Raw genomic sequence first — 144,179 nt, forward strand, 5'->3', positions numbered from 1 at the left:
AATGGCTAGCTAGATAAATACCATGACATTTTTTAAATTCCCATGACCAGGTGGCACTGGAGAACCTTTGGATGTCCTGTTGCTGATCATGAGTGTACCAGACAGTGCCTTGATTGACTGGGTTTCATGAAAATGGTGTAAAACAGAGATGCCAGTAAGTTGGGGCCTGCTGAGTAGTGGGCCTAGAGCAGTGGTGTGCAGGTGTGTGATAAAACATCTGTGGTGGGGCCATGTGGATCTGCCATTGGCTTCCAAATGGCTTGTGACTGACATGGTGCAGTGAGCAGACCCTTCTATGTAAAGGCATCTTGTTATATGGAGAGGTTTCAGGGCAATGTTCAGAATCAGGTTGCTATGGTCAAGGGGGCAAGCTCTGTGGGATAGAAGCCTGGCTGGTGCATTCTCCTAGGACCTTGACCCACCACACGTGGCAGAACTCCCTCCAGCACTGTGTCCCAGTTGAACTCCTTGTATTTCCTGAAGCAAATTCCAAACTCCCAGTGCAGCAGCAAGAAACACCACGAAAAGTGGAGGATGACCAAATGGCTTCACAGTCCACACACGGAGACACTTAGACCCCAGTGGCCACAGTTTACCTGCAAAGAGAGAATTCAGCACTTCTGCCTCATGTTCATTGGAAAATCAGAAACCATGTCCTCCAGGTCACATAGATGCAGACCTGGTTTGATGGTCTCACTACAAAGGAAGCTAAAGCTCCTGACAACAACATATATTTCAAGTGCCCAACCTCAGAAGCAGTTTCTCACAAAGTCTTTAGGCCAGCAGAGCTCCACGTTTGTGGAGTGTTTACCCTGTCCCTTACTCATGGAAACTAGTCTACCACCTCCAAGGTTGTGAACTCCTGAGCATTTTCCATTCCACATATGTATTCACAGCATTTCTAACTCTTCTCCTCAAATTGTGTCTTACTTATTGTGAAGGTAATGTCAAGGCAATGTTCTGGATGAGAGTGGGAAGATTTTTTTGTAGCACATATTGGCCTACACATTGGATTCATTTTCCTATTTTCCGTTCGAAATACTGAATCCCTGACACTAACCCATACCCTACTAGATTGTGACTACGAATACTAATGTGATGGAGAAAAATAACTCAAACAGAATAGAAATACAGGCAGTTCAGAGCAGGCCTGGTGTATAGTTGGACTGGCCTTTGGCATTATAAAGTGTAGGTGTTATAAATCTAGTCCAATTTAATAGAAATAGTTCTCCATGTGTTTTGAATGTTAACAAATATGTGAATTCCTGTCTCCCTTTCTCTGTAGCCTATTCAGCAACATGCATTTTTACATGCACATATAGAATCCTACCTCCTATCCCACGTCCATTCTTGTGAGGTGGCTGACTTGGCAGATACAAACTGTGAGAAGAGATCACTCCTCCTAAACGCTGTTGGAACTGAGAATTCAACCTCCAGGTGAGCTTCCCACTTGAACAACATGATACATAAATACATGTTCAGTAAAATAAATATTTTTGGATCTGTGGATGATAAATATTTCATGATGAATTTCGATTGGCATATATATTTCTACTCTTTAATGTCTGTGTTTGTGTGTGTGTTTTTCTTTTGTGTGTATATATATATATATATATATATATATACACACACACACACACACACACACACATACACACACTCTCCAGATTTTTCAAAATATGAAATGTATGTGTCATATTATATACTCCCTAAATTCATTCATGTTCATATATGTGGATTTATAATCAACTTTTCACAAGATTATTCTCAGAAATAGTCATCCACCTGAAATACATATTTGTTTCCTAGTGCTGAAATCCTAATATTTCTACAGTAACTGACCCAGTTTAACATGAATGCAAGTAGATTCCTATGGGACATGATGTGTATTTTGACGTTCATTTTTATTCAACACTGGTACATTACTATTTCTTCAGTTGATGCACATCATAGGATATGTATTTCATCCTCAAGTTCACAAATTTCTAGGCATTTATTTCCCTTTCAATCACTTCCTCCTTCAGAACACATGTATTCCTCCACGTTTCTTGACTGGTCTTTTCATGAGACTTCATTCCAAACACACTCTTTTCCATTTCCATAATCCCTTGTGAAGCAAAACTCACACCCCCTTCATGGTAAACCATAACCCCAATATCACCATTAGATGTATAACTGGTTAGAATGAATGGTTGTGTATCAATATTAGATTTCCTATATATTTTCAGATATCAATGGAATCCATTATTTAAATTGGAACCTGTTATAATATTTATTCACAGTATGGTCTATTCATGCATTATCTCTATATTCATAGACCCAGGGTACACCTATTTGTACCCCCAAAGGCTAATTTATATATCTTCAACATATTACTCCCAGAAATGGTGGAAGAAACACTCATGTCACCTGATCTACATATACATTTTATCACAGTGATATTCTGGACACAAAATGCAAAGGTCACACTTATGATTGCACCAAAGCCTCATTGGAAAGTGAGCATGGATTACTAAAAACATCCTTGTCCAGGTTGCCTAATGCTCTCAAATGTCAATGTTATTGGTGACTACACATTTGTTTCTTCCTAAGATGATATATTCAACCTCAACCCTGTTGAAAATGTCTAATCCACTCACTCACTTTATACTTTTCCTGATTTCCTAATGTCTCTATTGATATCTGCTTTCCTACATATGTTCCCCAGTTCATCATTGTGACTGACTCTTCACATGTGCTGACGTTTACATTCACTCTCTAACCGACACCCTATTGCTAAAGAACTTTTGGTCCAAATTGTATACTCACTCTTCTTCCAAAACTTGCCAACTATCTTCCTAATCCTACCTACGATCCCTTTTTGACTGGATGTTCTCTTCTACATTCAATCATCCAAGGTACAAGGTCCTATGCCATTGTATATCGATTTATCTGAGACATCTGTGCAGAAAGTCATTCAAAGCTAAGTATCCCAATCAAGGGCCCAATGCCCTTCTGGCCTTCAAATCTTACTTGGATTTCTGTTTTCATACATATATTTCACCTATATATTATTATAAATATCGCAGGTTCCCAATACCATTCTTCATCCAGCAGAGTGATTCCTAAGCCACATCAAACAGGTTCTTAACCCTAACCATACACTCTTCCCTCAATCTAACTTTACAGAAGAGCAGGGACAGAGTGGGTCTTACAATACAGGAATGTGGGGGATCTTCCACCTGCTGAGAACCTCAAAGGTCCATGCAGAAATGATCCCTGGAGAAGATGTAGGCAGCTATGAAGGACCTGAGAGTGCAGAAGTCATCTTCCATGGCAAACAACCTGGTCAGGATGAAGGGATGTGTCTGAATGAGCCTCTCTCTTCTTAATGTAGACAAGATGGACCAAAGCAGGCCTGTGTGGAGAGCTGTTCCTTGGTGCCTATGGTTGATATTCCATTCTAACTTGTGAAAGTGTCACAGGAAGGAGGGGCAGCCTCCATCTCATGGGAGCCTTGGAAGCAACTGTTAGGACACAGTGGTTGCCAAGGCAGTGACCTCATTCAGTTCCTGAAGGAAGTGACCTCACCTCACTTCCTTGGTGATGGAACTCTCTGAACTTGGGATCCAGGAAGCCAGGCACCCAGAGCCAGTCCCAGTCCCAGTCCCAGTGGGCTCACTTGTTTGGATTTACCAAGGACAGAGTCAGTCTTTCTTGGTACCCACTGAGGTGAGGATTGCCAAATGCCAGGAAAGCTCTGCAGAGGGGCCTTTCCTGAGAAAGCAGGTAGTGGCTCACCGCTGGCTCCTGACAACTTCACAGAGTTGGCCAAGGAGGCCAGACGTGAGACAGGACAGGCCCTTTCGGGGGAACATCATATGGCCCAGCAGTCAGACGACACTCCGGGTAGTCACAGACCAACTTGGAAGGAGGTGCCTTTGTGGGTGTGGGTGTGAGTTTGTGGTTTTGTCTCATGTTCTGAGAATAGGTAGGAAAGGCGGTTTGTTTGGTTTGGAGTGGACTGTTTCTAGTAAGGCTTTTGACAAGGCGAGTGTTTCTATGTTTGTGTATCCCACTGTGTCCCTGGTTGTAGACATTAGAAAAGAGAATGCATCAATGGATGTGTCCTGTCTAGTAGAAAGCTTCCCAGCATTCATCCTGCCCAATTTATGAATGGACTGCGGCTTGCCTTATGGATGGGCAACACCTACTATCTTCCTAAGTTCCTGTTTTCTTTCTGAATTCTGGCCACTCTCCAGAATAAGCTCATGGTTTTGTGTCCAAGATATGTACCACCTCCAAGCTCGGTGACATGGCCATGTACTGGATAGTTGAAAGGAATGGTGAGCATCTCAGAAAACTCAGATATCAGTGTGACCAGGAAAGTCTCCCTGGAGAAACCCTGCTTTGGGCCTTTGGCTTACCTATCCTTCTGTGGCCCTGAATGTCAGGAAGGCCTTTGCCTCAGGGCACCCCTTTGTGAAGCCTGAAGAAAACAGTTTTCAAATGGAAATGAATGGGCATCACCTGTGGCTCTTTGCTTAATTGCTTTGCAAAGGGATGTGTCTGAATCAGCCTCTTGGCCCTGTGTGAGGCTGTGGCTTAGATTGTCAGCACCTGGTGGATCCAAAGAAAGATCCCATGTGTGCATCCAAAGCCAAATTGGCACAAAAGCAGTCATCCTGGATGAGGTCTCTCGCCTTCCTCTGTAAGGTTCCTGACCTCCATCAAGTGAGAATAGGGATCCTTTGTGTCAAATGAGTCCTTCAAAGCCATGCAGAGGCTAGCCCATAGGTGCTTGGGTTTTCTCATGACTCCAGGTCACACAAAGAATCTATACCCGGCAGTCAGTAGGCCTCCAATTGGAGAAGTAGAGCAGTATTAAAGGCAGGCCTATTTGATCACTCCAGGTCCACAGGAAGGGTGTCCAGTCCACCCTACATTAGGCAAATGAGAGGCAAGGGAGCTTATTGTGGACACTGTCTTGGGCTGTGCCCCTCATGGAAACCTCCAGCCAGAGGTTATGATGAGTGTCTATATGGAAGAAGATGAGGGCCATGTGGCAGTGTTTTGGTTTGAATTGTGGTGTGGCAGTGGGAAGAGATGACTGGGTCCACCTGGGCTTGAACTCTGGTGTGATTCCCCTTGGAGACTGAGTTCTGGAACTGACCTCAGAGAAGTATTGCCGTGAATAGTGTCGGGATGTTAGGAGGCCACGCATGAGAGTCGCCCTTGGAAACTGAGATCTAGGCCCAGGCTGGCTTTCCACAGAGCACTGGGAATCTCAGCCCGGATATCACATGATTTTATTCTTAAAGACCTGGCAGCCATCGTGGAGAGTCCAAACACACGTGGACCTCACATTGTAGACCTCAATGGGCCTGGCTTCCTGTGACCTTTTGGCCACTCTTTGGGAAGCCTTGTTTGTGAGAGTTCCCCAGAGCTTTCGTTGAAATGAGCTTCCTCACCATTGAATGGTTCCTGAAGGAATGGAAACCCACAGTGCCTCCAACTTCATCCTTTAAAAATGGCTAGCTAGATAAATACCATGACATTTTTGAAATTCCCATGACCAGGTGGCACTGGAGAACCTTTGGATGTCCTGTTGCTGATCATGAGTGTACCAGACAGTGCCTTGATTGACTGGGTTTCATGAAAATGGTGTAAAACAGAGATGCCAGTAAGTTGGGGCCTGCTGAGTAGTGGGCCTAGAGCAGTGGTGTGCAGGTGTGTGATAAAACATCTGTGGTGGGGCCATGTGGATCTGCCATTGGCTTCCAAATGGCTTGTGACTGACATGGTGCAGTGAGCAGACCCTTCTATGTAAAGGCATCTTGTTATATGGAGAGGTTTCAGGGCAATGTTCAGAATCAGGTTGCTATGGTCAAGGGGGCAAGCTCTGTGGGATAGAAGCCTGGCTGGTGCATTCTCCTAGGACCTTGACCCACCACACGTGGCAGAACTCCCTCCAGCACTGTGTCCCAGTTGAACTCCTTGTATTTCCTGAAGCAAATTCCAAACTCCCAGTGCAGCAGCAAGAAACACCACGAAAAGTGGAGGATGACCAAATGGCTTCACAGTCCACACACGGAGACACTTAGACCCCAGTGGCCACAGTTTACCTGCAAAGAGAGAATTCAGCACTTCTGCCTCATGTTCATTGGAAAATCAGAAACCATGTCCTCCAGGTCACATAGATGCAGACCTGGTTTGATGGTCTCACTACAAAGGAAGCTAAAGCTCCTGACAACAACATATATTTCAAGTGCCCAACCTCAGAAGCAGTTTCTCACAAAGTCTTTAGGCCAGCAGAGCTCCACGTTTGTGGAGTGTTTACCCTGTCCCTTACTCATGGAAACTAGTCTACCACCTCCAAGGTTGTGAACTCCTGAGCATTTTCCATTCCACATATGTATTCACAGCATTTCTAACTCTTCTCCTCAAATTGTGTCTTACTTATTGTGAAGGTAATGTCAAGGCAATGTTCTGGATGAGAGTGGGAAGATTTTTTTGTAGCACATATTGGCCTACACATTGGATTCATTTTCCTATTTTCCGTTCGAAATACTGAATCCCTGACACTAACCCATACCCTACTAGATTGTGACTACGAATACTAATGTGATGGAGAAAAATAACTCAAACAGAATAGAAATACAGGCAGTTCAGAGCAGGCCTGGTGTATAGTTGGACTGGCCTTTGGCATTATAAAGTGTAGGTGTTATAAATCTAGTCCAATTTAATAGAAATAGTTCTCCATGTGTTTTGAATGTTAACAAATATGTGAATTCCTGTCTCCCTTTCTCTGTAGCCTATTCAGCAACATGCATTTTTACATGCACATATAGAATCCTACCTCCTATCCCACGTCCATTCTTGTGAGGTGGCTGACTTGGCAGATACAAACTGTGAGAAGAGATCACTCCTCCTAAACGCTGTTGGAACTGAGAATTCAACCTCCAGGTGAGCTTCCCACTTGAACAACATGATACATAAATACATGTTCAGTAAAATAAATATTTTTGGATCTGTGGATGATAAATATTTCATGATGAATTTCGATTGGCATATATATTTCTACTCTTTAATGTCTGTGTTTGTGTGTGTGTTTTTCTTTTGTGTATATATATATATATATATATATATATATATATATATATACACACACACACACACACACACACATACACACACTCTCCAGATTTTTCAAAATATGAAATGTATGTGTCATATTATATACTCCCTAAATTCATTCATGTTCATATATGTGGATTTATAATCAACTTTTCACAAGATTATTCTCAGAAATAGTCATCCACCTGAAATACATATTTGTTTCCTAGTGCTGAAATCCTAATATTTCTACAGTAACTGACCCAGTTTAACATGAATGCAAGTAGATTCCTATGGGACATGATGTGTATTTTGACGTTCATTTTTATTCAACACTGGTACATTACTATTTCTTCAGTTGATGCACATCATAGGATATGTATTTCATCCTCAAGTTCACAAATTTCTAGGCATTTATTTCCCTTTCAATCACTTCCTCCTTCAGAACACATGTATTCCTCCACGTTTCTTGACTGGTCTTTTCATGAGACTTCATTCCAAACACACTCTTTTCCATTTCCATAATCCCTTGTGAAGCAAAACTCACACCCCCTTCATGGTAAACCATAACCCCAATATCACCATTAGATGTATAACTGGTTAGAATGAATGGTTGTGTATCAATATTAGATTTCCTATATATTTTCAGATATCAATGGAATCCATTATTTAAATTGGAACCTGTTATAATATTTATTCACAGTATGGTCTATTCATGCATTATCTCTATATTCATAGACCCAGGGTACACCTATTTGTACCCCCAAAGGCTAATTTATATATCTTCAACATATTACTCCCAGAAATGGTGGAAGAAACACTCATGTCACCTGATCTACATATACATTTTATCACAGTGATATTCTGGACACAAAATGCAAAGGTCACACTTATGATTGCACCAAAGCCTCATTGGAAAGTGAGCATGGATTACTAAAAACATCCTTGTCCAGGTTGCCTAATGCTCTCAAATGTCAATGTTATTGGTGACTACACATTTGTTTCTTCCTAAGATGATATATTCAACCTCAACCCTGTTGAAAATGTCTAATCCACTCACTCACTTTATACTTTGCCTGATTTCCTAATGTCTCTATTGATATCTGCTTTCCTACATATGTTCCCCAGTTCATCATTGTGACTGACTCTTCACATGTGCTGACGTTTACATTCACTCTCTAACCTACACCCTATTGCTAAAGAACTTTTGGTCCAAATTGTATACTCACTCTTCTTCCAAAACTTGCCAACTATCTTCCTAATCTTACCTACTATCCCTTTTTGACTGGATGTTCTCTTCTACATTCAATCATCCAAGGTACAAGGTCCTATGCCATTGTATATCGATTTATCTGAGACATCTGTGCAGAAAGTCATTCAAAGCTAAGTATCCCAATCAAGGGCCCAATGCCCTTCTGGCCTTCAAATCTTACTTGGATTTCTGTTTTCATACATATATTTCACCTATATATTATTATAAATATCGCAGGTTCCCAATACCATTCTTCATCCAGCAGAGTGATTCCTAAGCCACATCAAACAGGTTCTTAACCCTAACCATACACTCTTCCCTCAATCTAACTTTACAGAAGAGCAGGGACAGAGTGGGTCTTACAATACAGGAATGTGGGGGATCTTCCACCTGCTGAGAACCTCAAAGGTCCATGCAGAAATGATCCCTGGAGAAGATGTAGGCAGCTATGAAGGACCTGAGAGAGCAGAAGTCATCTTCCATGGCAAACAACCTGGTCAGGATGAAGGGATGTGTCTGAATGAGCCTCTCTCTTCTTAATGTAGACAAGATGGACCAAAGCAGGCCTGTGTGGAGAGCTGTTCCTTGGTGCCTATGGTTGATATTCCATTCTAACTTGTGAAAGTGTCACAGGAAGGAGGGGCAGCCTCCATCTCATGGGAGCCTTGGAAGCAACTGTTAGGACACAGTGGTTGCCAAGGCAGTGACCTCATTCAGTTCCTGAAGGAAGTGACCTCACCTCACTTCCTTGGTGATGGAACTCTCTGAACTTGGGATCCAGGAAGCCAGGCACCCAGAGCCAGTCCCAGTCCCAGTCCCAGTGGGCTCACTTGTTTGGATTTACCAAGGACAGAGTCAGTCTTTCTTGGTACCCACTGAGGTGAGGATTGCCAAATGCCAGGAAAGCTCTGCAGAGGGGCCTTTCCTGAGAAAGCAGGTAGTGGCTCACCGCTGGCTCCTGACAACTTCACAGAGTTGGCCAAGGAGGCCAGACGTGAGACAGGACAGGCCCTTTCGGGGGAACATCATATGGCCCAGCAGTCAGACGACACTCCGGGTAGTCACAGACCAACTTGGAAGGAGGTGCCTTTGTGGGTGTGGGTGTGAGTTTGTGGTTTTGTCTCATGTTCTGAGAATAGGTAGGAAAGGCGGTTTGTTTGGTTTGGAGTGGACTGTTTCTAGTAAGGCTTTTGACAAGGCGAGTGTTTCTATGTTTGTGTATCCCACTGTGTCCCTGGTTGTAGACATTAGAAAAGAGAATGCATCAATGGATGTGTCCTGTCTAGTAGAAAGCTTCCCAGCATTCATCCTGCCCAATTTATGAATGGACTGCGGCTTGCCTTATGGATGGGCAACACCTACTATCTTCCTAAGTTCCTCTTTTCTTTCTGAATTCTGGCCACTCTCCAGAATAGGCTCATGGTTTTGTGTCCAAGATATGTACCACCTCCAAGCTCGGTGACATGGCCATGTACTGGATAGTTGAAAGGAATGGTGAGCATCTCAGAAAACTCAGATATCAGTGTGACCAGGAAAGTCTCCCTGGAGAAACCCTGCTTTGGGCCTTTGGCTTACCTATCCTTCTGTGGCCCTGAATGTCAGGAAGGCCTTTGCCTCAGGGCACCCCTTTGTGAAGCCTGAAGAAAACAGTTTTCAAATGGAAATGAATGGGCATCACCTGTGGCTCTTTGCTTAATTGCTTTGCAAAGGGATGTGTCTGAATCAGCCTCTTGGCCCTGTGTGAGGCTGTGGCTTAGATTGTCAGCACCTGGTGGATCCAAAGAAAGATCCCATGTGTGCATCCAAAGCCAAATTGGCACAAAAGCAGTCATCCTGGATGAGGTCTCTCGCCTTCCTCTGTAAGGTTCCTGACCTCCATCAAGTGAGAATAGGGATCCTTTGTGTCAAATGAGTCCTTCAAAGCCATGCAGAGGCTAGCCCATAGGTGCTTGGGTTTTCTCATGACTCCAGGTCACACAAAGAATCTATACCCGGCAGTCAGTAGGCCTCCAATTGGAGAAGTAGAGCAGTATTAAAGGCAGGCCTATTTGATCACTCCAGGTCCACAGGAAGGGTGTCCAGTCCACCCTACATTAGGCAAATGAGAGGCAAGGGAGCTTATTGTGGACACTGTCTTGGGCTGTGCCCCTCATGGAAACCTCCAGCCAGAGGTTATGATGAGTGTCTATATGGAAGAAGATGAGGGCCATGTGGCAGTGTTTTGGTTTGAATTGTGGTGTGGCAGTGGGAAGAGATGACTGGGTCCACCTGGGCTTGAACTCTGGTGTGAGTCCCCTTGGAGACTGAGTTCTGGAACTGACCTCAGAGAAGTATTGCCGTGAATAGTGTCGGGATGTTAGGAGGCCACGCATGAGAGTCGCCCTTGGAAACTGAGATCTAGGCCCAGGCTGGCTTTCCACAGAGCACTGGGAATCTCAGCCCGGATATCACATGATTTTATTCTTAAAGACCTGGCAGCCATCGTGGAGAGTCCAAACACACGTGGACCTCACATTGTAGACCTCAATGGGCCTGGCTTCCTGTGACCTTTTGGCCACTCTTTGGGAAGCCTTGTTTGTGAGAGTTCCCCAGAGCTTTCGTTGAAATGAGCTTCCTCACCATTGAATGGTTCCTGAAGGAATGGAAACCCACAGTGCCTCCAACTTCATCCTTTAAAAATGGCTAGCTAGATAAATACCATGACATTTTTTAAATTCCCATGACCAGGTGGCACTGGAGAACCTTTGGATGTCCTGTTGCTGATCATGAGTGTACCAGACAGTGCCTTGATTGACTGGGTTTCATGAAAATGGTGTAAAACAGAGATGCCAGTAAGTTGGGGCCTGCTGAGTAGTGGGCCTAGAGCAGTGGTGTGCAGGTGTGTGATAAAACATCTGTGGTGGGGCCATGTGGATCTGCCATTGGCTTCCAAATGGCTTGTGACTGACATGGTGCAGTGAGCAGACCCTTCTATGTAAAGGCATCTTGTTATATGGAGAGGTTTCAGGGCAATGTTCAGAATCAGGTTGCTATGGTCAAGGGGGCAAGCTCTGTGGGATAGAAGCCTGGCTGGTGCATTCTCCTAGGACCTTGACCCACCACACGTGGCAGAACTCCCTCCAGCACTGTGTCCCAGTTGAACTCCTTGTATTTCCTGAAGCAAATTCCAAACTCCCAGTGCAGCAGCAAGAAACACCACGAAAAGTGGAGGATGACCAAATGGCTTCACAGTCCACACACGGAGACACTTAGACCCCAGTGGCCACAGTTTACCTGCAAAGAGAGAATTCAGCACTTCTGCCTCATGTTCATTGGAAAATCAGAAACCATGTCCTCCAGGTCACATAGATGCAGACCTGGTTTGATGGTCTCACTACAAAGGAAGCTAAAGCTCCTGACAACAACATATATTTCAAGTGCCCAACCTCAGAAGCAGTTTCTCACAAAGTCTTTAGGCCAGCAGAGCTCCACGTTTGTGGAGTGTTTACCCTGTCCCTTACTCATGGAAACTAGTCTACCACCTCCAAGGTTGTGAACTCCTGAGCATTTTCCATTCCACATATGTATTCACAGCATTTCTAACTCTTCTCCTCAAATTGTGTCTTACTTATTGTGAAGGTAATGTCAAGGCAATGTTCTGGATGAGAGTGGGAAGATTTTTTTGTAGCACATATTGGCCTACACATTGGATTCATTTTCCTATTTTCCGTTCGAAATACTGAATCCCTGACACTAACCCATACCCTACTAGATTGTGACTACGAATACTAATGTGATGGAGAAAAATAACTCAAACAGAATAGAAATACAGGCAGTTCAGAGCAGGCCTGGTGTATAGTTGGACTGGCCTTTGGCATTATAAAGTGTAGGTGTTATAAATCTAGTCCAATTTAATAGAAATAGTTCTCCATGTGTTTTGAATGTTAACAAATATGTGAATTCCTGTCTCCCTTTCTCTGTAGCCTATTCAGCAACATGCATTTTTACATGCACATATAGAATCCTACCTCCTATCCCACGTCCATTCTTGTGAGGTGGCTGACTTGGCAGATACAAACTGTGAGAAGAGATCACTCCTCCTAAACGCTGTTGGAACTGAGAATTCAACCTCCAGGTGAGCTTCCCACTTGAACAACATGATACATAAATACATGTTCAGTAAAATAAATATTTTTGGATCTGTGGATGATAAATATTTCATGATGAATTTCGATTGGCATATATATTTCTACTCTTTAATGTCTGTGTTTGTGTGTGTGTTTTTCTTTTGTGTATATATATATATATATATATATATATATATATATATATATATATATATATATACACACACACACACACACACACACATACACACACTCTCCAGATTTTTCAAAATATGAAATGTATGTGTCATATTATATACTCCCTAAATTCATTCATGTTCATATATGTGGATTTATAATCAACTTTTCACAAGATTATTCTCAGAAATAGTCATCCACCTGAAATACATATTTGTTTCCTAGTGCTGAAATCCTAATATTTCTACAGTAACTGACCCAGTTTAACATGAATGCAAGTAGATTCCTATGGGACATGATGTGTATTTTGACGTTCATTTTTATTCAACACTGGTACATTACTATTTCTTCAGTTGATGCACATCATAGGATATGTATTTCATCCTCAAGTTCACAAATTTCTAGGCATTTATTTCCCTTTCAATCACTTCCTCCTTCAGAACACATGTATTCCTCCACGTTTCTTGACTGGTCTTTTCATGAGACTTCATTCCAAACACACTCTTTTCCATTTCCATAATCCCTTGTGAAGCAAAACTCACACCCCCTTCATGGTAAACCATAACCCCAATATCACCATTAGATGTATAACTGGTTAGAATGAATGGTTGTGTATCAATATTAGATTTCCTATATATTTTCAGATATCAATGGAATCCATTATTTAAATTGGAACCTGTTATAATATTTATTCACAGTATGGTCTATTCATGCATTATCTCTATATTCATAGACCCAGGGTACACCTATTTGTACCCCCAAAGGCTAATTTATATGTCTTCAACATATTACTCCCAGAAATGGTGGAAGAAACACTCATGTCACCTGATCTACATATACATTTTATCACAGTGATATTCTGGACACAAAATGCAAAGGTCACACTTATGATTGCACCAAAGCCTCATTGGAAAGTGAGCATGGATTACTAAAAACATCCTTGTCCAGGTTGCCTAATGCTCTCAAATGTCAATGTTATTGGTGACTACACATTTGTTTCTTCCTAAGATGATATATTCAACCTCAACCCTGTTGAAAATGTCTAATCCACTCACTCACTTTATACTTTTCCTGATTTCCTAATGTCTCTATTGATATCTGCTTTCCTACATATGTTCCCCAGTTCATCATTGTGACTGACTCTTCACATGTGCTGACGTTTACATTCACTCTCTAACCGACACCCTATTGCTAAAGAACTTTTGGTCCAAATTGTATACTCACTCTTCTTCCAAAACTTGCCAACTATCTTCCTAATCCTACCTACTATCCCTTTTTGACTGGATGTTCTCTTCTACATTCAATCATCCAAGGTACAAGGTCCTATGCCATTGTATATCGATTTATCTGAGACATCTGTGCAGAAAGTCATTCAAAGCTAAGTATCCCAATCAAGGGCCCAATGCCCTTCTGGCCTTCAAATCTTACTTGGATTTCTGTTTTCATACATATATTTCACCTATATATTATTATAAATATCGCAGGTTCCCAATACCATTCTTCATCCAGCAGAGTGATTCCTAAGCCACATCAAACAGGTTCTTAACCCTAACCATACACTCTTCCCTCAATCTAACTTTACAGAAGAGCAGGGACAGAGTGGGTCTTACAATACAGGAATGTGGGGGATCTTCCACCTGCTGAGAACCTCAAAGGTCCATGCAGAAATGATCCCTGGAGAAGATGTAGGCAGCTATGAAGGACCTGAGAGAGCAGAAGTCATCTTCCATGGCAAACAACCTGGTCAGGATGAAGGGATGTGTCTGAATGAGCCTCTCTCTTCTTAATGTAGACAAGATGGACCAAAGCAGGCCTGTGTGGAGAGCTGTTCCTTGGTGCCTATGGTTGATATTCCATTCTAACTTGTGAAAGTGTCACAGGAAGGAGGGGCAGCCTCCATCTCATGGGAGCCTTGGAAGCAACTGTTAGGACACAGTGGTTGCCAAGGCAGTGACCTCATTCAGTTCCTGAAGGAAGTGACCTCACCTCACTTCCTTGGTGATGGAACTCTCTGAACTTGGGATCCAGGAAGCCAGGCACCCAGAGCCAGTCCCAGTCCCAGTCCCAGTGGGCTCACTTGTTTGGATTTACCAAGGACAGAGTCAGTCTTTCTTGGTACCCACTGAGGTGAGGATTGCCAAATGCCAGGAAAGCTCTGCAGAGGGGCCTTTCCTGAGAAAGCAGGTAGTGGCTCACCGCTGGCTCCTGACAACTTCACAGAGTTGGCCAAGGAGGCCAGACGTGAGACAGGACAGGCCCTTTCGGGGGAACATCATATGGCCCAGCAGTCAGACGACACTCCGGGTAGTCACAGACCAACTTGGAAGGAGGTGCCTTTGTGGGTGTGGGTGTGAGTTTGTGGTTTTGTCTCATGTTCTGAGAATAGGTAGGAAAGGCGGTTTGTTTGGTTTGGAGTGGACTGTTTCTAGTAAGGCTTTTGACAAGGCGAGTGTTTCTATGTTTGTGTATCCCACTGTGTCCCTGGTTGTAGACATTAGAAAAGAGAATGCATCAATGGATGTGTCCTGTCTAGTAGAAAGCTTCCCAGCATTCATCCTGCCCAATTTATGAATGGACTGCGGCTTGCCTTATGGATGGGCAACACCTACTATCTTCCTAAGTTCCTCTTTTCTTTCTGAATTCTGGCCACTCTCCAGAATAGGCTCATGGTTTTGTGTCCAAGATATGTACCACCTCCAAGCTCGGTGACATGGCCATGTACTGGATAGTTGAAAGGAATGGTGAGCATCTCAGAAAACTCAGATATCAGTGTGACCAGGAAAGTCTCCCTGGAGAAACCCTGCTTTGGGCCTTTGGCTTACCTATCCTTCTGTGGCCCTGAATGTCAGGAAGGCCTTTGCCTCAGGGCACCCCTTTGTGAAGCCTGAAGAAAACAGTTTTCAAATGGAAATGAATGGGCATCACCTGTGGCTCTTTGCTTAATTGCTTTGCAAAGGGATGTGTCTGAATCAGCCTCTTGGCCCTGTGTGAGGCTGTGGCTTAGATTGTCAGCACCTGGTGGATCCAAAGAAAGATCCCATGTGTGCATCCAAAGCCAAATTGGCACAAAAGCAGTCATCCTGGATGAGGTCTCTCGCCTTCCTCTGTAAGGTTCCTGACCTCCATCAAGTGAGAATAGGGATCCTTTGTGTCAAATGAGTCCTTCAAAGCCATGCAGAGGCTAGCCCATAGGTGCTTGGGTTTTCTCATGACTCCAGGTCACACAAAGAATCTATACCCGGCAGTCAGTAGGCCTCCAATTGGAGAAGTAGAGCAGTATTAAAGGCAGGCCTATTTGATCACTCCAGGTCCACAGGAAGGGTGTCCAGTCCACCCTACATTAGGCAAATGAGAGGCAAGGGAGCTTATTGTGGACACTGTCTTGGGCTGTGCCCCTCATGGAAACCTCCAGCCAGAGGTTATGATGAGTGTCTATATGGAAGAAGATGAGGGCCATGTGGCAGTGTTTTGGTTTGAATTGTGGTGTGGCAGTGGGAAGAGATGACTGGGTCCACCTGGGCTTGAACTCTGGTGTGAGTCCCCTTGGAGACTGAGTTCTGGAACTGACCTCAGAGAAGTATTGCCGTGAATAGTGTCGGGATGTTAGGAGGCCACGCATGAGAGTCGCCCTTGGAAACTGAGATCTAGGCCCAGGCTGGCTTTCCACAGAGCACTGGGAATCTCAGCCCGGATATCACATGATTTTATTCTTAAAGACCTGGCAGCCATCGTGGAGAGTCCAAACACACGTGGACCTCACATTGTAGACCTCAATGGGCCTGGCTTCCTGTGACCTTTTGGCCACTCTTTGGGAAGCCTTGTTTGTGAGAGTTCCCCAGAGCTTTCGTTGAAATGAGCTTCCTCACCATTGAATGGTTCCTGAAGGAATGGAAACCCACAGTGCCTCCAACTTCATCCTTTAAAAATGGCTAGCTAGATAAATACCATGACATTTTTTAAATTCCCATGACCAGGTGGCACTGGAGAACCTTTGGATGTCCTGTTGCTGATCATGAGTGTACCAGACAGTGCCTTGATTGACTGGGTTTCATGAAAATGGTGTAAAACAGAGATGCCAGTAAGTTGGGGCCTGCTGAGTAGTGGGCCTAGAGCAGTGGTGTGCAGGTGTGTGATAAAACATCTGTGGTGGGGCCATGTGGATCTGCCATTGGCTTCCAAATGGCTTGTGACTGACATGGTGCAGTGAGCAGACCCTTCTATGTAAAGGCATCTTGTTATATGGAGAGGTTTCAGGGCAATGTTCAGAATCAGGTTGCTATGGTCAAGGGGGCAAGCTCTGTGGGATAGAAGCCTGGCTGGTGCATTCTCCTAGGACCTTGACCCACCACACGTGGCAGAACTCCCTCCAGCACTGTGTCCCAGTTGAACTCCTTGTATTTCCTGAAGCAAATTCCAAACTCCCAGTGCAGCAGCAAGAAACACCACGAAAAGTGGAGGATGACCAAATGGCTTCACAGTCCACACACGGAGACACTTAGACCCCAGTGGCCACAGTTTACCTGCAAAGAGAGAATTCAGCACTTCTGCCTCATGTTCATTGGAAAATCAGAAACCATGTCCTCCAGGTCACATAGATGCAGACCTGGTTTGATGGTCTCACTACAAAGGAAGCTAAAGCTCCTGACAACAACATATATTTCAAGTGCCCAACCTCAGAAGCAGTTTCTCACAAAGTCTTTAGGCCAGCAGAGCTCCACGTTTGTGGAGTGTTTACCCTGTCCCTTACTCATGGAAACTAGTCTACCACCTCCAAGGTTGTGAACTCCTGAGCATTTTCCATTCCACATATGTATTCACAGCATTTCTAACTCTTCTCCTCAAATTGTGTCTTACTTATTGTGAAGGTAATGTCAAGGCAATGTTCTGGATGAGAGTGGGAAGATTTTTTTGTAGCACATATTGGCCTACACATTGGATTCATTTTCCTATTTTCCGTTCGAAATACTGAATCCCTGACACTAACCCATACCCTACTAGATTGTGACTACGAATACTAATGTGATGGAGAAAAATAACTCAAACAGAATAGAAATACAGGCAGTTCAGAGCAGGCCTGGTGTATAGTTGGACTGGCCTTTGGCATTATAAAGTGTAGGTGTTATAAATCTAGTCCAATTTAATAGAAATAGTTCTCCATGTGTTTTGAATGTTAACAAATATGTGAATTCCTGTCTCCCTTTCTCTGTAGCCTATTCAGCAACATGCATTTTTACATGCACATATAGGATCCTACCACCTATCCCACGTCCATTCTTGTGAGGTGGCTGACTTGGCAGATACAAACTGTGAGAAGAGATCACTCCTCCTAAACGCTGTTGGAACTGAGAATTCAACCTCCAGGTGAGCTTCCCACTTGAACAACATGATACATAAATACATGTTCAGTAAAATAAATATTTTTGGATCTGTGGATGATAAATATTTCATGATGAATTTCGATTGGCATATATATTTCTACTCTTTAATGTCTGTGTTTGTGTGTGTGTGTTTTTTTTTGTGTATATATATATATATACACACACACACACATACACACACTCTCCAGATTTTTCAAAATATGAAATGTATGTGTCATATTATATACTCCCTAAATTCATTCATGTTCATATATGTGGATTTATAATCAACTTTTCACAAGATTATTCTCAGAAATAGTCATCCACCTGAAATACATATTTGTTTCCTAGTGCTGAAATCCTAATATTTCTACAGTAACTGACCCAGTTTAACATGAATGCAAGTAGATTCCTATGGGACATGATGTGTATTTTGACGTTCATTTTTATTCAACACTGGTACATTACTATTTCTTCAGGTGATGCACATCATAGGATATGTATTTCATCCTCAAGTTCACAAATTTCTAGGCATTTATTTCCCTTTCAATCACTTCCTCCTTCAGAACACATGTATTCCTCCACGTTTCTTGACTGGTCTTTTCATGAGACTTCATTCCAAACACACTCTTTTCCATTTCCATAATCCCTTGTGAAGCAAAACTCACACCCCCTTCATGGTAAACCATAACCCCAATATCACCATTAGATGTATAACTGGTTAGAATGAATGGTTGTGTATCAATATTAGATTTCCTATATATTTTCAGATATCAATGGAATCCATTATTTAAATTGGAACCTGTTATAATATTTATTCACAGTATGGTCTATTCATGCATTATCTCTATATTCATAGACCCAGGGTACACCTATTTGTACCCCCAAAGGCTAATTTATATGTCTTCAACATATTACTCCCAGAAATGGTGGAAGAAACACTCATGTCACCTGATCTACATATACATTTTATCACAGTGATATTCTGGACACAAAATGCAAAGGTCACACTTATGATTGCACCAAAGCCTCATTGGAAAGTGAGCATGGATTACTAAAAACATCCTTGTCCAGGTTGCCTAATGCTCTCAAATGTCAATGTTATTGGTGACTACACATTTGTTTCTTCCTAAGATGATATATTCAACCTCAACCCTGTTGAAAATGTCTAATCCACTCACTCACTTTATACTTTTCCTGATTTCCTAATGTCTCTATTGATATCTGCTTTCCTACATATGTTCCCCAGTTCATCATTGTGACTGACTCTTCACATGTGCTGACGTTTACATTCACTCTCTAACCGACACCCTATTGCTAAAGAACTTTTGGTCCAAATTGTATACTCACTCTTCTTCCAAAACTTGCCAACTATCTTCCTAATCCTACCTACTATCCCTTTTTGACTGGATGTTCTCTTCTACATTCAATCATCCAAGGTACAAGGTCCTATGCCATTGTATATCGATTTATCTGAGACATCTGTGCAGAAAGTCATTCAAAGCTAAGTATCCCAATCAAGGGCCCAATGCCCTTCTGGCCTTCAAATCTTACTTGGATTTCTGTTTTCATACATATATTTCACCTATATATTATTATAAATATCGCAGGTTCCCAATACCATTCTTCATCCAGCAGAGTGATTCCTAAGCCACATCAAACAGGTTCTTAACCCTAACCATACACTCTTCCCTCAATCTAACTTTACAGAAGAGCAGGGACAGAGTGGGTCTTACAATACAGGAATGTGGGGGATCTTCCACCTGCTGAGAACCTCAAAGGTCCATGCAGAAATGATCCCTGGAGAAGATGTAGGCAGCTATGAAGGACCTGAGAGAGCAGAAGTCATCTTCCATGGCAAACAACCTGGTCAGGATGAAGGGATGTGTCTGAATGAGCCTCTCTCTTCTTAATGTAGACAAGATGGACCAAAGCAGGCCTGTGTGGAGAGCTGTTCCTTGGTGCCTATGGTTGATATTCCATTCTAACTTGTGAAAGTGTCACAGGAAGGAGGGGCAGCCTCCATCTCATGGGAGCCTTGGAAGCAACTGTTAGGACACAGTGGTTGCCAAGGCAGTGACCTCATTCAGTTCCTGAAGGAAGTGACCTCACCTCACTTCCTTGGTGATGGAACTCTCTGAACTTGGGATCCAGGAAGCCAGGCACCCAGAGCCAGTCCCAGTCCCAGTCCCAGTGGGCTCACTTGTTTGGATTTACCAAGGACAGAGTCAGTCTTTCTTGGTACCCACTGAGGTGAGGATTGCCAAATGCCAGGAAAGCTCTGCAGAGGGGCCTTTCCTGAGAAAGCAGGTAGTGGCTCACCGCTGGCTCCTGACAACTTCACAGAGTTGGCCAAGGAGGCCAGACGTGAGACAGGACAGGCCCTTTCGGGGGAACATCATATGGCCCAGCAGTCAGACGACACTCCGGGTAGTCACAGACCAACTTGGAAGGAGGTGCCTTTGTGGGTGTGGGTGTGAGTTTGTGGTTTTGTCTCATGTTCTGAGAATAGGTAGGAAAGGCGGTTTGTTTGGTTTGGAGTGGACTGTTTCTAGTAAGGCTTTTGACAAGGCGAGTGTTTCTATGTTTGTGTATCCCACTGTGTCCCTGGTTGTAGACATTAGAAAAGAGAATGCATCAATGGATGTGTCCTGTCTAGTAGAAAGCTTCCCAGCATTCATCCTGCCCAATTTATGAATGGACTGCGGCTTGCCTTATGGATGGGCAACACCTACTATCTTCCTAAGTTCCTGTTTTCTTTCTGAATTCTGGCCACTCTCCAGAATAGGCTCATGGTTTTGTGTCCAAGATATGTACCACCTCCAAGCTCGGTGACATGGCCATGTACTGGATAGTTGAAAGGAATGGTGAGCATCTCAGAAAACTCAGATATCAGTGTGACCAGGAAAGTCTCCCTGGAGAAACCCTGCTTTGGGCCTTTGGCTTACCTATCCTTCTGTGGCCCTGAATGTCAGGAAGGCCTTTGCCTCAGGGCACCCCTTTGTGAAGCCTGAAGAAAACAGTTTTCAAATGGAAATGAATGGGCATCACCTGTGGCTCTTTGCTTAATTGCTTTGCAAAGGGATGTGTCTGAATCAGCCTCTTGGCCCTGTGTGAGGCTGTGGCTTAGATTGTCAGCACCTGGTGGATCCAAAGAAAGATCCCATGTGTGCATCCAAAGCCAAATTGGCACAAAAGCAGTCATCCTGGATGAGGTCTCTCGCCTTCCTCTGTAAGGTTCCTGACCTCCATCAAGTGAGAATAGGGATCCTTTGTGTCAAATGAGTCCTTCAAAGCCATGCAGAGGCTAGCCCATAGGTGCTTGGGTTTTCTCATGACTCCAGGTCACACAAAGAATCTATACCCGGCAGTCAGTAGGCCTCCAATTGGAGAAGTAGAGCAGTATTAAAGGCAGGCCTATTTGATCACTCCAGGTCCACAGGAAGGGTGTCCAGTCCACCCTACATTAGGCAAATGAGAGGCAAGGGAGCTTATTGTGGACACTGTCTTGGGCTGTGCCCCTCATGGAAACCTCCAGCCAGAGGTTATGATGAGTGTCTATATGGAAGAAGATGAGGGCCATGTGGCAGTGTTTTGGTTTGAATTGTGGTGTGGCAGTGGGAAGAGATGACTGGGTCCACCTGGGCTTGAACTCTGGTGTGAGTCCCCTTGGAGACTGAGTTCTGGAACTGACCTCAGAGAAGTATTGCCGTGAATAGTGTCGGGATGTTAGGAGGCCACGCATGAGAGTCGCCCTTGGAAACTGAGATCTAGGCCCAGGCTGGCTTTCCACAGAGCACTGGGAATCTCAGCCCGGATATCACATGATTTTATTCTTAAAGACCTGGCAGCCATCGTGGAGAGTCCAAACACACGTGGACCTCACATTGTAGACCTCAATGGGCCTGGCTTCCTGTGACCTTTTGGCCACTCTTTGGGAAGCCTTGTTTGTGAGAGTTCCCCAGAGCTTTCGTTGAAATGAGCTTCCTCACCATTGAATGGTTCCTGAAGGAATGGAAACCCACAGTGCCTCCAACTTCATCCTTTAAAAATGGCTAGCTAGATAAATACCATGACATTTTTGAAATTCCCATGACCAGGTGGCACTGGAGAACCTTTGGATGTCCTGTTGCTGATCATGAGTGTACCAGACAGTGCCTTGATTGACTGGGTTTCATGAAAATGGTGTAAAACAGAGATGCCAGTAAGTTGGGGCCTGCTGAGTAGTGGGCCTAGAGCAGTGGTGTGCAGGTGTGTGATAAAACATCTGTGGTGGGGCCATGTGGATCTGCCATTGGGTTCCAAATGGCTTGTGACTGACATGGTGCAGTGAGCAGACCCTTCTATGTAAAGGCATCTTGTTATATGGAGAGGTTTCAGGGCAATGTTCAGAATCAGGTTGCTATGGTCAAGGGGGCAAGCTCTGTGGGATAGAAGCCTGGCTGGTGCATTCTCCTAGGACCTTGACCCACCACACGTGGCAGAACTCCCTCCAGCACTGTGTCCCAGTTGAACTCCTTGTATTTCCTGAAGCAAATTCCAAACTCCCAGTGCAGCAGCAAGAAACACCACGAAAAGTGGAGGATGACCAAATGGCTTCACAGTCCACACACGGAGACACTTAGACCCCAGTGGCCACAGTTTACCTGCAAAGAGAGAATTCAGCACTTCTGCCTCATGTTCATTGGAAAATCAGAAACCATGTCCTCCAGGTCACATAGATGCAGACCTGGTTTGATGGTCTCACTACAAAGGAAGCTAAAGCTCCTGACAACAACATATATTTCAAGTGCCCAACCTCAGAAGCAGTTTCTCACAAAGTCTTTAGGCCAGCAGAGCTCCACGTTTGTGGAGTGTTTACCCTGTCCCTTACTCATGGAAACTAGTCTACCACCTCCAAGGTTGTGAACTCCTGAGCATTTTCCATTCCACATATGTATTCACAGCATTTCTAACTCTTCTCCTCAAATTGTGTCTTACTTATTGTGAAGGTAATGTCAAGGCAATGTTCTGGATGAGAGTGGGAAGATTTTTTTGTAGCACATATTGGCCTACACATTGGATTCATTTTCCTATTTTCCATTCGAAATACTGAATCCCTGACACTAACCCATACCCTACTAGATTGTGACTACGAATACTAATGTGATGGAGAAAAATAACTCAAACAGAATAGAAATACAGGCAGTTCAGAGCAGGCCTGGTGTATAGTTGGACTGGCCTTTGGCATTATAAAGTGTAGGTGTTATAAATCTAGTCCAATTTAATAGAAATAGTTCTCCATGTGTTTTGAATGTTAACAAATATGTGAATTCCTGTCTCCCTTTCTCTGTAGCCTATTCAGCAACATGCATTTTTACATGCACATATAGGATCCTACCACCTATCCCACGTCCATTCTTGTGAGGTGGCTGACTTGGCAGATACAAACTGTGAGAAGAGATCACTCCTCCTAAACGCTGTTGGAACTGAGAATTCAACCTCCAGGTGAGCTTCCCACTTGAACAACATGATACATAAATACATGTTCAGTAAAATAAATATTTTTGGATCTGTGGATGATAAATATTTCATGATGAATTTCGATTGGCATATATATTTCTACTCTTTAATGTCTGTGTTTGTGTGTGTGTGTTTTTTTTTGTGTATATATATATATATACACACACACACACATACACACACTCTCCAGATTTTTCAAAATATGAAATGTATGTGTCATATTATATACTCCCTAAATTCATTCATGTTCATATATGTGGATTTATAATCAACTTTTCACAAGATTATTCTCAGAAATAGTCATCCACCTGAAATACATATTTGTTTCCTAGTGCTGAAATCCTAATATTTCTACAGTAACTGACCCAGTTTAACATGAATGCAAGTAGATTCCTATGGGACATGATGTGTATTTTGACGTTCATTTTTATTCAACACTGGTACATTACTATTTCTTCAGGTGATGCACATCATAGGATATGTATTTCATCCTCAAGTTCACAAATTTCTAGGCATTTATTTCCCTTTCAATCACTTCCTCCTTCAGAACACATGTATTCCTCCACGTTTCTTGACTGGTCTTTTCATGAGACTTCATTCCAAACACACTCTTTTCCATTTCCATAATCCCTTGTGAAGCAAAACTCACACCCCCTTCATGGTAAACCATAACCCCAATATCACCATTAGATGTATAACTGGTTAGAATGAATGGTTGTGTATCAATATTAGATTTCCTATATATTTTCAGATATCAATGGAATCCATTATTTAAATTGGAACCTGTTATAATATTTATTCACAGTATGGTCTATTCATGCATTATCTCTATATTCATAGACCCAGGGTACACCTATTTGTACCCCCAAAGGCTAATTTATATGTCTTCAACATATTACTCCCAGAAATGGTGGAAGAAACACTCATGTCACCTGATCTACATATACATTTTATCACAGTGATATTCTGGACACAAAATGCAAAGGTCACACTTATGATTGCACCAAAGCCTCATTGGAAAGTGAGCATGGATTACTAAAAACATCCTTGTCCAGGTTGCCTAATGCTCTCAAATGTCAATGTTATTGGTGACTACACATTTGTTTCTTCCTAAGATGATATATTCAACCTCAACCCTGTTGAAAATGTCTAATCCACTCACTCACTTTATACTTTTCCTGATTTCCTAATGTCTCTATTGATATCTGCTTTCCTACATATGTTCCCCAGTTCATCATTGTGACTGACTCTTCACATGTGCTGACGTTTACATTCACTCTCTAACCGACACCCTATTGCTAAAGAACTTTTGGTCCAAATTGTATACTCACTCTTCTTCCAAAACTTGCCAACTATCTTCCTAATCCTACCTACTATCCCTTTTTGACTGGATGTTCTCTTCTACATTCAATCATCCAAGGTACAAGGTCCTATGCCATTGTATATCGATTTATCTGAGACATCTGTGCAGAAAGTCATTCAAAGCTAAGTATCCCAATCAAGGGCCCAATGCCCTTCTGGCCTTCAAATCTTACTTGGATTTCTGTTTTCATACATATATTTCACCTATATATTATTATAAATATCGCAGGTTCCCAATACCATTCTTCATCCAGCAGAGTGATTCCTAAGCCACATCAAACAGGTTCTTAACCCTAACCATACACTCTTCCCTCAATCTAACTTTACAGAAGAGCAGGGACAGAGTGGGTCTTACAATACAGGAATGTGGGGGATCTTCCACCTGCTGAGAACCTCAAAGGTCCATGCAGAAATGATCCCTGGAGAAGATGTAGGCAGCTATGAAGGACCTGAGAGAGCAGAAGTCATCTTCCATGGCAAACAACCTGGTCAGGATGAAGGGATGTGTCTGAATGAGCCTCTCTCTTCTTAATGTAGACAAGATGGACCAAAGCAGGCCTGTGTGGAGAGCTGTTCCTTGGTGCCTATGATTGATATTCCATTCTAACTTGTGAAAGTGTCACAGGAAGGAGGGGCAGCCTCCATCTCATGGGAGCCTTGGAAGCAACTGTTAGGACACAGTGGTTGCCAAGGCAGTGACCTCATTCAGTTCCTGAAGGAAGTGACCTCACCTCACTTCCTTGGTGATGGAACTCTCTGAACTTGGGATCCAGGAAGCCAGGCACCCAGAGCCAGTCCCAGTCCCAGTCCCAGTGGGCTCACTTGTTTGGATTTACCAAGGACAGAGTCAGTCTTTCTTGGTACCCACTGAGGTGAGGATTGCCAAATGCCAGGAAAGCTCTGCAGAGGGGCCTTTCCTGAGAAAGCAGGTAGTGGCTCACCGCTGGCTCCTGACAACTTCACAGAGTTGGCCAAGGAGGCCAGACGTGAGACAGGACAGGCCCTTTCGGGGGAACATCATATGGCCCAGCAGTCAGACGACACTCCGGGTAGTCACAGACCAACTTGGAAGGAGGTGCCTTTGTGGGTGTGGGTGTGAGTTTGTGGTTTTGTCTCATGTTCTGAGAATAGGTAGGAAAGGCGGTTTGTTTGGTTTGGAGTGGACTGTTTCTAGTAAGGCTTTTGACAAGGCGAGTGTTTCTATGTTTGTGTATCCCACTGTGTCCCTGGTTGTAGACATTAGAAAAGAGAATGCATCAATGGATGTGTCCTGTCTAGTAGAAAGCTTCCCAGCATTCATCCTGCCCAATTTATGAATGGACTGCGGCTTGCCTTATGGATGGGCAACACCTACTATCTTCCTAAGTTCCTGTTTTCTTTCTGAATTCTGGCCACTCTCCAGAATAGGCTCATGGTTTTGTGTCCAAGATATGTACCACCTCCAAGCTCGGTGACATGGCCATGTACTGGATAGTTGAAAGGAATGGTGAGCATCTCAGAAAACTCAGATATCAGTGTGACCAGGAAAGTCTCCCTGGAGAAACCCTGCTTTGGGCCTTTGGCTTACCTATCCTTCTGTGGCCCTGAATGTCAGGAAGGCCTTTGCCTCAGGGCACCCCTTTGTGAAGCCTGAAGAAAACAGTTTTCAAATGGAAATGAATGGGCATCACCTGTGGCTCTTTGCTTAATTGCTTTGCAAAGGGATGTGTCTGAATCAGCCTCTTGGCCCTGTGTGAGGCTGTGGCTTAGATTGTCAGCACCTGGTGGATCCAAAGAAAGATCCCATGTGTGCATCCAAAGCCAAATTGGCACAAAAGCAGTCATCCTGGATGAGGTCTCTCGCCTTCCTCTGTAAGGTTCCTGACCTCCATCAAGTGAGAATAGGGATCCTTTGTGTCAAATGAGTCCTTCAAAGCCATGCAGAGGCTAGCCCATAGGTGCTTGGGTTTTCTCATGACTCCAGGTCACACAAAGAATCTATACCCGGCAGTCAGTAGGCCTCCAATTGGAGAAGTAGAGCAGTATTAAAGGCAGGCCTATTTGATCACTCCAGGTCCACAGGAAGGGTGTCCAGTCCACCCTACATTAGGCAAATGAGAGGCAAGGGAGCTTATTGTGGACACTGTCTTGGGCTGTGCCCCTCATGGAAACCTCCAGCCAGAGGTTATGATGAGTGTCTATATGGAAGAAGATGAGGGCCATGTGGCAGTGTTTTGGTTTGAATTGTGGTGTGGCAGTGGGAAGAGATGACTGGGTCCACCTGGGCTTGAACTCTGGTGTGAGTCCCCTTGGAGACTGAGTTCTGGAACTGACCTCAGAGAAGTATTGCCGTGAATAGTGTCGGGATGTTAGGAGGCCACGCATGAGAGTCGCCCTTGGAAACTGAGATCTAGGCCCAGGCTGGCTTTCCACAGAGCACTGGGAATCTCAGCCCGGATATCACATGATTTTATTCTTAAAGACCTGGCAGCCATCGTGGAGAGTCCAAACACACGTGGACCTCACATTGTAGACCTCAATGGGCCTGGCTTCCTGTGACCTTTTGGCCACTCTTTGGGAAGCCTTGTTTGTGAGAGTTCCCCAGAGCTTTCGTTGAAATGAGCTTCCTCACCATTGAATGGTTCCTGAAGGAATGGAAACCCACAGTGCCTCCAACTTCATCCTTTAAAAATGGCTAGCTAGATAAATACCATGACATTTTTGAAATTCCCATGACCAGGTGGCACTGGAGAACCTTTGGATGTCCTGTTGCTGATCATGAGTGTACCAGACAGTGCCTTGATTGACTGGGTTTCATGAAAATGGTGTAAAACAGAGATGCCAGTAAGTTGGGGCCTGCTGAGTAGTGGGCCTAGAGCAGTGGTGTGCAGGTGTGTGATAAAACATCTGTGGTGGGGCCATGTGGATCTGCCATTGGGTTCCAAATGGCTTGTGACTGACATGGTGCAGTGAGCAGACCCTTCTATGTAAAGGCATCTTGTTATATGGAGAGGTTTCAGGGCAATGTTCAGAATCAGGTTGCTATGGTCAAGGGGGCAAGCTCTGTGGGATAGAAGCCTGGCTGGTGCATTCTCCTAGGACCTTGACCCACCACACGTGGCAGAACTCCCTCCAGCACTGTGTCCCAGTTGAACTCCTTGTATTTCCTGAAGCAAATTCCAAACTCCCAGTGCAGCAGCAAGAAACACCACGAAAAGTGGAGGATGACCAAATGGCTTCACAGTCCACACACGGAGACACTTAGACCCCAGTGGCCACAGTTTACCTGCAAAGAGAGAATTCAGCACTTCTGCCTCATCTTCATTGGAAAATCAGAAACCATGTCCTCCAGGTCACATAGATGCAGACCTGGTTTGATGGTCTCACTACAAAGGAAGCTAAAGCTCCTGACAACAACATATATTTCAAGTGCCCAACCTCAGAAGCAGTTTCTCACAAAGTCTTTAGGCCAGCAGAGCTCCACGTTTGTGGAGTGTTTACCCTGTCCCTTACTCATGGAAACTAGTCTACCACCTCCAAGGTTGTGAACTCCTGAGCATTTTCCATTCCACATATGTATTCACAGCATTTCTAACTCTTCTCCTCAAATTGTGTCTTACTTATTGTGAAGGTAATGTCAAGGCAATGTTCTGGATGAGAGTGGGAAGATTTTTTTGTAGCACATATTGGCCTACACATTGGATTCATTTTCCTATTTTCCGTTCGAAATACTGAATCCCTGACACTAACCCATACCCTACTAGATTGTGACTACGAATACTAATGTGATGGAGAAAAATAACTCAAACAGAATAGAAATACAGGCAGTTCAGAGCAGGCCTGGTGTATAGTTGGACTGGCCTTTGGCATTATAAAGTGTAGGTGTTATAAATCTAGTCCAATTTAATAGAAATAGTTCTCCATGTGTTTTGAATGTTAACAAATATGTGAATTCCTGTCTCCCTTTCTCTGTAGCCTATTCAGCAACATGCATTTTTACATGCACATATAGAATCCTACCTCCTATCCCACGTCCATTCTTGTGAGGTGGCTGACTTGGCAGATACAAACTGTGAGAAGAGATCACTCCTCCTAAACGCTGTTGGAACTGAGAATTCAACCTCCAGGTGAGCTTCCCACTTGAACAACATGATACATAAATACATGTTCAGTAAAATAAATATTTTTGGATCTGTGGATGATAAATATTTCATGATGAATTTCGATTGGCATATATATTTCTACTCTTTAATGTCTGTGTTTGTGTGTGTGTTTTTCTTTTGTGTATATATATATATATATATATATATATATATATACACACACACACACACACACACACACACATACACACACTCTCCAGATTTTTCAAAATATGAAATGTATGTGTCATATTATATACTCCCTAAATTCATTCATGTTCATATATGTGGATTTATAATCAACTTTTCACAAGATTATTCTCAGAAATAGTCATCCACCTGAAATACATATTTGTTTCCTAGTGCTGAAATCCTAATATTTCTACAGTAACTGACCCAGTTTAACATGAATGCAAGTAGATTCCTATGGGACATGATGTGTATTTTGACGTTCATTTTTATTCAACACTGGTACATTACTATTTCTTCAGTTGATGCACATCATAGGATATGTATTTCATCCTCAAGTTCACAAATTTCTAGGCATTTATTTCCCTTTCAATCACTTCCTCCTTCAGAACACATGTATTCCTCCACGTTTCTTGACTGGTCTTTTCATGAGACTTCATTCCAAACACACTCTTTTCCATTTCCATAATCCCTTGTGAAGCAAAACTCACACCCCCTTCATGGTAAACCATAACCCCAATATCACCATTAGATGTATAACTGGTTAGAATGAATGGTTGTGTATCAATATTAGATTTCCTATATATTTTCAGATATCAATGGAATCCATTATTTAAATTGGAACCTGTTATAATATTTATTCACAGTATGGTCTATTCATGCATTATCTCTATATTCATAGACCCAGGGTACACCTATTTGTACCCCCAAAGGCTAATTTATATATCTTCAACATATTACTCCCAGAAATGGTGGAAGAAACACTCATGTCACCTGATCTACATATACATTTTATCACAGTGATATTCTGGACACAAAATGCAAAGGTCACACTTATGATTGCACCAAAGCCTCATTGGAAAGTGAGCATGGATTACTAAAAACATCCTTGTCCAGGTTGCCTAATGCTCTCAAATGTCAATGTTATTGGTGACTACACATTTGTTTCTTCCTAAGATGATATATTCAACCTCAACCCTGTTGAAAATGTCTAATCCACTCACTCACTTTATACTTTGCCTGATTTCCTAATGTCTCTATTGATATCTGCTTTCCTACATATGTTCCCCAGTTCATCATTGTGACTGACTCTTCACATGTGCTGACGTTTACATTCACTCTCTAACCTACACCCTATTGCTAAAGAACTTTTGGTCCAAATTGTATACTCACTCTTCTTCCAAAACTTGCCAACTATCTTCCTAATCTTACCTACTATCCCTTTTTGACTGGATGTTCTCTTCTACATTCAATCATCCAAGGTACAAGGTCCTATGCCATTGTATATCGATTTATCTGAGACATCTGTGCAGAAAGTCATTCAAAGCTAAGTATCCCAATCAAGGGCCCAATGCCCTTCTGGCCTTCAAATCTTACTTGGATTTCTGTTTTCATACATATATTTCACCTATATATTATTATAAATATCGCAGGTTCCCAATACCATTCTTCATCCAGCAGAGTGATTCCTAAGCCACATCAAACAGGTTCTTAACCCTAACCATACACTCTTCCCTCAATCTAACTTTACAGAAGAGCAGGGACAGAGTGGGTCTTACAATACAGGAATGTGGGGGATCTTCCACCTGCTGAGAACCTCAAAGGTCCATGCAGAAATGATCCCTGGAGAAGATGTAGGCAGCTATGAAGGACCTGAGAGAGCAGAAGTCATCTTCCATGGCAAACAACCTGGTCAGGATGAAGGGATGTGTCTGAATGAGCCTCTCTCTTCTTAATGTAGACAAGATGGACCAAAGCAGGCCTGTGTGGAGAGCTGTTCCTTGGTGCCTATGGTTGATATTCCATTCTAACTTGTGAAAGTGTCACAGGAAGGAGGGGCAGCCTCCATCTCATGGGAGCCTTGGAAGCAACTGTTAGGACACAGTGGTTGCCAAGGCAGTGACCTCATTCAGTTCCTGAAGGAAGTGACCTCACCTCACTTCCTTGGTGATGGAACTCTCTGAACTTGGGATCCAGGAAGCCAGGCACCCAGAGCCAGTCCCAGTCCCAGTCCCAGTGGGCTCACTTGTTTGGATTTACCAAGGACAGAGTCAGTCTTTCTTGGTACCCACTGAGGTGAGGATTGCCAAATGCCAGGAAAGCTCTGCAGAGGGGCCTTTCCTGAGAAAGCAGGTAGTGGCTCACCGCTGGCTCCTGACAACTTCACAGAGTTGGCCAAGGAGGCCAGACGTGAGACAGGACAGGCCCTTTCGGGGGAACATCATATGGCCCAGCAGTCAGACGACACTCCGGGTAGTCACAGACCAACTTGGAAGGAGGTGCCTTTGTGGGTGTGGGTGTGAGTTTGTGGTTTTGTCTCATGTTCTGAGAATAGGTAGGAAAGGCGGTTTGTTTGGTTTGGAGTGGACTGTTTCTAGTAAGGCTTTTGACAAGGCGAGTGTTTCTATGTTTGTGTATCCCACTGTGTCCCTGGTTGTAGACATTAGAAAAGAGAATGCATCAATGGATGTGTCCTGTCTAGTAGAAAGCTTCCCAGCATTCATCCTGCCCAATTTATGAATGGACTGCGGCTTGCCTTATGGATGGGCAACACCTACTATCTTCCTAAGTTCCTCTTTTCTTTCTGAATTCTGGCCACTCTCCAGAATAGGCTCATGGTTTTGTGTCCAAGATATGTACCACCTCCAAGCTCGGTGACATGGCCATGTACTGGATAGTTGAAAGGAATGGTGAGCATCTCAGAAAACTCAGATATCAGTGTGACCAGGAAAGTCTCCCTGGAGAAACCCTGCTTTGGGCCTTTGGCTTACCTATCCTTCTGTGGCCCTGAATGTCAGGAAGGCCTTTGCCTCAGGGCACCCCTTTGTGAAGCCTGAAGAAAACAGTTTTCAAATGGAAATGAATGGGCATCACCTGTGGCTCTTTGCTTAATTGCTTTGCAAAGGGATGTGTCTGAATCAGCCTCTTGGCCCTGTGTGAGGCTGTGGCTTAGATTGTCAGCACCTGGTGGATCCAAAGAAAGATCCCATGTGTGCATCCAAAGCCAAATTGGCACAAAAGCAGTCATCCTGGATGAGGTCTCTCGCCTTCCTCTGTAAGGTTCCTGACCTCCATCAAGTGAGAATAGGGATCCTTTGTGTCAAATGAGTCCTTCAAAGCCATGCAGAGGCTAGCCCATAGGTGCTTGGGTTTTCTCATGACTCCAGGTCACACAAAGAATCTATACCCGGCAGTCAGTAGGCCTCCAATTGGAGAAGTAGAGCAGTATTAAAGGCAGGCCTATTTGATCACTCCAGGTCCACAGGAAGGGTGTCCAGTCCACCCTACATTAGGCAAATGAGAGGCAAGGGAGCTTATTGTGGACACTGTCTTGGGCTGTGCCCCTCATGGAAACCTCCAGCCAGAGGTTATGATGAGTGTCTATATGGAAGAAGATGAGGGCCATGTGGCAGTGTTTTGGTTTGAATTGTGGTGTGGCAGTGGGAAGAGATGACTGGGTCCACCTGGGCTTGAACTCTGGTGTGAGTCCCCTTGGAGACTGAGTTCTGGAACTGACCTCAGAGAAGTATTGCCGTGAATAGTGTCGGGATGTTAGGAGGCCACGCATGAGAGTCGCCCTTGGAAACTGAGATCTAGGCCCAGGCTGGCTTTCCACAGAGCACTGGGAATCTCAGCCCGGATATCACATGATTTTATTCTTAAAGACCTGGCAGCCATCGTGGAGAGTCCAAACACACGTGGACCTCACATTGTAGACCTCAATGGGCCTGGCTTCCTGTGACCTTTTGGCCACTCTTTGGGAAGCCTTGTTTGTGAGAGTTCCCCAGAGCTTTCGTTGAAATGAGCTTCCTCACCATTGAATGGTTCCTGAAGGAATGGAAACCCACAGTGCCTCCAACTTCATCCTTTAAAAATGGCTAGCTAGATAAATGCCATGACATTTTTGAAATTCCCATGACCAGGTGGCACTGGAGAACCTTTGGATGTCCTGTTGCTGATCATGAGTGTACCAGACAGTGCCTTGATTGACTGGGTTTCATGAAAATGGTGTAAAACAGAGATGCCAGTAAGTTGGGGCCTGCTGAGTAGTGGGCCTAGAGCAGTGGTGTGCAGGTGTGTGATAAAACATCTGTGGTGGGGCCATGTGGATCTGCCATTGGCTTCCAAATGGCTTGTGACTGACATGGTGCAGTGAGCAGACCCTTCTATGTAAAGGCATCTTGTTATATGGAGAGGTTTCAGGGCAATGTTCAGAATCAGGTTGCTATGGTCAAGGGGGCAAGCTCTGTGGGATAGAAGCCTGGCTGGTGCATTCTCCTAGGACCTTGACCCACCACACGTGGCAGAACTCCCTCCAGCACTGTGTCCCAGTTGAACTCCTTGTATTTCCTGAAGCAAATTCCAAACTCCCAGTGCAGCAGCAAGAAACACCACGAAAAGTGGAGGATGACCAAATGGCTTCACAGTCCACACACGGAGACACTTAGACCCCAGTGGCCACAGTTTACCTGCAAAGAGAGAATTCAGCACTTCTGCCTCATCTTCATTGGAAAATCAGAAACCATGTCCTCCAGGTCACATAGATGCAGACCTGGTTTGATAGTCTCACTACAAAGGAAGCTAAAGCTCCTGACAACAACATATATTTCAAGTGCCCAACCTCAGAAGCAGTTTCTCACAAAGTCTTTAGGCCAGCAGAGCTCCACGTTTGTGGAGTGTTTACCCTGTCCCTTACTCATGGAAACTAGTCTACCACCTCCAAGGTTGTGAACTCCTGAGCATTTTCCATTCCACATATGTATTCACAGCATTTCTAACTCTTCTCCTCAAATTGTGTCTTACTTATTGTGAAGGTAATGTCAAGGCAATGTTCTGGATGAGAGTGGGAAGATTTTTTTGTAGCACATATTGGCCTACACATTGGATTCATTTTCCTATTTTCCGTTCGAAATACTGAATCCCTGACACTAACCCATACCCTACTAGATTGTGACTATGAATACTAATGTGATGGAGAAAAATAACTCAAACAGAATAGAAATACAGGCAGTTCAGAGCAGGCCTGGTGTATAGTTGGACTGGCCTTTGGCATTATAAAGTGTAGGTGTTATAAATCTAGTCCAATTTAATAGAAATAGTTCTCCATGTGTTTTGAATGTTAACAAATATGTGAATTCCTGTCTCCCTTTCTCTGTAGCCTATTCAGCAACATGCATTTTTACATGCACATATAGAATCCTACCTCCTATCCCACGTCCATTCTTGTGAGGTGGCTGACTTGGCAGATACAAACTGTGAGAAGAGATCACTCCTCCTAAACGCTGTTGGAACTGAGAATTCAACCTCCAGGTGAGCTTCCCACTTGAACAACATGATACATAAATACATGTTCAGTAAAATAAATATTTTTGGATCTGTGGATGATAAATATTTCATGATGAATTTCGATTGGCATATATATTTCTACTCTTTAATGTCTGTGTTTGTGTGTGTGTTTTTCTTTTGTGTATATATATATATATATATATATATATATATATATACACACACACACACACACACACACATACACACACTCTCCAGATTTTTCAAAATATGAAATGTATGTGTCATATTATATACTCCCTAAATTCATTCATGTTCATATATGTGGATTTATAATCAACTTTTCACAAGATTATTCTCAGAAATAGTCATCCACCTGAAATACATATTTGTTTCCTAGTGCTGAAATCCTAATATTTCTACAGTAACTGACCCAGTTTAACATGAATTCAAGTAGATTCCTATGGGACATGATGTGTATTTTGACGTTCATTTTTATTCAACACTGGTACATTACTATTTCTTCAGTTGATGCACATCATAGGATATGTATTTCATCCTCAAGTTCACAAATTTCTAGGCATTTATTTCCCTTTCAATCACTTCCTGCTTCAGAACACATGTATTCCTCCACGTTTCTTGACTGGTCTTTTCATGAGACTTCTTTCCAAACACATTCTTTTCCATTTCCATAATCCCTTGTGAAGCAAAACTCACACCCCCTTCATGGTAAACCATAACCCCAATATCACCATTAGATGTATAACTGGTTAGAATGAATGGTTGTGTATCAATATTAGATTTCCTATATATTTTCAGATATCAATGGAATCCATTATTTAAATTGGAACCTGTTATAATATTTATTCACAGTATGGTCTATTCATGCATTATCTCTATATTCATAGACCCAGGGTACACCTATTTGTACCCCCAAAGGCTAATTTATATGTCTTCAACATATTACTCCCAGAAATGGTGGAAGAAACACTCATGTCACCTGATCTACATATACATTTTATCACAGTGATATTCTGGACACAAAATGCAAAGGTCACACTTATGATTGCACCAAAGCCTCATTGGAAAGTGAGCATGGATTACTAAAAACATCCTTGTCCAGGTTGCCTAATGCTCTCAAATGTCAATGCTATTGGTGACTACACATTTGTTTCTTCCTAAGATGATATATTCAACCTCAACCCTGTTGAAAATGTCTAATCCACTCACTCACTTTATATTTTGCCTGATTTCCTAATGTCTCTATTGATATCTGCTTTCCTACATATGTTCCCCAGTTCATCATTGTGACTGACTCTTCACATGTGCTGACGTTTACATTCACTCTCTAACCGACACCCTATTGCTAAAGAACTTTTGGTCCAAATTGCATACTCACTCTTCTTCCAAAACTTACCAACTATCTTCCTAATCCTACCTACTATCCCTTTTTGACTGGATGTTCTCTTCTACATTCAATCATCCAAGGTACAAGGTCCCATGCCATTGTATATCGATTTATCTGAGACATCTGTGCAGAAAGTCATTCAAATCTAAGTATCCCAATCAAGGGCCCAATGCCCTTCTGGCCTTCAAATCTTACTTGGATTTCTGTTTTCATACATATATTTCACCTATATATTATTATAAATATCGCAGGTTCCCAATACCATTCTTCATCCAGCAGAGTGATTCCTAAGCCACATCAAACAGGTTCTTAACCCTAACCATACACTCTTCCCTCAATCTAACTTTACAGAAGAGCAGGGACAGAGTGGGTCTTACAATACAGGAATGTGGGGGATCTTCCACCTGCTGAGAACCTCAAAGGTCCATGCAGAAATGATCCCTGGAGAAGATGTAGGCAGCTATGAAGGACCTGAGAGAGCAGAAGTCATCTTCCATGGCAAACAACCTGGTCAGGATGAAGGGATGTGTCTGAATGAGCCTCTCTCTTCTTAATGTAGACAAGATGGACCAAAGCAGGCCTGTGTGGAGAGCTGTTCCTTGGTGCCTATGGTTGATATTCCATTCTAACTTGTGAAAGTGTCACAGGAAGGAGGGGCAGCCTCCATCTCATGGGAGCCTTGGAAGCAACTGTTAGGACACAGTGGTTGCCAAGGCAGTGACCTCATTCAGTTCCTGAAGGAAGTGACCTCACCTCACTTCCTTGGTGATGGAACTCTCTGAACTTGGGATCCAGGAAGCCAGGCACCCAGAGCCAGTCCCAGTCCCAGTCCCAGTGGGCTCACTTGTTTGGATTTACCAAGGACAGAGTCAGTCTTTCTTGGTACCCACTGAGGTGAGGATTGCCAAATGCCAGGAAAGCTCTGCAGAGGGGCCTTTCCTGAGAAAGCAGGTAGTGGCTCACCGCTGGCTCCTGACAACTTCACAGAGTTGGCCAAGGAGGCCAGACGTGAGACAGGACAGGCCCTTTCGGGGGAACATCATATGGCCCAGCAGTCAGACGACACTCCGGGTAGTCACAGACCAACTTGGAAGGAGGTGCCTTTGTGGGTGTGGGTGTGAGTTTGTGGTTTTGTCTCATGTTCTGAGAATAGGTAGGAAAGGCGGTTTGTTTGGTTTGGAGTGGACTGTTTCTAGTAAGGCTTTTGACAAGGCGAGTGTTTCTATGTTTGTGTATCCCACTGTGTCCCTGGTTGTAGACATTAGAAAAGAGAATGCATCAATGGATGTGTCCTGTCTAGTAGAAAGCTTCCCAGCATTCATCCTGCCCAATTTATGAATGGACTGCGGCTTGCCTTATGGATGGGCAACACCTACTATCTTCCTAAGTTCCTCTTTTCTTTCTGAATTCTGGCCACTCTCCAGAATAGGCTCATGGTTTTGTGTCCAAGATATGTACCACCTCCAAGCTCGGTGACATGGCCATGTACTGGATAGTTGAAAGGAATGGTGAGCATCTCAGAAAACTCAGATATCAGTGTGACCAGGAAAGTCTCCCTGGAGAAACCCTGCTTTGGGCCTTTGGCTTACCTATCCTTCTGTGGCCCTGAATGTCAGGAAGGCCTTTGCCTCAGGGCACCCCTTTGTGAAGCCTGAAGAAAACAGTTTTCAAATGGAAATGAATGGGCATCACCTGTGGCTCTTTGCTTAATTGCTTTGCAAAGGGATGTGTCTGAATCAGCCTCTTGGCCCTGTGTGAGGCTGTGGCTTAGATTGTCAGCACCTGGTGGATCCAAAGAAAGATCCCATGTGTGCATCCAAAGCCAAATTGGCACAAAAGCAGTCATCCTGGATGAGGTCTCTCGCCTTCCTCTGTAAGGTTCCTGACCTCCATCAAGTGAGAATAGGGATCCTTTGTGTCAAATGAGTCCTTCAAAGCCATGCAGAGGCTAGCCCATAGGTGCTTGGGTTTTCTCATGACTCCAGGTCACACAAAGAATCTATACCCGGCAGTCAGTAGGCCTCCAATTGGAGAAGTAGAGCAGTATTAAAGGCAGGCCTATTTGATCACTCCAGGTCCACAGGAAGGGTGTCCAGTCCACCCTACATTAGGCAAATGAGAGGCAAGGGAGCTTATTGTGGACACTGTCTTGGGCTGTGCCCCTCATGGAAACCTCCAGCCAGAGGTTATGATGAGTGTCTATATGGAAGAAGATGAGGGCCATGTGGCAGTGTTTTGGTTTGAATTGTGGTGTGGCAGTGGGAAGAGATGACTGGGTCCACCTGGGCTTGAACTCTGGTGTGATTCCCCTTGGAGACTGAGTTCTGGAACTGACCTCAGAGAAGTATTGCCGTGAATAGTGTCGGGATGTTAGGAGGCCACGCATGAGAGTCGCCCTTGGAAACTGAGATCTAGGCCCAGGCTGGCTTTCCACAGAGCACTGGGAATCTCAGCCCGGATATCACATGATTTTATTCTTAAAGACCTGGCAGCCATCGTGGAGAGTCCAAACACACGTGGACCTCACATTGTAGACCTCAATGGGCCTGGCTTCCTGTGACCTTTTGGCCACTCTTTGGGAAGCCTTGTTTGTGAGAGTTCCCCAGAGCTTTCGTTGAAATGAGCTTCCTCACCATTGAATGGTTCCCGAAGGAATGGAAACCCACAGTGCCTCCAACTTCATCCTTTAAAAATGGCTAGCTAGATAAATACCATGACATTTTTTAAATTCCCATGACCAGGTGGCACTGGAGAACCTTTGGATGTCCTGTTGCTGATCATGAGTGTACCAGACAGTGCCTTGATTGACTGGGTTTCATGAAAATGGTGTAAAACAGAGATGCCAGTAAGTTGGGGCCTGCTGAGTAGTGGGCCTAGAGCAGTGGTGTGCAGGTGTGTGATAAAACATCTGTGGTGGGGCCATGTGGATCTGCCATTGGCTTCCAAATGGCTTGTGACTGACATGGTGCAGTGAGCAGACCCTTCTATGTAAAGGCATCTTGTTATATGGAGAGGTTTCAGGGCAATGTTCAGAATCAGGTTGCTATGGTCAAGGGGGCAAGCTCTGTGGGATAGAAGCCTGGCTGGTGCATTCTCCTAGGACCTTGACCCACCACACGTGGCAGAACTCCCTCCAGCACTGTGTCCCAGTTGAACTCCTTGTATTTCCTGAAGCAAATTCCAAACTCCCAGTGCAGCAGCAAGAAACACCACGAAAAGTGGAGGATGACCAAATGGCTTCACAGTCCACACACGGAGACACTTAGACCCCAGTGGCCACAGTTTACCTGCAAAGAGAGAATTCAGCACTTCTGCCTCATCTTCATTGGAAAATCAGAAACCATGTCCTCCAGGTCACATAGATGCAGACCTGGTTTGATAGTCTCACTACAAAGGAAGCTAAAGCTCCTGACAACAACATATATTTCAAGTGCCCAACCTCAGAAGCAGTTTCTCACAAAGTCTTTAGGCCAGCAGAGCTCCACGTTTGTGGAGTGTTTACCCTGTCCCTTACTCATGGAAACTAGTCTACCACCTCCAAGGTTGTGAACTCCTGAGCATTTTCCATTCCACATATGTATTCACAGCATTTCTAACTCTTCTCCTCAAATTGTGTCTTACTTATTGTGAAGGTAATGTCAAGGCAATGTTCTGGATGAGAGTGGGAAGATTTTTTTGTAGCACATATTGGCCTACACATTGGATTCATTTTCCTATTTTCCGTTCGAAATACTGAATCCCTGACACTAACCCATACCCTACTAGATTGTGACTACGAATACTAATGTGATGGAGAAAAATAACTCAAACAGAATAGAAATACAGGCAGTTCAGAGCAGGCCTGGTGTATAGTTGGACTGGCCTTTGGCATTATAAAGTGTAGGTGTTATAAATCTAGTCCAATTTAATAGAAATAGTTCTCCATGTGTTTTGAATGTTAACAAATATGTGAATTCCTGTCTCCCTTTCTCTGTAGCCTATTCAGCAACATGCATTTTTACATGCACATATAGAATCCTACCTCCTATCCCACGTCCATTCTTGTGAGGTGGCTGACTTGGCAGATACAAACTGTGAGAAGAGATCACTCCTCCTAAACGCTGTTGGAACTGAGAATTCAACCTCCAGGTGAGCTTCCCACTTGAACAACATGATACATAAATACATGTTCAGTAAAATAAATATTTTTGGATCTGTGGATGATAAATATTTCATGATGAATTTCGATTGGCATATATATTTCTACTCTTTAATGTCTGTGTTTGTGTGTGTGTTTTTCTTTTGTGTATATATATATATATATATATATATATATATATATATATATACACACACACACACACACACACACATACACACACTCTCCAGATTTTTCAAAATATGAAATGTATGTGTCATATTATATACTCCCTAAATTCATTCATGTTCATATATGTGGATTTATAATCAACTTTTCACAAGATTATTCTCAGAAATAGTCATCCACCTGAAATACATATTTGTTTCCTAGTGCTGAAATCCTAATATTTCTACAGTAACTGACCCAGTTTAACATGAATGCAAGTAGATTCCTATGGGACATGATGTGTATTTTGACGTTCATTTTTATTCAACACTGGTACATTACTATTTCTTCAGTTGATGCACATCATAGGATATGTATTTCATCCTCAAGTTCACAAATTTCTAGGCATTTATTTCCCTTTCAATCACTTCCTGCTTCAGAACACATGTATTCCTCCACGTTTCTTGACTGGTCTTTTCATGAGACTTCTTTCCAAACACATTCTTTTCCATTTCCATAATCCCTTGTGAAGCAAAACTCACACCCCCTTCATGGTAAACCATAACCCCAATATCACCATTAGATGTATAACTGGTTAGAATGAATGGTTGTGTATCAATATTAGATTTCCTATATATTTTCAGATATCAATGGAATCCATTATTTAAATTGGAACCTGTTATAATATTTATTCACAGTATGGTCTATTCATGCATTATCTCTATATTCATAGACCCAGGGTACACCTATTTGTACCCCCAAAGGCTAATTTATATGTCTTCAACATATTACTCCCAGAAATGGTGGAAGAAACACTCATGTCACCTGATCTACATATACATTTTATCACAGTGATATTCTGGACACAAAATGCAAAGGTCACACTTATGATTGCACCAAAGCCTCATTGGAAAGTGAGCATGGATTACTAAAAACATCCTTGTCCAGGTTGCCTAATGCTCTCAAATGTCAATGTTATTGGTGACTACACATTTGTTTCTTCCTAAGATGATATATTCAACCTCAACCCTGTTGAAAATGTCTAATCCACTCACTCACTTTATACTTTTCCTGATTTCCTAATGTCTCTATTGATATCTGCTTTCCTACATATGTTCCCCAGTTCATCATTGTGACTGACTCTTCACATGTGCTGACGTTTACATTCACTCTCTAACCGACACCCTATTGCTAAAGAACTTTTGGTCCAAATTGTATACTCACTCTTCTTCCAAAACTTGCCAACTATCTTCCTAATCCTACCTACGATCCCTTTTTGACTGGATGTTCTCTTCTACATTCAATCATCCAAGGTACAAGGTCCTATGCCATTGTATATCGATTTATCTGAGACATCTGTGCAGAAAGTCATTCAAAGCTAAGTATCCCAATCAAGGGCCCAATGCCCTTCTGGCCTTCAAATCTTACTTGGATTTCTGTTTTCATACATATATTTCACCTATATATTATTATAAATATCGCAGGTTCCCAATACCATTCTTCATCCAGCAGAGTGATTCCTAAGCCACATCAAACAGGTTCTTAACCCTAACCATACACTCTTCCCTCAATCTAACTTTACAGAAGAGCAGGGACAGAGTGGGTCTTACAATACAGGAATGTGGGGGATCTTCCACCTGCTGAGAACCTCAAAGGTCCATGCAGAAATGATCCCTGGAGAAGATGTAGGCAGCTATGAAGGACCTGAGAGAGCAGAAGTCATCTTCCATGGCAAACAACCTGGTCAGGATGAAGGGATGTGTCTGAATGAGCCTCTCTCTTCTTAATGTAGACAAGATGGACCAAAGCAGGCCTGTGTGGAGAGCTGTTCCTTGGTGCCTATGGTTGATATTCCATTCTAACTTGTGAAAGTGTCACAGGAAGGAGGGGCAGCCTCCATCTCATGGGAGCCTTGGAAGCAACTGTTAGGACACAGTGGTTGCCAAGGCAGTGACCTCATTCAGTTCCTGAAGGAAGTGACCTCACCTCACTTCCTTGGTGATGGAACTCTCTGAACTTGGGATCCAGGAAGCCAGGCACCCAGAGCCAGTCCCAGTCCCAGTCCCAGTGGGCTCACTTGTTTGGATTTACCAAGGACAGAGTCAGTCTTTCTTGGTACCCACTGAGGTGAGGATTGCCAAATGCCAGGAAAGCTCTGCAGAGGGGCCTTTCCTGAGAAAGCAGGTAGTGGCTCACCGCTGGCTCCTGACAACTTCACAGAGTTGGCCAAGGAGGCCAGACGTGAGACAGGACAGGCCCTTTTGGGGGAACATCATATGGCCCAGCAGTCAGACGACACTCCGGGTAGTCACAGACCAACTTGGAAGGAGGTGCCTTTGTGGGTGTGGGTGTGAGTTTGTGGTTTTGTCTCATGTTCTGAGAATAGGTAGGAAAGGCGGTTTGTTTGGTTTGGAGTGGACTGTTTCTAGTAAGGCTTTTGACAAGGCGAGTGTTTCTATGTTTGTGTATCCCACTGTGTCCCTGGTTGTAGACATTAGAAAAGAGAATGCATCAATGGATGTGTCCTGTCTAGTAGAAAGCTTCCCAGCATTCATCCTGCCCAATTTATGAATGGACTGCGGCTTGCCTTATGGATGGGCAACACCTACTATCTTCCTAAGTTCCTCTTTTCTTTCTGAATTCTGGCCACTCTCCAGAATAGGCTCATGGTTTTGTGTCCAAGATATGTACCACCTCCAAGCTCGGTGACATGGCCATGTACTGGATAGTTGAAAGGAATGGTGAGCATCTCAGAAAACTCAGATATCAGTGTGACCAGGAAAGTCTCCCTGGAGAAACCCTGCTTTGGGCCTTTGGCTTACCTATCCTTCTGTGGCCCTGAATGTCAGGAAGGCCTTTGCCTCAGGGCACCCCTTTGTGAAGCCTGAAGAAAACAGTTTTCAAATGGAAATGAATGGGCATCACCTGTGGCTCTTTGCTTAATTGCTTTGCAAAGGGATGTGTCTGAATCAGCCTCTTGGCCCTGTGTGAGGCTGTGGCTTAGATTGTCAGCACCTGGTGGATCCAAAGAAAGATCCCATGTGTGCATCCAAAGCCAAATTGGCACAAAAGCAGTCATCCTGGATGAGGTCTCTCGCCTTCCTCTGTAAGGTTCCTGACCTCCATCAAGTGAGAATAGGGATCCTTTGTGTCAAATGAGTCCTTCAAAGCCATGCAGAGGCTAGCCCATAGGTGCTTGGGTTTTCTCATGACTCCAGGTCACACAAAGAATCTATACCCGGCAGTCAGTAGGCCTCCAATTGGAGAAGTAGAGCAGTATTAAAGGCAGGCCTATTTGATCACTCCAGGTCCACAGGAAGGGTGTCCAGTCCACCCTACATTAGGCAAATGAGAGGCAAGGGAGCTTATTGTGGACACTGTCTTGGGCTGTGCCCCTCATGGAAACCTCCAGCCAGAGGTTATGATGAGTGTCTATATGGAAGAAGATGAGGGCCATGTGGCAGTGTTTTGGTTTGAATTGTGGTGTGGCAGTGGGAAGAGATGACTGGGTCCACCTGGGCTTGAACTCTGGTGTGATTCCCCTTGGAGACTGAGTTCTGGAACTGACCTCAGAGAAGTATTGCCGTGAATAGTGTCGGGATGTTAGGAGGCCACGCATGAGAGTCGCCCTTGGAAACTGAGATCTAGGCCCAGGCTGGCTTTCCACAGAGCACTGGGAATCTCAGCCCGGATATCACATGATTTTATTCTTAAAGACCTGGCAGCCATCGTGGAGAGTCCAAACACACGTGGACCTCACATTGTAGACCTCAATGGGCCTGGCTTCCTGTGACCTTTTGGCCACTCTTTGGGAAGCCTTGTTTGTGAGAGTTCCCCAGAGCTTTCGTTGAAATGAGCTTCCTCACCATTGAATGGTTCCTGAAGGAATGGAAACCCACAGTGCCTCCAACTTCATCCTTTAAAAATGGCTAGCTAGATAAATACCATGACATTTTTGAAATTCCCATGACCAGGTGGCACTGGAGAACCTTTGGATGTCCTGTTGCTGATCATGAGTGTACCAGACAGTGCCTTGATTGACTGGGTTTCATGAAAATGGTGTAAAACAGAGATGCCAGTAAGTTGGGGCCTGCTGAGTAGTGGGCCTAGAGCAGTGGTGTGCAGGTGTGTGATAAAACATCTGTGGTGGGGCCATGTGGATCTGCCATTGGCTTCCAAATGGCTTGTGACTGACATGGTGCAGTGAGCAGACCCTTCTATGTAAAGGCATCTTGTTATATGGAGAGGTTTCAGGGCAATGTTCAGAATCAGGTTGCTATGGTCAAGGGGGCAAGCTCTGTGGGATAGAAGCCTGGCTGGTGCATTCTCCTAGGACCTTGACCCACCACACGTGGCAGAACTCCCTCCAGCACTGTGTCCCAGTTGAACTCCTTGTATTTCCTGAAGCAAATTCCAAACTCCCAGTGCAGCAGCAAGAAACACCACGAAAAGTGGAGGATGACCAAATGGCTTCACAGTCCACACACGGAGACACTTAGACCCCAGTGGCCACAGTTTACCTGCAAAGAGAGAATTCAGCACTTCTGCCTCATGTTCATTGGAAAATCAGAAACCATGTCCTCCAGGTCACATAGATGCAGACCTGGTTTGATAGTCTCACTACAAAGGAAGCTAAAGCTCCTGACAACAACATATATTTCAAGTGCCCAACCTCAGAAGCAGTTTCTCACAAAGTCTTTAGGCCAGCAGAGCTCCACGTTTGTGGAGTGTTTACCCTGTCCCTTACTCATGGAAACTAGTCTACCACCTCCAAGGTTGTGAACTCCTGAGCATTTTCCATTCCACATATGTATTCACAGCATTTCTAACTCTTCTCCTCAAATTGTGTCTTACTTATTGTGAAGGTAATGTCAAGGCAATGTTCTGGATGAGAGTGGGAAGATTTTTTTGTAGCACATATTGGCCTACACATTGGATTCATTTTCCTATTTTCCGTTCGAAATACTGAATCCCTGACACTAACCCATACCCTACTAGATTGTGACTACGAATACTAATGTGATGGAGAAAAATAACTCAAACAGAATAGAAATACAGGCAGTTCAGAGCAGGCCTGGTGTATAGTTGGACTGGCCTTTGGCATTATAAAGTGTAGGTGTTATAAATCTAGTCCAATTTAATAGAAATAGTTCTCCATGTGTTTTGAATGTTAACAAATATGTGAATTCCTGTCTCCCTTTCTCTGTAGCCTATTCAGCAACATGCATTTTTACATGCACATATAGAATCCTACCTCCTATCCCACGTCCATTCTTGTGAGGTGGCTGACTTGGCAGATACAAACTGTGAGAAGAGATCACTCCTCCTAAACGCTGTTGGAACTGAGAATTCAACCTCCAGGTGAGCTTCCCACTTGAACAACATGATACATAAATACATGTTCAGTAAAATAAATATTTTTGGATCTGTGGATGATAAATATTTCATGATGAATTTCGATTGGCATATATATTTCTACTCTTTAATGTCTGTGTTTGTGTGTGTGTTTTTCTTTTGTGTATATATATATATATATATATATATATATATATATATACACACACACACACACACACACACACACATACACACACTCTCCAGATTTTTCAAAATATGAAATGTATGTGTCATATTATATACTCCCTAAATTCATTCATGTTCATATATGTGGATTTATAATCAACTTTTCACAAGATTATTCTCAGAAATAGTCATCCACCTGAAATACATATTTGTTTCCTAGTGCTGAAATCCTAATATTTCTACAGTAACTGACCCAGTTTAACATGAATGCAAGTAGATTCCTATGGGACATGATGTGTATTTTGACGTTCATTTTTATTCAACACTGGTACATTACTATTTCTTCAGTTGATGCACATCATAGGATATGTATTTCATCCTCAAGTTCACAAATTTCTAGGCATTTATTTCCCTTTCAATCACTTCCTCCTTCAGAACACATGTATTCCTCCACGTTTCTTGACTGGTCTTTTCATGAGACTTCATTCCAAACACACTCTTTTCCATTTCCATAATCCCTTGTGAAGCAAAACTCACACCCCCTTCATGGTAAACCATAACCCCAATATCACCATTAGATGTATAACTGGTTAGAATGAATGGTTGTGTATCAATATTAGATTTCCTATATATTTTCAGATATCAATGGAATCCATTATTTAAATTGGAACCTGTCATAATATTTATTCACAGTATGGTCTATTCATGCATTATCTCTATATTCATAGACCCAGGGTACACCTATTTGTACCCCCAAAGGCTAATTTATATATCTTCAACATATTACTCCCAGAAATGGTGGAAGAAACACTCATGTCACCTGATCTACATATACATTTTACCACAGTGATATTCTGGACACAAAATGCAAAGGTCACACTTATGATTGCACCAAAGCCTCATTGGAAAGTGAGCATGGATTACTAAAAACATCCTTGTCCAGGTTGCCTAATGCTCTCAAATGTCAATGTTATTGGTGACTACACATTTGTTTCTTCCTAAGATGATATATTCAACCTCAACCCTGTTGAAAATGTCTAATCCACTCACTCACTTTATACTTTTCCTGATTTCCTAATGTCTCTATTGATATCTGCTTTCCTACATATGTTCCCCAGTTCATCATTGTGACTGACTCTTCACATGTGCTGACGTTTACATTCACTCTCTAACCGACACCCTATTGCTAAAGAACTTTTGGTCCAAATTGTATACTCACTCTTCTTCCAAAACTTGCCAACTATCTTCCTAATCCTACCTACGATCCCTTTTTGACTGGATGTTCTCTTCTACATTCAATCATCCAAGGTACAAGGTCCTATGCCATTGTATATCGATTTATCTGAGACATCTGTGCAGAAAGTCATTCAAAGCTAAGTATCCCAATCAAGGGCCCAATGCCCTTCTGGCCTTCAAATCTTACTTGGATTTCTGTTTTCATACATATATTTCACCTATATATTATTATAAATATCGCAGGTTCCCAATACCATTCTTCATCCAGCAGAGTGATTCCTAAGCCACATCAAACAGGTTCTTAACCCTAACCATACACTCTTCCCTCAATCTAACTTTACAGAAGAGCAGGGACAGAGTGGGTCTTACAATACAGGAATGTGGGGGATCTTCCACCTGCTGAGAACCTCAAAGGTCCATGCAGAAATGATCCCTGGAGAAGATGTAGGCAGCTATGAAGGACCTGAGAGAGCAGAAGTCATCTTCCATGGCAAACAACCTGGTCAGGATGAAGGGATGTGTCTGAATGAGCCTCTCTCTTCTTAATGTAGACAAGATGGACCAAAGCAGGCCTGTGTGGAGAGCTGTTCCTTGGTGCCTATGGTTGATATTCCATTCTAACTTGTGAAAGTGTCACAGGAAGGAGGGGCAGCCTCCATCTCATGGGAGCCTTGGAAGCAACTGTTAGGACACAGTGGTTGCCAAGGCAGTGACCTCATTCAGTTCCTGAAGGAAGTGACCTCACCTCACTTCCTTGGTGATGGAACTCTCTGAACTTGGGATCCAGGAAGCCAGGCACCCAGAGCCAGTCCCAGTCCCAGTCCCAGTGGGCTCACTTGTTTGGATTTACCAAGGACAGAGTCAGTCTTTCTTGGTACCCACTGAGGTGAGCATTGCCAAATGCCAGGAAAGCTCTGCAGAGGGGCCTTTCCTGAGAAAGCAGGTAGTGGCTCACCGCTGGCTCCTGACAACTTCACAGAGTTGGCCAAGGAGGCCAGACGTGAGACAGGACAGGCCCTTTCGGGGGAACATCATATGGCCCAGCAGTCAGACGACACTCCGGGTAGTCACAGACCAACTTGGAAGGAGGTGCCTTTGTGGGTGTGGGTGTGAGTTTGTGGTTTTGTCTCATGTTCTGAGAATAGGTAGGAAAGGCGGTTTGTTTGGTTTGGAGTGGACTGTTTCTAGTAAGGCTTTTGACAAGGCGAGTGTTTCTATGTTTGTGTATCCCACTGTGTCCCTGGTTGTAGACATTAGAAAAGAGAATGCATCAATGGATGTGTCCTGTCTAGTAGAAAGCTTCCCAGCATTCATCCTGCCCAATTTATGAATGGACTGCGGCTTGCCTTATGGATGGGCAACACCTACTATCTTCCTAAGTTCCTGTTTTCTTTCTGAATTCTGGCCACTCTCCAGAATAGGCTCATGGTTTTGTGTCCAAGATATGTACCACCTCCAAGCTCGGTGACATGGCCATGTACTGGATAGTTGAAAGGAATGGTGAGCATCTCAGAAAACTCAGATATCAGTGTGACCAGGAAAGTCTCCCTGGAGAAACCCTGCTTTGGGCCTTTGGCTTACCTATCCTTCTGTGGCCCTGAATGTCAGGAAGGCCTTTGCCTCAGGGCACCCCTTTGTGAAGCCTGAAGAAAACAGTTTTCAAATGGAAATGAATGGGCATCACCTGTGGCTCTTTGCTTAATTGCTTTGCAAAGGGATGTGTCTGAATCAGCCTCTTGGCCCTGTGTGAGGCTGTGGCTTAGATTGTCAGCACCTGGTGGATCCAAAGAAAGATCCCATGTGTGCATCCAAAGCCAAATTGGCACAAAAGCAGTCATCCTGGATGAGGTCTCTCGCCTTCCTCTGTAAGGTTCCTGACCTCCATCAAGTGAGAATAGGGATCCTTTGTGTCAAATGAGTCCTTCAAAGCCATGCAGAGGCTAGCCCATAGGTGCTTGGGTTTTCTCATGACTCCAGGTCACACAAAGAATCTATACCCGGCAGTCAGTAGGCCTCCAATTGGAGAAGTAGAGCAGTATTAAAGGCAGGCCTATTTGATCACTCCAGGTCCACAGGAAGGGTGTCCAGTCCACCCTACATTAGGCAAATGAGAGGCAAGGGAGCTTATTGTGGACACTGTCTTGGGCTGTGCCCCTCATGGAAACCTCCAGCCAGAGGTTATGATGAGTGTCTATATGGAAGAAGATGAGGGCCATGTGGCAGTGTTTTGGTTTGAATTGTGGTGTGGCAGTGGGAAGAGATGACTGGGTCCACCTGGGCTTGAACTCTGGTGTGATTCCCCTTGGAGACTGAGTTCTGGAACTGACCTCAGAGAAGTATTGCCGTGAATAGTGTCGGGATGTTAGGAGGCCACGCATGAGAGTCGCCCTTGGAAACTGAGATCTAGGCCCAGGCTGGCTTTCCACAGAGCACTGGGAATCTCAGCCCGGATATCACATGATTTTATTCTTAAAGACCTGGCAGCCATCGTGGAGAGTCCAAACACACGTGGACCTCACATTGTAGACCTCAATGGGCCTGGCTTCCTGTGACCTTTTGGCCACTCTTTGGGAAGCCTTGTTTGTGAGAGTTCCCCAGAGCTTTCGTTGAAATGAGCTTCCTCACCATTGAATGGTTCCTGAAGGAATGGAAACCCACAGTGCCTCCAACTTCATCCTTTAAAAATGGCTAGCTAGATAAATACCATGACATTTTTGAAATTCCCATGACCAGGTGGCACTGGAGAACCTTTGGATGTCCTGTTGCTGATCATGAGTGTACCAGACAGTGCCTTGATTGACTGGGTTTCATGAAAATGGTGTAAAACAGAGATGCCAGTAAGTTGGGGCCTGCTGAGTAGTGGGCCTAGAGCAGTGGTGTGCAGGTGTGTGATAAAACATCTGTGGTGGGGCCATGTGGATCTGCCATTGGGTTCCAAATGGCTTGTGACTGACATGGTGCAGTGAGCAGACCCTTCTATGTAAAGGCATCTTGTTATATGGAGAGGTTTCAGGGCAATGTTCAGAATCAGGTTGCTATGGTCAAGGGGGCAAGCTCTGTGGGATAGAAGCCTGGCTGGTGCATTCTCCTAGGACCTTGACCCACCACACGTGGCAGAACTCCCTCCAGCACTGTGTCCCAGTTGAACTCCTTGTATTTCCTGAAGCAAATTCCAAACTCCCAGTGCAGCAGCAAGAAACACCACGAAAAGTGGAGGATGACCAAATGGCTTCACAGTCCACACACGGAGACACTTAGACCCCAGTGGCCACAGTTTACCTGCAAAGAGAGAATTCAGCACTTCTGCCTCATGTTCATTGGAAAATCAGAAACCATGTCCTCCAGGTCACATAGATGCAGACCTGGTTTGATAGTCTCACTACAAAGGAAGCTAAAGCTCCTGACAACAACATATATTTCAAGTGCCCAACCTCAGAAGCAGTTTCTCACAAAGTCTTTAGGCCAGCAGAGCTCCACGTTTGTGGAGTGTTTACCCTGTCCCTTACTCATGGAAACTAGTCTACCACCTCCAAGGTTGTGAACTCCTGAGCATTTTCCATTCCACATATGTATTCACAGCATTTCTAACTCTTCTCCTCAAATTGTGTCTTACTTATTGTGAAGGTAATGTCAAGGCAATGTTCTGGATGAGAGTGGGAAGATTTTTTTGTAGCACATATTGGCCTACACTTTGGATTCATTTTCCTATTTTCCGTTCGAAATACTGAATCCCTGACACTAACCCATACCCTACTAGATTGTGACTACGAATACTAATGTGATGGAGAAAAATAACTCAAACAGAATAGAAATACAGGCAGTTCAGAGCAGGCCTGGTGTATAGTTGGACTGGCCTTTGGCATTATAAAGTGTAGGTGTTATAAATCTAGTCCAATTTAATAGAAATAGTTCTCCATGTGTTTTGAATGTTAACAAATATGTGAATTCCTGTCTCCCTTTCTCTGTAGCCTATTCAGCAACATGCATTTTTACATGCACATATAGAATCCTACCTCCTATCCCACGTCCATTCTTGTGAGGTGGCTGACTTGGCAGATACAAACTGTGAGAAGAGATCACTCCTCCTAAACGCTGTTGGAACTGAGAATTCAACCTCCAGGTGAGCTTCCCACTTGAACAACATGATACATAAATACATGTTCAGTAAAATAAATATTTTTGGATCTGTGGATGATAAATATTTCATGATGAATTTCGATTGGCATATATATTTCTACTCTTTAATGTCTGTGTTTGTGTGTGTGTTTTTCTTTTGTGTATATATATATATATATATATATATATATATATATACACACACACACACACACACACACACACATACACACACTCTCCAGATTTTTCAAAATATGAAATGTATGTGTCATATTATATACTCCCTAAATTCATTCATGTTCATATATGTGGATTTATAATCAACTTTTCACAAGATTATTCTCAGAAATAGTCATCCACCTGAAATACATATTTGTTTCCTAGTGCTGAAATCCTAATATTTCTACAGTAACTGACCCAGTTTAACATGAATGCAAGTAGATTCCTATGGGACATGATGTGTATTTTGACGTTCATTTTTATTCAACACTGGTACATTACTATTTCTTCAGTTGATGCACATCATAGGATATGTATTTCATCCTCAAGTTCACAAATTTCTAGGCATTTATTTCCCTTTCAATCACTTCCTCCTTCAGAACACATGTATTCCTCCACGTTTCTTGACTGGTCTTTTCATGAGACTTCATTCCAAACACACTCTTTTCCATTTCCATAATCCCTTGTGAAGCAAAACTCACACCCCCTTCATGGTAAACCATAACCCCAATATCACCATTAGATGTATAACTGGTTAGAATGAATGGTTGTGTATCAATATTAGATTTCCTATATATTTTCAGATATCAATGGAATCCATTATTTAAATTGGAACCTGTCATAATATTTATTCACAGTATGGTCTATTCATGCATTATCTCTATATTCATAGACCCAGGGTACACCTATTTGTACCCCCAAAGGCTAATTTATATATCTTCAACATATTACTCCCAGAAATGGTGGAAGAAACACTCATGTCACCTGATCTACATATACATTTTACCACAGTGATATTCTGGACACAAAATGCAAAGGTCACACTTATGATTGCACCAAAGCCTCATTGGAAAGTGAGCATGGATTACTAAAAACATCCTTGTCCAGGTTGCCTAATGCTCTCAAATGTCAATGTTATTGGTGACTACACATTTGTTTCTTCCTAAGATGATATATTCAACCTCAACCCTGTTGAAAATGTCTAATCCACTCACTCACTTTATACTTTTCCTGATTTCCTAATGTCTCTATTGATATCTGCTTTCCTACATATGTTCCCCAGTTCATCATTGTGACTGACTCTTCACATGTGCTGACGTTTACATTCACTCTCTAACCGACACCCTATTGCTAAAGAACTTTTGGTCCAAATTGTATACTCACTCTTCTTCCAAAACTTGCCAACTATCTTCCTAATCCTACCTACGATCCCTTTTTGACTGGATGTTCTCTTCTACATTCAATCATCCAAGGTACAAGGTCCTATGCCATTGTATATCGATTTATCTGAGACATCTGTGCAGAAAGTCATTCAAAGCTAAGTATCCCAATCAAGGGCCCAATGCCCTTCTGGCCTTCAAATCTTACTTGGATTTCTGTTTTCATACATATATTTCACCTATATATTATTATAAATATCGCAGGTTCCCAATACCATTCTTCATCCAGCAGAGTGATTCCTAAGCCACATCAAACAGGTTCTTAACCCTAACCATACACTCTTCCCTCAATCTAACTTTACAGAAGAGCAGGGACAGAGTGGGTCTTACAATACAGGAATGTGGGGGATCTTCCACCTGCTGAGAACCTCAAAGGTCCATGCAGAAATGATCCCTGGAGAAGATGTAGGCAGCTATGAAGGACCTGAGAGAGCAGAAGTCATCTTCCATGGCAAACAACCTGGTCAGGATGAAGGGATGTGTCTGAATGAGCCTCTCTCTTCTTAATGTAGACAAGATGGACCAAAGCAGGCCTGTGTGGAGAGCTGTTCCTTGGTGCCTATGGTTGATATTCCATTCTAACTTGTGAAAGTGTCACAGGAAGGAGGGGCAGCCTCCATCTCATGGGAGCCTTGGAAGCAACTGTTAGGACACAGTGGTTGCCAAGGCAGTGACCTCATTCAGTTCCTGAAGGAAGTGACCTCACCTCACTTCCTTGGTGATGGAACTCTCTGAACTTGGGATCCAGGAAGCCAGGCACCCAGAGCCAGTCCCAGTCCCAGTCCCAGTGGGCTCACTTGTTTGGATTTACCAAGGACAGAGTCAGTCTTTCTTGGTACCCACTGAGGTGAGGATTGCCAAATGCCAGGAAAGCTCTGCAGAGGGGCCTTTCCTGAGAAAGCAGGTAGTGGCTCACCGCTGGCTCCTGACAACTTCACAGAGTTGGCCAAGGAGGCCAGACGTGAGACAGGACAGGCCCTTTCGGGGGAACATCATATGGCCCAGCAGTCAGACGACACTCCGGGTAGTCACAGACCAACTTGGAAGGAGGTGCCTTTGTGGGTGTGGGTGTGAGTTTGTGGTTTTGTCTCATGTTCTGAGAATAGGTAGGAAAGGCGGTTTGTTTGGTTTGGAGTGGACTGTTTCTAGTAAGGCTTTTGACAAGGCGAGTGTTTCTATGTTTGTGTATCCCACTGTGTCCCTGGTTGTAGACATTAGAAAAGAGAATGCATCAATGGATGTGTCCTGTCTAGTAGAAAGCTTCCCAGCATTCATCCTGCCCAATTTATGAATGGACTGCGGCTTGCCTTATGGATGGGCAACACCTACTATCTTCCTAAGTTCCTCTTTTCTTTCTGAATTCTGGCCACTCTCCAGAATAGGCTCATGGTTTTGTGTCCAAGATATGTACCACCTCCAAGCTCGGTGACATGGCCATGTACTGGATAGTTGAAAGGAATGGTGAGCATCTCAGAAAACTCAGATATCAGTGTGACCAGGAAAGTCTCCCTGGAGAAACCCTGCTTTGGGCCTTTGGCTTACCTATCCTTCTGTGGCCCTGAATGTCAGGAAGGCCTTTGCCTCAGGGCACCCCTTTGTGAAGCCTGAAGAAAACAGTTTTCAAATGGAAATGAATGGGCATCACCTGTGGCTCTTTGCTTAATTGCTTTGCAAAGGGATGTGTCTGAATCAGCCTCTTGGCCCTGTGTGAGGCTGTGGCTTAGATTGTCAGCACCTGGTGGATCCAAAGAAAGATCCCATGTGTGCATCCAAAGCCAAATTGGCACAAAAGCAGTCATCCTGGATGAGGTCTCTCGCCTTCCTCTGTAAGGTTCCTGACCTCCATCAAGTGAGAATAGGGATCCTTTGTGTCAAATGAGTCCTTCAAAGCCATGCAGAGGCTAGCCCATAGGTGCTTGGGTTTTCTCATGACTCCAGGTCACACAAAGAATCTATACCCGGCAGTCAGTAGGCCTCCAATTGGAGAAGTAGAGCAGTATTAAAGGCAGGCCTATTTGATCACTCCAGGTCCACAGGAAGGGTGTCCAGTCCACCCTACATTAGGCAAATGAGAGGCAAGGGAGCTTATTGTGGACACTGTCTTGGGCTGTGCCCCTCATGGAAACCTCCAGCCAGAGGTTATGATGAGTGTCTATATGGAAGAAGATGAGGGCCATGTGGCAGTGTTTTGGTTTGAATTGTGGTGTGGCAGTGGGAAGAGATGACTGGGTCCACCTGGGCTTGAACTCTGGTGTGATTCCCCTTGGAGACTGAGTTCTGGAACTGACCTCAGAGAAGTATTGCCGTGAATAGTGTCGGGATGTTAGGAGGCCACGCATGAGAGTCGCCCTTGGAAACTGAGATCTAGGCCCAGGCTGGCTTTCCACAGAGCACTGGGAATCTCAGCCCGGATATCACATGATTTTATTCTTAAAGACCTGGCAGCCATCGTGGAGAGTCCAAACACACGTGGACCTCACATTGTAGACCTCAATGGGCCTGGCTTCCTGTGACCTTTTGGCCACTCTTTGGGAAGCCTTGTTTGTGAGAGTTCCCCAGAGCTTTCGTTGAAATGAGCTTCCTCACCATTGAATGGTTCCTGAAGGAATGGAAACCCACAGTGCCTCCAACTTCATCCTTTAAAAATGGCTAGCTAGATAAATACCATGACATTTTTGAAATTCCCATGACCAGGTGGCACTGGAGAACCTTTGGATGTCCTGTTGCTGATCATGAGTGTACCAGACAGTGCCTTGATTGACTGGGTTTCATGAAAATGGTGTAAAACAGAGATGCCAGTAAGTTGGGGCCTGCTGAGTAGTGGGCCTAGAGCAGTGGTGTGCAGGTGTGTGATAAAACATCTGTGGTGGGGCCATGTGGATCTGCCATTGGGTTCCAAATGGCTTGTGACTGACATGGTGCAGTGAGCAGACCCTTCTATGTAAAGGCATCTTGTTATATGGAGAGGTTTCAGGGCAATGTTCAGAATCAGGTTGCTATGGTCAAGGGGGCAAGCTCTGTGGGATAGAAGCCTGGCTGGTGCATTCTCCTAGGACCTTGACCCACCACACGTGGCAGAACTCCCTCCAGCACTGTGTCCCAGTTGAACTCCTTGTATTTCCTGAAGCAAATTCCAAACTCCCAGTGCAGCAGCAAGAAACACCACGAAAAGTGGAGGATGACCAAATGGCTTCACAGTCCACACACGGAGACACTTAGACCCCAGTGGCCACAGTTTACCTGCAAAGAGAGAATTCAGCACTTCTGCCTCATGTTCATTGGAAAATCAGAAACCATGTCCTCCAGGTCACATAGATGCAGACCTGGTTTGATAGTCTCACTACAAAGGAAGCTAAAGCTCCTGACAACAACATATATTTCAAGTGCCCAACCTCAGAAGCAGTTTCTCACAAAGTCTTTAGGCCAGCAGAGCTCCACGTTTGTGGAGTGTTTACCCTGTCCCTTACTCATGGAAACTAGTCTACCACCTCCAAGGTTGTGAACTCCTGAGCATTTTCCATTCCACATATGTATTCACAGCATTTCTAACTCTTCTCCTCAAATTGTGTCTTACTTATTGTGAAGGTAATGTCAAGGCAATGTTCTGGATGAGAGTGGGAAGATTTTTTTGTAGCACATATTGGCCTACACTTTGGATTCATTTTCCTATTTTCCGTTCGAAATACTGAATCCCTGACACTAACCCATACCCTACTAGATTGTGACTACGAATACTAATGTGATGGAGAAAAATAACTCAAACAGAATAGAAATACAGGCAGTTCAGAGCAGGCCTGGTGTATAGTTGGACTGGCCTTTGGCATTATAAAGTGTAGGTGTTATAAATCTAGTCCAATTTAATAGAAATAGTTCTCCATGTGTTTTGAATGTTAACAAATATGTGAATTCCTGTCTCCCTTTCTCTGTAGCCTATTCAGCAACATGCATTTTTACATGCACATATAGAATCCTACCTCCTATCCCACGTCCATTCTTGTGAGGTGGCTGACTTGGCAGATACAAACTGTGAGAAGAGATCACTCCTCCTAAACGCTGTTGGAACTGAGAATTCAACCTCCAGGTGAGCTTCCCACTTGAACAACATGATACATAAATACATGTTCAGTAAAATAAATATTTTTGGATCTGTGGATGATAAATATTTCATGATGAATTTCGATTGGCATATATATTTCTACTCTTTAATGTCTGTGTTTGTGTGTGTGTTTTTCTTTTGTGTATATATATATATATATATATATATATATATATATATACACACACACACACACACACACATACACACACTCTCCAGATTTTTCAAAATATGAAATGTATGTGTCATATTATATACTCCCTAAATTCATTCATGTTCATATATGTGGATTTATAATCAACTTTTCACAAGATTATTCTCAGAAATAGTCATCCACCTGAAATACATATTTGTTTCCTAGTGCTGAAATCCTAATATTTCTACAGTAACTGACCCAGTTTAACATGAATGCAAGTAGATTCCTATGGGACATGATGTGTATTTTGACGTTCATTTTTATTCAACACTGGTACATTACTATTTCTTCAGTTGATGCACATCATAGGATATGTATTTCATCCTCAAGTTCACAAATTTCTAGGCATTTATTTCCCTTTCAATCACTTCCTCCTTCAGAACACATGTATTCCTCCACGTTTCTTGACTGGTCTTTTCATGAGACTTCATTCCAAACACACTCTTTTCCATTTCCATAATCCCTTGTGAAGCAAAACTCACACCCCCTTCATGGTAAACCATAACCCCAATATCACCATTAGATGTATAACTGGTTAGAATGAATGGTTGTGTATCAATATTAGATTTCCTATATATTTTCAGATATCAATGGAATCCATTATTTAAATTGGAACCTGTTATAATATTTATTCACAGTATGGTCTATTCATGCATTATCTCTATATTCATAGACCCAGGGTACACCTATTTGTACCCCCAAAGGCTAATTTATATATCTTCAACATATTACTCCCAGAAATGGTGGAAGAAACACTCATGTCACCTGATCTACATATACATTTTATCACAGTGATATTCTGGACACAAAATGCAAAGGTCACACTTATGATTGCACCAAAGCCTCATTGGAAAGTGAGCATGGATTACTAAAAACATCCTTGTCCAGGTTGCCTAATGCTCTCAAATGTCAATGTTATTGGTGACTACACATTTGTTTCTTCCTAAGATGATATATTCAACCTCAACCCTGTTGAAAATGTCTAATCCACTCACTCACTTTATACTTTTCCTGATTTCCTAATGTCTCTATTGATATCTGCTTTCCTACATATGTTCCCCAGTTCATCATTGTGACTGACTCTTCACATGTGCTGACGTTTACATTCACTCTCTAACCGACACCCTATTGCTAAAGAACTTTTGGTCCAAATTGTATACTCACTCTTCTTCCAAAACTTGCCAACTATCTTCCTAATCCTACCTACTATCCCTTTTTGACTGGATGTTCTCTTCTACATTCAATCATCCAAGGTACAAGGTCCTATGCCATTGTATATCGATTTATCTGAGACATCTGTGCAGAAAGTCATTCAAAGCTAAGTATCCCAATCAAGGGCCCAATGCCCTTCTGGCCTTCAAATCTTACTTGGATTTCTGTTTTCATACATATATTTCACCTATATATTATTATAAATATCGCAGGTTCCCAATACCATTCTTCATCCAGCAGAGTGATTCCTAAGCCACATCAAACAGGTTCTTAACCCTAACCATACACTCTTCCCTCAATCTAACTTTACAGAAGAGCAGGGACAGAGTGGGTCTTACAATACAGGAATGTGGGGGATCTTCCACCTGCTGAGAACCTCAAAGGTCCATGCAGAAATGATCCCTGGAGAAGATGTAGGCAGCTATGAAGGACCTGAGAGAGCAGAAGTCATCTTCCATGGCAAACAACCTGGTCAGGATGAAGGGATGTGTCTGAATGAGCCTCTCTCTTCTTAATGTAGACAAGATGGACCAAAGCAGGCCTGTGTGGAGAGCTGTTCCTTGGTGCCTATGATTGATATTCCATTCTAACTTGTGAAAGTGTCACAGGAAGGAGGGGCAGCCTCCATCTCATGGGAGCCTTGGAAGCAACTGTTAGGACACAGTGGTTGCCAAGGCAGTGACCTCATTCAGTTCCTGAAGGAAGTGACCTCACCTCACTTCCTTGGTGATGGAACTCTCTGAACTTGGGATCCAGGAAGCCAGGCACCCAGAGCCAGTCCCAGTCCCAGTCCCAGTGGGCTCACTTGTTTGGATTTACCAAGGACAGAGTCAGTCTTTCTTGGTACCCACTGAGGTGAGGATTGCCAAATGCCAGGAAAGCTCTGCAGAGGGGCCTTTCCTGAGAAAGCAGGTAGTGGCTCACCGCTGGCTCCTGACAACTTCACAGAGTTGGCCAAGGAGGCCAGACGTGAGACAGGACAGGCCCTTTTGGGGGAACATCATATGGCCCAGCAGTCAGACGACACTCCGGGTAGTCACAGACCAACTTGGAAGGAGGTGCCTTTGTGGGTGTGGGTGTGAGTTTGTGGTTTTGTCTCATGTTCTGAGAATAGGTAGGAAAGGCGGTTTGTTTGGTTTGGAGTGGACTGTTTCTAGTAAGGCTTTTGACAAGGCGAGTGTTTCTATGTTTGTGTATCCCACTGTGTCCCTGGTTGTAGACATTAGAAAAGAGAATGCATCAATGGATGTGTCCTGTCTAGTAGAAAGCTTCCCAGCATTCATCCTGCCCAATTTATGAATGGACTGCGGCTTGCCTTATGGATGGGCAACACCTACTATCTTCCTAAGTTCCTGTTTTCTTTCTGAATTCTGGCCACTCTCCAGAATAGGCTCATGGTTTTGTGTCCAAGATATGTACCACCTCCAAGCTCGGTGACATGGCCATGTACTGGATAGTTGAAAGGAATGGTGAGCATCTCAGAAAACTCAGATATCAGTGTGACCAGGAAAGTCTCCCTGGAGAAACCCTGCTTTGGGCCTTTGGCTTACCTATCCTTCTGTGGCCCTGAATGTCAGGAAGGCCTTTGCCTCAGGGCACCCCTTTGTGAAGCCTGAAGAAAACAGTTTTCAAATGGAAATGAATGGGCATCACCTGTGGCTCTTTGCTTAATTGCTTTGCAAAGGGATGTGTCTGAATCAGCCTCTTGGCCCTGTGTGAGGCTGTGGCTTAGATTGTCAGCACCTGGTGGATCCAAAGAAAGATCCCATGTGTGCATCCAAAGCCAAATTGGCACAAAAGCAGTCATCCTGGATGAGGTCTCTCGCCTTCCTCTGTAAGGTTCCTGACCTCCATCAAGTGAGAATAGGGATCCTTTGTGTCAAATGAGTCCTTCAAAGCCATGCAGAGGCTAGCCCATAGGTGCTTGGGTTTTCTCATGACTCCAGGTCACACAAAGAATCTATACCCGGCAGTCAGTAGGCCTCCAATTGGAGAAGTAGAGCAGTATTAAAGGCAGGCCTATTTGATCACTCCAGGTCCACAGGAAGGGTGTCCAGTCCACCCTACATTAGGCAAATGAGAGGCAAGGGAGCTTATTGTGGACACTGTCTTGGGCTGTGCCCCTCATGGAAACCTCCAGCCAGAGGTTATGATGAGTGTCTATATGGAAGAAGATGAGGGCCATGTGGCAGTGTTTTGGTTTGAATTGTGGTGTGGCAGTGGGAAGAGATGACTGGGTCCACCTGGGCTTGAACTCTGGTGTGATTCCCCTTGGAGACTGAGTTCTGGAACTGACCTCAGAGAAGTATTGCCGTGAATAGTGTCGGGATGTTAGGAGGCCACGCATGAGAGTCGCCCTTGGAAACTGAGATCTAGGCCCAGGCTGGCTTTCCACAGAGCACTGGGAATCTCAGCCCGGATATCACATGATTTTATTCTTAAAGACCTGGCAGCCATCGTGGAGAGTCCAAACACACGTGGACCTCACATTGTAGACCTCAATGGGCCTGGCTTCCTGTGACCTTTTGGCCACTCTTTGGGAAGCCTTGTTTGTGAGAGTTCCCCAGAGCTTTCGTTGAAATGAGCTTCCTCACCATTGAATGGTTCCTGAAGGAATGGAAACCCACAGTGCCTCCAACTTCATCCTTTAAAAATGGCTAGCTAGATAAATACCATGACATTTTTGAAATTCCCATGACCAGGTGGCACTGGAGAACCTTTGGATGTCCTGTTGCTGATCATGAGTGTACCAGACAGTGCCTTGATTGACTGGGTTTCATGAAAATGGTGTAAAACAGAGATGCCAGTAAGTTGGGGCCTGCTGAGTAGTGGGCCTAGAGCAGTGGTGTGCAGGTGTGTGATAAAACATCTGTGGTGGGGCCATGTGGATCTGCCATTGGGTTCCAAATGGCTTGTGACTGACATGGTGCAGTGAGCAGACCCTTCTATGTAAAGGCATCTTGTTATATGGAGAGGTTTCAGGGCAATGTTCAGAATCAGGTTGCTATGGTCAAGGGGGCAAGCTCTGTGGGATAGAAGCCTGGCTGGTGCATTCTCCTAGGACCTTGACCCACCACACGTGGCAGAACTCCCTCCAGCACTGTGTCCCAGTTGAACTCCTTGTATTTCCTGAAGCAAATTCCAAACTCCCAGTGCAGCAGCAAGAAACACCACGAAAAGTGGAGGATGACCAAATGGCTTCACAGTCCACACACGGAGACACTTAGACCCCAGTGGCCACAGTTTACCTGCAAAGAGAGAATTCAGCACTTCTGCCTCATGTTCATTGGAAAATCAGAAACCATGTCCTCCAGGTCACATAGATGCAGACCTGGTTTGATAGTCTCACTACAAAGGAAGCTAAAGCTCCTGACAACAACATATATTTCAAGTGCCCAACCTCAGAAGCAGTTTCTCACAAAGTCTTTAGGCCAGCAGAGCTCCACGTTTGTGGAGTGTTTACCCTGTCCCTTACTCATGGAAACTAGTCTACCACCTCCAAGGTTGTGAACTCCTGAGCATTTTCCATTCCACATATGTATTCACAGCATTTCTAACTCTTCTCCTCAAATTGTGTCTTACTTATTGTGAAGGTAATGTCAAGGCAATGTTCTGGATGAGAGTGGGAAGATTTTTTTGTAGCACATATTGGCCTACACTTTGGATTCATTTTCCTATTTTCCGTTCGAAATACTGAATCCCTGACACTAACCCATACCCTACTAGATTGTGACTACGAATACTAATGTGATGGAGAAAAATAACTCAAACAGAATAGAAATACAGGCAGTTCAGAGCAGGCCTGGTGTATAGTTGGACTGGCCTTTGGCATTATAAAGTGTAGGTGTTATAAATCTAGTCCAATTTAATAGAAATAGTTCTCCATGTGTTTTGAATGTTAACAAATATGTGAATTCCTGTCTCCCTTTCTCTGTAGCCTATTCAGCAACATGCATTTTTACATGCACATATAGAATCCTACCTCCTATCCCACGTCCATTCTTGTGAGGTGGCTGACTTGGCAGATACAAACTGTGAGAAGAGATCACTCCTCCTAAACGCTGTTGGAACTGAGAATTCAACCTCCAGGTGAGCTTCCCACTTGAACAACATGATACATAAATACATGTTCAGTAAAATAAATATTTTTGGATCTGTGGATGATAAATATTTCATGATGAATTTCGATTGGCATATATATTTCTACTCTTTAATGTCTGTGTTTGTGTGTGTGTTTTTCTTTTGTGTATATATATATATATATATATATATATATATATATATATATATACACACACACACACACACACACATACACACACTCTCCAGATTTTTCAAAATATGAAATGTATGTGTCATATTATATACTCCCTAAATTCATTCATGTTCATATATGTGGATTTATAATCAACTTTTCACAAGATTATTCTCAGAAATAGTCATCCACCTGAAATACATATTTGTTTCCTAGTGCTGAAATCCTAATATTTCTACAGTAACTGACCCAGTTTAACATGAATGCAAGTAGATTCCTATGGGACATGATGTGTATTTTGACGTTCATTTTTATTCAACACTGGTACATTACTATTTCTTCAGTTGATGCACATCATAGGATATGTATTTCATCCTCAAGTTCACAAATTTCTAGGCATTTATTTCCCTTTCAATCACTTCCTCCTTCAGAACACATGTATTCCTCCACGTTTCTTGACTGGTCTTTTCATGAGACTTCATTCCAAACACACTCTTTTCCATTTCCATAATCCCTTGTGAAGCAAAACTCACACCCCCTTCATGGTAAACCATAACCCCAATATCACCATTAGATGTATAACTGGTTAGAATGAATGGTTGTGTATCAATATTAGATTTCCTATATATTTTCAGATATCAATGGAATCCATTATTTAAATTGGAACCTGTTATAATATTTATTCACAGTATGGTCTATTCATGCATTATCTCTATATTCATAGACCCAGGGTACACCTATTTGTACCCCCAAAGGCTAATTTATATATCTTCAACATATTACTCCCAGAAATGGTGGAAGAAACACTCATGTCACCTGATCTACATATACATTTTATCACAGTGATATTCTGGACACAAAATGCAAAGGTCACACTTATGATTGCACCAAAGCCTCATTGGAAAGTGAGCATGGATTACTAAAAACATCCTTGTCCAGGTTGCCTAATGCTCTCAAATGTCAATGTTATTGGTGACTACACATTTGTTTCTTCCTAAGATGATATATTCAACCTCAACCCTGTTGAAAATGTCTAATCCACTCACTCACTTTATACTTTGCCTGATTTCCTAATGTCTCTATTGATATCTGCTTTCCTACATATGTTCCCCAGTTCATCATTGTGACTGACTCTTCACATGTGCTGACGTTTACATTCACTCTCTAACCTACACCCTATTGCTAAAGAACTTTTGGTCCAAATTGTATACTCACTCTTCTTCCAAAACTTGCCAACTATCTTCCTAATCTTACCTACTATCCCTTTTTGACTGGATGTTCTCTTCTACATTCAATCATCCAAGGTACAAGGTCCTATGCCATTGTATATCGATTTATCTGAGACATCTGTGCAGAAAGTCATTCAAAGCTAAGTATCCCAATCAAGGGCCCAATGCCCTTCTGGCCTTCAAATCTTACTTGGATTTCTGTTTTCATACATATATTTCACCTATATATTATTATAAATATCGCAGGTTCCCAATACCATTCTTCATCCAGCAGAGTGATTCCTAAGCCACATCAAACAGGTTCTTAACCCTAACCATACACTCTTCCCTCAATCTAACTTTACAGAAGAGCAGGGACAGAGTGGGTCTTACAATACAGGAATGTGGGGGATCTTCCACCTGCTGAGAACCTCAAAGGTCCATGCAGAAATGATCCCTGGAGAAGATGTAGGCAGCTATGAAGGACCTGAGAGAGCAGAAGTCATCTTCCATGGCAAACAACCTGGTCAGGATGAAGGGATGTGTCTGAATGAGCCTCTCTCTTCTTAATGTAGACAAGATGGACCAAAGCAGGCCTGTGTGGAGAGCTGTTCCTTGGTGCCTATGGTTGATATTCCATTCTAACTTGTGAAAGTGTCACAGGAAGGAGGGGCAGCCTCCATCTCATGGGAGCCTTGGAAGCAACTGTTAGGACACAGTGGTTGCCAAGGCAGTGACCTCATTCAGTTCCTGAAGGAAGTGACCTCACCTCACTTCCTTGGTGATGGAACTCTCTGAACTTGGGATCCAGGAAGCCAGGCACCCAGAGCCAGTCCCAGTCCCAGTCCCAGTGGGCTCACTTGTTTGGATTTACCAAGGACAGAGTCAGTCTTTCTTGGTACCCACTGAGGTGAGGATTGCCAAATGCCAGGAAAGCTCTGCAGAGGGGCCTTTCCTGAGAAAGCAGGTAGTGGCTCACCGCTGGCTCCTGACAACTTCACAGAGTTGGCCAAGGAGGCCAGACGTGAGACAGGACAGGCCCTTTCGGGGGAACATCATATGGCCCAGCAGTCAGACGACACTCCGGGTAGTCACAGACCAACTTGGAAGGAGGTGCCTTTGTGGGTGTGGGTGTGAGTTTGTGGTTTTGTCTCATGTTCTGAGAATAGGTAGGAAAGGCGGTTTGTTTGGTTTGGAGTGGACTGTTTCTAGTAAGGCTTTTGACAAGGCGAGTGTTTCTATGTTTGTGTATCCCACTGTGTCCCTGGTTGTAGACATTAGAAAAGAGAATGCATCAATGGATGTGTCCTGTCTAGTAGAAAGCTTCCCAGCATTCATCCTGCCCAATTTATGAATGGACTGCGGCTTGCCTTATGGATGGGCAACACCTACTATCTTCCTAAGTTCCTCTTTTCTTTCTGAATTCTGGCCACTCTCCAGAATAGGCTCATGGTTTTGTGTCCAAGATATGTACCACCTCCAAGCTCGGTGACATGGCCATGTACTGGATAGTTGAAAGGAATGGTGAGCATCTCAGAAAACTCAGATATCAGTGTGACCAGGAAAGTCTCCCTGGAGAAACCCTGCTTTGGGCCTTTGGCTTACCTATCCTTCTGTGGCCCTGAATGTCAGGAAGGCCTTTGCCTCAGGGCACCCCTTTGTGAAGCCTGAAGAAAACAGTTTTCAAATGGAAATGAATGGGCATCACCTGTGGCTCTTTGCTTAATTGCTTTGCAAAGGGATGTGTCTGAATCAGCCTCTTGGCCCTGTGTGAGGCTGTGGCTTAGATTGTCAGCACCTGGTGGATCCAAAGAAAGATCCCATGTGTGCATCCAAAGCCAAATTGGCACAAAAGCAGTCATCCTGGATGAGGTCTCTCGCCTTCCTCTGTAAGGTTCCTGACCTCCATCAAGTGAGAATAGGGATCCTTTGTGTCAAATGAGTCCTTCAAAGCCATGCAGAGGCTAGCCCATAGGTGCTTGGGTTTTCTCATGACTCCAGGTCACACAAAGAATCTATACCCGGCAGTCAGTAGGCCTCCAATTGGAGAAGTAGAGCAGTATTAAAGGCAGGCCTATTTGATCACTCCAGGTCCACAGGAAGGGTGTCCAGTCCACCCTACATTAGGCAAATGAGAGGCAAGGGAGCTTATTGTGGACACTGTCTTGGGCTGTGCCCCTCATGGAAACCTCCAGCCAGAGGTTATGATGAGTGTCTATATGGAAGAAGATGAGGGCCATGTGGCAGTGTTTTGGTTTGAATTGTGGTGTGGCAGTGGGAAGAGATGACTGGGTCCACCTGGGCTTGAACTCTGGTGTGAGTCCCCTTGGAGACTGAGTTCTGGAACTGACCTCAGAGAAGTATTGCCGTGAATAGTGTCGGGATGTTAGGAGGCCACGCATGAGAGTCGCCCTTGGAAACTGAGATCTAGGCCCAGGCTGGCTTTCCACAGAGCACTGGGAATCTCAGCCCGGATATCACATGATTTTATTCTTAAAGACCTGGCAGCCATCGTGGAGAGTCCAAACACACGTGGACCTCACATTGTAGACCTCAATGGGCCTGGCTTCCTGTGACCTTTTGGCCACTCTTTGGGAAGCCTTGTTTGTGAGAGTTCCCCAGAGCTTTCGTTGAAATGAGCTTCCTCACCATTGAATGGTTCCTGAAGGAATGGAAACCCACAGTGCCTCCAACTTCATCCTTTAAAAATGGCTAGCTAGATAAATACCATGACATTTTTGAAATTCCCATGACCAGGTGGCACTGGAGAACCTTTGGATGTCCTGTTGCTGATCATGAGTGTACCAGACAGTGCCTTGATTGACTGGGTTTCATGAAAATGGTGTAAAACAGAGATGCCAGTAAGTTGGGGCCTGCTGAGTAGTGGGCCTAGAGCAGTGGTGTGCAGGTGTGTGATAAAACATCTGTGGTGGGGCCATGTGGATCTGCCATTGGGTTCCAAATGGCTTGTGACTGACATGGTGCAGTGAGCAGACCCTTCTATGTAAAGGCATCTTGTTATATGGAGAGGTTTCAGGGCAATGTTCAGAATCAGGTTGCTATGGTCAAGGGGGCAAGCTCTGTGGGATAGAAGCCTGGCTGGTGCATTCTCCTAGGACCTTGACCCACCACACGTGGCAGAACTCCCTCCAGCACTGTGTCCCAGTTGAACTCCTTGTATTTCCTGAAGCAAATTCCAAACTCCCAGTGCAGCAGCAAGAAACACCACGAAAAGTGGAGGATGACCAAATGGCTTCACAGTCCACACACGGAGACACTTAGACCCCAGTGGCCACAGTTTACCTGCAAAGAGAGAATTCAGCACTTCTGCCTCATCTTCATTGGAAAATCAGAAACCATGTCCTCCAGGTCACATAGATGCAGACCTGGTTTGATAGTCTCACTACAAAGGAAGCTAAAGCTCCTGACAACAACATATATTTCAAGTGCCCAACCTCAGAAGCAGTTTCTCACAAAGTCTTTAGGCCAGCAGAGCTCCACGTTTGTGGAGTGTTTACCCTGTCCCTTACTCATGGAAACTAGTCTACCACCTCCAAGGTTGTGAACTCCTGAGCATTTTCCATTCCACATATGTATTCACAGCATTTCTAACTCTTCTCCTCAAATTGTGTCTTACTTATTGTGAAGGTAATGTCAAGGCAATGTTCTGGATGAGAGTGGGAAGATTTTTTTGTAGCACATATTGGCCTACACATTGGATTCATTTTCCTATTTTCCGTTCGAAATACTGAATCCCTGACACTAACCCATACCCTACTAGATTGTGACTATGAATACTAATGTGATGGAGAAAAATAACTCAAACAGAATAGAAATACAGGCAGTTCAGAGCAGGCCTGGTGTATAGTTGGACTGGCCTTTGGCATTATAAAGTGTAGGTGTTATAAATCTAGTCCAATTTAATAGAAATAGTTCTCCATGTGTTTTGAATGTTAACAAATATGTGAATTCCTGTCTCCCTTTCTCTGTAGCCTATTCAGCAACATGCATTTTTACATGCACATATAGAATCCTACCTCCTATCCCACGTCCATTCTTGTGAGGTGGCTGACTTGGCAGATACAAACTGTGAGAAGAGATCACTCCTCCTAAACGCTGTTGGAACTGAGAATTCAACCTCCAGGTGAGCTTCCCACTTGAACAACATGATACATAAATACATGTTCAGTAAAATAAATATTTTTGGATCTGTGGATGATAAATATTTCATGATGAATTTCGATTGGCATATATATTTCTACTCTTTAATGTCTGTGTTTGTGTGTGTGTTTTTCTTTTGTGTATATATATATATATATATATATATATATATATACACACACACACACACACACACACATACACACACTCTCCAGATTTTTCAAAATATGAAATGTATGTGTCATATTATATACTCCCTAAATTCATTCATGTTCATATATGTGGATTTATAATCAACTTTTCACAAGATTATTCTCAGAAATAGTCATCCACCTGAAATACATATTTGTTTCCTAGTGCTGAAATCCTAATATTTCTACAGTAACTGACCCAGTTTAACATGAATTCAAGTAGATTCCTATGGGACATGATGTGTATTTTGACGTTCATTTTTATTCAACACTGGTACATTACTATTTCTTCAGTTGATGCACATCATAGGATATGTATTTCATCCTCAAGTTCACAAATTTCTAGGCATTTATTTCCCTTTCAATCACTTCCTGCTTCAGAACACATGTATTCCTCCACGTTTCTTGACTGGTCTTTTCATGAGACTTCTTTCCAAACACATTCTTTTCCATTTCCATAATCCCTTGTGAAGCAAAACTCACACCCCCTTCATGGTAAACCATAACCCCAATATCACCATTAGATGTATAACTGGTTAGAATGAATGGTTGTGTATCAATATTAGATTTCCTATATATTTTCAGATATCAATGGAATCCATTATTTAAATTGGAACCTGTTATAATATTTATTCACAGTATGGTCTATTCATGCATTATCTCTATATTCATAGACCCAGGGTACACCTATTTGTACCCCCAAAGGCTAATTTATATGTCTTCAACATATTACTCCCAGAAATGGTGGAAGAAACACTCATGTCACCTGATCTACATATACATTTTATCACAGTGATATTCTGGACACAAAATGCAAAGGTCACACTTATGATTGCACCAAAGCCTCATTGGAAAGTGAGCATGGATTACTAAAAACATCCTTGTCCAGGTTGCCTAATGCTCTCAAATGTCAATGCTATTGGTGACTACACATTTGTTTCTTCCTAAGATGATATATTCAACCTCAACCCTGTTGAAAATGTCTAATCCACTCACTCACTTTATATTTTGCCTGATTTCCTAATGTCTCTATTGATATCTGCTTTCCTACATATGTTCCCCAGTTCATCATTGTGACTGACTCTTCACATGTGCTGACGTTTACATTCACTCTCTAACCGACACCCTATTGCTAAAGAACTTTTGGTCCAAATTGCATACTCACTCTTCTTCCAAAACTTACCAACTATCTTCCTAATCCTACCTACTATCCCTTTTTGACTGGATGTTCTCTTCTACATTCAATCATCCAAGGTACAAGGTCCCATGCCATTGTATATCGATTTATCTGAGACATCTGTGCAGAAAGTCATTCAAATCTAAGTATCCCAATCAAGGGCCCAATGCCCTTCTGGCCTTCAAATCTTACTTGGATTTCTGTTTTCATACATATATTTCACCTATATATTATTATAAATATCGCAGGTTCCCAATACCATTCTTCATCCAGCAGAGTGATTCCTAAGCCACATCAAACAGGTTCTTAACCCTAACCATACACTCTTCCCTCAATCTAACTTTACAGAAGAGCAGGGACAGAGTGGGTCTTACAATACAGGAATGTGGGGGATCTTCCACCTGCTGAGAACCTCAAAGGTCCATGCAGAAATGATCCCTGGAGAAGATGTAGGCAGCTATGAAGGACCTGAGAGAGCAGAAGTCATCTTCCATGGCAAACAACCTGGTCAGGATGAAGGGATGTGTCTGAATGAGCCTCTCTCTTCTTAATGTAGACAAGATGGACCAAAGCAGGCCTGTGTGGAGAGCTGTTCCTTGGTGCCTATGGTTGATATTCCATTCTAACTTGTGAAAGTGTCACAGGAAGGAGGGGCAGCCTCCATCTCATGGGAGCCTTGGAAGCAACTGTTAGGACACAGTGGTTGCCAAGGCAGTGACCTCATTCAGTTCCTGAAGGAAGTGACCTCACCTCACTTCCTTGGTGATGGAACTCTCTGAACTTGGGATCCAGGAAGCCAGGCACCCAGAGCCAGTCCCAGTCCCAGTCCCAGTGGGCTCACTTGTTTGGATTTACCAAGGACAGAGTCAGTCTTTCTTGGTACCCACTGAGGTGAGGATTGCCAAATGCCAGGAAAGCTCTGCAGAGGGGCCTTTCCTGAGAAAGCAGGTAGTGGCTCACCGCTGGCTCCTGACAACTTCACAGAGTTGGCCAAGGAGGCCAGACGTGAGACAGGACAGGCCCTTTCGGGGGAACATCATATGGCCCAGCAGTCAGACGACACTCCGGGTAGTCACAGACCAACTTGGAAGGAGGTGCCTTTGTGGGTGTGGGTGTGAGTTTGTGGTTTTGTCTCATGTTCTGAGAATAGGTAGGAAAGGCGGTTTGTTTGGTTTGGAGTGGACTGTTTCTAGTAAGGCTTTTGACAAGGCGAGTGTTTCTATGTTTGTGTATCCCACTGTGTCCCTGGTTGTAGACATTAGAAAAGAGAATGCATCAATGGATGTGTCCTGTCTAGTAGAAAGCTTCCCAGCATTCATCCTGCCCAATTTATGAATGGACTGCGGCTTGCCTTATGGATGGGCAACACCTACTATCTTCCTAAGTTCCTCTTTTCTTTCTGAATTCTGGCCACTCTCCAGAATAGGCTCATGGTTTTGTGTCCAAGATATGTACCACCTCCAAGCTCGGTGACATGGCCATGTACTGGATAGTTGAAAGGAATGGTGAGCATCTCAGAAAACTCAGATATCAGTGTGACCAGGAAAGTCTCCCTGGAGAAACCCTGCTTTGGGCCTTTGGCTTACCTATCCTTCTGTGGCCCTGAATGTCAGGAAGGCCTTTGCCTCAGGGCACCCCTTTGTGAAGCCTGAAGAAAACAGTTTTCAAATGGAAATGAATGGGCATCACCTGTGGCTCTTTGCTTAATTGCTTTGCAAAGGGATGTGTCTGAATCAGCCTCTTGGCCCTGTGTGAGGCTGTGGCTTAGATTGTCAGCACCTGGTGGATCCAAAGAAAGATCCCATGTGTGCATCCAAAGCCAAATTGGCACAAAAGCAGTCATCCTGGATGAGGTCTCTCGCCTTCCTCTGTAAGGTTCCTGACCTCCATCAAGTGAGAATAGGGATCCTTTGTGTCAAATGAGTCCTTCAAAGCCATGCAGAGGCTAGCCCATAGGTGCTTGGGTTTTCTCATGACTCCAGGTCACACAAAGAATCTATACCCGGCAGTCAGTAGGCCTCCAATTGGAGAAGTAGAGCAGTATTAAAGGCAGGCCTATTTGATCACTCCAGGTCCACAGGAAGGGTGTCCAGTCCACCCTACATTAGGCAAATGAGAGGCAAGGGAGCTTATTGTGGACACTGTCTTGGGCTGTGCCCCTCATGGAAACCTCCAGCCAGAGGTTATGATGAGTGTCTATATGGAAGAAGATGAGGGCCATGTGGCAGTGTTTTGGTTTGAATTGTGGTGTGGCAGTGGGAAGAGATGACTGGGTCCACCTGGGCTTGAACTCTGGTGTGATTCCCCTTGGAGACTGAGTTCTGGAACTGACCTCAGAGAAGTATTGCCGTGAATAGTGTCGGGATGTTAGGAGGCCACGCATGAGAGTCGCCCTTGGAAACTGAGATCTAGGCCCAGGCTGGCTTTCCACAGAGCACTGGGAATCTCAGCCCGGATATCACATGATTTTATTCTTAAAGACCTGGCAGCCATCGTGGAGAGTCCAAACACACGTGGACCTCACATTGTAGACCTCAATGGGCCTGGCTTCCTGTGACCTTTTGGCCACTCTTTGGGAAGCCTTGTTTGTGAGAGTTCCCCAGAGCTTTCGTTGAAATGAGCTTCCTCACCATTGAATGGTTCCCGAAGGAATGGAAACCCACAGTGCCTCCAACTTCATCCTTTAAAAATGGCTAGCTAGATAAATACCATGACATTTTTTAAATTCCCATGACCAGGTGGCACTGGAGAACCTTTGGATGTCCTGTTGCTGATCATGAGTGTACCAGACAGTGCCTTGATTGACTGGGTTTCATGAAAATGGTGTAAAACAGAGATGCCAGTAAGTTGGGGCCTGCTGAGTAGTGGGCCTAGAGCAGTGGTGTGCAGGTGTGTGATAAAACATCTGTGGTGGGGCCATGTGGATCTGCCATTGGCTTCCAAATGGCTTGTGACTGACATGGTGCAGTGAGCAGACCCTTCTATGTAAAGGCATCTTGTTATATGGAGAGGTTTCAGGGCAATGTTCAGAATCAGGTTGCTATGGTCAAGGGGGCAAGCTCTGTGGGATAGAAGCCTGGCTGGTGCATTCTCCTAGGACCTTGACCCACCACACGTGGCAGAACTCCCTCCAGCACTGTGTCCCAGTTGAACTCCTTGTATTTCCTGAAGCAAATTCCAAACTCCCAGTGCAGCAGCAAGAAACACCACGAAAAGTGGAGGATGACCAAATGGCTTCACAGTCCACACACGGAGACACTTAGACCCCAGTGGCCACAGTTTACCTGCAAAGAGAGAATTCAGCACTTCTGCCTCATCTTCATTGGAAAATCAGAAACCATGTCCTCCAGGTCACATAGATGCAGACCTGGTTTGATAGTCTCACTACAAAGGAAGCTAAAGCTCCTGACAACAACATATATTTCAAGTGCCCAACCTCAGAAGCAGTTTCTCACAAAGTCTTTAGGCCAGCAGAGCTCCACGTTTGTGGAGTGTTTACCCTGTCCCTTACTCATGGAAACTAGTCTACCACCTCCAAGGTTGTGAACTCCTGAGCATTTTCCATTCCACATATGTATTCACAGCATTTCTAACTCTTCTCCTCAAATTGTGTCTTACTTATTGTGAAGGTAATGTCAAGGCAATGTTCTGGATGAGAGTGGGAAGATTTTTTTGTAGCACATATTGGCCTACACATTGGATTCATTTTCCTATTTTCCGTTCGAAATACTGAATCCCTGACACTAACCCATACCCTACTAGATTGTGACTACGAATACTAATGTGATGGAGAAAAATAACTCAAACAGAATAGAAATACAGGCAGTTCAGAGCAGGCCTGGTGTATAGTTGGACTGGCCTTTGGCATTATAAAGTGTAGGTGTTATAAATCTAGTCCAATTTAATAGAAATAGTTCTCCATGTGTTTTGAATGTTAACAAATATGTGAATTCCTGTCTCCCTTTCTCTGTAGCCTATTCAGCAACATGCATTTTTACATGCACATATAGAATCCTACCTCCTATCCCACGTCCATTCTTGTGAGGTGGCTGACTTGGCAGATACAAACTGTGAGAAGAGATCACTCCTCCTAAACGCTGTTGGAACTGAGAATTCAACCTCCAGGTGAGCTTCCCACTTGAACAACATGATACATAAATACATGTTCAGTAAAATAAATATTTTTGGATCTGTGGATGATAAATATTTCATGATGAATTTCGATTGGCATATATATTTCTACTCTTTAATGTCTGTGTTTGTGTGTGTGTTTTTCTTTTGTGTATATATATATATATATATATATATATATATATATATATATATATACACACACACACACACACACACACATACACACACTCTCCAGATTTTTCAAAATATGAAATGTATGTGTCATATTATATACTCCCTAAATTCATTCATGTTCATATATGTGGATTTATAATCAACTTTTCACAAGATTATTCTCAGAAATAGTCATCCACCTGAAATACATATTTGTTTCCTAGTGCTGAAATCCTAATATTTCTACAGTAACTGACCCAGTTTAACATGAATGCAAGTAGATTCCTATGGGACATGATGTGTATTTTGACGTTCATTTTTATTCAACACTGGTACATTACTATTTCTTCAGTTGATGCACATCATAGGATATGTATTTCATCCTCAAGTTCACAAATTTCTAGGCATTTATTTCCCTTTCAATCACTTCCTGCTTCAGAACACATGTATTCCTCCACGTTTCTTGACTGGTCTTTTCATGAGACTTCTTTCCAAACACATTCTTTTCCATTTCCATAATCCCTTGTGAAGCAAAACTCACACCCCCTTCATGGTAAACCATAACCCCAATATCACCATTAGATGTATAACTGGTTAGAATGAATGGTTGTGTATCAATATTAGATTTCCTATATATTTTCAGATATCAATGGAATCCATTATTTAAATTGGAACCTGTTATAATATTTATTCACAGTATGGTCTATTCATGCATTATCTCTATATTCATAGACCCAGGGTACACCTATTTGTACCCCCAAAGGCTAATTTATATGTCTTCAACATATTACTCCCAGAAATGGTGGAAGAAACACTCATGTCACCTGATCTACATATACATTTTATCACAGTGATATTCTGGACACAAAATGCAAAGGTCACACTTATGATTGCACCAAAGCCTCATTGGAAAGTGAGCATGGATTACTAAAAACATCCTTGTCCAGGTTGCCTAATGCTCTCAAATGTCAATGTTATTGGTGACTACACATTTGTTTCTTCCTAAGATGATATATTCAACCTCAACCCTGTTGAAAATGTCTAATCCACTCACTCACTTTATACTTTGCCTGATTTCCTAATGTCTCTATTGATATCTGCTTTCCTACATATGTTCCCCAGTTCATCATTGTGACTGACTCTTCACATGTGCTGACGTTTACATTCACTCTCTAACCGACACCCTATTGCTAAAGAACTTTTGGTCCAAATTGTATACTCACTCTTCTTCCAAAACTTGCCAACTATCTTCCTAATCCTACCTACGATCCCTTTTTGACTGGATGTTCTCTTCTACATTCAATCATCCAAGGTACAAGGTCCTATGCCATTGTATATCGATTTATCTGAGACATCTGTGCAGAAAGTCATTCAAAGCTAAGTATCCCAATCAAGGGCCCAATGCCCTTCTGGCCTTCAAATCTTACTTGGATTTCTGTTTTCATACATATATTTCACCTATATATTATTATAAATATCGCAGGTTCCCAATACCATTCTTCATCCAGCAGAGTGATTCCTAAGCCACATCAAACAGGTTCTTAACCCTAACCATACACTCTTCCCTCAATCTAACTTTACAGAAGAGCAGGGACAGAGTGGGTCTTACAATACAGGAATGTGGGGGATCTTCCACCTGCTGAGAACCTCAAAGGTCCATGCAGAAATGATCCCTGGAGAAGATGTAGGCAGCTATGAAGGACCTGAGAGAGCAGAAGTCATCTTCCATGGCAAACAACCTGGTCAGGATGAAGGGATGTGTCTGAATGAGCCTCTCTCTTCTTAATGTAGACAAGATGGACCAAAGCAGGCCTGTGTGGAGAGCTGTTCCTTGGTGCCTATGGTTGATATTCCATTCTAACTTGTGAAAGTGTCACAGGAAGGAGGGGCAGCCTCCATCTCATGGGAGCCTTGGAAGCAACTGTTAGGACACAGTGGTTGCCAAGGCAGTGACCTCATTCAGTTCCTGAAGGAAGTGACCTCACCTCACTTCCTTGGTGATGGAACTCTCTGAACTTGGGATCCAGGAAGCCAGGCACCCAGAGCCAGTCCCAGTCCCAGTCCCAGTGGGCTCACTTGTTTGGATTTACCAAGGACAGAGTCAGTCTTTCTTGGTACCCACTGAGGTGAGGATTGCCAAATGCCAGGAAAGCTCTGCAGAGGGGCCTTTCCTGAGAAAGCAGGTAGTGGCTCACCGCTGGCTCCTGACAACTTCACAGAGTTGGCCAAGGAGGCCAGACGTGAGACAGGACAGGCCCTTTCGGGGGAACATCATATGGCCCAGCAGTCAGACGACACTCCGGGTAGTCACAGACCAACTTGGAAGGAGGTGCCTTTGTGGGTGTGGGTGTGAGTTTGTGGTTTTGTCTCATGTTCTGAGAATAGGTAGGAAAGGCGGTTTGTTTGGTTTGGAGTGGACTGTTTCTAGTAAGGCTTTTGACAAGGCGAGTGTTTCTATGTTTGTGTATCCCACTGTGTCCCTGGTTGTAGACATTAGAAAAGAGAATGCATCAATGGATGTGTCCTGTCTAGTAGAAAGCTTCCCAGCATTCATCCTGCCCAATTTATGAATGGACTGCGGCTTGCCTTATGGATGGGCAACACCTACTATCTTCCTAAGTTCCTCTTTTCTTTCTGAATTCTGGCCACTCTCCAGAATAGGCTCATGGTTTTGTGTCCAAGATATGTACCACCTCCAAGCTCGGTGACATGGCCATGTACTGGATAGTTGAAAGGAATGGTGAGCATCTCAGAAAACTCAGATATCAGTGTGACCAGGAAAGTCTCCCTGGAGAAACCCTGCTTTGGGCCTTTGGCTTACCTATCCTTCTGTGGCCCTGAATGTCAGGAAGGCCTTTGCCTCAGGGCACCCCTTTGTGAAGCCTGAAGAAAACAGTTTTCAAATGGAAATGAATGGGCATCACCTGTGGCTCTTTGCTTAATTGCTTTGCAAAGGGATGTGTCTGAATCAGCCTCTTGGCCCTGTGTGAGGCTGTGGCTTAGATTGTCAGCACCTGGTGGATCCAAAGAAAGATCCCATGTGTGCATCCAAAGCCAAATTGGCACAAAAGCAGTCATCCTGGATGAGGTCTCTCGCCTTCCTCTGTAAGGTTCCTGACCTCCATCAAGTGAGAATAGGGATCCTTTGTGTCAAATGAGTCCTTCAAAGCCATGCAGAGGCTAGCCCATAGGTGCTTGGGTTTTCTCATGACTCCAGGTCACACAAAGAATCTATACCCGGCAGTCAGTAGGCCTCCAATTGGAGAAGTAGAGCAGTATTAAAGGCAGGCCTATTTGATCACTCCAGGTCCACAGGAAGGGTGTCCAGTCCACCCTACATTAGGCAAATGAGAGGCAAGGGAGCTTATTGTGGACACTGTCTTGGGCTGTGCCCCTCATGGAAACCTCCAGCCAGAGGTTATGATGAGTGTCTATATGGAAGAAGATGAGGGCCATGTGGCAGTGTTTTGGTTTGAATTGTGGTGTGGCAGTGGGAAGAGATGACTGGGTCCACCTGGGCTTGAACTCTGGTGTGATTCCCCTTGGAGACTGAGTTCTGGAACTGACCTCAGAGAAGTATTGCCGTGAATAGTGTCGGGATGTTAGGAGGCCACGCATGAGAGTCGCCCTTGGAAACTGAGATCTAGGCCCAGGCTGGCTTTCCACAGAGCACTGGGAATCTCAGCCCGGATATCACATGATTTTATTCTTAAAGACCTGGCAGCCATCGTGGAGAGTCCAAACACACGTGGACCTCACATTGTAGACCTCAATGGGCCTGGCTTCCTGTGACCTTTTGGCCACTCTTTGGGAAGCCTTGTTTGTGAGAGTTCCCCAGAGCTTTCGTTGAAATGAGCTTCCTCACCATTGAATGGTTCCTGAAGGAATGGAAACCCACAGTGCCTCCAACTTCATCCTTTAAAAATGGCTAGCTAGATAAATACCATGACATTTTTGAAATTCCCATGACCAGGTGGCACTGGAGAACCTTTGGATGTCCTGTTGCTGATCATGAGTGTACCAGACAGTGCCTTGATTGACTGGGTTTCATGAAAATGGTGTAAAACAGAGATGCCAGTAAGTTGGGGCCTGCTGAGTAGTGGGCCTAGAGCAGTGGTGTGCAGGTGTGTGATAAAACATCTGTGGTGGGGCCATGTGGATCTGCCATTGGCTTCCAAATGGCTTGTGACTGACATGGTGCAGTGAGCAGACCCTTCTATGTAAAGGCATCTTGTTATATGGAGAGGTTTCAGGGCAATGTTCAGAATCAGGTTGCTATGGTCAAGGGGGCAAGCTCTGTGGGATAGAAGCCTGGCTGGTGCATTCTCCTAGGACCTTGACCCACCACACGTGGCAGAACTCCCTCCAGCACTGTGTCCCAGTTGAACTCCTTGTATTTCCTGAAGCAAATTCCAAACTCCCAGTGCAGCAGCAAGAAACACCACGAAAAGTGGAGGATGACCAAATGGCTTCACAGTCCACACACGGAGACACTTAGACCCCAGTGGCCACAGTTTACCTGCAAAGAGAGAATTCAGCACTTCTGCCTCATGTTCATTGGAAAATCAGAAACCATGTCCTCCAGGTCACATAGATGCAGACCTGGTTTGATAGTCTCACTACAAAGGAAGCTAAAGCTCCTGACAACAACATATATTTCAAGTGCCCAACCTCAGAAGCAGTTTCTCACAAAGTCTTTAGGCCAGCAGAGCTCCACGTTTGTGGAGTGTTTACCCTGTCCCTTACTCATGGAAACTAGTCTACCACCTCCAAGGTTGTGAACTCCTGAGCATTTTCCATTCCACATATGTATTCACAGCATTTCTAACTCTTCTCCTCAAATTGTGTCTTACTTATTGTGAAGGTAATGTCAAGGCAATGTTCTGGATGAGAGTGGGAAGATTTTTTTGTAGCACATATTGGCCTACACATTGGATTCATTTTCCTATTTTCCGTTCGAAATACTGAATCCCTGACACTAACCCATACCCTACTAGATTGTGACTACGAATACTAATGTGATGGAGAAAAATAACTCAAACAGAATAGAAATACAGGCAGTTCAGAGCAGGCCTGGTGTATAGTTGGACTGGCCTTTGGCATTATAAAGTGTAGGTGTTATAAATCTAGTCCAATTTAATAGAAATAGTTCTCCATGTGTTTTGAATGTTAACAAATATGTGAATTCCTGTCTCCCTTTCTCTGTAGCCTATTCAGCAACATGCATTTTTACATGCACATATAGAATCCTACCTCCTATCCCACGTCCATTCTTGTGAGGTGGCTGACTTGGCAGATACAAACTGTGAGAAGAGATCACTCCTCCTAAACGCTGTTGGAACTGAGAATTCAACCTCCAGGTGAGCTTCCCACTTGAACAACATGATACATAAATACATGTTCAGTAAAATAAATATTTTTGGATCTGTGGATGATAAATATTTCATGATGAATTTCGATTGGCATATATATTTCTACTCTTTAATGTCTGTGTTTGTGTGTGTGTTTTTCTTTTGTGTATATATATATATATATATATATATATATATATATATATATATACACACACACACACACACACACACACATACACACACTCTCCAGATTTTTCAAAATATGAAATGTATGTGTCATATTATATACTCCCTAAATTCATTCATGTTCATATATGTGGATTTATAATCAACTTTTCACAAGATTATTCTCAGAAATAGTCATCCACCTGAAATACATATTTGTTTCCTAGTGCTGAAATCCTAATATTTCTACAGTAACTGACCCAGTTTAACATGAATGCAAGTAGATTCCTATGGGACATGATGTGTATTTTGACGTTCATTTTTATTCAACACTGGTACATTACTATTTCTTCAGTTGATGCACATCATAGGATATGTATTTCATCCTCAAGTTCACAAATTTCTAGGCATTTATTTCCCTTTCAATCACTTCCTCCTTCAGAACACATGTATTCCTCCACGTTTCTTGACTGGTCTTTTCATGAGACTTCATTCCAAACACACTCTTTTCCATTTCCATAATCCCTTGTGAAGCAAAACTCACACCCCCTTCATGGTAAACCATAACCCCAATATCACCATTAGATGTATAACTGGTTAGAATGAATGGTTGTGTATCAATATTAGATTTCCTATATATTTTCAGATATCAATGGAATCCATTATTTAAATTGGAACCTGTCATAATATTTATTCACAGTATGGTCTATTCATGCATTATCTCTATATTCATAGACCCAGGGTACACCTATTTGTACCCCCAAAGGCTAATTTATATATCTTCAACATATTACTCCCAGAAATGGTGGAAGAAACACTCATGTCACCTGATCTACATATACATTTTACCACAGTGATATTCTGGACACAAAATGCAAAGGTCACACTTATGATTGCACCAAAGCCTCATTGGAAAGTGAGCATGGATTACTAAAAACATCCTTGTCCAGGTTGCCTAATGCTCTCAAATGTCAATGTTATTGGTGACTACACATTTGTTTCTTCCTAAGATGATATATTCAACCTCAACCCTGTTGAAAATGTCTAATCCACTCACTCACTTTATACTTTTCCTGATTTCCTAATGTCTCTATTGATATCTGCTTTCCTACATATGTTCCCCAGTTCATCATTGTGACTGACTCTTCACATGTGCTGACGTTTACATTCACTCTCTAACCGACACCCTATTGCTAAAGAACTTTTGGTCCAAATTGTATACTCACTCTTCTTCCAAAACTTGCCAACTATCTTCCTAATCCTACCTACTATCCCTTTTTGACTGGATGTTCTCTTCTACATTCAATCATCCAAGGTACAAGGTCCTATGCCATTGTATATCGATTTATCTGAGACATCTGTGCAGAAAGTCATTCAAAGCTAAGTATCCCAATCAAGGGCCCAATGCCCTTCTGGCCTTCAAATCTTACTTGGATTTCTGTTTTCATACATATATTTCACCTATATATTATTATAAATATCGCAGGTTCCCAATACCATTCTTCATCCAGCAGAGTGATTCCTAAGCCACATCAAACAGGTTCTTAACCCTAACCATACACTCTTCCCTCAATCTAACTTTACAGAAGAGCAGGGACAGAGTGGGTCTTACAATACAGGAATGTGGGGGATCTTCCACCTGCTGAGAACCTCAAAGGTCCATGCAGAAATGATCCCTGGAGAAGATGTAGGCAGCTATGAAGGACCTGAGAGAGCAGAAGTCATCTTCCATGGCAAACAACCTGGTCAGGATGAAGGGATGTGTCTGAATGAGCCTCTCTCTTCTTAATGTAGACAAGATGGACCAAAGCAGGCCTGTGTGGAGAGCTGTTCCTTGGTGCCTATGGTTGATATTCCATTCTAACTTGTGAAAGTGTCACAGGAAGGAGGGGCAGCCTCCATCTCATGGGAGCCTTGGAAGCAACTGTTAGGACACAGTGGTTGCCAAGGCAGTGACCTCATTCAGTTCCTGAAGGAAGTGACCTCACCTCACTTCCTTGGTGATGGAACTCTCTGAACTTGGGATCCAGGAAGCCAGGCACCCAGAGCCAGTCCCAGTCCCAGTCCCAGTGGGCTCACTTGTTTGGATTTACCAAGGACAGAGTCAGTCTTTCTTGGTACCCACTGAGGTGAGGATTGCCAAATGCCAGGAAAGCTCTGCAGAGGGGCCTTTCCTGAGAAAGCAGGTAGTGGCTCACCGCTGGCTCCTGACAACTTCACAGAGTTGGCCAAGGAGGCCAGACGTGAGACAGGACAGGCCCTTTCGGGGGAACATCATATGGCCCAGCAGTCAGACGACACTCCGGGTAGTCACAGACCAACTTGGAAGGAGGTGCCTTTGTGGGTGTGGGTGTGAGTTTGTGGTTTTGTCTCATGTTCTGAGAATAGGTAGGAAAGGCGGTTTGTTTGGTTTGGAGTGGACTGTTTCTAGTAAGGCTTTTGACAAGGCGAGTGTTTCTATGTTTGTGTATCCCACTGTGTCCCTGGTTGTAGACATTAGAAAAGAGAATGCATCAATGGATGTGTCCTGTCTAGTAGAAAGCTTCCCAGCATTCATCCTGCCCAATTTATGAATGGACTGCGGCTTGCCTTATGGATGGGCAACACCTACTATCTTCCTAAGTTCCTGTTTTCTTTCTGAATTCTGGCCACTCTCCAGAATAGGCTCATGGTTTTGTGTCCAAGATATGTACCACCTCCAAGCTCGGTGACATGGCCATGTACTGGATAGTTGAAAGGAATGGTGAGCATCTCAGAAAACTCAGATATCAGTGTGACCAGGAAAGTCTCCCTGGAGAAACCCTGCTTTGGGCCTTTGGCTTACCTATCCTTCTGTGGCCCTGAATGTCAGGAAGGCCTTTGCCTCAGGGCACCCCTTTGTGAAGCCTGAAGAAAACAGTTTTCAAATGGAAATGAATGGGCATCACCTGTGGCTCTTTGCTTAATTGCTTTGCAAAGGGATGTGTCTGAATCAGCCTCTTGGCCCTGTGTGAGGCTGTGGCTTAGATTGTCAGCACCTGGTGGATCCAAAGAAAGATCCCATGTGTGCATCCAAAGCCAAATTGGCACAAAAGCAGTCATCCTGGATGAGGTCTCTCGCCTTCCTCTGTAAGGTTCCTGACCTCCATCAAGTGAGAATAGGGATCCTTTGTGTCAAATGAGTCCTTCAAAGCCATGCAGAGGCTAGCCCATAGGTGCTTGGGTTTTCTCATGACTCCAGGTCACACAAAGAATCTATACCCGGCAGTCAGTAGGCCTCCAATTGGAGAAGTAGAGCAGTATTAAAGGCAGGCCTATTTGATCACTCCAGGTCCACAGGAAGGGTGTCCAGTCCACCCTACATTAGGCAAATGAGAGGCAAGGGAGCTTATTGTGGACACTGTCTTGGGCTGTGCCCCTCATGGAAACCTCCAGCCAGAGGTTATGATGAGTGTCTATATGGAAGAAGATGAGGGCCATGTGGCAGTGTTTTGGTTTGAATTGTGGTGTGGCAGTGGGAAGAGATGACTGGGTCCACCTGGGCTTGAACTCTGGTGTGATTCCCCTTGGAGACTGAGTTCTGGAACTGACCTCAGAGAAGTATTGCCGTGAATAGTGTCGGGATGTTAGGAGGCCACGCATGAGAGTCGCCCTTGGAAACTGAGATCTAGGCCCAGGCTGGCTTTCCACAGAGCACTGGGAATCTCAGCCCGGATATCACATGATTTTATTCTTAAAGACCTGGCAGCCATCGTGGAGAGTCCAAACACACGTGGACCTCACATTGTAGACCTCAATGGGCCTGGCTTCCTGTGACCTTTTGGCCACTCTTTGGGAAGCCTTGTTTGTGAGAGTTCCCCAGAGCTTTCGTTGAAATGAGCTTCCTCACCATTGAATGGTTCCTGAAGGAATGGAAACCCACAGTGCCTCCAACTTCATCCTTTAAAAATGGCTAGCTAGATAAATACCATGACATTTTTGAAATTCCCATGACCAGGTGGCACTGGAGAACCTTTGGATGTCCTGTTGCTGATCATGAGTGTACCAGACAGTGCCTTGATTGACTGGGTTTCATGAAAATGGTGTAAAACAGAGATGCCAGTAAGTTGGGGCCTGCTGAGTAGTGGGCCTAGAGCAGTGGTGTGCAGGTGTGTGATAAAACATCTGTGGTGGGGCCATGTGGATCTGCCATTGGGTTCCAAATGGCTTGTGACTGACATGGTGCAGTGAGCAGACCCTTCTATGTAAAGGCATCTTGTTATATGGAGAGGTTTCAGGGCAATGTTCAGAATCAGGTTGCTATGGTCAAGGGGGCAAGCTCTGTGGGATAGAAGCCTGGCTGGTGCATTCTCCTAGGACCTTGACCCACCACACGTGGCAGAACTCCCTCCAGCACTGTGTCCCAGTTGAACTCCTTGTATTTCCTGAAGCAAATTCCAAACTCCCAGTGCAGCAGCAAGAAACACCACGAAAAGTGGAGGATGACCAAATGGCTTCACAGTCCACACACGGAGACACTTAGACCCCAGTGGCCACAGTTTACCTGCAAAGAGAGAATTCAGCACTTCTGCCTCATGTTCATTGGAAAATCAGAAACCATGTCCTCCAGGTCACATAGATGCAGACCTGGTTTGATAGTCTCACTACAAAGGAAGCTAAAGCTCCTGACAACAACATATATTTCAAGTGCCCAACCTCAGAAGCAGTTTCTCACAAAGTCTTTAGGCCAGCAGAGCTCCACGTTTGTGGAGTGTTTACCCTGTCCCTTACTCATGGAAACTAGTCTACCACCTCCAAGGTTGTGAACTCCTGAGCATTTTCCATTCCACATATGTATTCACAGCATTTCTAACTCTTCTCCTCAAATTGTGTCTTACTTATTGTGAAGGTAATGTCAAGGCAATGTTCTGGATGAGAGTGGGAAGATTTTTTTGTAGCACATATTGGCCTACACTTTGGATTCATTTTCCTATTTTCCGTTCGAAATACTGAATCCCTGACACTAACCCATACCCTACTAGATTGTGACTACGAATACTAATGTGATGGAGAAAAATAACTCAAACAGAATAGAAATACAGGCAGTTCAGAGCAGGCCTGGTGTATAGTTGGACTGGCCTTTGGCATTATAAAGTGTAGGTGTTATAAATCTAGTCCAATTTAATAGAAATAGTTCTCCATGTGTTTTGAATGTTAACAAATATGTGAATTCCTGTCTCCCTTTCTCTGTAGCCTATTCAGCAACATGCATTTTTACATGCACATATAGAATCCTACCTCCTATCCCACGTCCATTCTTGTGAGGTGGCTGACTTGGCAGATACAAACTGTGAGAAGAGATCACTCCTCCTAAACGCTGTTGGAACTGAGAATTCAACCTCCAGGTGAGCTTCCCACTTGAACAACATGATACATAAATACATGTTCAGTAAAATAAATATTTTTGGATCTGTGGATGATAAATATTTCATGATGAATTTCGATTGGCATATATATTTCTACTCTTTAATGTCTGTGTTTGTGTGTGTGTTTTTCTTTTGTGTATATATATATATATATATATATATATATATATATATATATATACACACACACACACACACACACATACACACACTCTCCAGATTTTTCAAAATATGAAATGTATGTGTCATATTATATACTCCCTAAATTCATTCATGTTCATATATGTGGATTTATAATCAACTTTTCACAAGATTATTCTCAGAAATAGTCATCCACCTGAAATACATATTTGTTTCCTAGTGCTGAAATCCTAATATTTCTACAGTAACTGACCCAGTTTAACATGAATGCAAGTAGATTCCTATGGGACATGATGTGTATTTTGACGTTCATTTTTATTCAACACTGGTACATTACTATTTCTTCAGTTGATGCACATCATAGGATATGTATTTCATCCTCAAGTTCACAAATTTCTAGGCATTTATTTCCCTTTCAATCACTTCCTGCTTCAGAACACATGTATTCCTCCACGTTTCTTGACTGGTCTTTTCATGAGACTTCTTTCCAAACACATTCTTTTCCATTTCCATAATCCCTTGTGAAGCAAAACTCACACCCCCTTCATGGTAAACCATAACCCCAATATCACCATTAGATGTATAACTGGTTAGAATGAATGGTTGTGTATCAATATTAGATTTCCTATATATTTTCAGATATCAATGGAATCCATTATTTAAATTGGAACCTGTTATAATATTTATTCACAGTATGGTCTATTCATGCATTATCTCTATATTCATAGACCCAGGGTACACCTATTTGTACCCCCAAAGGCTAATTTATATGTCTTCAACATATTACTCCCAGAAATGGTGGAAGAAACACTCATGTCACCTGATCTACATATACATTTTATCACAGTGATATTCTGGACACAAAATGCAAAGGTCACACTTATGATTGCACCAAAGCCTCATTGGAAAGTGAGCATGGATTACTAAAAACATCCTTGTCCAGGTTGCCTAATGCTCTCAAATGTCAATGCTATTGGTGACTACACATTTGTTTCTTCCTAAGATGATATATTCAACCTCAACCCTGTTGAAAATGTCTAATCCACTCACTCACTTTATACTTTTCCTGATTTCCTAATGTCTCTATTGATATCTGCTTTCCTACATATGTTCCCCAGTTCATCATTGTGACTGACTCTTCACATGTGCTGACGTTTACATTCACTCTCTAACCGACACCCTATTGCTAAAGAACTTTTGGTCCAAATTGTATACTCACTCTTCTTCCAAAACTTGCCAACTATCTTCCTAATCCTACCTACTATCCCTTTTTGACTGGATGTTCTCTTCTACATTCAATCATCCAAGGTACAAGGTCCTATGCCATTGTATATCGATTTATCTGAGACATCTGTGCAGAAAGTCATTCAAAGCTAAGTATCCCAATCAAGGGCCCAATGCCCTTCTGGCCTTCAAATCTTACTTGGATTTCTGTTTTCATACATATATTTCACCTATATATTATTATAAATATCGCAGGTTCCCAATACCATTCTTCATCCAGCAGAGTGATTCCTAAGCCACATCAAACAGGTTCTTAACCCTAACCATACACTGTTCCCTCAATCTAACTTTACAGAAGAGCAGGGACAGAGTGGGTCTTACAATACAGGAATGTGGGGGATCTTCCACCTGCTGAGAACCTCAAAGGTCCATGCAGAAATGATCCCTGGAGAAGATGTAGGCAGCTATGAAGGACCTGAGAGAGCAGAAGTCATCTTCCATGGCAAACAACCTGGTCAGGATGAAGGGATGTGTCTGAATGAGCCTCTCTCTTCTTAATGTAGACAAGATGGACCAAAGCAGGCCTGTGTGGAGAGCTGTTCCTTGGTGCCTATGGTTGATATTCCATTCTAACTTGTGAAAGTGTCACAGGAAGGAGGGGCAGCCTCCATCTCATGGGAGCCTTGGAAGCAACTGTTAGGACACAGTGGTTGCCAAGGCAGTGACCTCATTCAGTTCCTGAAGGAAGTGACCTCACCTCACTTCCTTGGTGATGGAACTCTCTGAACTTGGGATCCAGGAAGCCAGGCACCCAGAGCCAGTCCCAGTCCCAGTCCCAGTGGGCTCACTTGTTTGGATTTACCAAGGACAGAGTCAGTCTTTCTTGGTACCCACTGAGGTGAGGATTGCCAAATGCCAGGAAAGCTCTGCAGAGGGGCCTTTCCTGAGAAAGCAGGTAGTGGCTCACCGCTGGCTCCTGACAACTTCACAGAGTTGGCCAAGGAGGCCAGACGTGAGACAGGACAGGCCCTTTCGGGGGAACATCATATGGCCCAGCAGTCAGACGACACTCCGGGTAGTCACAGACCAACTTGGAAGGAGGTGCCTTTGTGGGTGTGGGTGTGAGTTTGTGGTTTTGTCTCATGTTCTGAGAATAGGTAGGAAAGGCGGTTTGTTTGGTTTGGAGTGGACTGTTTCTAGTAAGGCTTTTGACAAGGCGAGTGTTTCTATGTTTGTGTATCCCACTGTGTCCCTGGTTGTAGACATTAGAAAAGAGAATGCATCAATGGATGTGTCCTGTCTAGTAGAAAGCTTCCCAGCATTCATCCTGCCCAATTTATGAATGGACTGCGGCTTGCCTTATGGATGGGCAACACCTACTATCTTCCTAAGTTCCTGTTTTCTTTCTGAATTCTGGCCACTCTCCAGAATAGGCTCATGGTTTTGTGTCCAAGATATGTACCACCTCCAAGCTCGGTGACATGGCCATGTACTGGATAGTTGAAAGGAATGGTGAGCATCTCAGAAAACTCAGATATCAGTGTGACCAGGAAAGTCTCCCTGGAGAAACCCTGCTTTGGGCCTTTGGCTTACCTATCCTTCTGTGGCCCTGAATGTCAGGAAGGCCTTTGCCTCAGGGCACCCCTTTGTGAAGCCTGAAGAAAACAGTTTTCAAATGGAAATGAATGGGCATCACCTGTGGCTCTTTGCTTAATTGCTTTGCAAAGGGATGTGTCTGAATCAGCCTCTTGGCCCTGTGTGAGGCTGTGGCTTAGATTGTCAGCACCTGGTGGATCCAAAGAAAGATCCCATGTGTGCATCCAAAGCCAAATTGGCACAAAAGCAGTCATCCTGGATGAGGTCTCTCGCCTTCCTCTGTAAGGTTCCTGACCTCCATCAAGTGAGAATAGGGATCCTTTGTGTCAAATGAGTCCTTCAAAGCCATGCAGAGGCTAGCCCATAGGTGCTTGGGTTTTCTCATGACTCCAGGTCACACAAAGAATCTATACCCGGCAGTCAGTAGGCCTCCAATTGGAGAAGTAGAGCAGTATTAAAGGCAGGCCTATTTGATCACTCCAGGTCCACAGGAAGGGTGTCCAGTCCACCCTACATTAGGCAAATGAGAGGCAAGGGAGCTTATTGTGGACACTGTCTTGGGCTGTGCCCCTCATGGAAACCTCCAGCCAGAGGTTATGATGAGTGTCTATATGGAAGAAGATGAGGGCCATGTGGCAGTGTTTTGGTTTGAATTGTGGTGTGGCAGTGGGAAGAGATGACTGGGTCCACCTGGGCTTGAACTCTGGTGTGATTCCCCTTGGAGACTGAGTTCTGGAACTGACCTCAGAGAAGTATTGCCGTGAATAGTGTCGGGATGTTAGGAGGCCACGCATGAGAGTCGCCCTTGGAAACTGAGATCTAGGCCCAGGCTGGCTTTCCACAGAGCACTGGGAATCTCAGCCCGGATATCACATGATTTTATTCTTAAAGACCTGGCAGCCATCGTGGAGAGTCCAAACACACGTGGACCTCACATTGTAGACCTCAATGGGCCTGGCTTCCTGTGACCTTTTGGCCACTCTTTGGGAAGCCTTGTTTGTGAGAGTTCCCCAGAGCTTTCGTTGAAATGAGCTTCCTCACCATTGAATGGTTCCTGAAGGAATGGAAACCCACAGTGCCTCCAACTTCATCCTTTAAAAATGGCTAGCTAGATAAATACCATGACATTTTTGAAATTCCCATGACCAGGTGGCACTGGAGAACCTTTGGATGTCCTGTTGCTGATCATGAGTGTACCAGACAGTGCCTTGATTGACTGGGTTTCATGAAAATGGTGTAAAACAGAGATGCCAGTAAGTTGGGGCCTGCTGAGTAGTGGGCCTAGAGCAGTGGTGTGCAGGTGTGTGATAAAACATCTGTGGTGGGGCCATGTGGATCTGCCATTGGCTTCCAAATGGCTTGTGACTGACATGGTGCAGTGAGCAGACCCTTCTATGTAAAGGCATCTTGTTATATGGAGAGGTTTCAGGGCAATGTTCAGAATCAGGTTGCTATGGTCAAGGGGGCAAGCTCTGTGGGATAGAAGCCTGGCTGGTGCATTCTCCTAGGACCTTGACCCACCACACGTGGCAGAACTCCCTCCAGCACTGTGTCCCAGTTGAACTCCTTGTATTTCCTGAAGCAAATTCCAAACTCCCAGTGCAGCAGCAAGAAACACCACGAAAAGTGGAGGATGACCAAATGGCTTCACAGTCCACACACGGAGACACTTAGACCCCAGTGGCCACAGTTTACCTGCAAAGAGAGAATTCAGCACTTCTGCCTCATCTTCATTGGAAAATCAGAAACCATGTCCTCCAGGTCACATAGATGCAGACCTGGTTTGATAGTCTCACTACAAAGGAAGCTAAAGCTCCTGACAACAACATATATTTCAAGTGCCCAACCTCAGAAGCAGTTTCTCACAAAGTCTTTAGGCCAGCAGAGCTCCACGTTTGTGGAGTGTTTACCCTGTCCCTTACTCATGGAAACTAGTCTACCACCTCCAAGGTTGTGAACTCCTGAGCATTTTCCATTCCACATATGTATTCACAGCATTTCTAACTCTTCTCCTCAAATTGTGTCTTACTTATTGTGAAGGTAATGTCAAGGCAATGTTCTGGATGAGAGTGGGAAGATTTTTTTGTAGCACATATTGGCCTACACATTGGATTCATTTTCCTATTTTCCGTTCGAAATACTGAATCCCTGACACTAACCCATACCCTACTAGATTGTGACTACGAATACTAATGTGATGGAGAAAAATAACTCAAACAGAATAGAAATACAGGCAGTTCAGAGCAGGCCTGGTGTATAGTTGGACTGGCCTTTGGCATTATAAAGTGTAGGTGTTATAAATCTAGTCCAATTTAATAGAAATAGTTCTCCATGTGTTTTGAATGTTAACAAATATGTGAATTCCTGTCTCCCTTTCTCTGTAGCCTATTCAGCAACATGCATTTTTACATGCACATATAGAATCCTACCTCCTATCCCACGTCCATTCTTGTGAGGTGGCTGACTTGGCAGATACAAACTGTGAGAAGAGATCACTCCTCCTAAACGCTGTTGGAACTGAGAATTCAACCTCCAGGTGAGCTTCCCACTTGAACAACATGATACATAAATACATGTTCAGTAAAATAAATATTTTTGGATCTGTGGATGATAAATATTTCATGATGAATTTCGATTGGCATATATATTTCTACTCTTTAATGTCTGTGTTTGTGTGTGTGTTTTTCTTTTGTGTATATATATATATATATATATATATACACACACACACACACACACACACACACATACACACACTCTCCAGATTTTTCAAAATATGAAATGTATGTGTCATATTATATACTCCCTAAATTCATTCATGTTCATATATGTGGATTTATAATCAACTTTTCACAAGATTATTCTCAGAAATAGTCATCCACCTGAAATACATATTTGTTTCCTAGTGCTGAAATCCTAATATTTCTACAGTAACTGACCCAGTTTAACATGAATGCAAGTAGATTCCTATGGGACATGATGTGTATTTTGACGTTCATTTTTATTCAACACTGGTACATTACTATTTCTTCAGTTGATGCACATCATAGGATATGTATTTCATCCTCAAGTTCACAAATTTCTAGGCATTTATTTCCCTTTCAATCACTTCCTGCTTCAGAACACATGTATTCCTCCACGTTTCTTGACTGGTCTTTTCATGAGACTTCTTTCCAAACACACTCTTTTCCATTTCCATAATCCCTTGTGAAGCAAAACTCACACCCCCTTCATGGTAAACCATAACCCCAATATCACCATTAGATGTATAACTGGTTAGAATGAATGGTTGTGTATCAATATTAGATTTCCTATATATTTTCAGATATCAATGGAATCCATTATTTAAATTGGAACCTGTCATAATATTTATTCACAGTATGGTCTATTCATGCATTATCTCTATATTCATAGACCCAGGGTACACCTATTTGTACCCCCAAAGGCTAATTTATATGTCTTCAACATATTACTCCCAGAAATGGTGGAAGAAACACTCATGTCACCTGATCTACATATACATTTTATCACAGTGATATTCTGGACACAAAATGCAAAGGTCACACTTATGATTGCACCAAAGCCTCATTGGAAAGTGAGCATGGATTACTAAAAACATCCTTGTCCAGGTTGCCTAATGCTCTCAAATGTCAATGTTATTGGTGACTACACATTTGTTTCTTCCTAAGATGATATATTCAACCTCAACCCTGTTGAAAATGTCTAATCCACTCACTCACTTTATACTTTTCCTGATTTCCTAATGTCTCTATTGATATCTGCTTTCCTACATATGTTCCCCAGTTCATCATTGTGACTGACTCTTCACATGTGCTGACGTTTACATTCACTCTCTAACCGACACCCTATTGCTAAAGAACTTTTGGTCCAAATTGTATACTCACTCTTCTTCCAAAACTTGCCAACTATCTTCCTAATCCTACCTACTATCCCTTTTTGACTGGATGTTCTCTTCTACATTCAATCATCCAAGGTACAAGGTCCTATGCCATTGTATATCGATTTATCTGAGACATCTGTGCAGAAAGTCATTCAAAGCTAAGTATCCCAATCAAGGGCCCAATGCCCTTCTGGCCTTCAAATCTTACTTGGATTTCTGTTTTCATACATATATTTCACCTATATATTATTATAAATATCGCAGGTTCCCAATACCATTCTTCATCCAGCAGAGTGATTCCTAAGCCACATCAAACAGGTTCTTAACCCTAACCATACACTCTTCCCTCAATCTAACTTTACAGAAGAGCAGGGACAGAGTGGGTCTTACAATACAGGAATGTGGGGGATCTTCCACCTGCTGAGAACCTCAAAGGTCCATGCAGAAATGATCCCTGGAGAAGATGTAGGCAGCTATGAAGGACCTGAGAGAGCAGAAGTCATCTTCCATGGCAAACAACCTGGTCAGGATGAAGGGATGTGTCTGAATGAGCCTCTCTCTTCTTAATGTAGACAAGATGGACCAAAGCAGGCCTGTGTGGAGAGCTGTTCCTTGGTGCCTATGGTTGATATTCCATTCTAACTTGTGAAAGTGTCACAGGAAGGAGGGGCAGCCTCCATCTCATGGGAGCCTTGGAAGCAACTGTTAGGACACAGTGGTTGCCAAGGCAGTGACCTCATTCAGTTCCTGAAGGAAGTGACCTCACCTCACTTCCTTGGTGATGGAACTCTCTGAACTTGGGATCCAGGAAGCCAGGCACCCAGAGCCAGTCCCAGTTCCAGTCCCAGTGGGCTCACTTGTTTGGATTTACCAAGGACAGAGTCAGTCTTTCTTGGTACCCACTGAGGTGAGGATTGCCAAATGCCAGGAAAGCTCTGCAGAGGGGCCTTTCCTGAGAAAGCAGGTAGTGGCTCACCGCTGGCTCCTGACAACTTCACAGAGTTGGCCAAGGAGGCCAGACGTGAGACAGGACAGGCCCTTTCGGGGGAACATCATATGGCCCAGCAGTCAGACGACACTCCGGGTAGTCACAGACCAACTTGGAAGGAGGTGCCTTTGTGGGTGTGGGTGTGAGTTTGTGGTTTTGTCTCATGTTCTGAGAATAGGTAGGAAAGGCGGTTTGTTTGGTTTGGAGTGGACTGTTTCTAGTAAGGCTTTTGACAAGGCGAGTGTTTCTATGTTTGTGTATCCCACTGTGTCCCTGGTTGTAGACATTAGAAAAGAGAATGCATCAATGGATGTGTCCTGTCTAGTAGAAAGCTTCCCAGCATTCATCCTGCCCAATTTATGAATGGACTGCGGCTTGCCTTATGGATGGGCAACACCTACTATCTTCCTAAGTTCCTGTTTTCTTTCTGAATTCTGGCCACTCTCCAGAATAGGCTCATGGTTTTGTGTCCAAGATATGTACCACCTCCAAGCTCGGTGACATGGCCATGTACTGGATAGTTGAAAGGAATGGTGAGCATCTCAGAAAACTCAGATATCAGTGTGACCAGGAAAGTCTCCCTGGAGAAACCCTGCTTTGGGCCTTTGGCTTACCTATCCTTCTGTGGCCCTGAATGTCAGGAAGGCCTTTGCCTCAGGGCACCCCTTTGTGAAGCCTGAAGAAAACAGTTTTCAAATGGAAATGAATGGGCATCACCTGTGGCTCTTTGCTTAATTGCTTTGCAAAGGGATGTGTCTGAATCAGCCTCTTGGCCCTGTGTGAGGCTGTGGCTTAGATTGTCAGCACCTGGTGGATCCAAAGAAAGATCCCATGTGTGCATCCAAAGCCAAATTGGCACAAAAGCAGTCATCCTGGATGAGGTCTCTCGCCTTCCTCTGTAAGGTTCCTGACCTCCATCAAGTGAGAATAGGGATCCTTTGTGTCAAATGAGTCCTTCAAAGCCATGCAGAGGCTAGCCCATAGGTGCTTGGGTTTTCTCATGACTCCAGGTCACACAAAGAATCTATACCCGGCAGTCAGTAGGCCTCCAATTGGAGAAGTAGAGCAGTATTAAAGGCAGGCCTATTTGATCACTCCAGGTCCACAGGAAGGGTGTCCAGTCCACCCTACATTAGGCAAATGAGAGGCAAGGGAGCTTATTGTGGACACTGTCTTGGGCTGTGCCCCTCATGGAAACCTCCAGCCAGAGGTTATGATGAGTGTCTATATGGAAGAAGATGAGGGCCATGTGGCAGTGTTTTGGTTTGAATTGTGGTGTGGCAGTGGGAAGAGATGACTGGGTCCACCTGGGCTTGAACTCTGGTGTGATTCCCCTTGGAGACTGAGTTCTGGAACTGACCTCAGAGAAGTATTGCTGTGAATAGTGTCGGGATGTTAGGAGGCCACGCATGAGAGTCGCCCTTGGAAACTGAGATCTAGGCCCAGGCTGGCTTTCCACAGAGCACTGGGAATCTCAGCCCGGATATCACATGATTTTATTCTTAAAGACCTGGCAGCCATCGTGGAGAGTCCAAACACACGTGGACCTCACATTGTAGACCTCAATGGGCCTGGCTTCCTGTGACCTTTTGGCCACTCTTTGGGAAGCCTTGTTTGTGAGAGTTCCCCAGAGCTTTCGTTGAAATGAGCTTCCTCACCATTGAATGGTTCCTGAAGGAATGGAAACCCACAGTGCCTCCAACTTCATCCTTTAAAAATGGCTAGCTAGATAAATACCATGACATTTTTGAAATTCCCATGACCAGGTGGCACTGGAGAACCTTTGGATGTCCTGTTGCTGATCATGAGTGTACCAGACAGTGCCTTGATTGACTGGGTTTCATGAAAATGGTGTAAAACAGAGATGCCAGTAAGTTGGGGCCTGCTGAGTAGTGGGCCTAGAGCAGTGGTGTGCAGGTGTGTGATAAAACATCTGTGGTGGGGCCATGTGGATCTGCCATTGGCTTCCAAATGGCTTGTGACTGACATGGTGCAGTGAGCAGACCCTTCTATGTAAAGGCATCTTGTTATATGGAGAGGTTTCAGGGCAATGTTCAGAATCAGGTTGCTATGGTCAAGGGGGCAAGCTCTGTGGGATAGAAGCCTGGCTGGTGCATTCTCCTAGGACCTTGACCCACCACACGTGGCAGAACTCCCTCCAGCACTGTGTCCCAGTTGAACTCCTTGTATTTCCTGAAGCAAATTCCAAACTCCCAGTGCAGCAGCAAGAAACACCACGAAAAGTGGAGGATGACCAAATGGCTTCACAGTCCACACACGGAGACACTTAGACCCCAGTGGCCACAGTTTACCTGCAAAGAGAGAATTCAGCACTTCTGCCTCATCTTCATTGGAAAATCAGAAACCATGTCCTCCAGGTCACATAGATGCAGACCTGGTTTGATAGTCTCACTACAAAGGAAGCTAAAGCTCCTGACAACAACATATATTTCAAGTGCCCAACCTCAGAAGCAGTTTCTCACAAAGTCTTTAGGCCAGCAGAGCTCCACGTTTGTGGAGTGTTTACCCTGTCCCTTACTCATGGAAACTAGTCTACCACCTCCAAGGTTGTGAACTCCTGAGCATTTTCCATTCCACATATGTATTCACAGCATTTCTAACTCTTCTCCTCAAATTGTGTCTTACTTATTGTGAAGGTAATGTCAAGGCAATGTTCTGGATGAGAGTGGGAAGATTTTTTTGTAGCACATATTGGCCTACACATTGGATTCATTTTCCTATTTTCCGTTCGAAATACTGAATCCCTGACACTAACCCATACCCTACTAGATTGTGACTACGAATACTAATGTGATGGAGAAAAATAACTCAAACAGAATAGAAATACAGGCAGTTCAGAGCAGGCCTGGTGTATAGTTGGACTGGCCTTTGGCATTATAAAGTGTAGGTGTTATAAATCTAGTCCAATTTAATAGAAATAGTTCTCCATGTGTTTTGAATGTTAACAAATATGTGAATTCCTGTCTCCCTTTCTCTGTAGCCTATTCAGCAACATGCATTTTTACATGCACATATAGAATCCTACCTCCTATCCCACGTCCATTCTTGTGAGGTGGCTGACTTGGCAGATACAAACTGTGAGAAGAGATCACTCCTCCTAAACGCTGTTGGAACTGAGAATTCAACCTCCAGGTGAGCTTCCCACTTGAACAACATGATACATAAATACATGTTCAGTAAAATAAATATTTTTGGATCTGTGGATGATAAATATTTCATGATGAATTTCGATTGGCATATATATTTCTACTCTTTAATGTCTGTGTTTGTGTGTGTGTTTTTCTTTTGTGTATATATATATATATATATATATATATATATATATATACACACACACACACACACACACACATACACACACTCTCCAGATTTTTCAAAATATGAAATGTATGTGTCATATTATATACTCCCTAAATTCATTCATGTTCATATATGTGGATTTATAATCAACTTTTCACAAGATTATTCTCAGAAATAGTCATCCACCTGAAATACATATTTGTTTCCTAGTGCTGAAATCCTAATATTTCTACAGTAACTGACCCAGTTTAACATGAATGCAAGTAGATTCCTATGGGACATGATGTGTATTTTGACGTTCATTTTTATTCAACACTGGTACATTACTATTTCTTCAGTTGATGCACATCATAGGATATGTATTTCATCCTCAAGTTCACAAATTTCTAGGCATTTATTTCCCTTTCAATCACTTCCTGCTTCAGAACACATGTATTCCTCCACGTTTCTTGACTGGTCTTTTCATGAGACTTCTTTCCAAACACATTCTTTTCCATTTCCATAATCCCTTGTGAAGCAAAACTCACACCCCCTTCATGGTAAACCATAACCCCAATATCACCATTAGATGTATAACTGGTTAGAATGAATGGTTGTGTATCAATATTAGATTTCCTATATATTTTCAGATATCAATGGAATCCATTATTTAAATTGGAACCTGTTATAATATTTATTCACAGTATGGTCTATTCATGCATTATCTCTATATTCATAGACCCAGGGTACACCTATTTGTACCCCCAAAGGCTAATTTATATGTCTTCAACATATTACTCCCAGAAATGGTGGAAGAAACACTCATGTCACCTGATCTACATATACATTTTATCAAAGTGATATTCTGGACACAAAATGCAAAGGTCACACTTATGATTGCACCAAAGCCTCATTGGAAAGTGAGCATGGATTACTAAAAACATCCTTGTCCAGGTTGCCTAATGCTCTCAAATGTCAATGTTATTGGTGACTACACATTTGTTTCTTCCTAAGATGATATATTCAACCTCAACCCTGTTGAAAATGTCTAATCCACTCACTCACTTTATACTTTTCCTGATTTCCTAATGTCTCTATTGATATCTGCTTTCCTACATATGTTCCCCAGTTCATCATTGTGACTGACTCTTCACATGTGCTGACGTTTACATTCACTCTCTAACCGACACCCTATTGCTAAAGAACTTTTGGTCCAAATTGTATACTCACTCTTCTTCCAAAACTTGACAACTATCTTCCTAATCCTACCTACGATCCCTTTTTGACTGGATGTTCTCTTCTACATTCAATCATCCAAGGTACAAGGTCCTATGCCATTGTATATCGATTTATCTGAGACATCTGTGCAGAAAGTCATTCAAAGCTAAGTATCCCAATCAAGGGCCCAATGCCCTTCTGGCCTTCAAATCTTACTTGGATTTCTGTTTTCATACATATATTTCACCTATATATTATTATAAATATCGCAGGTTCCCAATACCATTCTTCATCCAGCAGAGTGATTCCTAAGCCACATCAAACAGGTTCTTAACCCTAACCATACACTGTTCCCTCAATCTAACTTTACAGAAGAGCAGGGACAGAGTGGGTCTTACAATACAGGAATGTGGGGGATCTTCCACCTGCTGAGAACCTCAAAGGTCCATGCAGAAATGATCCCTGGAGAAGATGTAGGCAGCTATGAAGGACCTGAGAGAGCAGAAGTCATCTTCCATGGCAAACAACCTGGTCAGGATGAAGGGATGTGTCTGAATGAGCCTCTCTCTTCTTAATGTAGACAAGATGGACCAAAGCAGGCCTGTGTGGAGAGCTGTTCCTTGGTGCCTATGGTTGATATTCCATTCTAACTTGTGAAAGTGTCACAGGAAGGAGGGGCAGCCTCCATCTCATGGGAGCCTTGGAAGCAACTGTTAGGACACAGTGGTTGCCAAGGCAGTGACCTCATTCAGTTCCTGAAGGAAGTGACCTCACCTCACTTCCTTGGTGATGGAACTCTCTGAACTTGGGATCCAGGAAGCCAGGCACCCAGAGCCAGTCCCAGTTCCAGTCCCAGTGGGCTCACTTGTTTGGATTTACCAAGGACAGAGTCAGTCTTTCTTGGTACCCACTGAGGTGAGGATTGCCAAATGCCAGGAAAGCTCTGCAGAGGGGCCTTTCCTGAGAAAGCAGGTAGTGGCTCACCGCTGGCTCCTGACAACTTCACAGAGTTGGCCAAGGAGGCCAGACGTGAGACAGGACAGGCCCTTTCGGGGGAACATCATATGGCCCAGCAGTCAGACGACACTCCGGGTAGTCACAGACCAACTTGGAAGGAGGTGCCTTTGTGGGTGTGGGTGTGAGTTTGTGGTTTTGTCTCATGTTCTGAGAATAGGTAGGAAAGGCGGTTTGTTTGGTTTGGAGTGGACTGTTTCTAGTAAGGCTTTTGACAAGGCGAGTGTTTCTATGTTTGTGTATCCCACTGTGTCCCTGGTTGTAGACATTAGAAAAGAGAATGCATCAATGGATGTGTCCTGTCTAGTAGAAAGCTTCCCAGCATTCATCCTGCCCAATTTATGAATGGACTGCGGCTTGCCTTATGGATGGGCAACACCTACTATCTTCCTAAGTTCCTGTTTTCTTTCTGAATTCTGGCCACTCTCCAGAATAGGCTCATGGTTTTGTGTCCAAGATATGTACCACCTCCAAGCTCGGTGACATGGCCATGTACTGGATAGTTGAAAGGAATGGTGAGCATCTCAGAAAACTCAGATATCAGTGTGACCAGGAAAGTCTCCCTGGAGAAACCCTGCTTTGGGCCTTTGGCTTACCTATCCTTCTGTGGCCCTGAATGTCAGGAAGGCCTTTGCCTCAGGGCACCCCTTTGTGAAGCCTGAAGAAAACAGTTTTCAAATGGAAATGAATGGGCATCACCTGTGGCTCTTTGCTTAATTGCTTTGCAAAGGGATGTGTCTGAATCAGCCTCTTGGCCCTGTGTGAGGCTGTGGCTTAGATTGTCAGCACCTGGTGGATCCAAAGAAAGATCCCATGTGTGCATCCAAAGCCAAATTGGCACAAAAGCAGTCATCCTGGATGAGGTCTCTCGCCTTCCTCTGTAAGGTTCCTGACCTCCATCAAGTGAGAATAGGGATCCTTTGTGTCAAATGAGTCCTTCAAAGCCATGCAGAGGCTAGCCCATAGGTGCTTGGGTTTTCTCATGACTCCAGGTCACACAAAGAATCTATACCCGGCAGTCAGTAGGCCTCCAATTGGAGAAGTAGAGCAGTATTAAAGGCAGGCCTATTTGATCACTCCAGGTCCACAGGAAGGGTGTCCAGTCCACCCTACATTAGGCAAATGAGAGGCAAGGGAGCTTATTGTGGACACTGTCTTGGGCTGTGCCCCTCATGGAAACCTCCAGCCAGAGGTTATGATGAGTGTCTATATGGAAGAAGATGAGGGCCATGTGGCAGTGTTTTGGTTTGAATTGTGGTGTGGCAGTGGGAAGAGATGACTGGGTCCACCTGGGCTTGAACTCTGGTGTGATTCCCCTTGGAGACTGAGTTCTGGAACTGACCTCAGAGAAGTATTGCCGTGAATAGTGTCGGGATGTTAGGAGGCCACGCATGAGAGTCGCCCTTGGAAACTGAGATCTAGGCCCAGGCTGGCTTTCCACAGAGCACTGGGAATCTCAGCCCGGATATCACATGATTTTATTCTTAAAGACCTGGCAGCCATCGTGGAGAGTCCAAACACACGTGGACCTCACATTGTAGACCTCAATGGGCCTGGCTTCCTGTGACCTTTTGGCCACTCTTTGGGAAGCCTTGTTTGTGAGAGTTCCCCAGAGCTTTCGTTGAAATGAGCTTCCTCACCATTGAATGGTTCCTGAAGGAATGGAAACCCACAGTGCCTCCAACTTCATCCTTTAAAAATGGCTAGCTAGATAAATACCATGACATTTTTGAAATTCCCATGACCAGGTGGCACTGGAGAACCTTTGGATGTCCTGTTGCTGATCATGAGTGTACCAGACAGTGCCTTGATTGACTGGGTTTCATGAAAATGGTGTAAAACAGAGATGCCAGTAAGTTGGGGCCTGCTGAGTAGTGGGCCTAGAGCAGTGGTGTGCAGGTGTGTGATAAAACATCTGTGGTGGGGCCATGTGGATCTGCCATTGGGTTCCAAATGGCTTGTGACTGACATGGTGCAGTGAGCAGACCCTTCTATGTAAAGGCATCTTGTTATATGGAGAGGTTTCAGGGCAATGTTCAGAATCAGGTTGCTATGGTCAAGGGGGCAAGCTCTGTGGGATAGAAGCCTGGCTGGTGCATTCTCCTAGGACCTTGACCCACCACACGTGGCAGAACTCCCTCCAGCACTGTGTCCCAGTTGAACTCCTTGTATTTCCTGAAGCAAATTCCAAACTCCCAGTGCAGCAGCAAGAAACACCACGAAAAGTGGAGGATGACCAAATGGCTTCACAGTCCACACACGGAGACACTTAGACCCCAGTGGCCACAGTTTACCTGCAAAGAGAGAATTCAGCACTTCTGCCTCATGTTCATTGGAAAATCAGAAACCATGTCCTCCAGGTCACATAGATGCAGACCTGGTTTGATGGTCTCACTACAAAGGAAGCTAAAGCTCCTGACAACAACATATATTTCAAGTGCCCAACCTCAGAAGCAGTTTCTCACAAAGTCTTTAGGCCAGCAGAGCTCCACGTTTGTGGAGTGTTTACCCTGTCCCTTACTCATGGAAACTAGTCTACCACCTCCAAGGTTGTGAACTCCTGAGCATTTTCCATTCCACATATGTATTCACAGCATTTCTAACTCTTCTCCTCAAATTGTGTCTTACTTATTGTGAAGGTAATGTCAAGGCAATGTTCTGGATGAGAGTGGGAAGATTTTTTTGTAGCACATATTGGCCTACACATTGGATTCATTTTCCTATTTTCCGTTCGAAATACTGAATCCCTGACACTAACCCATACCCTACTAGATTGTGACTACGAATACTAATGTGATGGAGAAAAATAACTCAAACAGAATAGAAATACAGGCAGTTCAGAGCAGGCCTGGTGTATAGTTGGACTGGCCTTTGGCATTATAAAGTGTAGGTGTTATAAATCTAGTCCAATTTAATAGAAATAGTTCTCCATGTGTTTTGAATGTTAACAAATATGTGAATTCCTGTCTCCCTTTCTCTGTAGCCTATTCAGCAACATGCATTTTTACATGCACATATAGGATCCTACCACCTATCCCACGTCCATTCTTGTGAGGTGGCTGACTTGGCAGATACAAACTGTGAGAAGAGATCACTCCTCCTAAACGCTGTTGGAACTGAGAATTCAACCTCCAGGTGAGCTTCCCACTTGAACAACATGATACATAAATACATGTTCAGTAAAATAAATATTTTTGGATCTGTGGATGATAAATATTTCATGATGAATTTCGATTGGCATATATATTTCTACTCTTTAATGTCTGTGTTTGTGTGTGTGTGTTTTTTTTTTGTGTATATATATATATACACACACACACACATACACACACTCTCCAGATTTTTCAAAATATGAAATGTATGTGTCATATTATATACTCCCTAAATTCATTCATGTTCATATATGTGGATTTATAATCAACTTTTCACAAGATTATTCTCAGAAATAGTCATCCACCTGAAATACATATTTGTTTCCTAGTGCTGAAATCCTAATATTTCTACAGTAACTGACCCAGTTTAACATGAATGCAAGTAGATTCCTATGGGACATGATGTGTATTTTGACGTTCATTTTTATTCAACACTGGTACATTACTATTTCTTCAGTTGATGCACATCATAGGATATGTATTTCATCCTCAAGTTCACAAATTTCTAGGCATTTATTTCCCTTTCAATCACTTCCTGCTTCAGAACACATGTATTCCTCCACGTTTCTTGACTGGTCTTTTCATGAGACTTCATTCCAAACACACTCTTTTCCATTTCCATAATCCCTTGTGAAGCAAAACTCACACCCCCTTCATGGTAAACCATAACCCCAATATCACCATTAGATGTATAACTGGTTAGAATGAATGGTTGTGTATCAATATTAGATTTCCTATATATTTTCAGATATCAATGCAATCCATTATTTAAATTGGAACCTGTTATAATATTTATTCACAGTATGGTCTATTCATGCATTATCTCTATATTCATAGACCCAGGGTACACCTATTTGTACCCCCAAAGGCTAATTTATATGTCTTCAACATATTACTCCCAGAAATGGTGGAAGAAACACTCATGTCACCTGATCTACATATACATTTTATCACAGTGATATTCTGGACACAAAATGCAAAGGTCACACTTATGATTGCACCAAAGCCTCATTGGAAAGTGAGCATGGATTACTAAAAACATCCTTGTCCAGGTTGCCTAATGCTCTCAAATGTCAATGCTATTGGTGACTACACATTTGTTTCTTCCTAAGATGATATATTCAACCTCAACCCTGTTGAAAATGTCTAATCCACTCACTCACTTTATACTTTTCCTGATTTCCTAATGTCTCTATTGATATCTGCTTTCCTACATATGTTCCCCAGTTCATCATTGTGACTGACTCTTCACATGTGCTGACGTTTACATTCACTCTCTAACCGACACCCTATTGCTAAAGAACTTTTGGTCCAAATTGTATACTCACTCTTCTTCCAAAACTTGCCAACTATCTTCCTAATCCTACCTACTATCCCTTTTTGACTGGATGTTCTCTTCTACATTCAATCATCCAAGGTACAAGGTCCTATGCCATTGTATATCGATTTATCTGAGACATCTGTGCAGAAAGTCATTCAAAGCTAAGTATCCCAATCAAGGGCCCAATGCCCTTCTGGCCTTCAAATCTTACTTGGATTTCTGTTTTCATACATATATTTCACCTATATATTATTATAAATATCGCAGGTTCCCAATACCATTCTTCATCCAGCAGAGTGATTCCTAAGCCACATCAAACAGGTTCTTAACCCTAACCATACTCTGTTCCCTCAATCTAACTTTACAGAAGAGCAGGGACAGAGTGGGTCTTACAATACAGGAATGTGGGGGATCTTCCACCTGCTGAGAACCTCAAAGGTCCATGCAGAAATGATCCCTGGAGAAGATGTAGGCAGCTATGAAGGACCTGAGAGAGCAGAAGTCATCTTCCATGGCAAACAACCTGGTCAGGATGAAGGGATGTGTCTGAATGAGCCTCTCTCTTCTTAATGTAGACAAGATGGACCAAAGCAGGCCTGTGTGGAGAGCTGTTCCTTGGTGCCTATGGTTGATATTCCATTCTAACTTGTGAAAGTGTCACAGGAAGGAGGGGCAGCCTCCATCTCATGGGAGCCTTGGAAGCAACTGTTAGGACACAGTGGTTGCCAAGGCAGTGACCTCATTCAGTTCCTGAAGGAAGTGACCTCACCTCACTTCCTTGGTGATGGAACTCTCTGAACTTGGGATCCAGGAAGCCAGGCACCCAGAGCCAGTCCCAGTCCCAGTCCCAGTGGGCTCACTTGTTTGGATTTACCAAGGACAGAGTCAGTCTTTCTTGGTACCCACTGAGGTGAGGATTGCCAAATGCCAGGAAAGCTCTGCAGAGGGGCCTTTCCTGAGAAAGCAGGTAGTGGCTCACCGCTGGCTCCTGACAACTTCACAGAGTTGGCCAAGGAGGCCAGACGTGAGACAGGACAGGCCCTTTCGGGGGAACATCATATGGCCCAGCAGTCAGACGACACTCCGGGTAGTCACAGACCAACTTGGAAGGAGGTGCCTTTGTGGGTGTGGGTGTGAGTTTGTGGTTTTGTCTCATGTTCTGAGAATAGGTAGGAAAGGCGGTTTGTTTGGTTTGGAGTGGACTGTTTCTAGTAAGGCTTTTGACAAGGCGAGTGTTTCTATGTTTGTGTATCCCACTGTGTCCCTGGTTGTAGACATTAGAAAAGAGAATGCATCAATGGATGTGTCCTGTCTAGTAGAAAGCTTCCCAGCATTCATCCTGCCCAATTTATGAATGGACTGCAGCTTGCCTTATGGATGGGCAACACCTACTATCTTCCTAAGTTCCTCTTTTCTTTCTGAATTCTGGCCACTCTCCAGAATAGGCTCATGGTTTTGTGTCCAATATATGTACCACCTCCAAGCTCGGTGACATGGCCATGTACTGGATAGTTGAAAGGAATGGTGAGCATCTCAGAAAACTCAGATATCAGTGTGACCAGGAAAGTCTCCCTGGAGAAACCCTGCTTTGGGCCTTTGGCTTACCTATCCTTCTGTGGCCCTGAATGTCAGGAAGGCCTTTGCCTCAGGGCACCCCTTTGTGAAGCCTGAAGAAAACAGTTTTCAAATGGAAATGAATGGGCATCACCTGTGGCTCTTTGCTTAATTGCTTTGCAAAGGGATGTGTCTGAATCAGCCTCTTGGCCCTGTGTGAGGCTGTGGCTTAGATTGTCAGCACCTGGTGGATCCAAAGAAAGATCCCATGTGTGCATCCAAAGCCAAATTGGCACAAAAGCAGTCATCCTGGATGAGGTCTCTCGCCTTCCTCTGTAAGGTTCCTGACCTCCATCAAGTGAGAATAGGGATCCTTTGTGTCAAATGAGTCCTTCAAAGCCATGCAGAGGCTAGCCCATAGGTGCTTGGGTTTTCTCATGACTCCAGGTCACACAAAGAATCTATACCCGGCAGTCAGTAGGCCTCCAATTGGAGAAGTAGAGCAGTATTAAAGGCAGGCCTATTTGATCACTCCAGGTCCACAGGAAGGGTGTCCAGTCCACCCTACATTAGGCAAATGAGAGGCAAGGGAGCTTATTGTGGACACTGTCTTGGGCTGTGCCCCTCATGGAAACCTCCAGCCAGAGGTTATGATGAGTGTCTATATGGAAGAAGATGAGGGCCATGTGGCAGTGTTTTGGTTTGAATTGTGGTGTGGCAGTGGGAAGAGATGACTGGGTCCACCTGGGCTTGAACTCTGGTGTGATTCCCCTTGGAGACTGAGTTCTGGAACTGACCTCAGAGAAGTATTGCCGTGAATAGTGTCGGGATGTTAGGAGGCCACGCATGAGAGTCGCCCTTGGAAACTGAGATCTAGGCCCAGGCTGGCTTTCCACAGAGCACTGGGAATCTCAGCCCGGATATCACATGATTTTATTCTTAAAGACCTGGCAGCCATCGTGGAGAGTCCAAACACACGTGGACCTCACATTGTAGACCTCAATGGGCCTGGCTTCCTGTGACCTTTTGGCCACTCTTTGGGAAGCCTTGTTTGTGAGAGTTCCCCAGAGCTTTCGTTGAAATGAGCTTCCTCACCATTGAATGGTTCCTGAAGGAATGGAAACCCACAGTGCCTCCAACTTCATCCTTTAAAAATGGCTAGCTAGATAAATACCATGACATTTTTGAAATTCCCATGACCAGGTGGCACTGGAGAACCTTTGGATGTCCTGTTGCTGATCATGAGTGTACCAGACAGTGCCTTGATTGACTGGGTTTCATGAAAATGGTGTAAAACAGAGATGCCAGTAAGTTGGGGCCTGCTGAGTAGTGGGCCTAGAGCAGTGGTGTGCAGGTGTGTGATAAAACATCTGTGGTGGGGCCATGTGGATCTGCCATTGGCTTCCAAATGGCTTGTGACTGACATGGTGCAGTGAGCAGACCCTTCTATGTAAAGGCATCTTGTTATATGGAGAGGTTTCAGGGCAATGTTCAGAATCAGGTTGCTATGGTCAAGGGGGCAAGCTCTGTGGGATAGAAGCCTGGCTGGTGCATTCTCCTAGGACCTTGACCCACCACACGTGGCAGAACTCCCTCCAGCACTGTGTCCCAGTTGAACTCCTTGTATTTCCTGAAGCAAATTCCAAACTCCCAGTGCAGCAGCAAGAAACACCACGAAAAGTGGAGGATGACCAAATGGCTTCACAGTCCACACACGGAGACACTTAGACCCCAGTGGCCACAGTTTACCTGCAAAGAGAGAATTCAGCACTTCTGCCTCATGTTCATTGGAAAATCAGAAACCATGTCCTCCAGGTCACATAGATGCAGACCTGGTTTGATAGTCTCACTACAAAGGAAGCTAAAGCTCCTGACAACAACATATATTTCAAGTGCCCAACCTCAGAAGCAGTTTCTCACAAAGTCTTTAGGCCAGCAGAGCTCCACGTTTGTGGAGTGTTTACCCTGTCCCTTACTCATGGAAACTAGTCTACCACCTCCAAGGTTGTGAACTCCTGAGCATTTTCCATTCCACATATGTATTCACAGCATTTCTAACTCTTCTCCTCAAATTGTGTCTTACTTATTGTGAAGGTAATGTCAAGGCAATGTTCTGGATGAGAGTGGGAAGATTTTTTTGTAGCACATATTGGCCTACACATTGGATTCATTTTCCTATTTTCCGTTCGAAATACTGAATCCCTGACACTAACCCATACCCTACTAGATTGTGACTACGAATACTAATGTGATGGAGAAAAATAACTCAAACAGAATAGAAATACAGGCAGTTCAGAGCAGGCCTGGTGTATAGTTGGACTGGCCTTTGGCATTATAAAGTGTAGGTGTTATAAATCTAGTCCAATTTAATAGAAATAGTTCTCCATGTGTTTTGAATGTTAACAAATATGTGAATTTCTGTCTCCCTTTCTCTGTAGCCTATTCAGCAACATGCATTTTTACATGCACATATAGAATCCTACCTCCTATCCCACGTCCATTCTTGTGAGGTGGCTGACTTGGCAGATACAAACTGTGAGAAGAGATCACTCCTCCTAAACGCTGTTGGAACTGAGAATTCAACCTCCAGGTGAGCTTCCCACTTGAACAACATGATACATAAATACATGTTCAGTAAAATAAATATTTTTGGATCTGTGGATGATAAATATTTCATGATGAATTTCGATTGGCATATATATTTCTACTCTTTAATGTCTGTGTTTGTGTGTGTGTTTTTCTTTTGTGTATATATATATATATATATATATATATATATATATATACACACACACACACACACACACACACATACACACACTCTCCAGATTTTTCAAAATATGAAATGTATGTGTCATATTATATACTCCCTAAATTCATTCATGTTCATATATGTGGATTTATAATCAACTTTTCACAAGATTATTCTCAGAAATAGTCATCCACCTGAAATACATATTTGTTTCCTAGTGCTGAAATCCTAATATTTCTACAGTAACTGACCCAGTTTAACATGAATGCAAGTAGATTCCTATGGGACATGATGTGTATTTTGACGTTCATTTTTATTCAACACTGGTACATTACTATTTCTTCAGTTGATGCACATCATAGGATATGTATTTCATCCTCAAGTTCACAAATTTCTAGGCATTTATTTCCCTTTCAATCACTTCCTGCTTCAGAACACATGTATTCCTCCACGTTTCTTGACTGGTCTTTTCATGAGACTTCTTTCCAAACACATTCTTTTCCATTTCCATAATCCCTTGTGAAGCAAAACTCACACCCCCTTCATGGTAAACCATAACCCCAATATCACCATTAGATGTATAACTGGTTAGAATGAATGGTTGTGTATCAATATTAGATTTCCTATATATTTTCAGATATCAATGGAATCCATTATTTAAATTGGAACCTGTTATAATATTTATTCACAGTATGGTCTATTCATGCATTATCTCTATATTCATAGACCCAGGGTACACCTATTTGTACCCCCAAAGGCTAATTTATATGTCTTCAACATATTACTCCCAGAAATGGTGGAAGAAACACTCATGTCACCTGATCTACATATACATTTTATCACAGTGATATTCTGGACACAAAATGCAAAGGTCACACTTATGATTGCACCAAAGCCTCATTGGAAAGTGAGCATGGATTACTAAAAACATCCTTGTCCAGGTTGCCTAATGCTCTCAAATGTCAATGCTATTGGTGACTACACATTTGTTTCTTCCTAAGATGATATATTCAACCTCAACCCTGTTGAAAATGTCTAATCCACTCACTCACTTTATATTTTGCCTGATTTCCTAATGTCTCTATTGATATCTGCTTTCCTACATATGTTCCCCAGTTCATCATTGTGACTTACTCTTCACATGTGCTGACGTTTACATTCACTCTCTAACCGACACCCTATTGCTAAAGAAATTTTGGTCCAAATTGCATACTCACTCTTCTTCCAAAACTTACCAACTATCTTCCTAATCCTACCTACTATCCCTTTTTGACTGGATGTTCTCTTCTACATTCAATCATCCAAGGTACAAGGTCCCATGCCATTGTATATCGATTTATCTGAGACATCTGTGCAGAAAGTCATTCAAAGCTAAGTATCCCAATCAAGGGCCCAATGCCCTTCTGGCCTTCAAATCTTACTTGGATTTCTGTTTTCATACATATATTTCACCTATATATTATTATAAATATCGCAGGTTCCCAATACCATTCTTCATCCAGCAGAGTGATTCCTAAGCCACATCAAACAGGTTCTTAACCCTAACCATACACTCTTCCCTCAATCTAACTTTACAGAAGAGCAGGGACAGAGTGGGTCTTACAATACAGGAATGTGGGGGATCTTCCACCTGCTGAGAACCTCAAAGGTCCATGCAGAAATGATCCCTGGAGAAGATGTAGGCAGCTATGAAGGACCTGAGAGAGCAGAAGTCATCTTCCATGGCAAACAACCTGGTCAGGATGAAGGGATGTGTCTGAATGAGCCTCTCTCTTCTTAATGTAGACAAGATGGACCAAAGCAGGCCTGTGTGGAGAGCTGTTCCTTGGTGCCTATGGTTGATATTCCATTCTAACTTGTGAAAGTGTCACAGGAAGGAGGGGCAGCCTCCATCTCATGGGAGCCTTGGAAGCAACTGTTAGGACACAGTGGTTGCCAAGGCAGTGACCTCATTCAGTTCCTGAAGGAAGTGACCTCACCTCACTTCCTTGGTGATGGAACTCTCTGAACTTGGGATCCAGGAAGCCAGGCACCCAGAGCCAGTCCCAGTCCCAGTCCCAGTGGGCTCACTTGTTTGGATTTACCAAGGACAGAGTCAGTCTTTCTTGGTACCCACTGAGGTGAGGATTGCCAAATGCCAGGAAAGCTCTGCAGAGGGGCCTTTCCTGAGAAAGCAGGTAGTGGCTCACCGCTGGCTCCTGACAACTTCACAGAGTTGGCCAAGGAGGCCAGACGTGAGACAGGACAGGCCCTTTCGGGGGAACATCATATGGCCCAGCAGTCAGACGACACTCCGGGTAGTCACAGACCAACTTGGAAGGAGGTGCCTTTGTGGGTGTGGGTGTGAGTTTGTGGTTTTGTCTCATGTTCTGAGAATAGGTAGGAAAGGCGGTTTGTTTGGTTTGGAGTGGACTGTTTCTAGTAAGGCTTTTGACAAGGCGAGTGTTTCTATGTTTGTGTATCCCACTGTGTCCCTGGTTGTAGACATTAGAAAAGAGAATGCATCAATGGATGTGTCCTGTCTAGTAGAAAGCTTCCCAGCATTCATCCTGCCCAATTTATGAATGGACTGCGGCTTGCCTTATGGATGGGCAACACCTACTATCTTCCTAAGTTCCTCTTTTCTTTCTGAATTCTGGCCACTCTCCAGAATAGGCTCATGGTTTTGTGTCCAATATATGTACCACCTCCAAGCTCGGTGACATGGCCATGTACTGGATAGTTGAAAGGAATGGTGAGCATCTCAGAAAACTCAGATATCAGTGTGACCAGGAAAGTCTCCCTGGAGAAACCCTGCTTTGGGCCTTTGGCTTACCTATCCTTCTGTGGCCCTGAATGTCAGGAAGGCCTTTGCCTCAGGGCACCCCTTTGTGAAGCCTGAAGAAAACAGTTTTCAAATGGAAATGAATGGGCATCACCTGTGGCTCTTTGCTTAATTGCTTTGCAAAGGGATGTGTCTGAATCAGCCTCTTGGCCCTGTGTGAGGCTGTGGCTTAGATTGTCAGCACCTGGTGGATCCAAAGAAAGATCCCATGTGTGCATCCAAAGCCAAATTGGCACAAAAGCAGTCATCCTGGATGAGGTCTCTCGCCTTCCTCTGTAAGGTTCCTGACCTCCATCAAGTGAGAATAGGGATCCTTTGTGTCAAATGAGTCCTTCAAAGCCATGCAGAGGCTAGCCCATAGGTGCTTGGGTTTTCTCATGACTCCAGGTCACACAAAGAATCTATACCCGGCAGTCAGTAGGCCTCCAATTGGAGAAGTAGAGCAGTATTAAAGGCAGGCCTATTTGATCACTCCAGGTCCACAGGAAGGGTGTCCAGTCCACCCTACATTAGGCAAATGAGAGGCAAGGGAGCTTATTGTGGACACTGTCTTGGGCTGTGCCCCTCATGGAAACCTCCAGCCAGAGGTTATGATGAGTGTCTATATGGAAGAAGATGAGGGCCATGTGGCAGTGTTTTGGTTTGAATTGTGGTGTGGCAGTGGGAAGAGATGACTGGGTCCACCTGGGCTTGAACTCTGGTGTGATTCCCCTTGGAGACTGAGTTCTGGAACTGACCTCAGAGAAGTATTGCCGTGAATAGTGTCGGGATGTTAGGAGGCCACGCATGAGAGTCGCCCTTGGAAACTGAGATCTGGGCCCAGGCTGGCTTTCCACAGAGCACTGGGAATCTCAGCCCGGATATCACATGATTTTATTCTTAAAGACCTGGCAGCCATCGTGGAGAGTCCAAACACACGTGGACCTCACATTGTAGACCTCAATGGGCCTGGCTTCCTGTGACCTTTTGGCCACTCTTTGGGAAGCCTTGTTTGTGAGAGTTCCCCAGAGCTTTCGTTGAAATGAGCTTCCTCACCATTGAATGGTTCCCGAAGGAATGGAAACCCACAGTGCCTCCAACTTCATCCTTTGAAAATGGCTAGCTAGATAAATACCATGACATTTTTGAAATTCCCATGACCAGGTGGCACTGGAGAACCTTTGGATGTCCTGTTGCTGATCATGAGTGTACCAGACAGTGCCTTGATTGACTGGGTTTCATGAAAATGGTGTAAAACAGAGATGCCAGTAAGTTGGGGCCTGCTGAGTAGTGGGCCTAGAGCAGTGGTGTGCAGGTGTGTGATAAAACATCTGTGGTGGGGCCATGTGGATCTGCCATTGGCTTCCAAATGGCTTGTGACTGACATGGTGCAGTGAGCAGACCCTTCTATGTAAAGGCATCTTGTTATATGGAGAGGTTTCAGGGCAATGTTCAGAATCAGGTTGCTATGGTCAAGGGGGCAAGCTCTGTGGGATAGAAGCCTGGCTGGTGCATTCTCCTAGGACCTTGACCCACCACACGTGGCAGAACTCCCTCCAGCACTGTGTCCCAGTTGAACTCCTTGTATTTCCTGAAGCAAATTCCAAACTCCCAGTGCAGCAGCAAGAAACACCACGAAAAGTGGAGGATGACCAAATGGCTTCACAGTCCACACACGGAGACACTTAGACCCCAGTGGCCACAGTTTACCTGCAAAGAGAGAATTCAGCACTTCTGCCTCATCTTCATTGGAAAATCAGAAACCATGTCCTCCAGGTCACATAGATGCAGACCTGGTTTGATAGTCTCACTACAAAGGAAGCTAAAGCTCCTGACAACAACATATATTTCAAGTGCCCAACCTCAGAAGCAGTTTCTCACAAAGTCTTTAGGCCAGCAGAGCTCCACGTTTGTGGAGTGTTTACCCTGTCCCTTACTCATGGAAACTAGTCTACCACCTCCAAGGTTGTGAACTCCTGAGCATTTTCCATTCCACATATGTATTCACAGCATTTCTAACTCTTCTCCTCAAATTGTGTCTTACTTATTGTGAAGGTAATGTCAAGGCAATGTTCTGGATGAGAGTGGGAAGATTTTTTTGTAGCACATATTGGCCTACACATTGGATTCATTTTCCTATTTTCCGTTCGAAATACTGAATCCCTGACACTAACCCATACCCTACTAGATTGTGACTACGAATACTAATGTGATGGAGAAAAATAACTCAAACAGAATAGAAATACAGGCAGTTCAGAGCAGGCCTGGTGTATAGTTGGACTGGCCTTTGGCATTATAAAGTGTAGGTGTTATAAATCTAGTCCAATTTAATAGAAATAGTTCTCCATGTGTTTTGAATGTTAACAAATATGTGAATTCCTGTCTCCCTTTCTCTGTAGCCTATTCAGCAACATGCATTTTTACATGCACATATAGGATCCTACCTCCTATCCCACGTCCATTCTTGTGAGGTGGCTGACTTGGCAGATACAAACTGTGAGAAGAGATCACTCCTCCTAAACGCTGTTGGAACTGAGAATTCAACCTCCAGGTGAGCTTCCCACTTGAACAACATGATACATAAATACATGTTCAGTAAAATAAATATTTTTGGATCTGTGGATGATAAATATTTCATGATGAATTTCGATTGGCATATATATTTCTACTCTTTAATGTCTGTGTTTGTGTGTGTGTTTTTCTTTTGTGTATATATATATATATATATATATATATATATATATATATATATATATACACACACACACACACACACACACATACACACACTCTCCAGATTTTTCAAAATATGAAATGTATGTGTCATATTATATACTCCCTAAATTCATTCATGTTCATATATGTGGATTTATAATCAACTTTTCACAAGATTATTCTCAGAAATAGTCATCCACCTGAAATACATATTTGTTTCCTAGTGCTGAAATCCTAATATTTCTACAGTAACTGACCCAGTTTAACATGAATGCAAGTAGATTCCTATGGGACATGATGTGTATTTTGACGTTCATTTTTATTCAACACTGGTACATTACTATTTCTTCAGTTGATGCACATCATAGGATATGTATTTCATCCTCAAGTTCACAAATTTCTAGGCATTTATTTCCCTTTCAATCACTTCCTGCTTCAGAACACATGTATTCCTCCACGTTTCTTGACTGGTCTTTTCATGAGACTTCTTTCCAAACACATTCTTTTCCATTTCCATAATCCCTTGTGAAGCAAAACTCACACCCCCTTCATGGTAAACCATAACCCCAATATCACCATTAGATGTATAACTGGTTAGAATGAATGGTTGTGTATCAATATTAGATTTCCTATATATTTTCAGATATCAATGGAATCCATTATTTAAATTGGAACCTGTTATAATATTTATTCACAGTATGGTCTATTCATGCATTATCTCTATATTCATAGACCCAGGGTACACCTATTTGTACCCCCAAAGGCTAATTTATATGTCTTCAACATATTACTCCCAGAAATGGTGGAAGAAACACTCATGTCACCTGATCTACATATACATTTTATCACAGTGATATTCTGGACACAAAATGCAAAGGTCACACTTATGATTGCACCAAAGCCTCATTGGAAAGTGAGCATGGATTACTAAAAACATCCTTGTCCAGGTTGCCTAATGCTCTCAAATGTCAATGTTATTGGTGACTACACATTTGTTTCTTCCTAAGATGATATATTCAACCTCAACCCTGTTGAAAATGTCTAATCCACTCACTCACTTTATACTTTTCCTGATTTCCTAATGTCTCTATTGATATCTGCTTTCCTACATATGTTCCCCAGTTCATCATTGTGACTGACTCTTCACATGTGCTGACGTTTACATTCACTCTCTAACCGACACCCTATTGCTAAAGAACTTTTGGTCCAAATTGTATACTCACTCTTCTTCCAAAACTTGCCAACTATCTTCCTAATCCTACCTACTATCCCTTTTTGACTGGATGTTCTCTTCTACATTCAATCATCCAAGGTACAAGGTCCTATGCCATTGTATATCGATTTATCTGAGACATCTGTGCAGAAAGTCATTCAAAGCTAAGTATCCCAATCAAGGGCCCAATGCCCTTCTGGCCTTCAAATCTTACTTGGATTTCTGTTTTCATACATATATTTCACCTATATATTATTATAAATATCGCAGGTTCCCAATACCATTCTTCATCCAGCAGAGTGATTCCTAAGCCACATCAAACAGGTTCTTAACCCTAACCATACACTCTTCCCTCAATCTAACTTTACAGAAGAGCAGGGACAGAGTGGGTCTTACAATACAGAAATGTGGGGGATCTTCCACCTGCTGAGAACCTCAAAGGTCCATGCAGAAATGATCCCTGGAGAAGATGTAGGCAGCTATGAAGGACCTGAGAGAGCAGAAGTCATCTTCCATGGCAAACAACCTGGTCAGGATGAAGGGATGTGTCTGAATGAGCCTCTCTCTTCTTAATGTAGACAAGATGGACCAAAGCAGGCCTGTGTGGAGAGCTGTTCCTTGGTGCCTATGGTTGATATTCCATTCTAACTTGTGAAAGTGTCACAGGAAGGAGGGGCAGCCTCCATCTCATGGGAGCCTTGGAAGCAACTGTTAGGACACAGTGGTTGCCAAGGCAGTAACCTCATTCAGTTCCTGAAGGAAGTGACCTCACCTCACTTCCTTGGTGATGGAACTCTCTGAACTTGGGATCCAGGAAGCCAGGCACCCAGAGCCAGTCCCAGTCCCAGTCCCAGTGGGCTCACTTGTTTGGATTTACCAAGGACAGAGTCAGTCTTTCTTGGTACCCACTGAGGTGAGGATTGCCAAATGCCAGGAAAGCTCTGCAGAGGGGCCTTTCCTGAGAAAGCAGGTAGTGGCTCACCGCTGGCTCCTGACAACTTCACAGAGTTGGCCAAGGAGGCCAGACGTGAGACAGGACAGGCCCTTTCGGGGGAACATCATATGGCCCAGCAGTCAGACGACACTCCGGGTAGTCACAGACCAACTTGGAAGGAGGTGCCTTTGTGGGTGTGGGTGTGAGTTTGTGGTTTTGTCTCATGTTCTGAGAATAGGTAGGAAAGGCGGTTTGTTTGGTTTGGAGTGGACTGTTTCTAGTAAGGCTTTTGACAAGGCGAGTGTTTCTATGTTTGTGTATCCCACTGTGTCCCTGGTTGTAGACATTAGAAAAGAGAATGCATCAATGGATGTGTCCTGTCTAGTAGAAAGCTTCCCAGCATTCATCCTGCCCAATTTATGAATGGACTGCGGCTTGCCTTATGGATGGGCAACACCTACTATCTTCCTAAGTTCCTCTTTTCTTTCTGAATTCTGGCCACTCTCCAGAATAGGCTCATGGTTTTGTGTCCAAGATATGTACCACCTCCAAGCTCGGTGACATGGCCATGTACTGGATAGTTGAAAGGAATGGTGAGCATCTCAGAAAACTCAGATATCAGTGTGACCAGGAAAGTCTCCCTGGAGAAACCCTGCTTTGGGCCTTTGGCTTACCTATCCTTCTGTGGCCCTGAATGTCAGGAAGGCCTTTGCCTCAGGGCACCCCTTTGTGAAGCCTGAAGAAAACAGTTTTCAAATGGAAATGAATGGGCATCACCTGTGGCTCTTTGCTTAATTGCTTTGCAAAGGGATGTGTCTGAATCAGCCTCTTGGCCCTGTGTGAGGCTGTGGCTTAGATTGTCAGCACCTGGTGGATCCAAAGAAAGATCCCATGTGTGCATCCAAAGCCAAATTGGCACAAAAGCAGTCATCCTGGATGAGGTCTCTCGCCTTCCTCTGTAAGGTTCCTGACCTCCATCAAGTGAGAATAGGGATCCTTTGTGTCAAATGAGTCCTTCAAAGCCATGCAGAGGCTAGCCCATAGGTGCTTGGGTTTTCTCATGACTCCAGGTCACACAAAGAATCTATACCCGGCAGTCAGTAGGCCTCCAATTGGAGAAGTAGAGCAGTATTAAAGGCAGGCCTATTTGATCACTCCAGGTCCACAGGAAGGGTGTCCAGTCCACCCTACATTAGGCAAATGAGAGGCAAGGGAGCTTATTGTGGACACTGTCTTGGGCTGTGCCCCTCATGGAAACCTCCAGCCAGAGGTTATGATGAGTGTCTATATGGAAGAAGATGAGGGCCATGTGGCAGTGTTTTGGTTTGAATTGTGGTGTGGCAGTGGGAAGAGATGACTGGGTCCACCTGGGCTTGAACTCTGGTGTGATTCCCCTTGGAGACTGAGTTCTGGAACTGACCTCAGAGAAGTATTGCCGTGAATAGTGTCGGGATGTTAGGAGGCCACGCATGAGAGTCGCCCTTGGAAACTGAGATCTAGGCCCAGGCTGGCTTTCCACAGAGCACTGGGAATCTCAGCCCGGATATCACATGATTTTATTCTTAAAGACCTGGCAGCCATCGTGGAGAGTCCAAACACACGTGGACCTCACATTGTAGACCTCAATGGGCCTGGCTTCCTGTGACCTTTTGGCCACTCTTTGGGAAGCCTTGTTTGTGAGAGTTCCCCAGAGCTTTCGTTGAAATGAGCTTCCTCACCATTGAATGGTTCCTGAAGGAATGGAAACCCACAGTGCCTCCAACTTCATCCTTTAAAAATGGCTAGCTAGATAAATACCATGACATTTTTGAAATTCCCATGACCAGGTGGCACTGGAGAACCTTTGGATGTCCTGTTGCTGATCATGAGTGTACCAGACAGTGCCTTGATTGACTGGGTTTCATGAAAATGGTGTAAAACAGAGATGCCAGTAAGTTGGGGCCTGCTGAGTAGTGGGCCTAGAGCAGTGGTGTGCAGGTGTGTGATAAAACATCTGTGGTGGGGCCATGTGGATCTGCCATTGGGTTCCAAATGGCTTGTGACTGACATGGTGCAGTGAGCAGACCCTTCTATGTAAAGGCATCTTGTTATATGGAGAGGTTTCAGGGCAATGTTCAGAATCAGGTTGCTATGGTCAAGGGGGCAAGCTCTGTGGGATAGAAGCCTGGCTGGTGCATTCTCCTAGGACCTTGACCCACCACACGTGGCAGAACTCCCTCCAGCACTGTGTCCCAGTTGAACTCCTTGTATTTCCTGAAGCAAATTCCAAACTCCCAGTGCAGCAGCAAGAAACACCACGAAAAGTGGAGGATGACCAAATGGCTTCACAGTCCACACACGGAGACACTTAGACCCCAGTGGCCACAGTTTACCTGCAAAGAGAGAATTCAGCACTTCTGCCTCATGTTCATTGGAAAATCAGAAACCATGTCCTCCAGGTCACATAGATGCAGACCTGGTTTGATAGTCTCACTACAAAGGAAGCTAAAGCTCCTGACAACAACATATATTTCAAGTGCCCAACCTCAGAAGCAGTTTCTCACAAAGTCTTTAGGCCAGCAGAGCTCCACGTTTGTGGAGTGTTTACCCTGTCCCTTACTCATGGAAACTAGTCTACCACCTCCAAGGTTGTGAACTCCTGAGCATTTTCCATTCCACATATGTATTCACAGCATTTCTAACTCTTCTCCTCAAATTGTGTCTTACTTATTGTGAAGGTAATGTCAAGGCAATGTTCTGGATGAGAGTGGGAAGATTTTTTTGTAGCACATATTGGCCTACACATTGGATTCATTTTCCTATTTTCCGTTCGAAATACTGAATCCCTGACACTAACCCATACCCTACTAGATTGTGACTACGAATACTAATGTGATGGAGAAAAATAACTCAAACAGAATAGAAATACAGGCAGTTCAGAGCAGGCCTGGTGTATAGTTGGACTGGCCTTTGGCATTATAAAGTGTAGGTGTTATAAATCTAGTCCAATTTAATAGAAATAGTTCTCCATGTGTTTTGAATGTTAACAAATATGTGAATTCCTGTCTCCCTTTCTCTGTAGCCTATTCAGCAACATGCATTTTTACATGCACATATAGAATCCTACCTCCTATCCCACGTCCATTCTTGTGAGGTGGCTGACTTGGCAGATACAAACTGTGAGAAGAGATCACTCCTCCTAAACGCTGTTGGAACTGAGAATTCAACCTCCAGGTGAGCTTCCCACTTGAACAACATGATACATAAATACATGTTCAGTAAAATAAATATTTTTGGATCTGTGGATGATAAATATTTCATGATGAATTTCGATTGGCATATATATTTCTACTCTTTAATGTCTGTGTTTGTGTGTGTGTTTTTCTTTTGTGTATATATATATATATATATATATACACACACACACACACACACACACACATACACACACTCTCCAGATTTTTCAAAATATGAAATGTATGTGTCATATTATATACTCCCTAAATTCATTCATGTTCATATATGTGGATTTATAATCAACTTTTCACAAGATTATTCTCAGAAATAGTCATCCACCTGAAATACATATTTGTTTCCTAGTGCTGAAATCCTAATATTTCTACAGTAACTGACCCAGTTTAACATGAATGCAAGTAGATTCCTATGGGACATGATGTGTATTTTGACGTTCATTTTTATTCAACACTGGTACATTACTATTTCTTCAGTTGATGCACATCATAGGATATGTATTTCATCCTCAAGTTCACAAATTTCTAGGCATTTATTTCCCTTTCAATCACTTCCTGCTTCAGAACACATGTATTCCTCCACGTTTCTTGACTGGTCTTTTCATGAGACTTCTTTCCAAACACATTCTTTTCCATTTCCATAATCCCTTGTGAAGCAAAACTCACACCCCCTTCATGGTAAACCATAACCCCAATATCACCATTAGATGTATAACTGGTTAGAATGAATGGTTGTGTATCAATATTAGATTTCCTATATATTTTCAGATATCAATGGAATCCATTATTTAAATTGGAACCTGTCATAATATTTATTCACAGTATGGTCTATTCATGCATTATCTCTATATTCATAGACCCAGGGTACACCTATTTGTACCCCCAAAGGCTAATTTATATGTCTTCAACATATTACTCCCAGAAATGGTGGAAGAAACACTCATGTCACCTGATCTACATATACATTTTATCACAGTGATATTCTGGACACAAAATGCAAAGGTCACACTTATGATTGCACCAAAGCCTCATTGGAAAGTGAGCATGGATTACTAAAAACATCCTTGTCCAGGTTGCCTAATGCTCTCAAATGTCAATGTTATTGGTGACTACACATTTGTTTCTTCCTAAGATGATATATTCAACCTCAACCCTGTTGAAAATGTCTAATCCACTCACTCACTTTATACTTTTCCTGATTTCCTAATGTCTCTATTGATATCTGCTTTCCTACATATGTTCCCCAGTTCATCATTGTGACTGACTCTTCACATGTGCTGACGTTTACATTCACTCTCTAACCTACACCCTATTGCTAAAGAACTTTTGGTCCAAATTGTATACTCACTCTTCTTCCAAAACTTGCCAACTATCTTCCTAATCTTACCTACGATCCCTTTTTGACTGGATGTTCTCTTCTACATTCAATCATCCAAGGTACAAGGTCCTATGCCATTGTATATCGATTTATCTGAGACATCTGTGCAGAAAGTCATTCAAAGCTAAGTATCCCAATCAAGGGCCCAATGCCCTTCTGGCCTTCAAATCTTACTTGGATTTCTGTTTTCATACATATATTTCACCTATATATTATTATAAATATCGCAGGTTCCCAATACCATTCTTCATCCAGCAGAGTGATTCCTAAGCCACATCAAACAGGTTCTTAACCCTAACCATACACTCTTCCCTCAATCTAACTTTACAGAAGAGCAGGGACAGAGTGGGTCTTACAATACAGGAATGTGGGGGATCTTCCACCTGCTGAGAACCTCAAAGGTCCATGCAGAAATGATCCCTGGAGAAGATGTAGGCAGCTATGAAGGACCTGAGAGAGCAGAAGTCATCTTCCATGGCAAACAACCTGGTCAGGATGAAGGGATGTGTCTGAATGAGCCTCTCTCTTCTTAATGTAGACAAGATGGACCAAAGCAGGCCTGTGTGGAGAGCTGTTCCTTGGTGCCTATGGTTGATATTCCATTCTAACTTGTGAAAGTGTCACAGGAAGGAGGGGCAGCCTCCATCTCATGGGAGCCTTGGAAGCAACTGTTAGGACACAGTGGTTGCCAAGGCAGTGACCTCATTCAGTTCCTGAAGGAAGTGACCTCACCTCACTTCCTTGGTGATGGAACTCTCTGAACTTGGGATCCAGGAAGCCAGGCACCCAGAGCCAGTCCCAGTTCCAGTCCCAGTGGGCTCACTTGTTTGGATTTACCAAGGACAGAGTCAGTCTTTCTTGGTACCCACTGAGGTGAGGATTGCCAAATGCCAGGAAAGCTCTGCAGAGGGGCCTTTCCTGAGAAAGCAGGTAGTGGCTCACCGCTGGCTCCTGACAACTTCACAGAGTTGGCCAAGGAGGCCAGACGTGAGACAGGACAGGCCCTTTCGGGGGAACATCATATGGCCCAGCAGTCAGACGACACTCCGGGTAGTCACAGACCAACTTGGAAGGAGGTGCCTTTGTGGGTGTGGGTGTGAGTTTGTGGTTTTGTCTCATGTTCTGAGAATAGGTAGGAAAGGCGGTTTGTTTGGTTTGGAGTGGACTGTTTCTAGTAAGGCTTTTGACAAGGCGAGTGTTTCTATGTTTGTGTATCCCACTGTGTCCCTGGTTGTAGACATTAGAAAAGAGAATGCATCAATGGATGTGTCCTGTCTAGTAGAAAGCTTCCCAGCATTCATCCTGCCCAATTTATGAATGGACTGCGGCTTGCCTTATGGATGGGCAACACCTACTATCTTCCTAAGTTCCTGTTTTCTTTCTGAATTCTGGCCACTCTCCAGAATAGGCTCATGGTTTTGTGTCCAAGATATGTACCACCTCCAAGCTCGGTGACATGGCCATGTACTGGATAGTTGAAAGGAATGGTGAGCATCTCAGAAAACTCAGATATCAGTGTGACCAGGAAAGTCTCCCTGGAGAAACCCTGCTTTGGGCCTTTGGCTTACCTATCCTTCTGTGGCCCTGAATGTCAGGAAGGCCTTTGCCTCAGGGCACCCCTTTGTGAAGCCTGAAGAAAACAGTTTTCAAATGGAAATGAATGGGCATCACCTGTGGCTCTTTGCTTAATTGCTTTGCAAAGGGATGTGTCTGAATCAGCCTCTTGGCCCTGTGTGAGGCTGTGGCTTAGATTGTCAGCACCTGGTGGATCCAAAGAAAGATCCCATGTGTGCATCCAAAGCCAAATTGGCACAAAAGCAGTCATCCTGGATGAGGTCTCTCGCCTTCCTCTGTAAGGTTCCTGACCTCCATCAAGTGAGAATAGGGATCCTTTGTGTCAAATGAGTCCTTCAAAGCCATGCAGAGGCTAGCCCATAGGTGCTTGGGTTTTCTCATGACTCCAGGTCACACAAAGAATCTATACCCGGCAGTCAGTAGGCCTCCAATTGGAGAAGTAGAGCAGTATTAAAGGCAGGCCTATTTGATCACTCCAGGTCCACAGGAAGGGTGTCCAGTCCACCCTACATTAGGCAAATGAGAGGCAAGGGAGCTTATTGTGGACACTGTCTTGGGCTGTGCCCCTCATGGAAACCTCCAGCCAGAGGTTATGATGAGTGTCTATATGGAAGAAGATGAGGGCCATGTGGCAGTGTTTTGGTTTGAATTGTGGTGTGGCAGTGGGAAGAGATGACTGGGTCCACCTGGGCTTGAACTCTGGTGTGATTCCCCTTGGAGACTGAGTTCTGGAACTGACCTCAGAGAAGTATTGCTGTGAATAGTGTCGGGATGTTAGGAGGCCACGCATGAGAGTCGCCCTTGGAAACTGAGATCTAGGCCCAGGCTGGCTTTCCACAGAGCACTGGGAATCTCAGCCCGGATATCACATGATTTTATTCTTAAAGACCTGGCAGCCATCGTGGAGAGTCCAAACACACGTGGACCTCACATTGTAGACCTCAATGGGCCTGGCTTCCTGTGACCTTTTGGCCACTCTTTGGGAAGCCTTGTTTGTGAGAGTTCCCCAGAGCTTTCGTTGAAATGAGCTTCCTCACCATTGAATGGTTCCTGAAGGAATGGAAACCCACAGTGCCTCCAACTTCATCCTTTAAAAATGGCTAGCTAGATAAATACCATGACATTTTTGAAATTCCCATGACCAGGTGGCACTGGAGAACCTTTGGATGTCCTGTTGCTGATCATGAGTGTACCAGACAGTGCCTTGATTGACTGGGTTTCATGAAAATGGTGTAAAACAGAGATGCCAGTAAGTTGGGGCCTGCTGAGTAGTGGGCCTAGAGCAGTGGTGTGCAGGTGTGTGATAAAACATCTGTGGTGGGGCCATGTGGATCTGCCATTGGCTTCCAAATGGCTTGTGACTGACATGGTGCAGTGAGCAGACCCTTCTATGTAAAGGCATCTTGTTATATGGAGAGGTTTCAGGGCAATGTTCAGAATCAGGTTGCTATGGTCAAGGGGGCAAGCTCTGTGGGATAGAAGCCTGGCTGGTGCATTCTCCTAGGACCTTGACCCACCACACGTGGCAGAACTCCCTCCAGCACTGTGTCCCAGTTGAACTCCTTGTATTTCCTGAAGCAAATTCCAAACTCCCAGTGCAGCAGCAAGAAACACCACGAAAAGTGGAGGATGACCAAATGGCTTCACAGTCCACACACGGAGACACTTAGACCCCAGTGGCCACAGTTTACCTGCAAAGAGAGAATTCAGCACTTCTGCCTCATCTTCATTGGAAAATCAGAAACCATGTCCTCCAGGTCACATAGATGCAGACCTGGTTTGATAGTCTCACTACAAAGGAAGCTAAAGCTCCTGACAACAACATATATTTCAAGTGCCCAACCTCAGAAGCAGTTTCTCACAAAGTCTTTAGGCCAGCAGAGCTCCACGTTTGTGGAGTGTTTACCCTGTCCCTTACTCATGGAAACTAGTCTACCACCTCCAAGGTTGTGAACTCCTGAGCATTTTCCATTCCACATATGTATTCACAGCATTTCTAACTCTTCTCCTCAAATTGTGTCTTACTTATTGTGAAGGTAATGTCAAGGCAATGTTCTGGATGAGAGTGGGAAGATTTTTTTGTAGCACATATTGGCCTACACATTGGATTCATTTTCCTATTTTCCGTTCGAAATACTGAATCCCTGACACTAACCCATACCCTACTAGATTGTGACTACGAATACTAATGTGATGGAGAAAAATAACTCAAACAGAATAGAAATACAGGCAGTTCAGAGCAGGCCTGGTGTATAGTTGGACTGGCCTTTGGCATTATAAAGTGTAGGTGTTATAAATCTAGTCCAATTTAATAGAAATAGTTCTCCATGTGTTTTGAATGTTAACAAATATGTGAATTCCTGTCTCCCTTTCTCTGTAGCCTATTCAGCAACATGCATTTTTACATGCACATATAGAATCCTACCTCCTATCCCACGTCCATTCTTGTGAGGTGGCTGACTTGGCAGATACAAACTGTGAGAAGAGATCACTCCTCCTAAACGCTGTTGGAACTGAGAATTCAACCTCCAGGTGAGCTTCCCACTTGAACAACATGATACATAAATACATGTTCAGTAAAATAAATATTTTTGGATCTGTGGATGATAAATATTTCATGATGAATTTCGATTGGCATATATATTTCTACTCTTTAATGTCTGTGTTTGTGTGTGTTTTTCTTTTGTGTATATATATATATATATATATATATATATATATATACACACACACACACACACACACACATACACACACTCTCCAGATTTTTCAAAATATGAAATGTATGTGTCATATTATATACTCCCTAAATTCATTCATGTTCATATATGTGGATTTATAATCAACTTTTCACAAGATTATTCTCAGAAATAGTCATCCACCTGAAATACATATTTGTTTCCTAGTGCTGAAATCCTAATATTTCTACAGTAACTGACCCAGTTTAACATGAATGCAAGTAGATTCCTATGGGACATGATGTGTATTTTGACGTTCATTTTTATTCAACACTGGTACATTACTATTTCTTCAGTTGATGCACATCATAGGATATGTATTTCATCCTCAAGTTCACAAATTTCTAGGCATTTATTTCCCTTTCAATCACTTCCTGCTTCAGAACACATGTATTCCTCCACGTTTCTTGACTGGTCTTTTCATGAGACTTCTTTCCAAACACATTCTTTTCCATTTCCATAATCCCTTGTGAAGCAAAACTCACACCCCCTTCATGGTAAACCATAACCCCAATATCACCATTAGATGTATAACTGGTTAGAATGAATGGTTGTGTATCAATATTAGATTTCCTATATATTTTCAGATATCAATGGAATCCATTATTTAAATTGGAACCTGTTATAATATTTATTCACAGTATGGTCTATTCATGCATTATCTCTATATTCATAGACCCAGGGTACACCTATTTGTACCCCCAAAGGCTAATTTATATGTCTTCAACATATTACTCCCAGAAATGGTGGAAGAAACACTCATGTCACCTGATCTACATATACATTTTATCAAAGTGATATTCTGGACACAAAATGCAAAGGTCACACTTATGATTGCACCAAAGCCTCATTGGAAAGTGAGCATGGATTACTAAAAACATCCTTGTCCAGGTTGCCTAATGCTCTCAAATGTCAATGTTATTGGTGACTACACATTTGTTTCTTCCTAAGATGATATATTCAACCTCAACCCTGTTGAAAATGTCTAATCCACTCACTCACTTTATACTTTTCCTGATTTCCTAATGTCTCTATTGATATCTGCTTTCCTACATATGTTCCCCAGTTCATCATTGTGACTGACTCTTCACATGTGCTGACGTTTACATTCACTCTCTAACCGACACCCTATTGCTAAAGAACTTTTGGTCCAAATTGTATACTCACTCTTCTTCCAAAACTTGACAACTATCTTCCTAATCCTACCTACGATCCCTTTTTGACTGGATGTTCTCTTCTACATTCAATCATCCAAGGTACAAGGTCCTATGCCATTGTATATCGATTTATCTGAGACATCTGTGCAGAAAGTCATTCAAAGCTAAGTATCCCAATCAAGGGCCCAATGCCCTTCTGGCCTTCAAATCTTACTTGGATTTCTGTTTTCATACATATATTTCACCTATATATTATTATAAATATCGCAGGTTCCCAATACCATTCTTCATCCAGCAGAGTGATTCCTAAGCCACATCAAACAGGTTCTTAACCCTAACCATACACTGTTCCCTCAATCTAACTTTACAGAAGAGCAGGGACAGAGTGGGTCTTACAATACAGGAATGTGGGGGATCTTCCACCTGCTGAGAACCTCAAAGGTCCATGCAGAAATGATCCCTGGAGAAGATGTAGGCAGCTATGAAGGACCTGAGAGAGCAGAAGTCATCTTCCATGGCAAACAACCTGGTCAGGATGAAGGGATGTGTCTGAATGAGCCTCTCTCTTCTTAATGTAGACAAGATGGACCAAAGCAGGCCTGTGTGGAGAGCTGTTCCTTGGTGCCTATGGTTGATATTCCATTCTAACTTGTGAAAGTGTCACAGGAAGGAGGGGCAGCCTCCATCTCATGGGAGCCTTGGAAGCAACTGTTAGGACACAGTGGTTGCCAAGGCAGTGACCTCATTCAGTTCCTGAAGGAAGTGACCTCACCTCACTTCCTTGGTGATGGAACTCTCTGAACTTGGGATCCAGGAAGCCAGGCACCCAGAGCCAGTCCCAGTTCCAGTCCCAGTGGGCTCACTTGTTTGGATTTACCAAGGACAGAGTCAGTCTTTCTTGGTACCCACTGAGGTGAGGATTGCCAAATGCCAGGAAAGCTCTGCAGAGGGGCCTTTCCTGAGAAAGCAGGTAGTGGCTCACCGCTGGCTCCTGACAACTTCACAGAGTTGGCCAAGGAGGCCAGACGTGAGACAGGACAGGCCCTTTCGGGGGAACATCATATGGCCCAGCAGTCAGACGACACTCCGGGTAGTCACAGACCAACTTGGAAGGAGGTGCCTTTGTGGGTGTGGGTGTGAGTTTGTGGTTTTGTCTCATGTTCTGAGAATAGGTAGGAAAGGCGGTTTGTTTGGTTTGGAGTGGACTGTTTCTAGTAAGGCTTTTGACAAGGCGAGTGTTTCTATGTTTGTGTATCCCACTGTGTCCCTGGTTGTAGACATTAGAAAAGAGAATGCATCAATGGATGTGTCCTGTCTAGTAGAAAGCTTCCCAGCATTCATCCTGCCCAATTTATGAATGGACTGCAGCTTGCCTTATGGATGGGCAACACCTACTATCTTCCTAAGTTCCTGTTTTCTTTCTGAATTCTGGCCACTCTCCAGAATAGGCTCATGGTTTTGTGTCCAAGATATGTACCACCTCCAAGCTCGGTGACATGGCCATGTACTGGATAGTTGAAAGGAATGGTGAGCATCTCAGAAAACTCAGATATCAGTGTGACCAGGAAAGTCTCCCTGGAGAAACCCTGCTTTGGGCCTTTGGCTTACCTATCCTTCTGTGGCCCTGAATGTCAGGAAGGCCTTTGCCTCAGGGCACCCCTTTGTGAAGCCTGAAGAAAACAGTTTTCAAATGGAAATGAATGGGCATCACCTGTGGCTCTTTGCTTAATTGCTTTGCAAAGGGATGTGTCTGAATCAGCCTCTTGGCCCTGTGTGAGGCTGTGGCTTAGATTGTCAGCACCTGGTGGATCCAAAGAAAGATCCCATGTGTGCATCCAAAGCCAAATTGGCACAAAAGCAGTCATCCTGGATGAGGTCTCTCGCCTTCCTCTGTAAGGTTCCTGACCTCCATCAAGTGAGAATAGGGATCCTTTGTGTCAAATGAGTCCTTCAAAGCCATGCAGAGGCTAGCCCATAGGTGCTTGGGTTTTCTCATGACTCCAGGTCACACAAAGAATCTATACCCGGCAGTCAGTAGGCCTCCAATTGGAGAAGTAGAGCAGTATTAAAGGCAGGCCTATTTGATCACTCCAGGTCCACAGGAAGGGTGTCCAGTCCACCCTACATTAGGCAAATGAGAGGCAAGGGAGCTTATTGTGGACACTGTCTTGGGCTGTGCCCCTCATGGAAACCTCCAGCCAGAGGTTATGATGAGTGTCTATATGGAAGAAGATGAGGGCCATGTGGCAGTGTTTTGGTTTGAATTGTGGTGTGGCAGTGGGAAGAGATGACTGGGTCCACCTGGGCTTGAACTCTGGTGTGATTCCCCTTGGAGACTGAGTTCTGGAACTGACCTCAGAGAAGTATTGCCATGAATAGTGTCGGGATGTTAGGAGGCCACGCATGAGAGTCGCCCTTGGAAACTGAGATCTAGGCCCAGGCTGGCTTTCCACAGAGCACTGGGAATCTCAGCCCGGATATCACATGATTTTATTCTTAAAGACCTGGCAGCCATCGTGGAGAGTCCAAACACACGTGGACCTCACATTGTAGACCTCAATGGGCCTGGCTTCCTGTGACCTTTTGGCCACTCTTTGGGAAGCCTTGTTTGTGAGAGTTCCCCAGAGCTTTCGTTGAAATGAGCTTCCTCACCATTGAATGGTTCCTGAAGGAATGGAAACCCACAGTGCCTCCAACTTCATCCTTTAAAAATGGCTAGCTAGATAAATACCATGACATTTTTGAAATTCCCATGACCAGGTGGCACTGGAGAACCTTTGGATGTCCTGTTGCTGATCATGAGTGTACCAGACAGTGCCTTGATTGACTGGGTTTCATGAAAATGGTGTAAAACAGAGATGCCAGTAAGTTGGGGCCTGCTGAGTAGTGGGCCTAGAGCAGTGGTGTGCAGGTGTGTGATAAAACATCTGTGGTGGGGCCATGTGGATCTGCCATTGGCTTCCAAATGGCTTGTGACTGACATGGTGCAGTGAGCAGACCCTTCTATGTAAAGGCATCTTGTTATATGGAGAGGTTTCAGGGCAATGTTCAGAATCAGGTTGCTATGGTCAAGGGGGCAAGCTCTGTGGGATAGAAGCCTGGCTGGTGCATTCTCCTAGGACCTTGACCCACCACACGTGGCAGAACTCCCTCCAGCACTGTGTCCCAGTTGAACTCCTTGTATTTCCTGAAGCAAATTCCAAACTCCCAGTGCAGCAGCAAGAAACACCACGAAAAGTGGAGGATGACCAAATGGCTTCACAGTCCACACACGGAGACACTTAGACCCCAGTGGCCACAGTTTACCTGCAAAGAGAGAATTCAGCACTTCTGCCTCATGTTCATTGGAAAATCAGAAACCATGTCCTCCAGGTCACATAGATGCAGACCTGGTTTGATGGTCTCACTACAAAGGAAGCTAAAGCTCCTGACAACAACATATATTTCAAGTGCCCAACCTCAGAAGCAGTTTCTCACAAAGTCTTTAGGCCAGCAGAGCTCCACGTTTGTGGAGTGTTTACCCTGTCCCTTACTCATGGAAACTAGTCTACCACCTCCAAGGTTGTGAACTCCTGAGCATTTTCCATTCCACATATGTATTCACAGCATTTCTAACTCTTCTCCTCAAATTGTGTCTTACTTATTGTGAAGGTAATGTCAAGGCAATGTTCTGGATGAGAGTGGGAAGATTTTTTTGTAGCACATATTGGCCTACACATTGGATTCATTTTCCTATTTTCCGTTCGAAATACTGAATCCCTGACACTAACCCATACCCTACTAGATTGTGACTACGAATACTAATGTGATGGAGAAAAATAACTCAAACAGAATAGAAATACAGGCAGTTCAGAGCAGGCCTGGTGTATAGTTGGACTGGCCTTTGGCATTATAAAGTGTAGGTGTTATAAATCTAGTCCAATTTAATAGAAATAGTTCTCCATGTGTTTTGAATGTTAACAAATATGTGAATTCCTGTCTCCCTTTCTCTGTAGCCTATTCAGCAACATGCATTTTTACATGCACATATAGAATCCTACCTCCTATCCCACGTCCATTCTTGTGAGGTGGCTGACTTGGCAGATACAAACTGTGAGAAGAGATCACTCCTCCTAAACGCTGTTGGAACTGAGAATTCAACCTCCAGGTGAGCTTCCCACTTGAACAACATGATACATAAATACATGTTCAGTAAAATAAATATTTTTGGATCTGTGGATGATAAATATTTCATGATGAATTTCGATTGGCATATATATTTCTACTCTTTAATGTCTGTGTTTGTGTGTGTGTTTTTCTTTTGTGTATATATATATATATATATATATATACACACACACACACACACACACACATACACACACTCTCCAGATTTTTCAAAATATGAAATGTATGTGTCATATTATATACTCCCTAAATTCATTCATGTTCATATATGTGGATTTATAATCAACTTTTCACAAGATTATTCTCAGAAATAGTCATCCACCTGAAATACATATTTGTTTCCTAGTGCTGAAATCCTAATATTTCTACAGTAACTGACCCAGTTTAACATGAATGCAAGTAGATTCCTATGGGACATGATGTGTATTTTGACGTTCATTTTTATTCAACACTGGTACATTACTATTTCTTCAGTTGATGCACATCATAGGATATGTATTTCATCCTCAAGTTCACAAATTTCTAGGCATTTATTTCCCTTTCAATCACTTCCTGCTTCAGAACACATGTATTCCTCCACGTTTCTTGACTGGTCTTTTCATGAGACTTCTTTCCAAACACATTCTTTTCCATTTCCATAATCCCTTGTGAAGCAAAACTCACACCCCCTTCATGGTAAACCATAACCCCAATATCACCATTAGATGTATAACTGGTTAGAATGAATGGTTGTGTATCAATATTAGATTTCCTATATATTTTCAGATATCAATGGAATCCATTATTTAAATTGGAACCTGTTATAATATTTATTCACAGTATGGTCTATTCATGCATTATCTCTATATTCATAGACCCAGGGTACACCTATTTGTACCCCCAAAGGCTAATTTATATGTCTTCAACATATTACTCCCAGAAATGGTGGAAGAAACACTCATGTCACCTGATCTACATATACATTTTATCACAGTGATATTCTGGACACAAAATGCAAAGGTCACACTTATGATTGCACCAAAGCCTCATTGGAAAGTGAGCATGGATTACTAAAAACATCCTTGTCCAGGTTGCCTAATGCTCTCAAATGTCAATGCTATTGGTGACTACACATTTGTTTCTTCCTAAGATGATATATTCAACCTCAACCCTGTTGAAAATGTCTAATCCACTCACTCACTTTATATTTTGCCTGATTTCCTAATGTCTCTATTGATATCTGCTTTCCTACATATGTTCCCCAGTTCATCATTGTGACTTACTCTTCACATGTGCTGACGTTTACATTCACTCTCTAACCGACACCCTATTGCTAAAGAAATTTTGGTCCAAATTGCATACTCACTCTTCTTCCAAAACTTACCAACTATCTTCCTAATCCTACCTACTATCCCTTTTTGACTGGATGTTCTCTTCTACATTCAATCATCCAAGGTACAAGGTCCCATGCCATTGTATATCGATTTATCTGAGACATCTGTGCAGAAAGTCATTCAAAGCTAAGTATCCCAATCAAGGGCCCAATGCCCTTCTGGCCTTCAAATCTTACTTGGATTTCTGTTTTCATACATATATTTCACCTATATATTATTATAAATATCGCAGGTTCCCAATACCATTCTTCATCCAGCAGAGTGATTCCTAAGCCACATCAAACAGGTTCTTAACCCTAACCATACACTCTTCCCTCAATCTAACTTTACAGAAGAGCAGGGACAGAGTGGGTCTTACAATACAGGAATGTGGGGGATCTTCCACCTGCTGAGAACCTCAAAGGTCCATGCAGAAATGATCCCTGGAGAAGATGTAGGCAGCTATGAAGGACCTGAGAGAGCAGAAGTCATCTTCCATGGCAAACAACCTGGTCAGGATGAAGGGATGTGTCTGAATGAGCCTCTCTCTTCTTAATGTAGACAAGATGGACCAAAGCAGGCCTGTGTGGAGAGCTGTTCCTTGGTGCCTATGGTTGATATTCCATTCTAACTTGTGAAAGTGTCACAGGAAGGAGGGGCAGCCTCCATCTCATGGGAGCCTTGGAAGCAACTGTTAGGACACAGTGGTTGCCAAGGCAGTGACCTCATTCAGTTCCTGAAGGAAGTGACCTCACCTCACTTCCTTGGTGATGGAACTCTCTGAACTTGGGATCCAGGAAGCCAGGCACCCAGAGCCAGTCCCAGTCCCAGTCCCAGTGGGCTCACTTGTTTGGATTTACCAAGGACAGAGTCAGTCTTTCTTGGTACCCACTGAGGTGAGGATTGCCAAATGCCAGGAAAGCTCTGCAGAGGGGCCTTTCCTGAGAAAGCAGGTAGTGGCTCACCGCTGGCTCCTGACAACTTCACAGAGTTGGCCAAGGAGGCCAGACGTGAGACAGGACAGGCCCTTTCGGGGGAACATCATATGGCCCAGCAGTCAGACGACACTCCGGGTAGTCACAGACCAACTTGGAAGGAGGTGCCTTTGTGGGTGTGGGTGTGAGTTTGTGGTTTTGTCTCATGTTCTGAGAATAGGTAGGAAAGGCGGTTTGTTTGGTTTGGAGTGGACTGTTTCTAGTAAGGCTTTTGACAAGGCGAGTGTTTCTATGTTTGTGTATCCCACTGTGTCCCTGGTTGTAGACATTAGAAAAGAGAATGCATCAATGGATGTGTCCTGTCTAGTAGAAAGCTTCCCAGCATTCATCCTGCCCAATTTATGAATGGACTGCGGCTTGCCTTATGGATGGGCAACACCTACTATCTTCCTAAGTTCCTCTTTTCTTTCTGAATTCTGGCCACTCTCCAGAATAGGCTCATGGTTTTGTGTCCAAGATATGTACCACCTCCAAGCTCGGTGACATGGCCATGTACTGGATAGTTGAAAGGAATGGTGAGCATCTCAGAAAACTCAGATATCAGTGTGACCAGGAAAGTCTCCCTGGAGAAACCCTGCTTTGGGCCTTTGGCTTACCTATCCTTCTGTGGCCCTGAATGTCAGGAAGGCCTTTGCCTCAGGGCACCCCTTTGTGAAGCCTGAAGAAAACAGTTTTCAAATGGAAATGAATGGGCATCACCTGTGGCTCTTTGCTTAATTGCTTTGCAAAGGGATGTGTCTGAATCAGCCTCTTGGCCCTGTGTGAGGCTGTGGCTTAGATTGTCAGCACCTGGTGGATCCAAAGAAAGATCCCATGTGTGCATCCAAAGCCAAATTGGCACAAAAGCAGTCATCCTGGATGAGGTCTCTCGCCTTCCTCTGTAAGGTTCCTGACCTCCATCAAGTGAGAATAGGGATCCTTTGTGTCAAATGAGTCCTTCAAAGCCATGCAGAGGCTAGCCCATAGGTGCTTGGGTTTTCTCATGACTCCAGGTCACACAAAGAATCTATACCCGGCAGTCAGTAGGCCTCCAATTGGAGAAGTAGAGCAGTATTAAAGGCAGGCCTATTTGATCACTCCAGGTCCACAGGAAGGGTGTCCAGTCCACCCTACATTAGGCAAATGAGAGGCAAGGGAGCTTATTGTGGACACTGTCTTGGGCTGTGCCCCTCATGGAAACCTCCAGCCAGAGGTTATGATGAGTGTCTATATGGAAGAAGATGAGGGCCATGTGGCAGTGTTTTGGTTTGAATTGTGGTGTGGCAGTGGGAAGAGATGACTGGGTCCACCTGGGCTTGAACTCTGGTGTGATTCCCCTTGGAGACTGAGTTCTGGAACTGACCTCAGAGAAGTATTGCCGTGAATAGTGTCGGGATGTTAGGAGGCCACGCATGAGAGTCGCCCTTGGAAACTGAGATCTAGGCCCAGGCTGGCTTTCCACAGAGCACTGGGAATCTCAGCCCGGATATCACATGATTTTATTCTTAAAGACCTGGCAGCCATCGTGGAGAGTCCAAACACACGTGGACCTCACATTGTAGACCTCAATGGGCCTGGCTTCCTGTGACCTTTTGGCCACTCTTTGGGAAGCCTTGTTTGTGAGAGTTCCCCAGAGCTTTCGTTGAAATGAGCTTCCTCACCATTGAATGGTTCCTGAAGGAATGGAAACCCACAGTGCCTCCAACTTCATCCTTTAAAAATGGCTAGCTAGATAAATACCATGACATTTTTGAAATTCCCATGACCAGGTGGCACTGGAGAACCTTTGGATGTCCTGTTGCTGATCATGAGTGTACCAGACAGTGCCTTGATTGACTGGGTTTCATGAAAATGGTGTAAAACAGAGATGCCAGTAAGTTGGGGCCTGCTGAGTAGTGGGCCTAGAGCAGTGGTGTGCAGGTGTGTGATAAAACATCTGTGGTGGGGCCATGTGGATCTGCCATTGGCTTCCAAATGGCTTGTGACTGACATGGTGCAGTGAGCAGACCCTTCTATGTAAAGGCATCTTGTTATATGGAGAGGTTTCAGGGCAATGTTCAGAATCAGGTTGCTATGGTCAAGGGGGCAAGCTCTGTGGGATAGAAGCCTGGCTGGTGCATTCTCCTAGGACCTTGACCCACCACACGTGGCAGAACTCCCTCCAGCACTGTGTCCCAGTTGAACTCCTTGTATTTCCTGAAGCAAATTCCAAACTCCCAGTGCAGCAGCAAGAAACACCACGAAAAGTGGAGGATGACCAAATGGCTTCACAGTCCACACACGGAGACACTTAGACCCCAGTGGCCACAGTTTACCTGCAAAGAGAGAATTCAGCACTTCTGCCTCATGTTCATTGGAAAATCAGAAACCATGTCCTCCAGGTCACATAGATGCAGACCTGGTTTGATAGTCTCACTACAAAGGAAGCTAATGCTCCTGACAACAACATATATTTCAAGTGCCCAACCTCAGAAGCAGTTTCTCACAAAGTCTTTAGGCCAGCAGAGCTCCACGTTTGTGGAGTGTTTACCCTGTCCCTTACTCATGGAAACTAGTCTACCACCTCCAAGGTTGTGAACTCCTGAGCATTTTCCATTCCACATATGTATTCACAGCATTTCTAACTCTTCTCCTCAAATTGTGTCTTACTTATTGTGAAGGTAATGTCAAGGCAATGTTCTGGATGAGAGTGGGAAGATTTTTTTGTAGCACATATTGGCCTACACATTGGATTCATTTTCCTATTTTCCGTTCGAAATACTGAATCCCTGACACTAACCCATACCCTACTAGATTGTGACTACGAATACTAATGTGATGGAGAAAAATAACTCAAACAGAATAGAAATACAGGCAGTTCAGAGCAGGCCTGGTGTATAGTTGGACTGGCCTTTGGCATTATAAAGTGTAGGTGTTATAAATCTAGTCCAATTTAATAGAAATAGTTCTCCATGTGTTTTGAATGTTAACAAATATGTGAATTCCTGTCTCCCTTTCTCTGTAGCCTATTCAGCAACATGCATTTTTACATGCACATATAGAATCCTACCTCCTATCCCACGTCCATTCTTGTGAGGTGGCTGACTTGGCAGATACAAACTGTGAGAAGAGATCACTCCTCCTAAACGCTGTTGGAACTGAGAATTCAACCTCCAGGTGAGCTTCCCACTTGAACAACATGATACATAAATACATGTTCAGTAAAATAAATATTTTTGGATCTGTGGATGATAAATATTTCATGATGAATTTCGATTGGCATATATATTTCTACTCTTTAATGTCTGTGTTTGTGTGTGTGTTTTTCTTTTGTGTATATATATATATATATATATATATATATATATATATATATATATACACACACACACACACACACACACACATACACACACTCTCCAGATTTTTCAAAATATGAAATGTATGTGTCATATTATATACTCCCTAAATTCATTCATGTTCATATATGTGGATTTATAATCAACTTTTCACAAGATTATTCTCAGAAATAGTCATCCACCTGAAATACATATTTGTTTCCTAGTGCTGAAATCCTAATATTTCTACAGTAACTGACCCAGTTTAACATGAATGCAAGTAGATTCCTATGGGACATGATGTGTATTTTGACGTTCATTTTTATTCAACACTGGTACATTACTATTTCTTCAGTTGATGCACATCATAGGATATGTATTTCATCCTCAAGTTCACAAATTTCTAGGCATTTATTTCCCTTTCAATCACTTCCTCCTTCAGAACACATGTATTCCTCCACGTTTCTTGACTGGTCTTTTCATGAGACTTCATTCCAAACACACTCTTTTCCATTTCCATAATCCCTTGTGAAGCAAAACTCACACCCCCTTCATGGTAAACCATAACCCCAATATCACCATTAGATGTATAACTGGTTAGAATGAATGGTTGTGTATCAATATTAGATTTCCTATATATTTTCAGATATCAATGGAATCCATTATTTAAATTGGAACCTGTCATAATATTTATTCACAGTATGGTCTATTCATGCATTATCTCTATATTCATAGACCCAGGGTACACCTATTTGTACCCCCAAAGGCTAATTTATATATCTTCAACATATTACTCCCAGAAATGGTGGAAGAAACACTCATGTCACCTGATCTACATATACATTTTACCACAGTGATATTCTGGACACAAAATGCAAAGGTCACACTTATGATTGCACCAAAGCCTCATTGGAAAGTGAGCATGGATTACTAAAAACATCCTTGTCCAGGTTGCCTAATGCTCTCAAATGTCAATGTTATTGGTGACTACACATTTGTTTCTTCCTAAGATGATATATTCAACCTCAACCCTGTTGAAAATGTCTAATCCACTCACTCACTTTATACTTTTCCTGATTTCCTAATGTCTCTATTGATATCTGCTTTCCTACATATGTTCCCCAGTTCATCATTGTGACTGACTCTTCACATGTGCTGACGTTTACATTCACTCTCTAACCGACACCCTATTGCTAAAGAACTTTTGGTCCAAATTGTATACTCACTCTTCTTCCAAAACTTGCCAACTATCTTCCTAATCCTACCTACGATCCCTTTTTGACTGGATGTTCTCTTCTACATTCAATCATCCAAGGTACAAGGTCCTATGCCATTGTATATCGATTTATCTGAGACATCTGTGCAGAAAGTCATTCAAAGCTAAGTATCCCAATCAAGGGCCCAATGCCCTTCTGGCCTTCAAATCTTACTTGGATTTCTGTTTTCATACATATATTTCACCTATATATTATTATAAATATCGCAGGTTCCCAATACCATTCTTCATCCAGCAGAGTGATTCCTAAGCCACATCAAACAGGTTCTTAACCCTAACCATACACTCTTCCCTCAATCTAACTTTACAGAAGAGCAGGGACAGAGTGGGTCTTACAATACAGGAATGTGGGGGATCTTCCACCTGCTGAGAACCTCAAAGGTCCATGCAGAAATGATCCCTGGAGAAGATGTAGGCAGCTATGAAGGACCTGAGAGAGCAGAAGTCATCTTCCATGGCAAACAACCTGGTCAGGATGAAGGGATGTGTCTGAATGAGCCTCTCTCTTCTTAATGTAGACAAGATGGACCAAAGCAGGCCTGTGTGGAGAGCTGTTCCTTGGTGCCTATGGTTGATATTCCATTCTAACTTGTGAAAGTGTCACAGGAAGGAGGGGCAGCCTCCATCTCATGGGAGCCTTGGAAGCAACTGTTAGGACACAGTGGTTGCCAAGGCAGTGACCTCATTCAGTTCCTGAAGGAAGTGACCTCACCTCACTTCCTTGGTGATGGAACTCTCTGAACTTGGGATCCAGGAAGCCAGGCACCCAGAGCCAGTCCCAGTCCCAGTCCCAGTGGGCTCACTTGTTTGGATTTACCAAGGACAGAGTCAGTCTTTCTTGGTACCCACTGAGGTGAGGATTGCCAAATGCCAGGAAAGCTCTGCAGAGGGGCCTTTCCTGAGAAAGCAGGTAGTGGCTCACCGCTGGCTCCTGACAACTTCACAGAGTTGGCCAAGGAGGCCAGACGTGAGACAGGACAGGCCCTTTCGGGGGAACATCATATGGCCCAGCAGTCAGACGACACTCCGGGTAGTCACAGACCAACTTGGAAGGAGGTGCCTTTGTGGGTGTGGGTGTGAGTTTGTGGTTTTGTCTCATGTTCTGAGAATAGGTAGGAAAGGCGGTTTGTTTGGTTTGGAGTGGACTGTTTCTAGTAAGGCTTTTGACAAGGCGAGTGTTTCTATGTTTGTGTATCCCACTGTGTCCCTGGTTGTAGACATTAGAAAAGAGAATGCATCAATGGATGTGTCCTGTCTAGTAGAAAGCTTCCCAGCATTCATCCTGCCCAATTTATGAATGGACTGCGGCTTGCCTTATGGATGGGCAACACCTACTATCTTCCTAAGTTCCTCTTTTCTTTCTGAATTCTGGCCACTCTCCAGAATAGGCTCATGGTTTTGTGTCCAAGATATGTACCACCTCCAAGCTCGGTGACATGGCCATGTACTGGATAGTTGAAAGGAATGGTGAGCATCTCAGAAAACTCAGATATCAGTGTGACCAGGAAAGTCTCCCTGGAGAAACCCTGCTTTGGGCCTTTGGCTTACCTATCCTTCTGTGGCCCTGAATGTCAGGAAGGCCTTTGCCTCAGGGCACCCCTTTGTGAAGCCTGAAGAAAACAGTTTTCAAATGGAAATGAATGGGCATCACCTGTGGCTCTTTGCTTAATTGCTTTGCAAAGGGATGTGTCTGAATCAGCCTCTTGGCCCTGTGTGAGGCTGTGGCTTAGATTGTCAGCACCTGGTGGATCCAAAGAAAGATCCCATGTGTGCATCCAAAGCCAAATTGGCACAAAAGCAGTCATCCTGGATGAGGTCTCTCGCCTTCCTCTGTAAGGTTCCTGACCTCCATCAAGTGAGAATAGGGATCCTTTGTGTCAAATGAGTCCTTCAAAGCCATGCAGAGGCTAGCCCATAGGTGCTTGGGTTTTCTCATGACTCCAGGTCACACAAAGAATCTATACCCGGCAGTCAGTAGGCCTCCAATTGGAGAAGTAGAGCAGTATTAAAGGCAGGCCTATTTGATCACTCCAGGTCCACAGGAAGGGTGTCCAGTCCACCCTACATTAGGCAAATGAGAGGCAAGGGAGCTTATTGTGGACACTGTCTTGGGCTGTGCCCCTCATGGAAACCTCCAGCCAGAGGTTATGATGAGTGTCTATATGGAAGAAGATGAGGGCCATGTGGCAGTGTTTTGGTTTGAATTGTGGTGTGGCAGTGGGAAGAGATGACTGGGTCCACCTGGGCTTGAACTCTGGTGTGATTCCCCTTGGAGACTGAGTTCTGGAACTGACCTCAGAGAAGTATTGCCGTGAATAGTGTCGGGATGTTAGGAGGCCACGCATGAGAGTCGCCCTTGGAAACTGAGATCTGGGCCCAGGCTGGCTTTCCACAGAGCACTGGGAATCTCAGCCCGGATATCACATGATTTTATTCTTAAAGACCTGGCAGCCATCGTGGAGAGTCCAAACACACGTGGACCTCACATTGTAGACCTCAATGGGCCTGGCTTCCTGTGACCTTTTGGCCACTCTTTGGGAAGCCTTGTTTGTGAGAGTTCCCCAGAGCTTTCGTTGAAATGAGCTTCCTCACCATTGAATGGTTCCTGAAGGAATGGAAACCCACAGTGCCTCCAACTTCATCCTTTAAAAATGGCTAGCTAGATAAATACCATGACATTTTTGAAATTCCCATGACCAGGTGGCACTGGAGAACCTTTGGATGTCCTGTTGCTGATCATGAGTGTACCAGACAGTGCCTTGATTGACTGGGTTTCATGAAAATGGTGTAAAACAGAGATGTCAGTAAGTTGGGGCCTGCTGAGTAGTGGGCCTAGAGCAGTGGTGTGCAGGTGTGTGATAAAACATCTGTGGTGGGGCCATGTGGATCTGCCATTGGCTTCCAAATGGCTTGTGACTGACATGGTGCAGTGAGCAGACCCTTCTATGTAAAGGCATCTTGTTATATGGAGAGGTTTCAGGGCAATGTTCAGAATCAGGTTGCTATGGTCAAGGGGGCAAGCTCTGTGGGATAGAAGCCTGGCTGGTGCATTCTCCTAGGACCTTGACCCACCACACGTGGCAGAACTCCCTCCAGCACTGTGTCCCAGTTGAACTCCTTGTATTTCCTGAAGCAAATTCCAAACTCCCAGTGCAGCAGCAAGAAACACCACGAAAAGTGGAGGATGACCAAATGGCTTCACAGTCCACACACGGAGACACTTAGACCCCAGTGGCCACAGTTTACCTGCAAAGAGAGAATTCAGCACTTCTGCCTCATGTTCATTGGAAAATCAGAAACCATGTCCTCCAGGTCACATAGATGCAGACCTGGTTTGATAGTCTCACTACAAAGGAAGCTAAAGCTCCTGACAACAACATATATTTCAAGTGCCCAACCTCAGAAGCAGTTTCTCACAAAGTCTTTAGGCCAGCAGAGCTCCACGTTTGTGGAGTGTTTACCCTGTCCCTTACTCATGGAAACTAGTCTACCACCTCCAAGGTTGTGAACTCCTGAGCATTTTCCATTCCACATATGTATTCACAGCATTTCTAACTCTTCTCCTCAAATTGTGTCTTACTTATTGTGAAGGTAATGTCAAGGCAATGTTCTGGATGAGAGTGGGAAGATTTTTTTGTAGCACATATTGGCCTACACATTGGATTCATTTTCCTATTTTCCGTTCGAAATACTGAATCCCTGACACTAACCCATACCCTACTAGATTGTGACTACGAATACTAATGTGATGGAGAAAAATAACTCAAACAGAATAGAAATACAGGCAGTTCAGAGCAGGCCTGGTGTATAGTTGGACTGGCCTTTGGCATTATAAAGTGTAGGTGTTATAAATCTAGTCCAATTTAATAGAAATAGTTCTCCATGTGTTTTGAATGTTAACAAATATGTGAATTCCTGTCTCCCTTTCTCTGTAGCCTATTCAGCAACATGCATTTTTACATGCACATATAGAATCCTACCTCCTATCCCACGTCCATTCTTGTGAGGTGGCTGACTTGGCAGATACAAACTGTGAGAAGAGATCACTCCTCCTAAACGCTGTTGGAACTGAGAATTCAACCTCCAGGTGAGCTTCCCACTTGAACAACATGATACATAAATACATGTTCAGTAAAATAAATATTTTTGGATCTGTGGATGATAAATATTTCATGATGAATTTCGATTGGCATATATATTTCTACTCTTTAATGTCTGTGTTTGTGTGTGTGTTTTTCTTTTGTGTATATATATATATATATATATATATATACACACACACACACACACACACACATACACACACTCTCCAGATTTTTCAAAATATGAAATGTATGTGTCATATTATATACTCCCTAAATTCATTCATGTTCATATATGTGGATTTATAATCAACTTTTCACAAGATTATTCTCAGAAATAGTCATCCACCTGAAATACATATTTGTTTCCTAGTGCTGAAATCCTAATATTTCTACAGTAACTGACCCAGTTTAACATGAATGCAAGTAGATTCCTATGGGACATGATGTGTATTTTGACGTTCATTTTTATTCAACACTGGTACATTACTATTTCTTCAGTTGATGCACATCATAGGATATGTATTTCATCCTCAAGTTCACAAATTTCTAGGCATTTATTTCCCTTTCAATCACTTCCTGCTTCAGAACACATGTATTCCTCCACGTTTCTTGACTGGTCTTTTCATGAGACTTCTTTCCAAACACATTCTTTTCCATTTCCATAATCCCTTGTGAAGCAAAACTCACACCCCCTTCATGGTAAACCATAACCCCAATATCACCATTAGATGTATAACTGGTTAGAATGAATGGTTGTGTATCAACATTAGATTTCCTATATATTTTCAGATATCAATGGAATCCATTATTTAAATTGGAACCTGTTATAATATTTATTCACAGTATGGTCTATTCATGCATTATCTCTATATTCATAGACCCAGGGTACACCTATTTGTACCCCCAAAGGCTAATTTATATGTCTTCAACATATTACTCCCAGAAATGGTGGAAGAAACACTCATGTCACCTGATCTACATATACATTTTATCACAGTGATATTCTGGACACAAAATGCAAAGGTCACACTTATGATTGCACCAAAGCCTCATTGGAAAGTGAGCATGGATTACTAAAAACATCCTTGTCCAGGTTGCCTAATGCTCTCAAATGTCAATGCTATTGGTGACTACACATTTGTTTCTTCCTAAGATGATATATTCAACCTCAACCCTGTTGAAAATGTCTAATCCACTCACTCACTTTATATTTTGCCTGATTTCCTAATGTCTCTATTGATATCTGCTTTCCTACATATGTTCCCCAGTTCATCATTGTGACTTACTCTTCACATGTGCTGACGTTTACATTCACTCTCTAACCGACACCCTATTGCTAAAGAAATTTTGGTCCAAATTGCATACTCACTCTTCTTCCAAAACTTACCAACTATCTTCCTAATCCTACCTACTATCCCTTTTTGACTGGATGTTCTCTTCTACATTCAATCATCCAAGGTACAAGGTCCCATGCCATTGTATATCGATTTATCTGAGACATCTGTGCAGAAAGTCATTCAAAGCTAAGTATCCCAATCAAGGGCCCAATGCCCTTCTGGCCTTCAAATCTTACTTGGATTTCTGTTTTCATACATATATTTCACCTATATATTATTATAAATATCGCAGGTTCCCAATACCATTCTTCATCCAGCAGAGTGATTCCTAAGCCACATCAAACAGGTTCTTAACCCTAACCATACACTCTTCCCTCAATCTAACTTTACAGAAGAGCAGGGACAGAGTGGGTCTTACAATACAGGAATGTGGGGGATCTTCCACCTGCTGAGAACCTCAAAGGTCCATGCAGAAATGATCCCTGGAGAAGATGTAGGCAGCTATGAAGGACCTGAGAGAGCAGAAGTCATCTTCCATGGCAAACAACCTGGTCAGGATGAAGGGATGTGTCTGAATGAGCCTCTCTCTTCTTAATGTAGACAAGATGGACCAAAGCAGGCCTGTGTGGAGAGCTGTTCCTTGGTGCCTATGGTTGATATTCCATTCTAACTTGTGAAAGTGTCACAGGAAGGAGGGGCAGCCTCCATCTCATGGGAGCCTTGGAAGCAACTGTTAGGACACAGTGGTTGCCAAGGCAGTGACCTCATTCAGTTCCTGAAGGAAGTGACCTCACCTCACTTCCTTGGTGATGGAACTCTCTGAACTTGGGATCCAGGAAGCCAGGCACCCAGAGCCAGTCCCAGTCCCAGTCCCAGTGGGCTCACTTGTTTGGATTTACCAAGGACAGAGTCAGTCTTTCTTGGTACCCACTGAGGTGAGGATTGCCAAATGCCAGGAAAGCTCTGCAGAGGGGCCTTTCCTGAGAAAGCAGGTAGTGGCTCACCGCTGGCTCCTGACAACTTCACAGAGTTGGCCAAGGAGGCCAGACGTGAGACAGGACAGGCCCTTTCGGGGGAACATCATATGGCCCAGCAGTCAGACGACACTCCGGGTAGTCACAGACCAACTTGGAAGGAGGTGCCTTTGTGGGTGTGGGTGTGAGTTTGTGGTTTTGTCTCATGTTCTGAGAATAGGTAGGAAAGGCGGTTTGTTTGGTTTGGAGTGGACTGTTTCTAGTAAGGCTTTTGACAAGGCGAGTGTTTCTATGTTTGTGTATCCCACTGTGTCCCTGGTTGTAGACATTAGAAAAGAGAATGCATCAATGGATGTGTCCTGTCTAGTAGAAAGCTTCCCAGCATTCATCCTGCCCAATTTATGAATGGACTGCGGCTTGCCTTATGGATGGGCAACACCTACTATCTTCCTAAGTTCCTCTTTTCTTTCTGAATTCTGGCCACTCTCCAGAATAGGCTCATGGTTTTGTGTCCAATATATGTACCACCTCCAAGCTCGGTGACATGGCCATGTACTGGATAGTTGAAAGGAATGGTGAGCATCTCAGAAAACTCAGATATCAGTGTGACCAGGAAAGTCTCCCTGGAGAAACCCTGCTTTGGGCCTTTGGCTTACCTATCCTTCTGTGGCCCTGAATGTCAGGAAGGCCTTTGCCTCAGGGCACCCCTTTGTGAAGCCTGAAGAAAACAGTTTTCAAATGGAAATGAATGGGCATCACCTGTGGCTCTTTGCTTAATTGCTTTGCAAAGGGATGTGTCTGAATCAGCCTCTTGGCCCTGTGTGAGGCTGTGGCTTAGATTGTCAGCACCTGGTGGATCCAAAGAAAGATCCCATGTGTGCATCCAAAGCCAAATTGGCACAAAAGCAGTCATCCTGGATGAGGTCTCTCGCCTTCCTCTGTAAGGTTCCTGACCTCCATCAAGTGAGAATAGGGATCCTTTGTGTCAAATGAGTCCTTCAAAGCCATGCAGAGGCTAGCCCATAGGTGCTTGGGTTTTCTCATGACTCCAGGTCACACAAAGAATCTATACCCGGCAGTCAGTAGGCCTCCAATTGGAGAAGTAGAGCAGTATTAAAGGCAGGCCTATTTGATCACTCCAGGTCCACAGGAAGGGTGTCCAGTCCACCCTACATTAGGCAAATGAGAGGCAAGGGAGCTTATTGTGGACACTGTCTTGGGCTGTGCCCCTCATGGAAACCTCCAGCCAGAGGTTATGATGAGTGTCTATATGGAAGAAGATGAGGGCCATGTGGCAGTGTTTTGGTTTGAATTGTGGTGTGGCAGTGGGAAGAGATGACTGGGTCCACCTGGGCTTGAACTCTGGTGTGATTCCCCTTGGAGACTGAGTTCTGGAACTGACCTCAGAGAAGTATTGCCGTGAATAGTGTCGGGATGTTAGGAGGCCACGCATGAGAGTCGCCCTTGGAAACTGAGATCTGGGCCCAGGCTGGCTTTCCACAGAGCACTGGGAATCTCAGCCCGGATATCACATGATTTTATTCTTAAAGACCTGGCAGCCATCGTGGAGAGTCCAAACACACGTGGACCTCACATTGTAGACCTCAATGGGCCTGGCTTCCTGTGACCTTTTGGCCACTCTTTGGGAAGCCTTGTTTGTGAGAGTTCCCCAGAGCTTTCGTTGAAATGAGCTTCCTCACCATTGAATGGTTCCCGAAGGAATGGAAACCCACAGTGCCTCCAACTTCATCCTTTAAAAATGGCTAGCTAGATAAATACCATGACATTTTTGAAATTCCCATGACCAGGTGGCACTGGAGAACCTTTGGATGTCCTGTTGCTGATCATGAGTGTACCAGACAGTGCCTTGATTGACTGGGTTTCATGAAAATGGTGTAAAACAGAGATGCCAGTAAGTTGGGGCCTGCTGAGTAGTGGGCCTAGAGCAGTGGTGTGCAGGTGTGTGATAAAACATCTGTGGTGGGGCCATGTGGATCTGCCATTGGCTTCCAAATGGCTTGTGACTGACATGGTGCAGTGAGCAGACCCTTCTATGTAAAGGCATCTTGTTATATGGAGAGGTTTCAGGGCAATGTTCAGAATCAGGTTGCTATGGTCAAGGGGGCAAGCTCTGTGGGATAGAAGCCTGGCTGGTGCATTCTCCTAGGACCTTGACCCACCACACGTGGCAGAACTCCCTCCAGCACTGTGTCCCAGTTGAACTCCTTGTATTTCCTGAAGCAAATTCCAAACTCCCAGTGCAGCAGCAAGAAACACCACGAAAAGTGGAGGATGACCAAATGGCTTCACAGTCCACACACGGAGACACTTAGACCCCAGTGGCCACAGTTTACCTGCAAAGAGAGAATTCAGCACTTCTGCCTCATCTTCATTGGAAAATCAGAAACCATGTCCTCCAGGTCACATAGATGCAGACCTGGTTTGATAGTCTCACTACAAAGGAAGCTAAAGCTCCTGACAACAACATATATTTCAAGTGCCCAACCTCAGAAGCAGTTTCTCACAAAGTCTTTAGGCCAGCAGAGCTCCACGTTTGTGGAGTGTTTACCCTGTCCCTTACTCATGGAAACTAGTCTACCACCTCCAAGGTTGTGAACTCCTGAGCATTTTCCATTCCACATATGTATTCACA

The sequence above is a fragment of the Spermophilus citellus genome (assembly GCF_964194105.1).
Source record: "Spermophilus citellus genome assembly, chromosome: 12".
Taxonomy (NCBI): Eukaryota; Metazoa; Chordata; class Mammalia; order Rodentia; family Sciuridae; genus Spermophilus; species Spermophilus citellus.